Genomic DNA, 144,179 nt, shown 5'->3' on the forward strand with positions numbered 1-144,179 from the left:
TATGTTCATAGCCTTATTTATAATAGCCAGAAGCTGATAAAAACCTATATGTCCTTCAACAGCAGAATGCATACAGAAAATATGGTATATCTACACAATGTTACTACTCAGCTATTAAAAACAATGACTACATGAAATACATAGGCAAATGGATGGAACTAGCAAATATCATCCTGAGTTACTTAATCCAATCTCCAAAATCCCACATGGTATTCACTCACTGTTAAGTGGCTATTAGCCCAAATTCACGAGTTTCCCAAGATACAATCCACAGACCCCATGGAGCTCAAGAAGTAAGACAACCAAAGTGAAGATACTTCAGTCCTTCTTAAAAGGGGAACAAACATATTCATACAAAGATATATGGAGACAAAGTTTGGTTCAGAGATTGAAGGAATGGCCATTCAGAGCCTGCCCCACATGGGCATCCATTCTGTCTGTCTGTCTGTCTGTCTGTCTCTGTCTCTGTCTCTGTCTCTGTCTCTGTCTCTGTCTCTCTCTCTCTCTCTCTCTCTCTCTCTCTCTGGTTGGGCACCAAAGGGAGGAGAAGCCCTTGGTCTTGCCAAGGCTGAAGCCCCCAATGTAGGGTAATGCCAGGGCAGCGAGATGGGAAGGGGTGGGGTATTGAATGGGGGAAAGGGGCTAACATTTGAAATGTAAATAAAATATATATAAAAGAATCATTTTTTTCAAAGCAAAGGGTATATACTTAATTTTTGGAAGGCCAGACAAAGTTCTAACAGTGTAATCATAAATTTTAGAAGATAAAACCAAAATTTTAACAATTTAAACAACCTAGTGTCCCTAACATCAATAAAAAGTACATTATTTTCATGTTACAAAGTTTGGCCCCCAGCAAGAAAAGTTATTGTATATGAACATATGAAAATTTGACTTTAATATCTGATTAAAGTAACATTGTTTTAAATTCTATCTTTCATAAATATGATTTTAGGACAGGAATTGCATAAAATATTATCCCAATTTAAAAGTATTTTTAGAGATCTGTTTCTTAGTTTTGCTCATGCTGTGTGTGTTATTTCTCAGAATGACTCCAAACATGAGTTATACTTTTTTTTTCTTTTTTTAAAAAGGGTAACAGTCATTTTATTTTATTTTCATTGGATATTTTACTTATTTACTTAAAAAAATTACTTAATTTTTTTACACTCCAGAATTACATTTCAGAATTATTCCCCCTTCTTGGTTTCCCCTCTGCAAACAATCTATCCTATCCCCCCTCCACCCTGATGCTGTGAGAGTACTCCCCCACCCACCCACTTACTCCTGCCCTAGAATTCTCATTCACTGGGGTATTGATGCGTCACAGGACCAAGTGCCTCCCCTCCCACTGATACCAGATAAGGCAATACTCTTCTACATATGCAGCTGGAGTCATGGATCTCTCCACAAGTATTCTTTGGTTGGTGGTTTAGTCCTTGGGAGCTCTGGTTGTTGATATTGTTGTTTTTCCTATGGGGTTGCAAACCCCTTCAGCTCCTTCAGTCCTTTCTCTAACTCCTCCATTTGGGAGCCCATGCTCAGTCCAATGGTTATATGCAAGCATCCACATCTGTATTGGTCAGGCTCTGGCAGAACCTTTTAGGAGACAGCTATATCAGGCTCCTGTCAGCCAGCACTTCTTGGCATCAGCTACAGTGTCTGTGTTTGGTGTTTGCAGATGGGAGGGATCCTTGCCTTGAGTCACTATGGATGGCCTTTCCTTCAGTCACTGCTCCTTTCTTTGTCCCTGTGTTTCTTATAAGTTTTCAGTTAACTTTTTGTTTCAGTTGTTATGGATTTTTAATCATACCCAATTCTTTGTGAGCCAATAATCTATAACAAAGACATACAGAACATTGTATTCATATGTTCAAGACCAGTCAGAAACAAAGAAGTAGTGGCCACATACACTTATATATTTAAAATAGACAGGATAGACAAAAACGTCCTTATTTCTTCCAGCTGTAATTTCAAGGCAGGAGTACCTTTCACCCTGCTGAATCCAAGTCTCAGGGATGCAGAGGTACTGTAGCAGGACTAGCCATCAGCTTCCTTTCTAGAAAAGCTTAAAAGCTTCTTGGTGACTCTTTCTAAGTTGCTTCAGAGCTTTTCTGGCAGTGCTAGATTCCTAGTTACAGCTGCATAGCTCCAAGTACAGTAACGGTTTATCATTTTTTGTCCCAATTCAGCCATTTTTTCTAAAGTTCCTTGAAAGGAATTAAAGATAAATCAAGGAGTATATGGCCAACACATGCAGTTTTTAACTATTTTTCTTCTGAATATGAATCACAGCTACAATCAAGTAACTAAACAAAACTATAGACATAAATTGACAGACATTCATAGTCCTGCATGCAAACACAAACAATAGATTTGGGGTAGAGTGGGAAGGGTCCCACATTTCCCATCAAAAGAACCAAGATGTCCCATGGTTAAAAGTAGTGGAGAGATGTACCCGAAAACAAAATAAAAGTAGAAGACAAACAGAAATAAAACTGAGTTTCAAAGAGAGCTCTATACATTGGGGATCTCAGATGACGGTCCCTGCCAAGTCCAAGTCCAAAGGGATGGATTGTACTCTGAACCCCTAGTCAAAAGGGGAATTGGAGCATACTCTGTCCTGTCCAGAGAGCATTACTGTGTCCAGCTGCCTTCACTTGAGTCACCAAAATGTACCAGCCATAAGGCCAAACAAAGATAAAAAATACTGCATAGATATAAAAGAAAAATTTACCTCCTCACAGAGGGCCCAGCTTGCTTGATAACATTCACTGTCAGTAACTGAAGGGTGCACTAGGGTAGGAGGCTTCCTTGCCAATGCATAAAATGTCGTGGTCCTGGAGTCACTCCACAAACTAAATGAAAACTTATCTCAGTTAAACAAGGGCAGTTTATTGAATGCACACCTCAACACTGATGAGCCAGGGCAACAACTTGAAACTGTGTGCTTGACATTTCTCAGGGCCAGCTTATATGCTAAAGGCTAAAACCAGAAAAACCACAATGAGCTCACATGCAAGTGCTGGAAATGCCATCTGGTGATTGGCCCTGACTCAAGCTATTTTAAACATTAAAAGATCATATTGACTTTTAATTTGATTGAGTCAGAGAGATTCAGTTACTCTGAGTAACATACAGGTATGGAGTTAATCGTATGTTTTACATAAGTGTGCAAAATAAGGTGTGTAAGCTGCCCATTCATTGCTATTTTAACAGATGGAGCTGTAAACTATTTAGGAAGTGGACTTTTTTTAAATAAGTTGTATTATTATTAGGGGTTTGTAGCACTTACAACCCCGATAGTGGTAAAACAGATAGATCTGTAAAAACAAAGCAAAACAAACAAATAAATATGCTAATATTCCAGGAAGATCATATTTCAACATAGTGTTCATGAAGAGTTTGTGGTGGGAATTGCTTTTCTCTACTCTGTGGTACTCAACACTGACCCATGACAATGGCATGCAACTGTAGTTATACCAGCAATGAGTCTGTCATACTGGAATACAGTAGACTGTCCATCCATAGAAAATGATGAAAATTGGCTGATGTGCCTGGAAACCAACTCGAGGGCTATTATTCAAAAATCATCTCAAGAAGCTTCTTTGATGAGGAGTGATAGATATTCTTATTTGCTTTCTACAGTTATTCCATGTTGTTTACTCACATTGGATCTGTCTTTCTGGGTCTGGGTTACCTTATTAAAATATAATCTTTTTAGCTCCATCCATTTACCTACAAAATTTGTGGTTTCCTTTTTCATTACAGCTAAATATAAATTCTTATATATGTATACCACATTTTCATTATCCATTCATTTGTTGAAGTATATTTAAGTGTTTCCATTTCTTAGCCATTGTGAATACGGCAGTTCTGAACATTTTTCAGCAAGTGTCTGAGGAGTATGATGTCTACTCCTTTGTGCACATGCCCCAGACTACTATAGTTGGCTGTGTGTAGAATTACTCAAGTATCTGTATCTCCAGGGCAGGCGTGGTAAATTAACCTCAGAAATCCACCTTGACTTAAGAGATCAATTGCAACTTCAGCATTCGAGTTTGTTTTCCCCTTTTAATTTCAGAAAATCATGGTCTCAGAGTAAGTGAGTAAAGAGTACTTTCCTCAAGAACTGATAAAACAAGGTGATTGTCTAATGTGATTAAGACGAAGCCCAGAAACAAATAGACTTGTGTCAATGACACAACAGCACCCAGGGACAAAAATAGCTTTGACTGGTCAAATAAAATTCAACTTCTTGAATTTTGCTGGTATTCTTTCATTCACACTTTCCTTTGCAAAGGAGGTTACTGTACCCACCAAGGAAACTAAGACAGACATTGAAGGATGCTTTGTTCTTCTATGGTACTATAACAGAATCCATAGCATTGCAAGTTTTAGAATTCTCACATGACAACTCACTTAAAAATGTGGCTATCTATATAACCACTTCTTCTTTTTTCTTTTCTTTTTTTCATTTTTAAGTGGAGGAGATTTGTTCTGTGTGGTTTTTTTTAGAGAATATTTTTAATCCTGCTCTGTTTTTATTTATACATCCTAACATGTAATTTAAGTCATCTTAAGCAAAATTCAAACATTTGATTCCCTAGAAAAAGTTTTTTAAAAATGCAGGTATGAGTCTCAGCTTTTCAACAGATAAAGGAAAAGGAGCATATTCTTATGATAATGACTATTTTCTCAAGTTATTGCCATTCATGGGAATTTCTTGTTGATATATTTGAATTCATTTTGTTCATATTTAATTGGACTCTTATGTTATTATTTGAGAGATCTTAGTTTATGCTGGAAAAATAGAGCTTTGAGAGATGTATGAGTTGCAACTATTTTCTCCAAGATTGTAATTTAACTTCAGATTTCTTTTCATAGGGAGAAAAAAAAAACAAGCAAATAGACTTTCTCATTTTTCAAAATCATTTTATGAGTTTTAATGTTTTAGTGAAATTAAATATTTGGTAGTTCTTGTGTTTAAACTGATGTCCTAAAGATACTGAATATGTCCAATACATTTGAGGCATCTAGATTAATCAACTTATACGAAGCATTGTAAAACATTATTCATTCACAACTTATATTAACACTCTTCTCAGTTATAAACATAGTTTAATCTACACAAAATTGGAACTGAGGACCATTAGCCACTCATTTCTAATTTTTCAGTTCAATCACTTCCTAGCAAACAATATTTTCTTTCTGTCTTTTTAAAAGATTCACTCATTCGGGATATTACATATATCTATAATCATAAAGCAAATAAAATGAAATGTACCAAGAAATTGGATATTTCCTTCTTTTTGAGGTATTGATGAGAAAGACCCTAGAAGTCTTACAAACAACACAGGTTGTTTCTATTGTCCTTAATTATTCACCATCTTGCTGAAGACATATCACACATGAGGTATAGAATGGAGAAAAATCAGTTTCAAGTTGGCCTAGAAATGGCTACCCTACTAAATACCTTTCATAGTGCCTACAAGTGGTATACAGACTCCTTGAGAAGAAAAGACTATAATTTTACCCAGAACTGGACAATATATCTACTATATTTTCCACCATGAAAGATGTACCTACTGTTGCAATAGTGGTATAATGGTCATTTTCATGACTGTTCGTACAAACTTGGTCAAACACCAAGATTGGATAGTCATGGGAGATCTTAGGCCCTAGAGTAGAGCATGCTTTTACCTACCTTGCAATGTAGTGAAAAGCTCTCAGGGAGAACTTTCCCTCGGGATGGAGACCCTCCAACTCCAACGACCAGACCGAGACACCACAGGATGCAATCAGCAAGAGGATTTGGTTTATTGTCGGGATACACAGGCACAGGCACCTGCGGGCGCTTCAGTCACTCGGGGGACTGGCGCGCCCCACGGAACCAAGGATGGGCTTTTTTATAGGATTTTGGGGAGCAGAAGCAAGCATACAGAAGCAGATGCATGGTTACAGGGATATCATTGGTGGATTCTAATGTTTCCTAGCTACCTTCCTGAAACATAACGACTGACTCGGCCCCCCAAGGGTTCAGCCCGGGGGCAAGTTTCCTAGCTACCTTCTTGGAACATAACGACTGACTCGGCCCCCCACCAGGGTGTGGGACCTCTCCCGGGGCTTTTTTCATTGTCAGGTGCTCAACCGAAGTCGTCCTGTTGCCAGGCCTTCAACCAAACATATCTTGCTTGGCAGCCGCTGTGTACTCAGTGTTCTAACCTTTCCCTGAACCAGTCATCTTAAGTACAGCCTTGCAAAATGGCGTTACTGCTGCTAAGCTGGGGTCTTTCATTCCCCCATTTTTTTTTTTTGCTAACTTTGAGTGAAATCTTTCACTCGACTAGGTCAAGAAATTTCTGTCTGGTGGGGGCTTATTCCCCCAGTGACTCTAGGCCACAAAAGGACTAGGAGGAGCCACGTAGGAGTTTTAACTTTAAGGGGTTTGGAGTGCGCTGAACTCTCCATGTCTGGGGTGTAGTGTTGTGATTAGTCAATTCCTCAGACCGGACTGCCTTGACGTGTGGTGCGTGGATCTAAGCCGCGACTCCGTCTACCTTTAGGGTGGTCGGGGTAGTCAGGAGGACGGTGTAGGGTCCTTTCCACCGTGGCTCGAGATTCTTGGTCTGGTGTCTGTGCACCCACACGGTGTCTCTAATCTGGAACGGGTGTGGCACCACCAGATGTTCAAGCTTGTCCTGGTAAGCAGCGGTCAAAGGTCTCCAGACGTCTCTCTGCACAATCTGTAGGGCCTGTAAATGGGCCCTCAGAGAAGGGCTGTCAGCAAAATCAGCAATGTTTGAATCAAAGAAATGGACAAATGGGGGTGGTGTTCCATAGAACTAGGGGAAGGAGGGCCACCCAATCCTTTGAGCCAGTTGCAAGCGTAAGTTTGGATAAAGTCTCCTTAATTGTTCTATTCATGCGTTCTACCTGACCTGAACTCTGGAGTCTATAGGCACAATGTAATTTCCAATCAATCCCCAGCAATTTGGCCACCAACTGACTTACTTGGGAGACGAAAGCGGGCCCGTTGTCCGACCTCAACGCTTGAGGCATGTCATACCTGGGAAAGATTTCCTCGAGGAGCTTCTTGGTGACCATTTTTGTAGTCTCGTGTTTTGTGGGGAAGGCTTCGACCCATCCTGAGAAGGTGTCTACAAACACTAGGAGATACTTGTATCCATATATACCTGGTTTAATTTTAGTAAAATCAATTTCTCAATGGATGTCGGGACGGTGTCCCCTAGGACGAACTCCTTGTCCAATCATGGTCCTTCTCGGGTTAACCTGAGCGCACGCTTTGTAACTCTCAGTCACCTTTTGTATCGCTTTGTCCCGATTCAAAAAAACACAGATTTATCTCTTCCCGATCTAGTAAGGTTTTTATCTTCTTAAACCCCAAATGGGTTAATTTATGTAAAAAGGAGATCAATTCAAAAGTCCTTTGTAGACCCACTGTTTTAGTTGAGGGTGGTAGATGGCCCCCATTTTTTTAGGAGCTCTATGTCCTCATGGGCATAAACCCAACTGGTTTGTCCCACTGGTGGGGGCGTGGGTTGGTCTGGGCTATTTAAGGTCAAGATTTGTTTGCTCATGGCCGCTTCTCGTGCCGTGGCATCGGCCAGCCGGTTTCTTCGTGCCTCTGGGTTGTGCCCTTTTTGGTGTCCTGGACAATGTATAATACTCAGTCTTTTGGGCAAGAATAGGGCTTCTAAGAGGGCCAGAATTTCAGCCTTATTTTTAATATCTTTACCCTCAGATGTGAGCAGCTCCCACCTCTGGTAGATCTCCCCGTGGATGTGTGCTGTGGCAAAGGCATAACGACTGTCTGTATATACATTTAGCCTCTTACCTTTTGCCATCTTGAGCGCCTGAGTCAAGGCGATGAGTTCAGCCCGTTGTGCGGAGGTACCAGCAGGCAGGGCTTTCGCCCAAATCACTTTGTCCTCCGTAGTGATCGCAGCTCCAGCCTTTCGCTCTCCCTCTGCCAAGAAGCTGTTGTCATCCGTGTACCATGTGTGGTCAGCATTCTGAAGAGGCTGGTCCGATAGGTCCGACCTGGTTCCATGTACTTCTGCGAGGATTTGTAGGCAGTCATGCTGTTTTGTCTCCTCTGGTAGAGGAAGCAAGGTGGCAGGATTGAGGGCGACTACGGGCCCAAACTGAACCTGTTCTGCATCCAGTAACAAGGCTTGGTAGTGGGTCATGTGGGAATTAGAGAGCCAGCGGTCTGGGGGCTGCTTTACCAAGGCCTCCACTGCGTGGGGTGTTAGGATGGTGAGTGGCTGTCCCAAAGTCAATTTTCCAGTGTCCTTGATCAGGACAGCAATAGCAGCCACCATCTTTAGGACAGTGGCCAGCCGGAGGCCACAGGGTCCAATTTCTTAGACAGGTAGGCCACAGGGCGTTTCTAGGGTCCCAACCTTTGTGTCAGGACCCCTTTAGCATACCCCTGTTTCTCATCGATGAACAGTTACTGAGCAAATTGTAAGGGTTTGGAACAGTCGGATGAATATCTTCTATCCTCTTGTTGACCTTTCTCAAGTCTTGTATTGGCCTATAAGCTCCAGTGCCGGGTTTCTTAACAGGCAGAAGAGGCGTATTCCAAGGCGACCGGCAGGGGACTAGGATGCCTTGATCTAGAAGCCTCGTAATGTGAAGCCTTATACCTTGATAAGCTTTATGTGACAGGGGGTATTGTTTTATGGAGACTGGAGTTGTAGTGGCCTTCAACTGTATAATTAAGGGGGGCTGTTGGAGCGCCAACCCCATCCCACCAGTCTCTGCCCAAGCCAGTGGAAAATTCGTGACCCAAGTGTCTATTTCTAGGGATTGTGACTTGTCCTATCCCGGTTCATATAGTCTATATTCATCCTCTAGTTGTAGGGTTAGAACTTGAAGGGGAGTTCCGTGGGGGCCAGTTATTTGGGCCCCTCCTTCCTCAAAATGAATTTAGTTTGGTGAGCAGGTCACGGCCCAGCAGAGGGTACGGGCAGTCCAGAACATGTAAGAAGGAATGGGTCACCTTACCAGTAGCCAGCTGAACCCGGCGGTCCGTAGTCCATCGGTATTGTTTCTCACCAGTAGCTCTTTGTACCCAGGCCGTCCGGTCGCTGAGTTGTCCTGAAGCTTGAGTGAGGACTGAATGCTGGGCTCCTGTGTCTACCAGGAAAGTAACCGGCTGCCCCCCAACTTAAGCGTTACCCTGGGCTCGGGGGGGGGGGGGGGGCTCCTGGCCCTGACCTCCCTAATCTTTATCTAGAGCCAAGAGGGAGGTTCGTGGTCGAGGCTTTCGGGGTCCGCCAGGCTTCTTGGGGCACTCTCTGGCCCAGTGCCCTTTCTCTTTGTAATAGGCACATTGATCTTTATCCAGCTTTAGCCCCTTTCGAGCTCCCCCCTATCTCCCTTCTTTTTTTTGGCCCTGTACTACGGCGGCCAAGATTTGACTCAATTTTTTGTTTCTTTTTTTATCTCTCTCTTATTAAAAATCTTTTCAGCTTCTTTAAGTAAATCCTGTAATGTATAGCCCTGCAAATTTTCTAACCTCTGTAACTTAGTCCTGATATCTGGAGCAGCCTGTCAGATGAAGGACATAGAGACACTCATCATTTGTCCTGGGTCATCTGGGTCATAGGGAGTGTACATACGGTAGGCCTCCTTAAGAATCTCTAGAAAGGCGGAGGGAGTTTCCCCTGCTTCTTGTAATACCTGTTTTACCTGAGCCAAATTAGTAGGACGTCGTATAGCCCCTCGGAGACCCGCTAGAAGCAACTGGCGATAAAGGCGTAGGTGTCCCTTACCTTCAGCTGTATTAAAATCCCAGTTTGGTCCTCAGGCAGCTGGGTGGGATGCCCATCAACTCCCAGAACATGTTTTCTGGCCTCTAGGAACACTCCTTGTTTTTTTTTTTTTTCCTGAGGTTAAGAGGGCCTGTAAGAGCTGTTGGCAGTCATCCCAAGTAGGCTGGTGGGTAAGTAAAACAGATTCTATTAGGTCGGTGAGTGTCACCGGATCTTTGGAGAAAGAAGGGTTGTGTTGTTTCCAATTGTAAATGTCAGCTGCTGAAAACGGCCAGTATTGGGTCTGGCCACCGGTTCCCTGTCTAAGTAGGAAAGCCTGGGAGGTTGTATCTGGCATCACCTCGAGCTTATTGCGCAATCTCCCTGCGACAGGGGAGAAACCCTTATCAGACTGTGGCCCGGCAACTGATCTGGCCGGCGGCTCTGCCTCCTCCGTTTTAGCCGGGCCTGTCAGAGAGAAGATCTATGAGAGGGGAGTTTGGGTCTGCCGGGAGGACAGGTTTCTTAGAAGGCTCTGATTTCACAAAGGTAGAGAGAGGAAGACGTGGCCGGCGGACCGGGCTGGGCCGAGGGGACAGGCTGGGGGTTGAGGGGAGGCCAATTCGGGTCCATGAAGGGTTCCGCCCAGGAGGGGGGTTTTAAGGCGAGTCTCTCTCAAGTGATAATATAAGGAACCTGGTCAGGATGTCCGTGGACGACCCGATCTTTAACCTGTAAAATAATGATCTTATTAAATGTGCCATTCACTGGCCATCCCGCTCCGAAAGTGGGCCACTTGGATGTGCAGAGAGTCTGTCATTTTTCTTTTTTTTAACCTCGACGGACTGGTTGTGTGCCCGGTCGTGGACGTCTTCCCAATGATCAAGAGTGAGACTTAGGGGCATTGTTAGGGACTGTCCCATGTTAGTTCTAAGGAAGATTAGAACACAGAGAAAACAAACAACACCAACAGTCAAACAAACAACAGACAGGCGTGCTGCACGGCTTTGGTACCAAACTGAAAGCAAAAAGTCAGATGGAGGTGGCAAAGGTCCGGGGCCCTCTGAAAGCCAAAAATACAGACAGAGGTGCCGTTAGTCCGGATCTTTCTCCTCCCAGATTGGGCCCCGAAAAGCCGGGCCCCTAACACCCTTGGAACATCTTCCAGGGCTGCGGGGCGAGAAGTCCGAGCTCGTCAGCTCCTTCTTCGTCCCGCCCAAATTCCAAACAACCTGGCTGAGCGCTCACAGAACAGACCTGGCTGAGCGCTCACAGAACAGACCTGACTGAGCGCTCACAGAACAGACCTGGCTGAGCGCTCACAGAACAGACCTGACTGAGCGCTCACAGAACAGACCTGGCTGAGCGCTCACAGAACAGACCGAATAAGGCAGAATGAGACAAAATCAGACAGACAGACAGACGCCGGCCGGCTTACCTCCCAGTGGGTGGTCGGTGGTCCCTGGGTGGAGGATCTCCTTTCCCGGCCAACGCACCAAATGAAAAGCTCTCAGGGAGAACTTTCCCTCGGGATGGAGACCCTCCAACTCCAACGACCAGACCGAGACACCACAGGATGCAATCAGCAAGAGGATTTGGTTTATTGTCGGGATACACAGGCACAGGCACCTGCGGGCGCTTCAGTCACTCGGGGGACTGGCGCGCCCCACGGAACCAAGGATGGGCTTTTTTATAGGATTTTGGGGAGCAGAAGCAAGCATACAGAAGCAGATGCATGGTTACAGGGATATCATTGGTGGATTCTAATGTTTCCTAGCTACCTTCCTGAAACATAACGACTGACTCGGCCCCCCAAGGGTTCAGCCCGGGGGCAAGTTTCCTAGCTACCTTCTTGGAACATAACGACTGACTCGGCCCCCCACCAGGGTGTGGGACCTCTCCCCGGGCTTTTTTCATTGTCAGGTGCTCAACCGAAGTCGTCCTGTTGCCAGGCCTTCAACCAAACATATCTTGCTTGGTAGCCGCTGTGTACTCAGTGTTCTAACCGTTCCCTGAACCAGTCATCTTAAGTACAGCCTTGCAAAATGGCGTTACTGCTGCTAAGCTGGGGTCTTTCAGTAGCATTATCAACTTGTCTTCTAACATTTATTTATGTTACTGCCTATATAATTGGCCGTGCTTAATCAAAATCCTCTCTTTTTGGCGGATGGTTAAATAAAACACCTATATTAACTTAACCTTGAAGGCTCATGGAACATCATGGAAGAGGATGCAAGGCAGATGATAAATAAGAATTCTCTGAAATGCTGCTTTTTGGACATGATGTGGTTATGGTATTCATAAACTCACAGCAGTTGTGGTTACTTGCACACAACCTATACAAGACCAAACAAGTCAAAATTCCCACATAAATGTTATCGATTATCTCCAGTACTATAATGGCTGCTCCTAGTTGTCAACTTGACTATAACTGGAATGAATTGGAGGGTCACCTGTGATCCAGATATTGAGATTGGAAGACACAAGTTTCTGACCTGATTTTTGGCATGGAGTTCTTGAGGCATTGTGACTATGAAAAGCATAGGCCCAGGCAAAGTAGTACACACCTTTAATCCCAAGAGACTAAAGCAAAGAGATCTCTGAGTTCAAGGTCAGCCTGGGACAAAAGTCCTAGATCTGGGTGTGGTGGTATACAAATGTAATCTGAGACACACCTTCTGCTGGAGACCTAGATAAGGACATTGGAAGAAGGAAGATTGGCTCTTCTTTGGAATCTGCTTTCATTTACTTCCCAGCACATCTGTTGGAGTCTACTTCTACAGGAGACCACCTGAACAGCCTTGTGGGACTGAGCAACTACTACATTCTTGGACTTTTAATTCACAGCTGACAATTATTGGGGAGTTGGACTAAAGACTCCAACTCATCATAATAAATTCCCTCAATATAGAAAGACATTCCATACATTCTGTGAGTCTAGAGAACCCTGACTAATACCAGTACCTACTCCTCATTGAAGAAGTTTTAGCAGTGGCTAATTTGTAAGGGAGAAGAGATTACTTTTTTGAGAATATCACTTCCAGTAGGTTCTTTATGATTCAGCGAAGAGCCATACACCCCTCTACAGATGAATAGTGCTATCCAAACTTCATTATGAAAGAAAAGGATGTAATGTTTGGAGAGAGATATGTTTGGGCATATATGAGAAGTTGGAAATGTTATTATTGTTAAATATACTCTTAGTACACCTGGGTAACATTTTCAAGTATACAGAAAAAATAAAAAATAGAATAGAGATCATCCTTATTGAGTACTGGGAGACTTTCCACCTCCCCCCTCCTCTCACCCCCCACCTTAACCACCACGCCCCCACAGATGCATATTTTCATTCATTTTTGTGGCTCTCTGGACTTCTTTCCTATCCCTCCACTACCTGATCCTGCTCCCCTTTCCCCTCCCCTCCCTTCCCCATGTCCCTCCTTCCCTCTACCACCCATGATTATTTTGTTCTCCCTTCTAAGTGTGAGTGAAGCATCCTCAATGGGGCCTTACTTCTTATTAAACTTCTTTAGGTCTGTTGGGTGTATCATGGGTATTTTGTAATTTGGGCCAATATCCACCTATAAGTGAGTACATACCATGAAGGTCCTTTTTGGACTGGGTTACCTCACTCAGGATGATATTTTCTAGTTCCATCCATTTGCCAGCAAAATTCATGATGTGTTGTTTTTAACAGTTGAATAGTATTCCATTGTGTAAATGAACTAGATATTATGTATCCATTCTTTGGTTGAGGGACTGTTGGATAGTAAAACCATGCCAGGAAGCTTGGTAAAGTAGAGAAGGTTGAGACCTGGAGACTCAGTGTGCATACACCTGAGACTCATGCGATTCCTCACTCCCTTCCAGATTCCTTGCCTGGAACATTGCCACAATCCTCACATAAGGAAATGTGACCTGTAATTATATAGGCCCAAAACAGAGTTCTCCAGGCTAGTGAGACATCTAGAAACACAGGGGTCTTAGCCAATAAGCTTCCTTTCCCAGACATTCTCCCTGCAAAAGGTATCTAATCTCAGGTACACCCTGAGAAGTGGATACCTTATAGGTATGCATCGATTTTCTTCCAGAAACACCCAATAAACAATCTAGAACCATGGACTGTCTCTTTCATCAAGATCTGCCATGGGGAGCCATGGAGAAGGCATTTGACTGCAGCATGTCCCTTGACGTTTGGGCTTAGTCATTTTGATTGGTGTAAAGTGGAATCTCAGGGTCTTTTTGATTTGCATTTCCCTGATAACTGAGGATATTGAACATTTCTTTAAATTCTTCTTGGCCATTCAAGATTCCTCTGTTAAGAATTCTATTTTTAGCTCTGTATCAAATTTTATAATTAGGTTACTAGGTTTTTTGGAGTGTAACTTCTGAGTTCTTTATATATTTTGAATATTAATCTTCTGTAAGATGTATGTTTGGTAAAGATTTTTCCCAAACTGTAGGTTTTGTTCTACTGACAGTGTTCTTTGCCTTACAGAAGGTTTTCTGTTTCAAGAGGTCCCATTTGTCAAATTTTGATCTTAGAGCCTGAAACATTAGTGTTCTGTTCAGGAAAGTTTCCCCTGTGCTAATGTTTTCAAGGCTATTTGCCACTTTATCTTCTCTTAGACTCAGTGTATCGAGTTTTATGTTAAGGTCCTTGATCCCCTTGATTTGAGCTTTCTGCAGGATGACTAATATGGATCTTTTTGCATTCTTCTACATGCAGAGTGCCAGATAGTTCAACACCATTTGTTGACTATACTTTCTTTTATTCCACTGTATATTTATGGCTATTTTTGTCAAAGATGAAGTGTCCATGGTGGTATGGAATTATTTCTGGGTCTTCAATTCTATTCCATTGATCTACTGGCCTGCCTCTGTACCAATACCAATACCAATTCCATACAGTTTTTATCACTATTTGTCTTAGGGTCTTATTGCTCTGAACAGACACCATGACCAATGTAAGCTTTATAACAGACAACATTTAATTGGAGCCTCAGAGGTTCAGCCCATTATCATCAAGGCAGGAGCATGGCACCATCCGCCAGGCATGGTGCCAGAGGAGCTGAGTTCTACATCTTCAATCAAAGGAAGCCAGGAACAGACTGAGCATCCCCAGGTAGCTAGGAGGAGGGTCTCCAAACCCACCCCCACAGTGACACACTTCCTCCAACAGGGCCACACCTTCTAATAGTGCCACACCTTGGGCCAAGCATATACAAACCAGCACACTATTGCTCTGTAGTACTGCTTGAGGTCAGGGATGGTGATTCCCCCAGAAGTTATTTTATTGTTGAGAATTGCTTTAGCTATCTTGGGTTTTCTGTTTTTCCATATGAAGTTGAGAATTGTTCTTTCCAGTCCGTGAAGAATTGTGTAGAAATTTAATGGGGATTGCATTGAATCCGTAGATTGCTTTTGGTAAGATGGCCATTTCACTATGTTAATCCTACCAATTCATGAACATGGGAGAACTTTGCCTCTTTTGAGGTTTTATTTGAATCCTTTCTTCAGGGACTTGAAGTTATTGTCATACAGGTCTTTCATTTCTTAGATAGGGTTACACCAGGATATTATAATTTGTGGATATTATGAAGGGTCTTCTTCCCTTCTTTATTTTTCTCAGCCTGTTTACTATTTGTATAAAAGAAGGCTACTGATTTTTTTAATTAATTTTACATCTACCCACCTTGCTAGCAATTACGGTTTGTCAATTCTTTCTATAGTTCTCTTGGTATCTAATTAATTGATTTCAGCCCTAAGTTTGATTATTTCCTGCTGTCTACTTCTTTTGTATGTGTTTGATTCTTTTTGTTCTAAGTCTTTCAGGTGATTTGTTAAGTTGCTAGTATAGGATCTCTACAATTTCTTTATGAGGGCACTTAGTGCTATGAGTAGTTCCCGTAGCATTGCTTTCATTGTGTCCCATAAATTTGGGTATGCTGTGTCATCATTTTCCTTGAATTCTAGAAAGTCTTTAATTACTTTCTTTATTTCTTCCCTGACCAAGTTATCACTGAGTAGAAAGTTATTCAGTTTCCATGGGTATGTGGCCTGTCTGTTGTTTTGTTGTTATTGCCTTCCAGTCTCGGTCCATAATGATTTGATAGAATGCAAGGGATTATTTAAATCTTGTAACTGTGGAGACTTGTTTTGTGTCTGGTTATATGGTCAGTTTTGAGGAAGGTTCTGTGAGGTGCTGAGAGGAAAATATATTCTTTTGTTTGGGGGGGGAATCTTCTATAGATATCTGTTAAATCCATTTGGTTCATAACTTCTGTTATTTTCATAGTGCCTCTGTTTAGTTTCTGCTCCGATGACCTCTCCATTGGGGAGAGTGGTGTGAAGAAGTCTTTCACAATTAGTTTTTGGGTTTCAATGTGTGTTCTGCACTTTAATAATGTTTCTTTTATGAATGTGAGAGTTCTTTTATTTGGGGCCTAAGTGCTCAAAATTGAGACTTCATCTTGGTAGATTTTTCCTTTGATGGGTATGGTATCTTTCCCCATATCTTTTGATTACTTTTGGTGGAAATTCTATTTTATTGGGTATTACAATTGCTACTGTAGCCTGTTTCTTGGGACTGTTTGCTTAGAAAACTTTTTTCTAGCATTTTACTCTGAGGCCAAGTCTATCTTTGCTGCTAACGTGTGTTTCTTGTATGTAACAGAATGATGGTTCCTGTTTACATATCCATTTTGTTAGCTTGTGTCTTTTCATTGAGGAATTGAGACCACTGATGTTGAACAATATTAATGACAAATTATTGTTATTTCCTGTTATTTCACTGTTGGCAGTGATTGTGTGTGTGTGTGTGTGTGTGTGTGTGTGTGTATGATATCTCTTCTTTTCGGTTTTTTGTGAGATGATTAATTACTTCTGTATTCTTCAGTGTAGTTACCCTCCTTTGTTAGAGTTTTCCTTCTAGTATTCTCTGTAGGGCTGGATTAGTAAAAGGATATTATTTAAATTTGGTTTTGTCATGGAATATTTTGAATTCTCCTATGATGATTGAGAGTTTTGCTAGATTTAGTGGTCTGGGCTGGCATCTCTGGTCTCTTTGGTTCTATAAGACATCTTTCCAGAATCTTCTGGCTTTTAGAGTCTCCACTGAGCACTCAGGTGTAATTCTGATAGGTCTGATAGCTATTACATGGACCTTTTCCTTATTGCTTTTAATATTCTTTCTTTGTTCTCTACATTTAATGCTGTGATTATTATGTGGTAGGACAATATTTTTTCTGGCACAATCAATTTGGTGTTCTCATACATTTATGGTCATTTCTTTCTTTAGGTTAGAAAAGTTTTCTTCTGTTCTTTTTCGAATATATTTTCTGGCCCTTTGAACTGGGAATCTACAGTACACCCTCTTCTATTCCTATTATTCTTAGGTTTGGTCTTTTCAAAGTGTCCCAAGTTTCTTGAATGTTTTGGCTCTTGGCAATTTCATTGACTAACATCTCAATATCTTCTATGGCATCCTCTACATATGAGATTCACTCTTCCATCTCTTGTATTCTGTTGGTGATGCTTGTGTCTGTAGTTCCTGTTCTCTTTCCTGGGTTTTCCATCTCTCAGTTTACTTCCATTTGTGATTTCTTTATTGTTCTATTTTCATTTTTAGGTCTTGGATCATTTTGTTCAATTCCTTTACCTGTTTGATTGCATTTTCCTGTATATCTTTAAGATATTTTCCTGTTTGCCTGTGTTTTCCTATATGTCTTTAAGGGAATTATTTATATCTAAGGCATCTATCTTCTTCGTGAGATGGGATTTAAAGTAAGAATCTTGTTTTTAGTTAAAGTACCCAGGTCTTGGTGGAAGGAGGGTTGGGTTTTGATAGTGCCATATTGCATTGGCTTCTGTTGCTTGCTTTTTGACATCTGGTTGACTCTGATGTTAACTATCCTGGGTGTTTCAGATTGGAGCAGGCCTCCTTAGAGGCAGGTTCATATTTGTGTTCAGTGTCAGAACAGACAGGGCTGTGTCTTGTTAGAGCAGGCTTCCTGTGTCCTGGTTAGAGCAGTCCTCCTGGGAGACAGGTAGTGCTATTGGGTGGGGAGTGGACATGTTCATGTGGACATGTTGATGTGCAAAGTGTGCAGGTAGAGGTGCAGACTGGAAGAGTGATGTGACTCCGGAAGAGCAGGATAGATCCCAAGTCTGCTGGTTTCTGTGGGGGTCCCAGCTAGCATAGGTATTATGGCTGGTGTCTCATCTGTGTCCCTGGTTAGGGCAGACCTCCTGGGAGACAAGCTGTGCTGTGGGGTGGGGAAGCAGATACCAATCTGCTAAGGATGCAAATGGAGATGTGAGCTGGAACAGCAATTTATTTCCCTTTACTTAATAATTTTTTGTCAAGAAACACTCATAACATTAATAGTAATTCGTGAAATAAGTAATTTTCTTGTGGATCCTTTTTGAGAGAAAGAGATGGGAGAGAGAGAGAGAGAGAGAGAGAGAGAGAGAGAGAGAGAGAGAGAGAGAGAGAGAGAGAATGTGCATGTATGTGTGTGTATGTGTGTGTAGCGTATATTTGTACACAAACCTTTATGGAAGAGGGTACATCATGAGACCAGAAATATATCTGAGTGTGTTCCTCTATTACTTTCCACCTTCTTGTACAATCATGGAGATTACTTTCTTTTATGGTTATGCATATGAGACATTTAAAATTACATACTATATACAATTTTATTCTCAATCTTTGTATATATTACCTAATATCTACCTGTATTTGGAAAACTCAATTTCACATTGAAACTATGTTCTTAAAACATTATAAGAGCTAACTAACATTCATTTTTACCAATGTGAAATAGGAGACTAATCAATTAACTATTTAATTAATACAATTTAGTAATGAATTCATCGATATTTGTGGTGACTTATACTTTCACCTACTTCTAATATTACTAAGTTATAGTTGGAAGATAAAGATAATGTATATTTAAACTATAACTTTTTCTGATGTATACACATGTGGCCTGCTTTTCCATTATGTTCCTCTATGTGGAGAATCACATATGTACACATGTGTGAATGTTCATGTAGAATCTCAAGGCTGACTTTGAGAGTTTTCCTTTAATTCTTTCTACTTATTTCTTAAGGAAGAATGCTTCAGCTGAACTCAAAAATTACTGAAGTGACGTGTTTAAGCTTGGTGGGGATTTCTGTACCTCTGCCCTTGGACCGTGAATTTTACAGGCAGGCCATCACAATCAGCAAGCATTTACATGGGTGCTGGATACCTGAACACCTGTTATCATGCATGTCTAGCACTGTTTTTATGGACTGAGACCTCTCTTTACCCCTGATATTTTGGGGTTTTTTTGTTTGTTTGTTTTTGTTTTTCTTTTTTTCAGAGCTGGGGCTGAACCCAGGGCCCACTGAGCTAAATCCCCAACCCCTACCCCTGATATTTTAATAAAGGACTTGAAATGTTATTTTTCTTATAAAATACATAATTAAAGACTGACATTTTTACTTTGCTTTCATCTGAAAAACTACATTTTATATCTGTAATTCAATTGCAATTTTAGAAATAATATGATTCAATATTACAGGAGAAACAGATAATTTTCTTATTGTGAACACCTGAAAAATGCACACACACACACACACACACACACACATACACACACACACACACACACACACACACACACACACACACACACACACATTGGTCTTCCTACCGCACACTGGAAATTAAAACCAGTTTACATGCTTATATTCATATGATATTTATGGAATTAAGATTTTATAGGGGAAAACCATAGTGAATAAATAACACAATGTTGGCTTTTGTGGATTTTATGTTTTGGATATTTTATGTTTCAATATGAGCTGAGTATGAAAGAAACAGATAGTTGAAGTATCACTGGAAGAGAGGAAAACTCTATCTGCAAAGCTGTTTAAATTGTGTTGAATAAACCAAATGCTGGACAAAGGCAAACATACATTGTTATCATTGCCAAGAATGCATTTATGAACAAATCCAGGAACCACAGCATGTGGTAGAAACAAGATTTGAGGATTTCAAGAAAGTTGGCTTATAATTTATTTTATTCTTCCTTTCATGTTTCTTTCTAAATTTCAAGTAAAAAAATGACCCTTGAGGACGTGGGGATGGAATCATAAATCGGGCCAAACTATGGCTGAGTTCCAAGAAGTTTAGGCATATGACAGAAGTGGTGGTGACAAGGACTTGCTCTTGGGAAACTGGGTACCACACCCTTATAGGAGTGTTTAGTGTACTGCATGTGGGAACAATCAGAGACAGACAAAGCAGACACAGACCTCAAGGGGAAGTAGCAGTAAGAATTGGGTCAAAATGGAAGTCTTTGCCAAGAATTTGGTTGAAAACATTGCATTGCTGAAAATTGTTTCTCTGAAAGAACAAGCAGGAGGTTGGGAAAATAGGTGGATATGGTCCAGTTTTGGGTGCAGAAAATCATGATAGAGTACCTGGAAGTAATTACAAGTTTTCCTTTTTGCCAGGAAAGTAGACTGGAAAGATTGTTTCACCCTGTTTTCACAATGTGTTAAGTGTCTTATAAACATATGTAGGCTGTTGCATGTTCAGTGGATGAAGAAATAATTAATTTATTGACTTGTTCAACATTTGTTTAGTGGTTTTTCATGTCAGTCAGCAATTAAAATATTAAGAGCTTACGCTGAACATTACACTGTGACAAGAAAATAAATTTTTAAGTGGAATTTGATATGGTTTTTGTGTATAAGGACTTAAGCACTAATTAAAGCCACAAGAAAGCATGCATATACTGGAAGCATGTTGGGCCTAGGTTTCAGGAAAGAAATACAAATAATAGTTGCTATAGAATTTCTGAGAGATAATAAAGAACAAATATAGATAAAAGGTTGTGAATCTGTCAACAAAATCGATAAATTAGACCAAGAACTGGGGAGGAAATGAGAAGATATGTAACTAGGATATGAGATTTAATACACAGAGAAAATGATTCATTGATACATCTAACATGATATCTAAATTTCTGAAATTAAAATGGGGGGACATGGGAAGACTTTGTGCACTTGAATTTTTTTTTATTAACTTGAGTATTTCTTATATACATTTCGAATTTTACTGTGGCAATATTATAGGAATAGTTTTATCATATAGCATAAAATGAAATGAGGAAGTAAATGGGAGAGTTGGAGACAGATTATTTGCTGATAGTTCAGTGGTTTGGGCATGTAAACTATGACCTAACCCATGGCATGACAGAAGCATTAGACTCAATATGACACAATTTGTATAGATAATCCTAATTTTATTCTGGACAAAGAACTTCTACATATGGAAGCAAAGAAATATATGCTTGAAATGAATGTATATATCATTCAACTGTGAGAGGATATTAGAATCCATGAGCAATAATCTTATCACTTGAAAAATAAAGGAGATTAACAAAGTAGCTTCAAATATTCTTTTGCTATAAAATTCCATTATTTTACAATTATGCTATACTTGGATTGAGAAAATTTAAGGAACAAAATATGATATAAAGTGGTTGCTAATATTTAGCCCACATCCAAAATTCTACGAATGAGCAACTACAGCTGATAAACAACTTCAGCAAAGTGTTTGGATATAAAATTAACTCAAACAAATCAGTAGCTTTCCTCTACTCTAAGGATAAAAGGGCTGAGAAAGAAATTAGGGAAACAATATCATTCACAATAGTCACAAATAATATAAAATATCTTGGTGTACCTCTATCCAAGCAAGTGATAGATTTGTATGACAAAATTTCAAATCCCTGAAGAAAGAAATAGAAGAAGACCTCAGAAGATGGAAAGATTTCCCATCCTCATGGATGGGCAGGATTAATAAAGAAAAAATGGCCATCTTAACAAAAGTAATCTACAGATTCAATGCAATCACCATCAAAATTTCAACTCAATTCTTCATAGAGTTAGAAAGAGCAATACACAAATTCATTTGGAGTTTAAAAAAAAAGGATACAGAAAAATATTCTCAACAATAAAAGAACTTCTGGGGAAAACACCATCCCTGACCTCAAGCTATACTGTAGAGCAATAGTGATAAAATGGCATTGGTACAGAGAAAGGTAAGTAGATCAGTGTTATAGACTTGATTACCCAGAAATGAAACCACATACCTATGGTCACTTGATCTTTGACAAAGGGGATAAAACTATCCAGTGGAAAAAAGACAGCATTTTCAGCAAATGCTGTTGTTTCAACTGTTGGTCAGCATGTAGAAGAGTGCAAGTTTATGTATTCTTATTACTGTATACAAAGCTCAAATCTAAGAGGATCAAGCATCTCCACATAAACTAGATACACTGAATCTAATAGAATAGAGAGTGGGAAAGCGCTTCAAACACATTGGTACAGGGGACATTTTCCTGAAGAGAACACCAATGGTTCATGCTCTAAGACCAACAATCCACAAATGAGACCTCAGAAAATTTAAAAGTTTCTGTAAGGCAAAGAACATAGTTAATAAGACAAAACAGCAACCCACAGATTGGGAAAAAGATCTTTACCAATCCTACATCTGATAAAGGGCTCATATCCAAAATACACAAAGAACCCATGATGTTAGATTCCAGAGAAACAAATAACCCAATTTAAAAAGGGTACAGAGCTAAAACAAAGAATTCTCAACTGAGGAATCTCCAATGCCTCAGAAGTGCTTAAAGAAATGTTCAACATCCTTTGTCATGAGGGAAATGAAAATCAAAACAACCCTGAGAATCCACCTCACACCATTCAGCATGGCTGAGTTAAAAATCTCAGATGAGAGCAGATGCTGGCCAAGAGGTGGAGAAAGAGTAGAACATCTCCATTGCTGGTGAAACTGCAAGCTGGTAAAACCACTATTGAAATCAATATGGTGTTTCCTCAGAACACTGGAAATAGTTCTACCTAAGGACCCAGCTATACCATTCCTGGGCATATTCTGAAAAGATTCTCTAACATATAAAAAGGACATGTGCTCCATTATGCTTATAACAGTGTTATTTATAATGGCCAGAAGCTGGAAACAATCCAGATGTCCTCAACAGAAGAATGGATACAGAAAATGTGGTACACTCATATCATGGAGTACTAATCAGCTCTTAAAAATAATGACTTCATGAAATTCATAGGCAAATGGATAGAACTAGAAAATATCATCCTAAGTTAACACAAAAGAACATACATGGTATGCACCCACTGATAAGTGAATATTAGCCTCAAAACTCACAATAACCATTGAACCACCCACAAACCATTTTGAATGTAAGAAGATGGAGGGCCAAAATGTGAATTCTTTAATCCTACATAGAATGGGAAATAGAATAATCACAGGATGTAGAATGAGGATGAGACCTGGGAGGGGACGGGAAAAATAGGGCATCATGATCAGGTAGTAGAAGGTACAAGGGAGAGATATAGATGGCCAGGAAATCAAATAAGACTATGTACCAGTGGGGGATAGGGAACTAGGGATAGTCACTAGAAAGTCCCCGAAATCAAGAAATCAAGAGGCTCCAAAGACACAACAGGGATGACTTTACTCAAAATACCCCTAAAAAGGGGAGAGAGGACCTATAGAGACCAGCTCCAGTAGATAGGCATGGCCCCCAGTTGAGGGATAGGGCCATCCACCCATCTCAAAATTTTTAACCCAGATAATGTTTCTATCCAAAGGAACGAAAGGGACAAAAATATGGGACTGAGCCTGAGCCAAAAGTCAACCAGAGACTGTCTCACCTAGGTGTTCATCCCATCTGCAGACACCAAACCCAACACTATTGTTGATGCCAAGAAACACTTGCTGGCAGGAGCCTGGTATGGCTGTCCCTTAGAGGTTCTACCAGCACCTGACCAATACAGATGAAGATACTCATATCTAATTCTCTAGCCAAGGGATCACAAATGAAGAGCTAGGGGAAGGACTGAAGGATCTGAAGGGGTTAGCAACTCTACAGGAAGAACAATATCAACTAACTGGATCACCCAGAGCTCCCAGAGACTAAGCCACTAACCAAAGATTATACATAAAGGGGTCTATGACTCCAGAAATGTATTTAGCAGACGATTGCCTTATCTGACATCAATGAGATGAGAGACCCTTGGACCTGTGTAGACATCATGCCCCAGTGAAGGGGAATTCTAGAGCAATGAGACTGGAGTGGGTGAGTAGAAGAGTACCCTCATTGAGGCAAAGTGGAAGGGGGAGAGAGAGGATGGGATGGAGGTTTTGTGGAGGGATAACCAGGAAGTGAGATGGCATTTGCAATGCAAACAAATAAAAAGGCTTGATAAATGCTTAATAATTTAAGAATTTTACACATCACCAAACAATATACACTTTGCTTGTTAATTATGTGGAAAAAATATAATCTATAATTTGAGTTAAAGAAGTAAATTGACATTTTATTACTTATTAGATAAGGAATTGGAAATACAGGCTTCCGATTGTGACAGGTGCTGGAAATAAAAATTAACAAATGCAGTTCGTGATTTGCTTTCTGGTACGTGATACAACAATAATTTTCACATAAATTAGAGCCAGACAAAAGTACTCTTATCAGTCGATAGCCTAAAATTCTGTAATGTTTAAAAATGTGTATTGTAATTCAGACCCAGAAAGACAAAAGACACATTTTCCCTCATGTGTGCATCCTAGCTCTGAATTTTGATATTGGCTAGAGCATATAACTTAAAGTAACTACAGTTGTGATGAATGTAGAAATGAACAATGGGTACACAGGGGAGAAAGAGCTCTAGGGAGAATAACAGGTGGGCACAGGTGTTATGAAGGAGTAATTGGGAAAAATGAGGATTAGACTTTAACTGGAGACAAGAAGGGTGGATAATACAATGGTAAAGGAAAGAAGGAGAGATTAAACACATGAAGAATATTTGAAACCTGTAACTCATACTCCTGCATCTATGAATTCCTTGCCATAATGTACAATACCCTTACCTTAGAGCATGAGTCAAAATGATAGACGCTGAAATGGAATTGTCACTGAAGGTGTTCCCTATATGAAAACAACAGGCTAGAGATGTGTTTTCTCAAGCTTATTCACCAAAAGTGCACTAAATAAAAGCCACTACAGCTGTAGTAGAAGGAGTCCAGACTATATCACAAAATGTCAACAGAACTTGTTATTGTCACTCACATGATATTAGTTGTATATGAGTTATGTGGTTATGAGATTATCAACAATGTTTCAGAAATTTGCTGGGGATGGATGCCCTACAAGTAGGTTGTGATGGTTAGTTTTAACTGACAACATGATAGAACCTAGAATCATCTGGGAAGAGTTTTAAGGAGAAACTATGTAGATCAGGTTGACCTGTGGGCATGTCTCTAGAGGGTTATCTTAGTATAAACATAGTCTCAGCCTATTATGATTAGTTGTATTCCCTAATCAGCAGTGTCAATGTGGTGGTTTGACTTAGAATGGTCCCCATAGCCTCATATGTTTGAAAACTTGGGTCCTAATTATTGGGACAATTTGGTAACAATTAGATGTGGTCTTGTAGGAGTCGCAGGTGGTATGTTACTCTGGGCTGTATTTAAGATTCCAAAAACTAGTGCAGTTCTCTCTCTCTCTCTCTCTCTCTCTCTCTCTCTCTCTCTGTCTTTGTCTCTGTCCCTGTCTCTCTCTGTATCCCTCTGTCTCTCTGTCTCTGTCTTTTTGTCCCTCTGCCAAAAGTTTGGGAATGAGGATGTAAGTTCTAAGTAAGCTACTAATCCATTGCCATGTCTCCCTACATGTTACCAGGATTCCCTGATAAGGGTCATAGGCTCAAACCCTTTGAAACTATTAGCCACCATTAGACGCTTGCTTCCTTGAGTTCTCTTGGTCATGGTATCTTATCAGACCAATAGAAAAGTAACTAAGTGGTTCAACTGGAGGTCAGCATGTAGAAGAATGCAGATCAATCTATGCTTATCACCCTGTACAAAGCTTAAGTCCTAGTGGATCAAGGACCTCCACATCAAACCAGATACACTCAAACTAATAGAAGAAAAAGTGAGGAAAAATCTCAAACACATGAGCACTGGAGAAAATTTCCTGAACAAAACACCAGTGGCTTATGCTCTAAGATCAAGAATCGACAAATGGGATCTCATAAAACTCCAAAGCTTCTGTAAGGCAAAGGACACTGTTGTTAGGAGAAAATGGCAACCAACAGATTGGGAAAAGATCTTTACCAATCCTACAACATATAGAGGCCTTATATCCAAAATATACAAAGAACTCAAGAAGTTAGACCGCAGGGAGACAAATAACCCTATTAAAAAATGGGGTTCAGAGCTAAACAAAGAATTCACAGCTGAGGAATACCAAATGGCTGAGAAACACCTAAAGAAATATTCAACATCTTTAGTCATAAGGGAAATGAAAATTAAAAAAAAACCTGAGATTCCACCTCACACCAGTCAGAATGGCTAAGACCAAAAAGTCCGGTGACAGCAGATGTTGGCGAGGATGTGGAGAAAGAGGAACACCCTACCATACGACCACTCTGGAAATCAGTCTGGAGCTTTCTTAGAAAATTGGACATTGCACTACCTGAGGACCCAGCTATACCTCTCTTCGGCATATAACCAAAAGATGCTCCAACATATAACAAAGACACATGTTCCACTATGTTCATAGCACCCTTATTTATAATAGCCAGAAGCTGGAAAGGACCCAGATGCCCTTCAACAGAGGAATGGGTACAGAAAATATGGTATATCTACACAATGTAATATTATTCAGCTATCAAAAACAATGACTTCATGAAATTCATATGCAAATGGATTGAACTGGAAAATATCATCCTGAGTGAGGTAACCCAATCACAGAAAAACATACATGGTATGCATTCATTGATAAGTAGATATTAGCCCAAATGCTCGAATTACCCTGGATGCACAGATCACATGAAACTCAAGAAGGGTGACCAAAACGCGAATGCTTCACTCCTTCTTTAAAAGGGGAACAAGAATACCCTTAGCAAGGGATAAGGAGGCAAAGTTTAGAAGGAGATTGAAGGAACTCCCACTCAGAGCCTGCCCCACTTGTTGCCCATACATAAACAGCCACCCAACTAGATAAGATGGATGAAGCAAAGAAGTGCAGGCTGATAGGAACCAGATGTAGATCTCTCCTGAGAGACACAGCCAGAATACAGCAAATACATAGGTGAATGCCATCGTTAAACCACTGAACTGAGAATGGGACCCCCATTGAAGGAATCAGAGAAATGACTGAAAGAGCTTGAAGGGGCTTGAGACACTATATGAACAACAATGCCAAGCAATCAGTGCTTCCAGGGACTAAGCCACTACCCAAAGACTATACATGGACTGAACCTGGGCTCCAACTCCATAGGTAGCAATGAATAGCCTAGTAAGAACACCAGTGGAAGGGGAAGCCCTTGGTCCTGCCAAGACTGAACCCCCAGTGAATGTGATTGCTGTGAGGATGGCAGTAATGTGGGGAGGATGGGGAGGGGAACACTCATATAAAAGGGGAGGGGGAGAGGTTAGGGGGATGTTGGCCTGGAAACTGGGAAAGGGAATAACAAGTGAAATGTAAATAAGAAATACCCACGTTAGTAAAGATGGAGGGGGAAAAAAGTAACTAAGGTAATTATAACACTATGAAGAATAAAAGGATAAGAAAAAGGCAAGGAAGGGTCTATATCTTTATTCTCTCTTTGTTCTTTCTTTTTTTGTTTGTTTGTTTCTGCTTTTTGATGCTGGGATCATTGACATGCATAGCATGGCACAGTTTTTATATGAGTACTAGTAATTTGAACTCATGTCCTCAAGTTTATAGAATAAGTAAAATTAACCTCTAAGCCATCTCTGCAGTCCAGAATTTTTTTAAAATTCTTTAATCATTTTTTACAGTCCAATCTTTATCCTAATCCTGTTGCCCCACTGACCAATTACCATCCCATAACTTCTCTCTCCCGTCTCCATGAGGATGTACCTTCCCTCCAATCCCACCCTACTAGACCTTCCCCCTCACTGGAGCCACTAATGTTAGGTTCATCTTTTCTCTCTGAGACCAAACCATGCAGTTCTCTGCTGCATGGGTGTCAGGGTCCTCATATCAGCTGGTGTATGCTGCCTGGTTGGTGGCTCACACTCTGAGAGATCCCAGGAGTCCAGGGTATTTGTAATGTAAATTCATTTCATTGAGACTGCTGGTCTTCTTACATGGTAGCCATCCTCTTCAGCTTCTTTTAGCTTATCCCCTATTTAACCACAGGGTTCCCTGCCATCTGTCCATTTGTTGGGTGCTAGTATCTACCTCTGACTCTTTCACCTGCTTGCTGGGCTTCTCAGAGTGCAGTCATGCTAGGCTCCTGTCTGAAAGCACACCACAGCATCAGTAACAGTGTAAGGACTAGGGGCCTCACCTTGAGCTAGATCCAAGTGTGGGCCTGTCCCTGAACCTCCTTTCTTTCAGGCTCTTCTCTGTTTTGGTTCCTGCAGTTCCTTCATACAGGACCAATTCTGGGTCAGCGATTTCGGCTTTAGGGGGCGGGGAACTCCACTCATCCACTAAATGCCCAATCTGTCTAGTGGAGGTGGACTCTACAAGTTCCTCCCTCCCTACTGTAGAGCACTTCATCCACGGTTCCTCCCTTTGAGTCCTGATAGTCTCTCACCTCCCAGATCTGTTGTACATTCTGAAGAATACAACTACCTTCTACCTCCCAAGGTTGTCTGTTTCTATTATTTCTGCTGGCCTGTGGGGCTTCAGTCCTCTCTCCCCTCAATACCAGATCATGTTCACCCCTTCTACTCCCTGTCCCCTCTCCCAGTCATGTCCCTCTCTCCCTCTATCACCACCACCTGGTGATTAGTTTCTTCTTCCCAAGTGGTATTGAAGCATTCTCACTTGGCCCCTTTGTTTGTTAACCTGTTGTTTTCTCAGTTCACTTTAGGATGTCTATTTTTGTTCTTGTTTAGCTCATGGTTATTCATTCATATTTTTGAGATTTAATAGGTAGGATATGTTGTGACATTACTAGAGGCATAATCCCACAACAAATGCCCCCAGCCCTGGTTCTCACTCTTTCTGTACCTTTTCCTTCATGTTCTCCAAGCCTTTTTGCAGGAGTTCTTTTGTAGATGTATACATTGGGATTTGGCTCCACAACTCTGCCCTTTTGATTGGTAGTCATGTTCTGTAACAGTCTATGTCTGACACAGAGAACAGTTTCTTGATTCTGGGTGAGGACTTCTCTTGTCTGTGGTGATAAACACATATATTCATAATATATTTAGGCCTTATACTGGTTTAATAAATTGGCAGTTGTAGGTTCCTCCTTAGGATTCGTGATGCCCCTAGCCATAGGTAGTTGGCTAGCTTTCTAATACCAGGCATAAAGAGAAAATTTGGTTGCATGTTCTGTATGTCCAATTTGAGATTTATTGGTTACCATCAAGGTTTGTGTCGCACTAGTCTACTGTTAGGGTTATCGTGCAGCTAATCATTGCTATGATATTCATGTGTCATAGCTGGATAGGACTTTTGTTTACTTCCCTCCTTTGGAAGCTTGCATAGTGCCTTCTGATGCAATGAGTAGTAATTTAGTTCCATATCAACGCCCTTTGAATTCTTTGTAGGTGGTGCCTGGTTTCTTTATCAATACCTAAATTCTTTAGCTTCAACCTCAGGGAATAACCAAGGACAATATTAATAGCCTATATGTCTGGGGGAGTCTCTTGAACGACATTGTCCAACAAATCAATGGTTCTCACCCATACCTGGTATTGGTGAAATATTTTTCTTATTTATTTATTTATTTATTTATTTATTTATCTATCTATTTATCTATCTATATAAGTTCTTCTTTATTTTGAGTGTAGAGTTTGCTATCAAAATGAGTTTAAATGCAAAGATCATTTTCAGTTTAACAGCATAGAAAGCCAACTGAATCCTGAGCTCTGGGCTACATGGTTCTAGCTCTTCTGTTAGGTTCTGGGGCATTTATTTAGCATAGGTTCACCAAGTTTCTTCCCTAGACACTGAGCTAACTCTAGTCACTGCCATGTAAATACAAAATAAAGCCTTAAAGAGAAAATATGTTCCCTATTTCTTTCCTTTTTTACATTTAAAAAATTATTGGTTTTTTATTTATTTGCATGTCAAATGTTATATCCTTTCTTGGTTTCCCCTCCAGAAATCCTTTATCTCATCCCCCACCTCCCCATGCTTCTATGAGGGTGATTCTCCTCCACTCACCCACTCCCACCTCGCACCCTAGCATGACTCTACATTGGGCAATCAAGTCCCTTAACAAGACCAAGGGCCACTCCTCCCATTGATGCCAGAGAAGGCCATCGATTGCTACATATGATGTTGGAGCCATGGGTCACTCCATGTGTGCTCAGGTTGTTGGTTTAGTCCCCGGGACCTCAGGGGCTTCTTGTTGGTTGATATTATTGTCCTTCCAGAGGTGTTGCAAACCCCTTTAGCTCCTTCAGTCCTTTCTCTAACTCCTCCATTTGGGATCCCATTCTCAGTCCAATGGTAGGCTACAAGCATCCAACTCTGTATTTGTCAGATTCTGGCAGACCTTCTCAGGAGACAGCTACATCAGGTTTCTATCATCATGCACTTTTAGGCATCCCCAGTAGTGTCTGGATTTGGTGACTGTATATGGGAGGGGTCCTCAAGAGGAGCAATCTCTGAATAGCCTTTCCTTCGGACTCTGCTTCATACTTTGTCTCCTTATTTTCTCATGTGAGTATTTTGTTCCCCCTTCTAAGAAGCATACACGCTTTGGTTTTTATTCTACTTTAGCTTAATATTGTCTGTATATTGCATCTTGGTTATTCCAAGATTTTGGGCTAATGTCCACTTATTAGTGAGTGCATACTATGTGTGTTCATTTGTGATTGTGTTACCTCACTTAGGGAGTTATTGTCTAGTTCCATTCATTTCTCAAATAATTTCATGAAGACATTGTTTTTAATAGCTGAGTAGTACTCCATTATATAAATGTACCACATTTTCTATATTGATTCCTCTGCTCAGGGACATCTGGGTTCTTTCCAGCTTTTGGCTATTATAAATAAGGCTGCTATGAACAGAGTGGAACATGTGTCCTTTTTATATGTTGGAACATCTTTTTGGGTATATGCCCAGGAGTAGTATAGCTGGGTGTTCAGGTCGTTCTATGTTTAATTTTCTGAGGAACCATCAGGCTGATTTCCAGAGTGGTTGTGCCACCTTGCAATCCTACCAACAATGGAGGATTGGTCCTTTTTCTCCACATCCTCAACAGCATCTGATATCCCCTGAGTATTTATTCTTAGCCATTCTGAGTGGTGTGAGTTGGTATCTTAGGGTTGTTTTATTTGCATTTCTCTGATGACTAAGGATGTTGAACATTTCATAAGGTGCTTGTTGGTCATGTGATATTCCTCAGTTGAGAATTCTTTGTTTAACTCTGCACCCCATTTTAAAATAGGGTTATTTGATTCTCTGGAGTCTAACTTGAAACTAAATGAAGAGAAACTTGAAGCAATCCCATTAAAATCTGTAACTAGATAATGTTGCCTTCAATATAGGACTTGAATTCAATATAGGACTTGAAGGTCTAACCAGAGCAATTAGACAACAAAAAGACATCAAAGGGATACAAAATGAGAGGGAAGAAGTCAAGATATCACTATTTGCAGCTGATATTATACGATATATAACTGATCCCAAAAATTCTGCCAGAGAGCTTCTATAGTTGATAAACAACCTCAGTAAAGTGACTGGGTATAAACATAACTCAAACAAATCAGTAAATTTCCTCTACTCAAAGTAGAATAAGGCTGAGAAATAAATTAGGGAAATGGCACACTTCACAATAGTCACAAATAATATATGATATCTTGGTGTAACTCTTTCTAAGCAAGTGACAAGAATTCTAATTCCTGAAGAAAGAAATTGAAGATCTCAGAAGATGGAAAGATCTTCCATGTTCATGGATTGGTAGAATTAATATAGTAGAAAATGCCATCTTGCCAAAAGCAATCTGCCGAATCAGTACAATCCCCGTCAACATTTCAACTAGAAAGAGCAATTCTCAGATTTATTGGAAATAACAAAAAAATAAAAAACAAAACAAGAAAAACCCCTAAGATAGTGAAATTATTCTCAACAGTAAAAGAACATATTGGGGAATCACCATCCCTAAACTCAATCTGTATTACAGAGAAGTAATGATAAAAACTGTATGGAATTGGTACAGAGACAGGCACACATACCATTGGCATATACTTGAAGACCCAGAAATGAACCCACACACCTATGGTCACTTGATCTTTGTCAAAGGAGCAAGGACCATCCAGTGGAAAAAATATATAATTTCCAACAAATTGGCCTGGTTCAACTGGATGTCAGCATATAGAAGAATCCAAATGGATTCATTCTTATTGCCTTATACAAAGCTCAAGTGCAAGTGGACCAAGGACTTCCACATAAAACCAGATACAATCAAACTAATAGAATAGAAAGTGGGGAAGAGCCTCGAATACATGGGCACAGGGAAAATTTTCTTGAACAGAACACCAACTTATGCTCTAAGATCAACAATAAACAAATGGGATCTCAAAAAATTGCAAAGCTTTGGTAAGACAAAGGACACTGTCAATAGGACAAAATGGTAACCAAAAGATTAGGGAAAATCTTTACCAATTTTACATTCAATAGAAGGCTAATATCCAATATATACACAGAACTCAAGAAGTTATTTTAGGTGTTCTTTAGCTCTTAGAGGAAGCATTATTAGCCTGGTTGAGAAATTTTCATATGAACTATACAGGCATGTTTATTCACAAATTATGTGTACTGTAGACTACTTTTTAGGTGGTTTATTAATACTATGATTCCTTACAAATTTCAGATGTTCTTAATGTTAAACTTCTCCCTCCTTCTTCAGAATTTATTGCTAACTATTCTAATTAATTCCACCCTTTCATTTCTCCAGTCAGATAACATGTGCCTGGTTATTCACTGCTCTATTGTTCCTCACTCTCCTAGTTTGGAAGTGATCCTTTGTTTTCTTTTCCTGTTTTCTATATTTACTCTAAGATATATACTCAATCTGAAGATTTGGAGTTAGTTGACTCATATAAAATAGAAAATGTTACATTTGTCTTTCTGAGTGTGGGTTACCTCACTGAGTATGATATTTTCTTGTTTCATTCACTTATCTGCAAAGTTCATGATTTCATTTTGATGTTAATTCACTTAGATGTCCATTTGGTGTTAGATGTCCAAAAGATACCAATGCACAGAAATAAGGACATTGGATACTGGATGTGGCATATCAGAAGATAATATTACAAACAAATGCAATAGAATGTCATATAATCATTTTTTAAATGGTTCTAAGTTAAGACTAAAAATTTCAAACAACATTAGTTAGGTTTTTCCATTTTATGTTCTGAATAGTGGTAGCTAATTTTTAGGTACTGAGTTTATTTTTTAATGCACATTTTTTTACAAATTGAAAAAGAAAGAAAACAAAATTGCAACATCTACTTCTCATAACAGTAATTAAAATCTGAATAATAAGAAATACAATGAGGTTTCCTAATTACACTAAAAAGAAAAATAGGTTTGAGACAAATTAGTTTTTAAGGAAAAGCATTCAGATCCAAGGCTAAATTCACAGATGTGCAATATGATAAGGCAAGACCATGCAAAAACTGTTGCTTTGAACTTATAATGAATTTACAGAATAAAACATTGCTTTGACCTTGTTATTGTTATGCTTCTGTTATTCCCAATTGATCCATGAAATATTTTTTTCAGAGAGAACTTTTCATCCAAAAATCAATAAACAGATTGATATCAATAAAGAAAGCAGTGTTGGGGAGGGAGAGCTGAACCTTCAGAGAGGCAGACACGCCTGGGAAACCAGAAGAGACTGCACTCTGTGCACATCCAGGCGCCAGAGGAAAACACCAAACGCCATCTGGAACCCTGGTGCACGGAGGCTCCCGGAAAGAGCGGCGCAGATCTTCCCGGTTGCTGCCACAGCGGAGAGGACTTAGGCAGTACCCCACGAGCAAACTTGAGCCTTGGAACTGCAGGTAGGACCAACTTTTCCCCTGCAAGAAACCTGCCTGGTGAACTCAGGACACACAGAGGCAAAATTCCTCTAAGGCCGGGCACTTCCTGTGTTTACCGGAAGTCCCACACCGGCGGATCCCGGACCGCAGCAGCTCTCTGCTCCCAAACCCCGTGGGAGAGAAACCTCACCGCCTGATCAAGTGGGCACTCCTGAGGCTGCAGAGCGGAGGAGACCACCAACACTGCCCACCCCTGCCCACATCCCTGGCCCAAGAGGCAACTGTATAAGGCCTCTGGGTTCCCGTAGGGGAGGGCCCGGGAGCGGCAGGACCCCTGCGCCTGAGACACTGCCGGAACCTGAAGGAAACAGACCAGATAAACAGTTCTCTGCACCCAAATCCCGTGGGAGGGAGAGCTGAACCTTCAGACAGGCGGACACACCTGGGAAACCAGAAGAGACTGCACTCTGTGCACATCCAGGCGCCAGAGGAAAACACCAAACGCCATCTGGAACCCTGGTGCACGGAGGCTCCTGGAAAGAGCGGCGCAGATCTTCCCGGTTGCTGCCACACCGGAGAGGACTTAGGCAGTACCCCACGAGCAAACTTGAGCCTTGGAACCACAGGTAGGACCAACTTTTCCCCTGCAAGAAACCTGCCTGGTGAACTCAAGACACAGGCCCACAGGAACAGCTGAAGACTTGTAGAGAGGAAAAACTACACGCCCGAAAGCAGAACACTCTGTCCCCATAACTGGCTGAAAGAAAACAGGAAAACAGGTCTACAGCACTCCTGACACACAGGTTATAGGACAGTCTAGCCACTGTCAGAAATAGCAGAACAAAGTAACACTAGAGATAATCTGATGGCGAGAGGCAAGCGCAGGAACCCAAGCAACAGAAACCAAGACTACATGGCATCATCGGAGCCCAATTCTCCCACCAAAGCAAACACGGAATATCCAAACACACCAGAAAAGCAAGACCTAGTTTCAAAATCATATTTGATCATGATGCTGGAGGACTTCAAGAAAGACATAAAGAACTCCCTTAGAGAACAAGTAGAAGCCTACAGAGAGGAATCGCAAAAATCCCTGAAAGAATTCCAGGAAAACACAATCAAACAGTTGAAGGAATGAAAAATGGAAATAGAAGCAATCAAGAAAGAACACATGGAAACCACCCTGGACATAGAAAATCAAAAGAAAAGACAAGGAGCTGTAGATACAAGCTTCACCAACAGAATTCAAGAGATGGAAGAGAGAATCTCAGGAGCAGAAGATTCCATAGAAATCATTGACTCAACTGTCAAAGATAATGTAAAGCAGAAAAAGCTACTGGTCCAAAACATACAGGAAATCCAGGACTCAATGAGAAGATCAAACCTAAGGATAATAGGTATTGAAGAGAGTGAAGACTCCCAGCTCAAAGGACCAGTAAATATCTTCAACAAAATCATAGAAGAAAACTTCCCTAACCTAAAAAAAGAGATACCCATAGGCATACAAGAAGCCTACAGAACTCCAAATAGATTGGACCAGAAAAGAAACACCTCCCGTCACATAATTGTCAAAACACCAAACGCACAAAATAAAGAAAGAATATTAAAAGCAGTAAGGGAAAAAGGTCAAGTAACATATAAAGGCAGACCTATCAGAATCACACCAGACTTTTCGCCAGAAACTATGAAGGCCAGAAGATCCTGGACAGATGTCATACAGACCCTAAGAGAACACAAATGCCAGCCCAGGTTACTGTATCCTGCAAAACTCTCAATTAACATAGATGGAGAAACCAAGATATTCCACGACAAAACCAAATTTACACAATATCTTTCTACAAGTCCAGCACTACAAAGGATAATAAAGGGTAAAGCCCAACATAAGGAGGCAAGCTATACCCTAGAAGCAAGAAACTAATCATCTTGGCAACAAAACAAAGAGAATGAAAGCACACAAACATAACCTCACTTCCAAATATGAATATAACGGGAAGCAATAATCACTATTCCTTAATATCTCTCAATATCAATGGCCTCAACTCCCCAATAAAAAGACATAGATTAACAAACTGGATACGCAACGAGGACCCTGCATTCTGCTGCCTACAGGAAACACACCTCAGAGACAAAGACAGACATTACCTCAGAGTGAAAGGCTGGAAAACAATTTTCCAAGCAAATGGTCAGAAGAAGCAAGCTGGAGTAGCCATTCTAATATCAAATAAAATCAATTTTCAACTAAAAGTCATCAAAAAAGATAAGGAAGGACACTTCATATTCATCAAAGGAAAAATCCACCAAGATGAACTCTCAATCCTAAATATCTATGTCCCAAATAAAAGGGCACCAACATATGTAAAAGAAACCTTACTAAAGCTCAAAACACACATTGCACCTCACACAATAATAGTGGGAGATTTCAACACCCCACTCTCATCAATGGACAGATCATGGAAACAGAAATTAAACAGAGATGTAGACAGACTAAGAGAAGTCATGAGCCAAATGGACTTAACGGATATTTATAGAACATTCTATCCTAAAGCAAAAGGATATACCTTCTTCTCAGCTCCTCATGGTACTTTCTCCAAAATTGACCATATAATTGGTCAAAAAACGGGCCTCAACAGGTACAGAAAGATAGAAATAATCCCATGCGTGCTATCGGACCACCACGGCCTAAAACTGGTCTTCAATAACAATAAGGGAAGAATGCCCACATATACGTGGAAATTGAACAATGCTCTACTCAATGATAACCTGGTCAAGGAAGAAATAAAGAAAGAAATTAAAAACTTTTTAGAATTTAATGAAAATGAAGGTACAACATACCCAAACTTATGGGACACAATGAAAGCTGTGCTAAGAGGAAAACTCATAGCGCTGAGTGCCTGCAGAAAGAAACAGGAAAGAGCATATGTCAGCAGCTTGACAGCACACCTAAAAGCTCTAGAACAAAAAGAAGCAAATACACCCAGGAGGAGTAGAAGGCAAGAAATAATCAAACTCAGAGCTGAAATCAACCAAGTAGAAACAAAAAGGACCATAGAAAGAATCAACAGAACCAAAAGTTGGTTCTTTGAGAAAATCAACAAGATAGATAAACCCTTAGCCAGACTAACGAGAGGACACAGAGAGTGTGTCCAAATTAACAAAATCAGAAATGAAAAGGGAGACATAACTACAGATTCAGAGGAAATTCAAAAAATCATCAGATCTTACTATAAAAACCTATATTCAACAAAACTTGAAAATCTTCAGGAAATGGACAATTTCCTAGACAGATACCAGGTATCGAAGTTAAATCAGGAACAGATAAACCAGTTAAACAACCCCATAACTCCTAAGGAAATAGAAGCAGTCATTAAAGGTCTCCCAACCAAAAAGAGCCCAGGTCCAGACGGGTTTAGTGCAGAATTCTATCAAACCTTCATAGAAGACCTTATACCAATATTATCCAAACTATTCCACAAAATTGAAACAGATGGAGCCCTACCGAATTCCTTCTATGAAGCCACAATTACTCTTATACCTAAACCACACAAAGACCCAACAAAGAAAGAGAACTTCAGACCAATTTCCCTTATGAATATCGACGCAAAAATACTCAATAAAATTCTGGCAAACCGAATTCAAGAGCACATCAAAACAATCATCCACCATGATCAAGTAGGCTTCATCCCAGGCATGCAGGGATGGTTTAATATAAGGAAAACCATCAACGTGATCCATCATATAAACAAACTGAAAGAACAGAACCACATGATCATTTCATTAGATGCTGAGAAAGCATTTGACAAAATTCAACACCCCTTCATGATAAAAGTCCTGGAAAGAATAGGTATTCAAGGCCCATACCTAAACATAGTAAAAGCCATATACAGCAAACCAGTTGCTAACATTAAACTAAATGGAGAGAAACTTGAAGCAATCCCACTAAAATCAGGGACTAGACAAGGCTGCCCACTCTCTCCCTACTTATTCAATATAGTTCTTGAAGTTCTAGCCAGAGCAATCAGACAACAAAAGGAGATCAAGGGGATACAGATCGGAAAAGAAGAGGTCAAAATATCACTATTTGCAGACGACATGATAGTATATTTAAGTGATCCCAAAAGTTCCACCAGAGAACTACTAAAGCTGATAAACAACTTCAGCAAAGTGGCTGGGTATAAAATTAACTCAAATAAATCAGTTGCCTTCCTCTATACAAAAGAGAAACAAGCCGAGAAAGAAATTAGAGAAACGACACCCTTCATAATAGACCCAAATAATATAAAGTACCTCGGTGTGACTTTAACCAAGCAAGTAAAAGATCTGTACAATAAGAACTTCAAGATACTGAGGAATGAAATTGAAGAAGACCTCAGAAGATGGAAAGATCTCCCATGCTCATGGATTGGCAGGATTAATATAGTAAAAATGGCCATTTTACCAAAAGCAATCTACAGATTCAATGCAATCCCCATCAAAATACCAATCCAATTCTTCAAAGAGTTAGACAGAACAATTTGCAAATTCATCTGGAATAACAAAAAACCCAGGATAGCTAAAGCTATCCTCAACAATAAGAGGACTTCAGGGGGAATCACTATCCCTGAACTCAAGCAGTATTACAGAGCAATAGTGATAAAAACTGCATGGTATTGGTACAGAGACAGACAGATAGACCAATGGAATAGAATTGAAGACCCAGAAATGAACCCACACACCTATGGTCACTTGATTTTTGACAAAGGAGCCAAAACCATCCAATGGAAAAAAGATAGCATTTTCAGCAAATGGTGCTGGTTCAACTGGAGGGCAACATGTAGAAGAATGCAGATCGATCCATGCTTATCACCCTGTACAAAGCTTAAGTCCAAGTGGATCAAGGACCTCCACATCAAACCAGACACACTCAAACTAATAGAAGAAAAACTAGGGAAGCATCTGGAACACATGGGCACTGGAAAAAATTTCCTGAACAAAACACCAATGGCTTATGCTCTAAGATCAAGAATCGACAAATGGGATCTCATAAAACTGCAAAGCTTCTGTAAGGCAAAGGACACTGTGGTTAGGACAAAACGACAACCAACAGATTGGGAAAAGATCTTTACCAATCCTATAACAGATAGAGGCCTTATATCCAAAATATACAAAGAACTCAAGAAGTTAGACCGCAGGGAAACAAATAACCCTATTAAAAAATGGGGTTCAGAGCTGAACAAAGAATTCACAGCTGAGGAATGCCGAATGGCTGAGAAACACCTAAAGAAATGTTCAACATCTTTAGTCATAAGGGAAATGCAAATCAAAACAACCCTGAGATTTCACCTCACACCAGTGAGAATGGCTAAGATCAAAAACTCAGGTGACAGCAGATGCTGGCGAGGATGTGGAGAAAGAGGAACACTCCTCCATTGTTGGTGGGATTGCAGACTGGTAAAACCATTCTGGAAATCAGTCTGGAGGTTCCTCAGAAAATTGGACATTGAACTGCCTGAGGATCCAGCCATACCTCTCTTGGGCATATACCCAAAAGATGCCTCAACATATAAAAGAGACACGTGCTCCACTATGTTCATCGCAGCCTTATTTATAATAGCCAGAAACTGGAAAGAACCCAGATGCCCTTCAACAGAGGAATGGATACAGAAAATGTGGTACATCTACACAATGGAATATTACTCAGCTATCAAAAACAACGAGTTTATGAAATTCGTAGGCAAATGGTTGGAACTGGAAAATATCATCCTGAGTGAGCTAACCCACTCACAGAAAGACTTACATGGTATGCACTCATTGATAAGTGGCTATTAGCCCAAATGCTTGAATTACCCTAGATCCCTAGAACAAAGGAAACTCAAGAGGGATGATCAAAATGTGAATGCTTCACTCCTTCTTTAAATGAGGAAAAAGAATACCCTTGGCAGGGAAGGGAGAGGCAAAGATTAAAACAGAGACTGAAGGAACACCCATTCAGAGCCTGCCCCACAGGTGGCCCATACATATACAGCCACCCAATTAGACAAGATGGATGAAGCAAAGAAGTGCAGACCGACAGGAGCCGGATGTAGATCGCTCCTGAGAGACACAGCCAGAATACAGCAAATACAGAGGCGAATGCCAGCAGCAAACCACTGAACTGAGAATAGGTCCCCCGTTGAAGGAATCAGAGAAAGAACTGGAAGAGCTTGAAGGTGCTCGAGACCCCAAAAGTACAACAATGTCAAGCAACCAGAGCTTCCAGGGACTAAGCCACTACCTAAAGACTATACATGGACTGACCCTGGACTCTGTCCCCATAGGTAGCAATGAATATCCTAGTAAGAGCACCAGTGGAAGGGGAAGCCCTGGGTCCTGCTAAGACTGAACCCCCAGTGAACTAGACTATGGGGGGAGGGTGGCAATGGGGGGAGGTTTGGGAGGGGAACACCCACAAGGAAGGGGAGGGGGGAGGGTGATGTCTGTCCGGAAACCGGGAAAGGGAATAACACTTGAAATGTATATAAGAAATACTCAAGATAATAAAAAAAAATAAATAAAATAAAAAAAAAAGAAAGCAGTGTTGTTTTTTTCTGTTTCACCCAGTATGTGTGTTGTCTGTGTGAGTGACTTTTTTCCTCTTCCTTCCTTTCTTCTCTCCACCCTGTAGTTTTAAAAAAAGTTAACAAGTTGTGAGACTCTCATCTAGCCAGCAAGATGTTCCTGGATGACTTTCCAGAGAAAGGAGCACTGGCAATAAACCTTTTGTACATACACAGCATTTATTTAAGCATTTTAAGTTTTTAGTGCTTATTGAAACACTGAGCAGTGTGAAGATTTCTGAGAGATTATTTAAGCACAAAGAGTTATATCTTTCCCCAGTACTTATTTAAGCACAGAGCTAAGTTCCCCCAGCTCTTATTTAAGTACAGACTGCTAAAGAGAAAAGAAGCCAGCAGTTTTCAGCAACAGAATGAGCAAGAGAGTATTAAGTTGCTAGAAGCCATCAGCTTCTAGCCGCCAGTACAGTAGAGAGAGTTACAAGGTCAGAGACCATCAGTGTTTGACTTTTGTCCAACTAAATCAACTAATGTTGAATTTGGTGCATTTGACTTATTGTGGTAGTGTTATGTTGTATAAATTTTCCTGAAATGATCTCATTTTACATTTCTCTGTTAGTTAAGAATGGCAGACATATTCAATATATTTGCTGTATATTTGTGATTTTTTCCTTTATGAACTGTCTACTTAATATGCCTATTTATTGAATCAATAATTATTTTAGTGCTTTTATTTTTGCATATGGTAAATATTATTTCGTTAGCTAATTGACATCTGATAAAGACTATTTTCTCTCATTCTATAGGAGAGCTTTTTATTCTATTGATTGTTTCATTTGTTCTGCAGAGACCTTTATATTTCATGTATACTTTTTTGTAAGTTCTTCAGGTTTATTGGATATTGATATTCTAGTCAAAAACTTCTTGTGCATGCAAATAATTCAAATTATTTTTCTATGTTCTCATCTAGTAGTTTGAATGTTTTGAATCTTAAATTAAAGGTACTTTATCTATTTTGAGTTGATTTTTGTACAAGATGTAAAATGACTCCCTAATTTCATTCTTCTTGCTTTCTCTAATTTTCACAGCATCACAGCTATGGAGGGATGCTGTTTTCTGGCTTGTTCCTCGTGGTTTACTTAGCCTGCTTTTTATAGAACACAGCACCACCTGCCCAGTGATGACATCACTCACAACAGGCTTAGCCCTCCCCCATCAATCACCAATTAAGAAAATGCCTTATACTTGGAGCTTAAGAGGACATTTTCTCTGAGGTTTTCCCCTTTCAGATTATGCTAGCTTGTGCCAAGTTGACATAAAATAGCTACTACACTGCTTCTATTTATTTGCTGTATTATATTATTAATATGCATAAACAGTGCTCAAATAGATGTAATAAGCAAACTTGGTAGTGCATAATCTTTTAAATATATAGCTAAATTTTGCTTATGAATATTTTGCTGAGTAATTTTGCATCTCTTTTTAAACAGGTAAATATATATATATATATATTTGTGTGTGTTTTGTCTGTGTCTGACTTTTATAACTGAGTAATAATAGCTTCACATAATGAGTGTAAGTGAATATTTTTATTGTATTTTGGGAGGAACATTGTTCTTAAGTATGAATATCTAGAAAAATCCAGAAGTGAATCTGTCTAGTCTCCCGACTTTTGTTGGAAAACATGATCCTTTCAATAATCTCACATCTCATATCTGTTTACATTGATTACATCCTTATGATTTAATATATGTTGCATGTTTGTTTGTTAATCTATTTCTCATTCAATTATCAATGTTCAAATTTATTGCAATAGAAGTTTTCAAAACATTTGCTAATGATGTTGTGGATTTAACGTTTATCATTTGCTCTGTTCAGTTAATTACCTCTCATCTTAATAAGGTCTTCTTTCTTTCTGATTGATAGTTTCAGGAAATATTTTTCAATATTGTTTATCTTTTTAAATACTCAAGCCACTATTACATAAGTTACATATTGTTGATTCAATCTCTATCTTATTACCTTCTGCCGAGATCTTTAATATTTCCCCTCTAATGACATGAGATTTGGATTGTTGATATTCTCATATACCATTTTTTAAATTTTATTTAATCAGATTTTTCCGGACTTTATCCCCCTCCCAGTACACCCTTTGACTGTTCCACATCCCATATTTTCCCCTCCGGTCTTAAGGAGAATGTCCCTACCTCATCCACAGTCTCACCCCAAAAGAAGTCTCCACTCTCTGGGGTCTCCACTCTCTTGAGGATTAGGTACATCTTTTCTGACTGAACCCAGACATGGCAGTCCTCTTCGGTATATGTGTTGGGGGCCTCATATCAGCTGGTGTATATGGCCTGGTTGATGGTCCAGTGTCTGAGAGATCTCCGGGTCCCGGTTAATTGAGACTGCTGGTCTTCCTACAGGGTTGTGCTCCTTCAAAGCTTCTTTCAGCTTTTCCCTCATTCAACCACAGGGGTCACCAGCTTCTGTCCATTGGTTGGGTGCAAATATTTGCATCTGACTCTTTCAGCTACTTGTTGGGTCTTTAGGACGGCAGTTACAATAGGTCCCTTTTGTGAGCACTCCATAGCCTCAGTAATAGTGACAGGCCTTACCTCACACACCCCACCTCCAACCCCTTAAGCTGGATCCCACTTTGGACTTGTTTCTGAACCTCCTTTTCCTCAGGCTTTTCTCCATTTTTGTCCCTACAGTTCTTTCAGACAAGAACAATTATGGGTCAGAGTTTTTGACTGCGGGATGGCAGCCCCATCCTTCACTTGATGCCCTGTCTTTCTGCTAGAGGAGCGCTCTAAATGTTCCGTCTCCCCACTGTTTGTTTTTTTGTAATTTAAGATCTCATAGCTGTAATACTTATTTTTATAGTTGTGTCATAAAATTTCTAATGGATTGTATTTATTTTTGTTTGGTAGAAATTTTAACTACTCTCACTAATCTCATCAGTATTCTACTGATCATTGCATTATTTATTGTTCTTGATGGACTCTTTAGTTACATGTAGTAATGGTTAAGTGACAAAAAATGTTGGCAGCAACAGTCAGTCCAGAACAGAAGCTGGAAGATAATTTGCTTTAATAAGAATTATCAGAATGAAAAGGTTTCAAGTCTATGAATGAGACTCAATGTGGAAATGAGAGCATTAAACAGAAACAATGTAATATATGCAGATTTCAAAATGTTTGATCCTTAAAAAAGAAAGACAGACAGAAAGAAAGGAAGAAAGAAAGAAAGGAAGAAAGGAAGAAAGGAAGAAAGGAAGAAAGGAAGAAAGGAAGAAAGGAAGAAAGAAAGAAAGAAAGAAAGAAAGAAAGAAAAGAAGAAATGGAGCAGAGACTGAAGAAGGGGCCTTATAGGGACTGCCCCAACAAGGCATCCGTCCGGTCTGCAGTAATAAAACCCCAACACTGTTGCTGTTGCCAAGAGCTGCTTGCTGACAGGAACCTGAAATCAATGATTCTAGGGAGATTCTACGAGCAACTGACCAATGCAGAGGTGGATCCTTGGAGCCAACCATTAGATTGAGCTTAGGGACCCTGGTGGCAGAGCTGGCTGAAGGATTGGAGGAACTGAGGGGGAAGAACAATGTTGACTGGCCAGGCCACCCAGTGTTCCCATGCATTAGACCACAAACCAAGGAGTCTACAGGGAGGAATCCGTGGCTCCAGATACATATGTAGCAGAGGATGGCCTTTTCTGACATCAGTGGGAGGGGAGCCCTTGGTTCTGTGGGGTTTGATGCCCCAGTATAGGGGGATTCTGGAGCAGTGTGGTGGGAGAGAATTGATGGGTAGGGGTGCACTCTCATAGAAGCAAAGGAGAAGGGGGAGAAGGTGGATATGGGATGGTGGGTTGTGGAGGGTTAATTATGAAGGGAGATATCACTTGAGATATAAAGTAATGGTATGGTTAGCAGAAGAAGGAGGAAGAGAAGAAGGAGGAGGAAAAGGAGGAGTGGGAAGAGGTAGAGGAAATGATTCCATTTAAAGCCTGGGTATGGACATTATTTAGTGTGAGAATGAAGTGGGAAAGGGAAAACAAGAAAGAGACATATGCTCAGAGACAGAAACAAATACACAGAGAGACAGAGGTTATGAAGGAGATGGTGAGGGGAAGGCCAGAAGCATCTTTTCAGAGATCATCATTCAGAGAAATAGTCCAAACAATTGTTGTAAGGAGTTTTGGATCACTCCTCAGAACAATGGAAAGATCTGAGTTTTCATAAACTTTTAGAGTTGCTAAGATATTTCACATCATATGATTTAGTACAAAGTATCACACATGACAACGAGCATGAATGGAGAAATTCTGTAGCATAAATCATGGGCTACTGATAGGCAACAACATAGATAGCTTTTTATTCTCTGTGCTATGGAAGTTTTCCCAGAGGTGTGTGCACTGGTTTAATGGTACACATACATATTCTAATAATGAGCTTGTCTATATCTTTGAAATTTGTCTTAAAATCCCATTTGTTGTACATGTTTATAGTTCTCTTACTCTGACATTCTATTCATTAAATATCAGTTTCTATGCTTTCACATACAGTGTGTGTGTGTGTGTGTGTGTGTGTGTGTGTGTGTGTTTCTATTGGAAAATTTTATAACGTTACAGATAATCATGAGTTGAATATTTTCTTTAAATTAATTCAGTTAATCATGATTTCAGTTACAAAATCATGACCGCTCTCTAATGTAGTTGCTGACTTCCTTATTCCTTTTTAATTTTTCTCTGGTTGGTTTGATTGTTACTTTTGTTTTCCTTTCATTTGCATGTTTACTGAATTGTCTATATATAATTCTTCTCTAGTTTTCATTTGTTCATATATTTTTCTCATGAAGTTTATTCTTTTCTAATCTCTTGTGTTAATGTGACTGTCTTTGTCCTCTGTGCTGATGATTCTTTTAAGTATCTTCTGCAATGCTGGCTTAGTGGTCATTGAATTTAACTTGGGATGTCTTTAGTTATCCAGCAATTTTAAATGATAACTTTTCAGAATATATTTTTTGTTCATGTATAGGTATTTACTATCAAGTTTTGCAATATATTATTCCAAACTTTTCCAGGGTGTAGAGTTTTAATGTGCAGCTGTAGGTTGTTCTGATGAGTTCATCTTTTAGTTGAGTCAGTGAGCTCTTCTTCCTACATTTAGTATTGTTTCCTTAATTAATTTATATGATTTTATAATATGTGAGATCACTTTAAAAAGTACACTTTTGGATTCTTTTTTTGACAATTCAACCTTTAAGTATATCCAGATTCAGATATCGAAGAGCTGTGATTCATTTTGAGGTGTCATGTTGCCCCAACTTTCATGTTTCTAATGTTTCCAAGTTGGGAATTATTCATTTGTTGGACAGATATTACCGTTTCTTTTATTTGGACACCTGTTTTTATTAACTTATTACCCAGTTTTACTCAGATGTTAAAAAAACAAATAACTACCACTATAGTGAGAAAACAAGTCTAGATGGCATAGTACTCAACTATTAGAATAACATTATCTAGATAAAAGAAAGTGGCAAAATTAATGTATAATAAAGTGTGAAGATAAATTTTAAGATATAATCAATAATAATAATAATTGAATTAATGTTAGGATGTGTCCTGGCTAGTTTTATGTCAAATTGACAGAAGCTTAAGTCATCAGAGAGAATGCAACTTTAGTTGAGAAATGCTGTATAAGATCAGGATTTACGTGAGCCTGGAGGACATAGGCACCAATGATATAGGCTCTTGTCTCCAGGTCCATTCCCAGTTGGAATCCCTGTACTGACTTCCTTCAGTGATGAACAGTGATGTATAAGTGTAGGACAAAAATTCTTTTCTCCATACGTTGCATAGGTCATGGTATTTCATCACAGTATCAGGAACTTTAAGTAAGAAAGTAGGGAAAGATAAGGAAAGAGACAGAGGATTAAAATGAACATGTGGATGAAACAAAAGAAAAGAGGAAACTGATAAAATATAACTGTACAACAATGAATGATACACAAATAAAATTACACAAAGGTAATAGGATAAATTTATGTATGCAAAAATATTTTAACAACTAAAAATCTGTATATAATACAACTATATGAAAAAGTAAAACACAAAGAAGCAGGAAAGAAAAGGGTGAAACATTCTCGTAAAATATATATGAAATTGAAGAATTGTACATATTCTCTAATATTAGAATGTGTCAAGTGGAGAGGATATTGCACAAAATTTGGGGACATCTGTCATTTCTAATGTTCAGGGTAGAGAAATAAATGGACTAAAGTCAGCTCAAGGTTCAGTTGTTCGTCTCATGACCACCATGTTAATTTCAGAAGTTTCCATTCTTTGCATACTCAGTGATTTGAATTTTGTATTCTGTGTGCCCGTTTCTTACTCATTCCAAGTTGAGCAGTGCCTTTCGGTTGTATTAAAAATGGGAGGAAGTTGACAGAACACTAATAAATATGTTGCATAGAAAATAGAAAAACACAGGCCCTTCTGATTGCTGGCCTCATGGAGAGCTGAAACCCAGGGAGGAGGAGTGACTTCAGGCCTGAGACCAGAGGTAAGACCAACTTTTCTGTTCCAAGTGACCTGCCTGGTGGACTCAGGTCACACAAGGGCAAAATTCCTCTGGGACCAGACACTTCCAGTTTTTAGTTGGCAACAGAACCTCACTGATCCCGGCCCACAGCTCCCTGCTCCCAAACCCCGTGTGAGAGAGAGCTAATCGCCCAGATGTGTGGGCAATCCTGAGACTGCAGGAGACTGCAGGAGAGACTGCCACTTCTGCCCAACTTTGAACACATCCCTGGCCCAAGAGGAAACTGTGCCTAGCAATATCTGGGCCCCCTGCACAAAGGGACCCAGGAAAAGTAGGGGCAGGCCCTACTGGTGCCCAACCACAGGGACAGCTGAGATCCAGTGAACAGGAAGGACTACATGCCTGAAAGCAGAACACTCTGTTCCCATTACTGGCTGAAAGAAAACAGGAAAACAGGTCCACAGCACTCCTGACACAGAGGCCTATAGGATGGTTAAGTCACTGTCAGAAATAACAAAAAAAGGTAACGCCAGAGACAACCTAATGTCGAGAGGCAAGTGCAGGAACCGAAGCAACAGAAACCAAGACTACATGGCATCATCAGAGCCCAGTTCTCCCACGAAAGCCACCACTGGATATCCAAACACACCAGAAAAGCAAGATCTAGATTTAAAATCACATTTGATCATGATGATGGAGGACTTTAAGAAAGACATAAAGAACTCCCTTAGAGAAATGCAAGGAAACACAAGTAAACAAGTAGAAGCCCTTAGAAAGGAAACACAAACTCCCTAAGAGAATTACAGGAAAACGCAATCAAACAGGTGAAGGAACTGAAAGTGGAAATAGAAACAACAAAGAAAGCACAAAGAAAGAAAACCCTGGATATAGAAAACCAAATGAAGAGAAAAGGAGCCGTAGATACAAGCATCACCAACAGAATACAAGAGATAGAAGAGAGAATCTCAGGAGTAGAAGATTCCATAGAAATCATCAACAAAACTGTCAAAGGTAATGTAAAACAGAAAAAGATACTGGCCCAAAACATAAAGGAAATGCAAGACACAACGAGAAGATCAAACCTAAGGATAATAGGTATAGAAGCAAGTGAGACTCCCAACTCAAAGGACCAGTAAATATCTTCAAGAAAATCATGGAAGAAAACTTCCCTAACCTAAAGAAAGAGATGCACATAAACATACAAGAAGTCTACAGAACCCCAAATAGATTGGACCAGAAAAGAAACTCCTCCTGTCACACAATAGTCAAAACACCAAATGCACAAAAACAAAGAAAGAATATTAAAAGCAGTAAGGGAAAATGTCAAGTAACATATAAAGGCAAACCTATCAGAATTACACCAGAATTCTCACCAGAGACGATGAAAGCCAGAAGATCCTGGAAAGATGTCATACAGACCCTAAGAGAACACAAATGCCAGCCTAGGTTACTGTATCCAACAAAACTCACAATTAACACAGATGGAGAAACCAAGATATTCCATGACAAAACCAAATTTACAGAATATGTTTCTACAAGTCCACCCCTTCAAAGGATAATAAATGGTAAAGCCCAACATTAGGAGGCAAGCTACACCCTAGAAAAAGCAAGAAACTAATAGTTTTGCAACAAAACAAAGAGAAGACAAGCACCTAAACATAATCTCACCTCCAAACACAAAGATAACAGAAAGCAACAATCACTATTCCTTAATATCTCACAACATCAATGGAATCAAATCCACAATAAAAAGATACAGACTAACAAACTGGATATGTAATGAGGACCCAGCAATTTGCTGCCTGCAGGAAACACACCTCAGAGACAAAGAGAGACACTACCTTAGAGTAAAAGGCTGGAAAACAACTTTCCAAGCAAATGGTCTGAAGAAACAAGCTGGAGTAGCCATTCTAATATTGAATAAAATTGATTTTCAACCAAAAGTCATCAAAAAAGATAAGGAAGGACACTTCATATTCATCAAAGGTAAATTGCACCAAGATGAGCTCTCAATCATAAATATCTATGCTCAAAATACAAGGGCACCTACAGACATAAAACCTTACTAAGGCTCAAAGCACACATTGAACATCACACATTATTAGTCGGAGATTTCAACACTGCATTCTTATCAATGGACAGATAATGAAAACAGAAATTAAAAAGAGATATAGACAGACTAAGAGAAGTCATGAACCAAATGGACTTAACAGATATTTATAGAACATTCTATCCTAAAACAAAAGGATATACCTTCTTCTCACAACCTCGTGGTACTTTCTCCAAAATTGACCATATAATCGGTCATAAAACAGGCCTCAATAGATACAGAATGATAGAAATAATCCCATGCATCCTATCAGACCACCACCGGCTAAAGATGGTCTTCAACAACAATAAGGGAATAACACCAACATATAAATGGAAGGTGAACAATGCTCTACTCAATGATAACCTGGTCAAGGAAGAAATAAAGAAATTAAAGACTTATTAAAATTTAATGAAAATGAAGGTACAACATATACAAATTTATGGGACACTATGAAAGCTGTGCTAAGAGGAAAACTCATAGCTCTAAGTGCCTGCAGAAAGAAACAGGAGAGAACATATATCAGCAGCTTGACAACACACCTAAAAGCCCTAGAACACAAAGAAGCGAATATATCCAGGAGGAGTAGAAGGCAGGAAATAATCAGACTCAGAGCTGAAATCAACTGTTTAGAAACAAAAAAAAAAAAAAAAACTATACAAACAATGAACAGAACCAAAAGCTGGTTCTTTTGGGAAAATCAACAAGATAGATAAACCCTTAGACAGACTAACCAGAAGTCACAGAAAATATGCCAAATTAACAAAATCAGAAATATAAAGGGAGACATAATAACAGAATCTGAAGAAATTTAAAAAATCATCAGATCCTACAGCAAAAGCCTGTATTCAACAAAATTTGAAAATCTTGAGGAAATGGACAATTTCCTAGAAAGATACCAGGTAACGATGTTAAATTCAGAACAGATAAACCATTTAAACAACCCAATAACTCCTAAAGAAATAGAAGCAGTCATTAAAAGTCTCCCAACAAAAAGAGCCCAGGTCCAGATGGGTGCAGTGCAGAATTCTATCAGACCTTCATAGAAGACCTCATACCAATACTATCCAAACTATTCCATAAAATTGAAACAGACAGAGCACTACTGAATTCCTTCTATAAAGCAACAATTACTCTTATACCTAAATCACACAAAGACCCAACAAAGAAAGAGAACTTCCGACCAATTTCCCTTATGAATATCGATGAAAAAATACTCAATAGAATTCTTGCAAACCGAATGCAAGAACACATCAAAACAATCATCCACCATGATTAGGTAGGTTACATCCCAGGTATGCAGGGATGGGTTAATATATGAAAAACCATCAACGTGATCCATTATATAAACAAACTGAAAGATCAAAACCACATGATCATTTCATTAGATGCTGAGAAAGCATTTTACAAAATTCAACACCCCTTCATGATAAAAGTCTGGGAAAAACAGAATTCAAGGCCCATACCTAAACATACTAAAAGCCATATACAGCAAACCAGTCACTAACATTAAACTAAATGGAGAAAAACATGAAGCAATCGCCCTAAAATCAGTGACTAGACAAGGCTGCCCACTCTCTCCCTACTTACTCAATATAGTTTTCCAAGTCCTAGCCAAAGCAATCAGACAACAAAAGGAGATAAAAGGGATACAAATTGGAAAGGAAGACGTCAAAATATCACTATTTGCAGATGATAGGATAGTATATTTAAGTGATCCAAAAAGTTCCACCAGAGAACTTCTAAACCTGATAAAAACCTTCAACAAAGTGGCTCGGTATAAAATTAACTCAAATAAATCAGTCGCCTTCCTCTCTACAAAAAAGAAACAAGGTGAGAAAGAAATTAGGGAAACAACATCCTTCATAATAATACCAAATAATATAAAATACCTCAGGGTGATTTTAACCAAGCAAGTGAAAGATCTGTATGATAAGAACTTCAAGCCACCGAAGAAAGAAATTGAAGAAGACCTCAGTAGATGGAAAGATCTCCCATGCTCATGGATTGGCAGGATTAATATAGTAAAAACATCCATTTTACCAAAAGAAATCTACAGATTCAATGCAATCCCCATCAAAATTCTAATCCATTTCTTCATGGAGTTAGACAGAACAATTTGCAAATTCATCTGAAATAACAAAAAACCCAGGATATCTAAAACCATCTTCAACAATAAACGGACTTCTGGGGGAATCACTATCCCTGAACTCAATCAGTATTAAAGAGCAATAGTGATAAAAACTGTATACAGGCAGATAGACCAGTGGAATAGAATTGAAGACCCAGAAATGAACCCACACACCTATGGTCACTTGATTTTTGAAAAAGGAGCCAAACCATCTAATGGAAAAAAGATAGATTTTTCAGCAAATTGTGCTGGTTCAACTGAAGGTCAGCATGTAGAAGAATGCAGATAGATCCATGCTTATCACCCTGTACAAAACTTAAGTCCAAATGGATCAAGGGCGTCCACATCAAACCAGATCCACTCAAACTAATCGAAGAAAAAGTGGGGAATCATCTTGAACACATGGGCACTGGAGAAATTTTCCTGACAAAACACCAATGGCTTATGCTCTAAGATCAAGAATCAACAAATTGGATCTCATAAAACTGCAAAGCCTCTGTAAGGTAAAGGACACTGTTGTTAGGACAAAACGACAACCAACAGATTGGGAAAAGATCTTTACCAATCCTACAACAGACAGAGGCCTTATATCCAAAATATACAAAGAACTCACGAAGTTAGACTGCAGGAAGAGAAAATAACCCTATGAAAAAATGGCCTTCAGAGCAAAGAATTAACAGATGAGGAATGCCGAATGGCTGAGAAGCAACTAAAGAAATGTTCAGCATCTTTAGTCATAAGGAAAATGCAAATCAAAAAAACAGTGATATTCCACCTGGCACCGGGCAGAATGGCTAAGAACAAAAAGGCTGGTGACAGCAGATGTTGGCGGGGATGTGGAGAAAGAGGAACATTCCACTATTGTTGGTGGGATTGCAGACTGGTACAACCATTCTGGAAATCAGTCTTGAGTTTCTTCAGAAAATTGGACATTGCACTACCTGAGGACCCAGTTATACCTCTCTTGGGCATATAACCAAAAGATGCTCCAACATATAACAAAGACACATGTTCCACTACATTCATAGCAACCTTATTTATAATAGGCAGAAGTTGGAACGAACCCAGATGCCCTTCAACAGAGGAATAGATATAGAAAATGTGGTACATCTACACAATGGAATACTACTCTGCTGTCAAAAACAATGACTTTATGAAATTCATAGGCAAATGGATCGAACTGGAAAATATCCTGAGTGAGGTAACCCAATCACAGAAAAACACACATGGTATGCATTCATTGATAAGTGGATATTAGTCCAAATGCTCGAATTACCCTAGATGCACAGAACACATGAAACTCAAGAAGGATGACCAAAATGCAAATGCTTCACTCCTTCCTTAAAAGGGGAACAAGAATACCCTTCGGAGGGAATAGGGAGGGAAAGTTTAGAACAGAGGCAGAAGGAACGCCCATACAGAGCCTGCCCCACATGTGGCCCATACATATACAGCCACCAAACTAGATAAGATGGATGAAGCAAATAAGTGCAGGCTGACAGGAACCAGATGTAGATCTCTCCTGAGAGACACAGCCAGAATATAGCAAATACATAGGCGAATGCCAGCAGCAAACCACAGAACTGAGAATGGGACCTCCATTGACGGAATCAGAGAAATGACTGAAAGAGCTTGAAGGGGCTCGAGACCCCACATGAACAACAATGCCAACCAACCAGAGCTTCCAGGGACTAAGCCACTACCCAAAGACTACATGGACTGACCCTGGGCTCCAACTGCATAGGTAGCAATGAATAGCCTAGTAAGAGCACTATTGAAAGGGGATGCCCTTGGTCCTGCCACGACTAGATCCCCAGTGAACGGGATTCTTGGGGAGAGGGTGGTAATAGAGGGACGATGGGGAGGGGAGCACCCACGTAGAAGGGGAATATGAGGGGTATGGGGATGTTGCCCTGGAAACCGGGAAAGGGAATAACATTTGAAATGTAAATAAGAAATACACAATTTAATAAAGATGGAAAAATATTTATTGACTACTACTAGTCCAAAAAAAATAGAAAAAGAAAAGAACATATTTATTTCTAGGAGACTACCTAATGGTAAATCACCATGAAGGAAGATAGAGGCTTTAGAATTTGGATTTTTTGTGGTGTAGGGTAAATACTAACACTGCCACCTATAGAAATTATATGCAGTAGGGAGGCATCTCTAGATTCCATGCTATTTATTGCATATAGACCCAGGGTGACACTCCTGTGTTGAACAGATTGCTGTTTGAACCTCTACATAAAAATGGGACGATGAACCAACATGTACATATACATGCAAATTCCTATACATTCAAATTCCTTCACTGCCTGAAATTCTCAGTGTGTTCATGCTCTCCTCTCCAAACCTCTCCATTTCCAGGAGCACCTCTCGAACGTAGCTTACCATTCTCTAACAGTATATCTTCAAGCTACCTGATTTATGATTGTTCGTTTTACTTAGGTCCTGTTAGTAGCTCAACATCATAAAATAAACCCCTTGTTAAGATGCTATTTGAGTATAACATTAAATCAATAATATGTAAAGTGGGTTTCCCTTTAACACTAGCCTGATCAGTAGGAATAATCACTGTCTCCAATGCCCCTATTTAATTTAAAGCTTGAAAAATGGTGATTTTGTTTGTTTTTACAGCAGCTGAATGGCTTTTTTTGTGTTGGTGGCTTCAGCTTCCCCTTTTACCTTGGGAGATCTGGAACTAAAATTGTTGGAAGTTTTTGTTTGATATCTGTCTTATTCCTCTTTAATGATATGTGAAGCTTTCCTTACTTTCCCTCTTGGGAATAAATTATTTCTGTTGCCACCTTTACTTTTCTCTTCCACAGATTCTTCTGGTAGCACTTTCTAGTTTGTCATCTCACACTGGCATACACACACACACACACACACACACACACACACACACACATATGTATCTTTCTATGTACATTTACACATACATATAAATATATCCTAGTTATCTCAATAGTCTAAGGCTATATCACATAGAAATACTGGAAGGGAAGAGCATTCCTGATACAAAGTATATGTCTCTGTAATTAAGTCTTCCAGATTATGCAGTAATTTCAGAGACTCAAGAGTGTTGCTTATTTTCTTTTCAGTGGGATAAAATTGAGGTCATAAAGGTTCTGGTTAAAGTTAAGATACCAATTTAGAAAGTGATATTTCTCATAACTTGAATGAGTCAATAATAAATTTTTCTGTGTGTCACTGTCTCTCCTTTCCTCTCTCCCTATCCATTCATGCATCCCTGACCTTTTTGTGAAGCACTGCATAGTGAACCCAGACTTTTTAGAGTGCTAGGTAAGTGCTTTACCTAAGAATTGTACCCTACAACATAAAAGAAAACAAACTTAATTTTGAAACAGGGTCTCAGTAATTTTGACAGATTATAATCATTTTACAAGTAGACCTTAAATTTTTCATCCAACTACCTAAACATCCTGGGTATATGAGATTATGGGCTTACATCAGCATACTTCCATATATTTTATTTATACAAATCAGATTTTTCAAATTTCTTTAATAGTTTGGTCCCAGAACCACAAACTTAATTGTACCTGCAAGTAAAAAAGATAAATTTGTAATGAAATCAGATTTTAAAGTGTATAGAGAGTAGCTATATTCACAGTAACCCAAACAAAAAATAATTCTCGTGTTTATCATTAATATAAACATATTATATTGATTCAGACAGTCTACTCTTGCACATTAATGAACAGGAATAAGTTAGTAAATTTAACCCCACATATAAATTTCAATTGCATTATGAAATATACATAACACAGATGATACAAAAATTGATATGGTTATAGTTGATACAATTGATTCATGCAACTTTCAAATGCTTCAAAATTAGACCAATAAAAATAAAATAGGTAACAAAATGTATCTAGAAAATTCTACCTGCAACATACATAGAATGGAGATTGACCAGTGTTCACTATACAGTCTCTTCAGTTTTTCTCTTTTATTGGTTATTTTTTAAATTTACATTTGAAATGTTATTTCCTTTCCCGGTTTCCTGGACATAAACCTCCTATTACATCCTGCTCCCCTTCTTCTATAAGGGTGTTCCCCTCCCCATCCATCCCTCTTCCACACACTCCCAACATTCCCCTATTCTTGGGGACCAACCTTGGCAGGACCAAGGGCTTCTCCTTCCATTGGTGCCCAATAAGGCCATCCTATGCTACATATGCAGCTGGACCCATGGGTCAGTCTATGTATAGTCTTTGAGTAGTGGTTTAGTCCCTGGGAGTCCTGGTTGGTTGGCATTGTTGTTCTTGTTGGGTTGCAAGCCTCTTCAGCTCTTTCAATTCTTTCTCCAATTCCTCCAACAGGGGTCCAGTTCTCAGTTCAATGGTTTGCTGTTATCATTCGCCTCTGTATTAGATATTCTCTGCCTGTGTCTCTCAGGAGACAGATATATCTGGTTCCTATCAGCATGCACTTCTTAGCTTCATCAATCTTATCTAGTTTTGGTGGCTCTCTCTCTATATATACATGCCACATGTGGGGTAGGCTCTGAATGCCCATTCCTTAAGTCTCTGCTCCAAACTTTGCCTGCATATCCCCCTCCTATGAATATTCTTGTTTCCCCTTTAAGAAGGACTGAAGCATTTGCACTTTGGTCATTTTTCTTCTTGGGCTTCATGTAGGCTGTGGATTGTATCTTGGACAATTTGAGCTTTTGGTCTAATATCCACTTATCAGTGAGTACAACCATGTGTGTTTTTCTGTGATTGGGTTACCTTATTCAGGATGATATTATCTTTTCTTTTCTGTTTTTTAGATTTTATTTCTTTTTTTTCATCTTTATTAAATTGGGTATTTCTTATTTACATTTCTATTGTTATTCCCTTTCCTAGTTGCCGGGCCAACATCCCCTAGCCTCTCCCCCTCCCCTTCTCGATGGGTGTTCCCCTCCCCATCCTCCCCCCATTACTGTCCTCCCCACAACAATCACGTTCACTGGGGCTTCAGTCTTGGCAGGACTAAGGGCTTCCCGTTCCACTGGTGCTCTTACTAGGCTATTCATTGCTGCCTATGAGGTTGGAGCCCAGGGTCAGTCCATGTATAGTTTTTGGGTAGTGGCTTAGTCCCTGGAAGCTCTGGTTGGTTGGCATTGTTGTTCATATGGGGTCTCAAGCCCCTTCAAGCTCTTTCAGTCCTTTCTAAGATTCCTTCAACGAGGGTCCCGTTCTCAGTTCAGTGGTTTAATGATGGCATTCGCCTATGTATTTGCTGTATTCTGGCTGTGTCTCTCAGGAGAGATCTACATGTGGTTCCTGTCAGCCTGCACTTCTTTGCTTCATCCATCTTACCTAGTTTGGTGGCTGTATATGTATGGGCCACATGTGGGGCAGGCTCTGTATGGGTGTTCCTTCTGCTTCTGTTCTAAACTTTGCCTCCCTATCCCCTCCCAAGGGTATTCTTGTTCCCCTTTTAAAGAAGGAGTGAAGCATTTGCATTTTGGTCATCCTTCTTGAGTTTCATGTGTTCTGTGCATCTAGGATATTCTCAGCCTTTGGACTAATATCCACTTATCAGCAAGTACATATCATGTGTTTTCTTCTGTGATGGGATTACCTACCTCACTCAGTATGATATTTTCTAGTTCCATCCATCTGCCTATGAATTTCATAAAGTAATTGTTTTTGATAGCTGAGTAATATTCCATTGTGTAGATGTACCACATTTTCTGTATCCATTCTCTGTTAAAGGGCATCTGGGTTCTTTCCAGCTTCTGGCTATTATAAATAAGGCTGCTTTGAACATAGAGGAGCATGTGTCTTTGTTGTATGTTGGAACATCTTTTGGGTATATGTCCAGGAGAGCTACAGCTGGGTCCTCAGGTAGTGCAATGTCCAATTTTCTGAAGAACCTCCAGACTGATTTCCAGAGATGTCCCATTTTGCAATCCCATGAACAATGAAGGAATGTTCCTCTTTCTCCACATCCTCACCAGCATCTGTTGTCACCTGAGATTTTATCTTAGCCATTCTGAGTGGTGTGAGGTAGAATCTCAGTTTTGTTTTGATTTGCATTTCCCTGATGACTAAAGAGTTTGAGTCTTACTTTTTGTAACTAAAGTTTGTATAATTGAATATTTCATAATAAATTGCTTAGACTAAATTCAAAATAATTAGTCTTGAAACAATTTTTTACAGTTACTACAGATTCTTAATGAAGTTGTTAAGAATCATTTTTTTTACCATTACACTAGAAAGATGGAATATTTTGAGTTTATTGGGTTTTATGGTACCCAATATATTCTAATGTCTATTAAGAAGGGCTGACTATGTTTAGGCTAAACTATTCATATAAAGAATCATGCAAACATGTAAAAATGGCATATTTTTGAGGTATTCAATTTGTCTGTGTCTCAGATAATCCCAGTCTTTAACCTATTGGTAGACTGTGAAGTAATTCTTCCTGCTGAGATTTGGCATAATCAGACAGAAACTTAAGAACAGATGAATCAAAATAATTTGAGTGCATGATGACTTTAAGAAATGATTCACACTGTTGACATATCATAGCTGTAAATGCATGCTGTGCACCATCTATTACTGAGTAGGGTACAGAGAGAATTGAATAGATCCATTTCAATGAGTAGTACTGCAAATTTTTAAAAACCCACCCTCTAGTTAAACAACCTGTTTCTTATAGCTTCTGGTTTATATTTTTTCTTTTGTTTCTTTAGTCCTATTTATACCTATTTAGGCCAAACTTATCAATAATTAATTAGATCAGATAGCAGATTCTTCCCAGAAGTCATTCCTTTACATATATACAAAACTACAGGAACTTGCAAGGACACCTACTTTTATTTTGTGATTTGTAAGAGAAGCTGAGAAAAAATATTCATAGTTAAAATAATAAAATGGCAAAGGGATGGTTTAAGCCATCATAAATTTCTCTATAAAATGTATAAATTATGTATATTGAGCATGTTAAATTTGATGATATAGAGTATTCCATACTTGAAAAGAAAATCCATACCAAATAGTGTGTGTTATCAGGAAACTGTTATCTAAGCAGTGTATTGATTCTTAAAAGAAATACCTGAAAGAAATTGAAGCTCGATGCCTGGGGGGCCAGGATATTGGATGGACTTTAATTTTATGACCAAGTTCAATGTCTTCTCAATTGCGTATTTTCTGCTTAGGTGTCATGGGTTTTAATATTTCTCCTAGAGTATCTTTAGTACTTCTGTTAAGTCTCAAAGTACTATTTCAAAATACTTTCTTCCTGTCTATCCTAAGTCCTCTACTTTATTTATAATTCATAATTAAATTGAATTATTTGTGACAGGATATAATATCTTCTTCCAGATATTCAAAAACAAGTAATGTTCTCTCATAATATAGCCTTAGCTAATTAATGGGTAAATTTATTAATTATCAGTATATTTGCAAAATTTTAATGATTTGGGAAGTATTTTGAGAAATAATTTCCTTCTGATTCTTATAACAAATAGAATAAATAGGTCAGTTATTATTGAATTATATACATCATGAATCCAGGATTATTAATATTACAATTTATTCTAATTACTATAATGATGAGTACATTTGTAAATGCAATTGAGACTTCTATTACTTAGTTGATGTTGTCTTTTTATCTATGACATATTATCACAAAGAGAAGGAAAAATGAATGGCCCCTTTACAATATACATTACGTTTTAAAATGTACCAAAATTTTGTTTCAATTTTGTTTTATTTCTCTCTATGTGAATCTTGATTCCTTAAATCAGCAGAAAGAATATTTTATGGTTTATTTGTATACGGAGTTTTCATGCTATTGTGTGTGCTCATGTATGTGACAGCATACACATGTATCTGGAGTCCAAAGGTTTATATTGGGTATCTTCCTTAGTAGCTCTCCTCATTTTTATTACCATTTGAACATAACTTGTGCATGTATGTTTGATGTGGGTGAATGAAGATTTGCATGGATTGTGTTTCTTTTCTTATATCATGGTTTCTAGGAATATGATTTGTACCTGTTTTCTCCTAGATTGAAACATTTCATCCTGCAGGAAAGCTCCTTAAGTAGGAAGTGCATAACTCAAAAGAGTTCTAGAAAGTCCCTGAATCAAGCCAGATTCACTAGGCACTTCCCTCCCAGAGTAAATAAACCAATCAAGAAAGAAGACTGTCAGACAAACAGACCTTCAAAGACTCTTTTTGCCTGTATAAAACAAATAAACAAAGAAACAGCAACAACAAAAGTGGAAATCAACTGAGCTCCCTTGAAAGAGTTTTAGACCATAGTCACTTAGAAAAGACACTCTCCAAACAATTGAAGTTCCCTTAGGAATAAAGTGTGCTTCAGTTTGACAACTTTTGTGACCTCTCACCTGTGCTGAGTTGGGATTTGGCTTGTTCTTCCAAAGCATAATTAATAAAGGCATAAAGCTAATAACAGAATGGCTGTAATATTTCCATCACATCTCCTGATTATTCTCCTGATTATTTATAACAAAATGTATTTATAATACGGATCTACAGAAGATACAGACTCTCTAGGTAGCTTCTAAAGTATTTCCTATGTTTTTATACCAAATGTATCAATAGTGTCAATTGAAGGTTGTTGACTAATGCACTTAAAACAATTGGGGCTGTTCTACTGGAAAATTCCAAAAGCAATTCTTGAGCAACAGTAAAAAGTTAGAAAACACAGTACTTCATTTAGTATTGCTCTGAATTTCAGTCATCTAAAATTTAACAACATTTCAAGGAAAAAATATCTACATCCAAAATATTTTTTTTGTGCTAGACTCTATGAAAGTCAGACTTCTGACTTCTATTTCTGTGTTTTTAAGTTGTTAATGAATCACCAGTAAAGAAATGGAAGAAAAACAGTTTTATTTTTTAGAAGCTAAATATTGGAGAGAATTTGATACATCCACAAAGAGTAAAGAAGCTTTAGTTTGTATTGTAGTATCCTCGATGTTCAAACTCCTCCTGAGTCTCTTATGAAATATTATATTTTATTAATTTTCCCACATATTTTACTTCTTTTAGAAGAAAAACCAACCACTAATCGTATATTATTCTCTGATTCTTTCAAGAAAAATAGGCAGGACATACTTTTTTTTTTTTACATTTTGTGGTTCTTTCTAGTGAAAGTATGAGAGAACTCTATTTAAAGGGTTCCTTGTGGTTTCATTTCAAGACATGATAAAAGCAACATGTCCAAGAATGTTGATAGTGAGGATGACCACTGTTAAAAGTTCATGTTGAAAGAAGCAGCCATAATTGACCTAATTATGGGTTTCTAAACCTTTGTAAAATCTTAGAAGTTTACCTTGTCAGTTTGGCCTAACTGCAATTAGTTCCTTTTATTTGAGGCAAAATGTACTTAAAACCTGCACTTAAAAAGGATGTAAAACAGTCAAAGAAGCATAACACTTAACCTCTATTCATCTAAAATATATATTCCTTTTCAGAGAGAGCCTGGACAGTGTCAAATGAAACAAGCAATTAGTTGCTTTCTAACAGTGAGCAGTTCAAACTGTAACATCATGCCAGACGTGATTAAGAATGATACAGCACATCATCATTGTCAACACTATTCAGCCAATGTAAACCTTAGTTAGAAATGTACTTGTCAGAGAAAAATGCGCCTTTGATTTCTATTGCACTTTCCCAGTAATTGCTGTCATCAGTGGCAGGTTATTATTACAGTTGAATAGAGTTTCAGTAATTACTTTTGCACAGATTCTAACAGCTTTTAGATTGAAGGATATTCTGACAGTTTGAATACTCTTGACAACAATTACCTTTTTCCTGGTTAACACTGATTCAGGAAAATTAAAAATTAAATCTGTTCAGAGGAAACACTTATGTATGTCACTAGTAAGTGCGTTGATATAAAAAATGTGTAAATGGCAGAATGACTTAGATTTTTTTAAGTTCTTTTTCACTCAAGTATTTTTGAAAATCAGCATTTAGGGAGATACAGACCATGTTCATTAGCTTCAAAATAAATGATATGGAAAGTTTAAAACCAATCCTCAATGCAGTCACTAACAGAAACGACTATATGGGGTTGAAGAAAAATAGATGTTCATGAGAACAGAGCACACGTTATTTATATGTGCATGCCTATGCCTACCCTCCTTAGATAAATGGATACTAACGTGCATTTATATTTCTATATCTATCAAAGAGTAAATACATGCTTTTTGGAATTTTGCATTTTATGATACTAACAGATCTGTTTTTAGGAAATGGAAGGTAGATGTGATTAACTGGAATATTAAATTGAAACTACTTTTGTATGAGGTATTGACAACAAATAATTGAAACCAGATAAATTGAAATTTGAGGGATCCAATTCATCACTTTAACTCTGTATTTAAATTTACAGGGGCATACATATTTAAAGTCTTAAATCTTTGAAATAATTTTTAAACATTTTAAATTATTACTAGGTAGAGTGAAATAGTGTCAAGTAGTTATTTGGAAATCAAGATGATAAAAGCATCAGTAAGAATCTGAATGAAGCCTTATAATTAATTTGTTTAAAATATCTGTTTCAAAGTAAAGAATATGAAATCATATATATTTGGTACGGTAGCACATATCTGTAACCCAAATATTTGAGAGGATTAAGCAGGAAGATTGCAAGTTTGAAGCACGCCTGAACATCAAGATTACATACTATCTAAGACAAATTAATGGTTGAGGATGTGGCAAAGTGCTTACTAAGCTTCATGTGTAAGACAATGCCCTATTTTTATCTTCAGCATAGTGAAATATAAAATATAACAAGCAAAACATTATATTGCATATTGAATATTATGTTGTATGTTATATTGATTAGTTGTTTTCGATAAAATGGGAGAAATGTTAACATACATTATAAACTTTAATTAAAATTTCTGTTCTAACCTAATGAGAAAACGTATTGGGCAGCATTTTCTGTAGAATGGACCAAGTAGAAAGCAATACCAGAACTCCAGGATAAAGTAAAGGAATTTAAATACTGAGTCAAAGAATGTAGTACATTAAAAATATACAGCAAAGGAATATGAAGAAATTTCAAGACGCCATGGAAAGACCAATTTTTTTTCCAGTTTTTAAAACTGGGTATTTCTTATGTACATTTCAAATGATATTCTCTTTCCCGGTTTCCTGTCCATCAGCCCCCTAACCCCTCGAACTCCTCTTCTATAAGGGTAATCCCCTCCCCATCCATCCCCCCCCCTTAACCGCCCTCCCAACAATTCCCTACACTGGGGGTCCAACCTTGGAAGGACCAAGGGCTACACCTTCCACTAGTGCTCCAACAAGGCTATTCACTACTATATATGCAGTTGGAGCCCAGGGTCAATCCATGTGTAGTCCTTGGATAGTGGTTTAGTCCCTGGAAGCTCTGGTTGGTAGGCATTGTTGTTCATTTGGGGTCTCAAGCCCCTTCAAGCTCTTTCAGTCCTTTCTAAGATTCCTTCAACGAGGGTCCCGTTCTCAGTTCAGTGGTTTAATGATGGCATTCGCCTATGTATTTGCTGTATTCTGGCTGTGTCTCTCAGGAGAGATCTACATCCGGTTCCTGTCGGCCTGCACTTCTTTGCTTCATCCATCTTACCTAGTTTGGTGGCTGTATGTGTATGGGCCACATGTGGGGCAGGCTCTGTACGGGTGTTCCTTCTGCTTCTGTTCTAAACTTTGCCTCCCTATCCCCTCCCAAGGGTATTCTTGTTCCCCTTTTAAAGAAGGAGTGAAGCATTTGCATTTTGGTCATCCTTCTTGAGTTTCATGTGTTCTGTGCATCTAGGGTAATTTGAGCATTTGGGCTAATATCCACTTATCGAAGAGTGCATACCCTGTGTGTTTTTCTGCGATTGGGTTACTTCACTCAGGATGATATTTTCCAGTTCCATCCATTTGCCTATGAATTTCATAAAGTCATTATTTTTGATAGCTGAGTAATATACCATTGTGTAGATGTACCACATTTTCTGTATCCGTTCCTCTGTTGAAGGGCATCTGGGTTCTTTCCAGCTTCTGCCTATTATACATAAGGCTGCTATGAACATAGTGCAGCATGTGTCTTTGTTATATGTTGGGGCATCTTTTGGGTATATGCGCAAGAGAAGTATAGCTGGGTCCTCAGGTAGTTCAATGTCCAATTTTCTGAGGAACCTCCAGACTGATTTCCAGAATGGTTGTACCGGTTTGCACACCCACCAGCAATGGAGGAGTATTCCTCTTTCTCCACATCCTCCCCAGCTCTGCTGTCACCTGAGTTTTTGATCTTAGCCATTCTGAGTGATGTGAGGTAGAATCTCAGGGTTGTTTTGATTTGCATTTCCCTGATGACTAAGGATGTTGAATATTTTTTTAAACAATTATGGACAATGGAGAAAAATCCTTAGTTAAAGGCATAGAGAATGTTTTTTCAATAAGATCATAGAAAAACTCTCTCTGAAATGATGAAAAGTTATATCCATGCAGATACTAGAAATATGCAGAGTACAGAAATAGGACCAGATTAGAAACTCTTCGTGGCATATTATAGAGAAAACCCTGAATACACAGGAGAAAGAAAGAGAACATAAGCCATAAGCCAAATATAAAGAATATCCATCGCAGTAATGGTTAATTCTCAATAGAAACTTTAGCAAACAGAAAAGGGTGGAACAATATAAACTTGAGATAAGAACACAAAAAGGAAAAAAATAAGCTGATTGTAATCAACACATACACTTTATTATCATAACTTTAAATATCAATTATCTTAACTTAGAAACCAAAAGGAATCCATTAATTGAATGGATTAAGAAATGAAAGACAAGACCCGCGGATCCCGGCCCGCAGCAGCTCTCTGCTCCCAGACCCCGTGAGAGAGAGACCCAACCGCCTGGTCAGGTGGGCACTCCTGAGGCTGCAGAGCGGAAGAGACCACCAACATTGCTCACACCTGCCCACATCCCTGGCCCAAGAGGAAACTGTATAAGGCCTCTGGGCTCCCGTGGGGGAGGGCCCAGGAGCTGCAGGACACCTGCCTGAGACACCGCCGGAACCTGAAAGAAACAGACCGGATAAACAGTTCTCTGCACCCAAATCCCATGGGAGGGAGAGCTAAACCTTCAGAGAGGCAGACAAGCCTGGGAAACCAGAAGAGACTGCTCCCTGCACACACATCTCGGACGACCGAGGAAAAAGCCAAAGACCATCTGCAACCCTGGTGCACTGAAGCTCACGGAAGGGGCGGCACAGGTCTTCCTGGTTGCTGCCGCTGCAGAGAGCCCCTGGGCAGCACCCCACAAGCGAACTTGAGCCTCAGGACCACAGGTAAGACCAAATTTTCTGCTGCAAGAAAGCTGCCTGGTGAACTCAAGACACAGGCCCACAGGAACAGCTGAAGAAATGTAGAGAGGAAAAACTACACGCCCGAAAGCAGAACACTCTGTCCCCTAACTGACTGAAAGAGAGGAAACCAGGTCTACAGCACTCCTGACACACAGGCTTATAGGACATTCTAGCCACTGTCAGAAATAGCAGAACAAAGTAACACTAGAGATAATCTGATGGCGAGAGGCAAGCCCAGGAACCCAAGCAACAGAAACCAAGACTACATGGCATCATCGGAGCCCAATTCTCCCACCAAAACAAACATGGAATATCCAAACATACCAGAAAAGCAAGATCTAGTTTCAAAATCATATTTGATCATGATGCTGGAGGACTTGAAGAAAGACATGAACACACTTAGGGAAACACAGGAAAACATTAATAAACAAGTAGAAGCCTACAGAGAGGAATCGCAAAAATCCCTGAAAGAATTCCAGGAAAACACAATCAAACAGTTGAAGGAATTAAAAATGGAAATAGAAGCAATCAAGAAAAAACACATGGAAACAACCCTGGATATAGAAAACCAAAAGAAGAGACAAGGAGCTGTAGATACAAGCTTCACCAACAGAATACAAGAGATGGAAGAGAGAATCTCAGGAGCAGAAGATTCCATAGAAATCATTGACTCAACTGTCAAAGATAATGTAAAGCAGAAAGAGCTACTGGTCCAAAACATACAGGAAATGCAGGACTCAATGAGAAGATCAAACCTAAGGATAATAGGTATAGAAGAGAGTGAAGACTCCCAGCTCAAAGGACCAGTAAATATCTTCAACAAAATCATAGAAGAAAACTTCCCTAACCTAAAAAAAGAGATACCCATAGACATACAAGAAGCCTACAGAACTCCAAATAGATTGGACCAGAAAAGAAACACCTCCCGTCACATAATTGTCAAAACACCAAACGCACAAAATAAAGAAAGAATATTAAAAGCAGTAAGGGAAAAAGGTCAAGTAACATATAAAGGGAGACCTATCAGAATCACACCAGACTTCTCGCCAGAAACTATGAAGGCCAGAAGATCCTGGACTGATGTCATACAGACCCTAAGAGAACACAAATGCCAGCCCAGGTTACTGTATCCAGCAAAACTCTAAATTAACATTGATGGAGAAACAAAGATATTCCATGACAAAATCAAATTTACACAATATCTTTCTACAAATCCAGCACTACAAATGATAATAAATGGTAAAGCCCAACATAAGGAGGCAAGCTATACCCTAGAAGAAGCAAGAAACTAATCGTCTTGGCAACAAAAAAAAGAGAATGAAAGCACACAAACATAACCTCACATCCAAATATGAATAAAACGGGAAGCAATAATCACTATTCCTTAATATCTCTCAATATCAATGGCCTCAACTCCCCAATACAAAGACATAGATTAACAAACTGGATACGCAACGAGGACCCTGCATTCTGCTGCCTACAGGAAACACACCTCAGAGACAAAGACAGACACTACCTCAGAGTGAAAGGCTGGAAAACAACTTTCCAAGCAAATGGTCAGAAGAAGCAAGCTGGAGTAGCCATTCTAATATCAAATAAAATCAATTTCCAACTAAAAGTCATCAAAAAAGATAAGGAAGGACACTTCATATTCATCAAAGGAAAAATCCACCAAGATGAACTCTCAATCCTAAATATCTATGCCCCAAATACAAGGGCACCTACATACGTAAAAGAAACCTTACTAAAGCTCAAAACACACATTGCACCTCACACAATAATAGTGGGAGATTTCAACACCCCACTCTCATCAATGGACAGATCATGGAAAAAGAAATTAAACAGTGATGTCGACAGACTAAGAGAAGTCATGAGCCAAATGGACTTAACGGATATTTATAGAACATTCTATCCTAAAGCAAAGGGATATACCTTCTTCTCAGCTCCTCATGGTACTTTCTCCAAAATTGACCATATAATTGGTCAAAAAACGGGCCTCAACAGGTACAGAAAGATAGAAATAATCCCATGCGTGCTATCGGACCACCACGGCCTAAAACTGGTCTTCGATAACAATAAGGGAAGAATGCCCACATATACGTGGAAATTGAACATTGCTCTACTCAATGATAACCTGGTCAAGGAAGAAATAAAGAAAGAAATTAAAAACTTTTTAGAATTTAATGAAAATGAAGATACAACATACTCAAACTTATGGGACACAATGAAAGCTGTGCTAAGAGGAAAACTCATAGCGCTGAGTGCCTGCAGAAAGAAACAGGAAAGAGCATATGTCAGCAGCTTGACAGCACACCTAAAAGCTCTAGAACAAAAAGAAGCAAATACACCCAGGAGGAGTAGAAGGCAGGAAATAATCAAACTCAGAGCTGAAATCAACCAAGTAGAAACAAAAAGGACCATAGAAAGAATCAACAGAACCAAAAGTTGGTTCTTTGAGAAAATCAACAAGATAGATAAACCCTTAGCCAGACTAACGAGAGGACACAGAGAGTGTGTCCAAATTAACAAAATCAGAAATGAAAAGGGAGACATAACTACAGATTCAGAGGAAATTCAAAAAATCATCAGATCTTACTATAAAAACCTATATTCAACAAAATTTGAAAATCTTCAGGAAATGGACAATTTCCTAGACAGATACCAGGTATCGAAGTTAAATCAGGAACAGATAAACCAGTTAAACAACCCCATAACTCCTAAGGAAATAGAAGCAGTCATTAAAGGTCTCCCAACCAAAAACAGCCCAGGTCCAGACGGGTTTAGTGCAGAATTCTATCAAACCTTCATAGAAGACCTCATACCAATATTATCCAAACTATTCCACAAAATTGAAACAGATGGAGCCCTACCGAATTCCTTCTACGAAGCCACAATTACTCTTATACCTAAACCACACAAAGACACAACAAAGAAAGAGAACTTCAGACCAATTTCCCTTATGAATATCGACGCAAAAATACTCAATAAAATTCTGGCAAACCGAATTCAAGAGCACATCAAAACAATCATCCACCATGATCAAGTAGGCTTCATCCCAGGCATGCAGGGATGGTTTAATATACGGAAAACCATCAACGTGATCCATTATATAAACAAACTGAAAGAACAGAACCACATGATCATTTCATTAGATGCTGAGAAAGCATTTGACAAAATTCAACACCCCTTCATGATAAAAGTCCTGGAAAGAATAGGAATTCAAGGCCCATACCTAAACATAGTAAAAGCCATATACAGCAAACCAGTTGCTAACATTAAACTAAATGGAGAGAAACTTGAAGCAATCCCACTAAAATCAGGGACTAGACAAAGCTGCCCACTCTCTCCCTACTTATTCAATATAGTTCTTGAAGTTCTAGCCAGAGCAATCAGACAACAAAAGGAGATCAAAGGGATACAGATCGGAAAAGAAGAGGTCAAAATATCACTATTTGCAGATGACATGATAGTATATTTAAGTGATCACAAAAGTTCCACCAGAGAACTACTAAAGCTGATAAACTACTTCAGCAAAGTGGCTGGGTATAAAATTAACTCAAATAAATCAGTTGCCTTCCTCTATACAAAAGAGAAACAAGCCGAGAAAGAAATTAGGGAAACGAAACCCTTCATAATAGACCCAAATAATATAAAGTACCTCGGTGTGACTTTAACCAAGCAAGTAAAAGATCTGTACAATAAGAACTTCAAGACACTGAGGAAAGAAATTGAAGAAGACCTCAGAAGATGGAAAGATCTCCCATGCTCATGGATTGGCAGGATTAATATAGTAAAAATGGCCATTTTACCAAAAGCAATCTACAGATTCAATGCAATCCCCATCAAAATACCAATCCAATTCTTCAAAGAGTTAGACAGAACAATTTGCAAATTCATCTGGAATAACAAAAAACCCAGGATAGCTAAAGCTATCCTCAACAATAAAAGGACTTCAGGGGGAATCACTATCCCTGAACTCAAGCAGTATTACAGAGCAATAGTGATAAAAACTGCATGGTATTGGTACAGAGACAGACAGATAGCCCAATGGAATAGAATTGAAGACCCAGAAATGAACCCACACACCTATGGTCACTTGATTTTTGACAAAGGAGCCAAAACAATACAATGGAAAAAAGATAGCATTTTCAGCAAATGGTGCTGGTTCAACTGGAGGGCAACATGTAGAAGAATGCAGATCGATCCATGCTTATCACCCTGTACAAAGCTTAAGTCCATGTGGATCAAGGACCTCCACATCAAACCAGACGCACTCAAACTAATAGAAGAAAAACTAGGGAAGCATCTGGAACACATGGGCACTGGAAAAAATTTCCTGAACAAAACACCAATGGCTTATGCTCTAAGATCAAGAATCGACAAATGGGATCTCATAAAACTGCAAAGCTTCTGTAAGGCAAAGGACACTGTGGTTAGGACAAAACGGCAACCAACAGATTGGGAAAAGATCTTTACCAATCCTACAACAGATAGAGGCCTTATATCCAAAATATACAAAGAACTCAAGAAGTTAGAAGGCAGGGAAACAAATAACCCTATTAAAAAATGGGGTTCAGAGCTAAACAAAGAATTCACAGCTGAGGAATGCCGAATGGCTGAGAAACACCTAAAGAAATGTTCAACATCTTTAGTCATAAGGGAAATGCAAATCAAAACAACCCTGAGATTTCACCTCACACCAGTGAGAATGACTAAGATCAAAAACTCAGGGGACAGCAGATGCTGGCGAGGATGTGGAGAAAGAGGAACACTCCTCCATTGTTGGTGGGATTGCAAACTGGTACAACCATTCTGGAAATCAGTCTGGAGGTTCCTCAGAAAATTGGACATTGAACTGCCTGAGGATCCAGCTATACCTCTCTTGGGCATATACCCAAAAGATGCCTCAACATATAAAAGAGACACGTGCTCCACTATGTTCATCGCAGCCTTATTTATAATAGCCAGAAGCTGGAAAGAACCCAGATGCCCTTCAACAGAGGAATGGATACAGAAAATGTGGTACATCTACACAATGGAATATTACTCAGCTATCAAAAACAACGAGTTTATGAAATTCGTAGGCAAATGGTTGGAACTGGAAAATATCATCCTGAGTGAGCTAACCCAATCACAGAAAGACATACATGGTATGCACTCACTGATAAGTGGCTATTAGCCCAAATGCTTGAATTACCCTAGATCCCTAGAACAAACGAAACTCAAGACGGATGATCAAAATGTGAATGCTTCACTCCTTCTTTAAATGAGGAAAAAGAATACCCTTGGCAGGGAAGGGAGAGGCAAAGATTAAAACAGAGACTGAAGGAACACCCATTCAGAGCCTGCCCCACATGTGGCCCATACATATGCAGCCACCCAATTAGACAAGATGGATGAAGCAAAGAAGTGCAGACCGACAGGAGCCGGATGTAGATCGCTCCTGAGAGACACAGCCAGAATACAGCAAATACAGAGGCGAATGCCAGCAGCAAACCACTGAACTGAGAATAGGTCCCCTATTGAAGGAATCAGAGAAAGAACTGGAAGAGCTTGAAGGGGCTCGAAACCCCAAAAGTACAACAATGCCAAGCAACCAGAGCTTCCAGGGACTAAGCCACTACCTAAAGACTATACATGGACTGACCCTGGACTCTGACCCCATAGGTAGCAATGAATATCCTAGTAAGAGCACCAGTGGAAGGGGAAGCCTTGGGTCCTGCTAAGACTGAACCCCCAGTGAACTAGTCTATGGGGGGAGGGCGGCAATGGGGGGAGGGTTGGGAGGGGAACACCCATAAGGAAAGGGAGGGGGGAGGGGGATGTTTGCCCGGAAACCGGGAAAGGGAATAACACTCGAAATGTATATAAGAAATACTCAAGTTAATAAAAAAAATAAATAAAAAAATAAAAAAATAAAAAAAAAGAAATGAAAGACAATCATCTTACCTTTAAAAATAGGTAGATGAGTTGATAGAAAAATATTCAAAGAAAATGTGATCAGGAAACACATATGTGTTATACTAGTATCTGACAAGGTAGGCTTCCAACAAAAATTAGCTGTGAAAGAGAAAGGATACTTCATTCTAATCTAGGGAACAATGAGCCAAGTAAACATTACAATCCTAAGCGTGTACATACAAATCTCTGGCAGACTTAATTTATGAAATATCATTTTGCTGTACTTTAAGACACAGATTAATCCCAACTCAGTAGTAGTAGGTGATTTTAATTCCCTACTTTTTGTAACACAGTTATATTATGGGAAAAAGTAAACAGAGATCCACTGAAATTAAATGCTATTATTCATAAAATGGTTCTATAGAAGATTTTACCCAAACATTAAAGAATATACATCTACTTTACAACCCACAGAAATTTCTCTAAAATTTCTGTTTTTTTGTAATTTGTGTAACTTATTGTTACATAAAACATATCTCAATGTATCAGTTACTTTTCTACTGGTATGATAAAGTATGGCAATGTCAACTTATAGAAGAGAGTTTATTTAAGCTAAAGGTTCTAGAGGAATGAGACTCTATCATGGCCAAAAAACATGTCAGTAAGTGGCAGGCAGGCATGCTATCAGAGGGAGGATGCTGAGAGCACACATCCTCACCATAAAGATGAAGAAGATAGTCTACTGGCAGTGAAGCAAGGAAATCTCAAAGCCTGGCCTGAGTGACATATTTTCTCCAACAAGGCTATACCACCCAAACATTCCCAATAGAGCATAAAATGAAGAGCAAAAGAATTTCTATAAATTACACAAACCCATGGTGAATAAAAATACATTACAGAAAGAAGAAATTAATAACATTTAAAACATCCTTAAAATAGATGGATTGGAGGAGCTGCAAGAATGGTCAAGTCCATAGGAAGACCAAATGTGCCCACTAACCCAGACACTTTAGAGCTCACAGAGACTAAGGCACCAACCAAAGAGCAAAAATGGGCTGGTCTGTGGCCCCCAGCACATATGTAACAGAGGATTGTCTTATCTGACCTCAATAGGAGGGTATGTGCCTAATCATATAGAAACTAGATGCGTCAGGGAAGATGGGATGCTGGTGGGGTTGAAATGAAGGTGAGTGGGAGTGGGGAGCACACGCTTAGAAGCAAAGAGGAAGGATTGGAGTGAAGAATTCAGGAAGGAGGGTCAGGAAATGGGACAATATTTGGAATGTAAATAGACAAAAATGATTTAATACAGATTTATAAAATTTAGAAACAAATTAGAAAAAAAAGAAACAATGGAAATAAAAATACAATATAACAACACAGTAAAATAAATCCTAACAGAGAAACTTAAAGCTATAAGAACATGCATTAAAAATTAAGTCTCTTCTTACCTAAACCTCTAGAAACTTGAGAATCCAGGGAGTGGGGAGGCCCTGGGGGAGGAGACACCCTCTTAGAGACAGAGGAGTAGAGAAATGAGATGAGGGACTATGAGAGGATAGACTCAGAAGGGGACAATAGAAGGTAAGAATAGAAGTACCAACAAGATATTAAGTCTCTTGATCAACCTGTCTCTTTTTATGACAGTACCATGCAGTTATTAGTATTGCTCTGTAGTAAAGCTTGAAATCAGGGATGGTGATACCTCTAGAAGTTCTTTTAATGTAAAGGATGGTTTTAGTTACCTTGGGTTTGTTGTGCCTAATATTACTGCAATTTGATATGCTGGGGCTGTTTGATATCCATGGGAGGCCCCCCTTTTCTGGGAAGAGGAGAAGGGGTGAATGTGGTGAGGGAAAAGGTGAGAAGGAGAGAAGGACTGTGAGGAGAAGGAGAAGAAGCTGTGATCAGGACAAAAACTAAATAAGTATAAAAAAATTCTGTATATACATACATGCATTTAACACCAATTAATGGAAAACAGGCAATAAATTTGAAAGATAGAAAGAAGGTATATATGGGAATATTTGAAAGGATAAAAGTAGAGGAAAATGTAATTATATTATCATATCTATAAAGATTTAAAGAAATAATTAATAATAATAATAATAATAATAATAATAATAATAATAATAATAAATTCGAGATCACAAATATAAAACTTGATAATGTAACTTTGGAGGTTGAAAAACCAAGAACAACCAACCACAAATCATAAGACAGGGATAAATAATAAAAAACAGAGCAGAATTTAATGAAAAATAAGCAAAAACTACCTCAAAATACAAAGTATCACTGGATCTACAAAAATAAAGACAAGAAAGAAGTTAGAAATGACTTAATAATGTGATTAATTTGAAAAAAAATAACAAACAAAACCAAATAAGATAAACATGAAGAAATTGAAATAAAAACCTAGTAGAAATTAATATAAAATAGTTATATTCAAAGTTGTCAAAAATACCTTTGGGAAGGATGGGTATGTCTTCAAGAAGAGATGCTTTGAAACATAATTTCCACACATAGAAGAGTGAAATTAGACAAAATGGGTCAAAGACTGCAATACAAATGATCCCCAAAACAGTGAAACTTTTTGAAGAAAATATAGGCAGTGCCGTACAAGATATAGGCCAAAGAAAAGATTTTCTGAATAGCATATTATTTACTGAATAAAATTACATTTTGGGGATCCACCAAAAGAAATTAGTATTCTACTCAGAAATATGTGTTTGATCACAGCTATGGTATTTTATTCACAATAATTAGAAAATAAAAATAAAACAAAATAAAAAAGTCTGTGAAAATACCATGTAGTTTGGGTTTCATTGACCAACTACTCATTGGAATGGAGTCTGTTATAAAGTCTTGTTGATATACACAAGGAGATTCTATTGGAGAAAAACAATTTTCCCTTCGTTAATGGGTATGTACTTTAGATAGTTGGGTAATGTTGATGATAACCTTTCCCATCCAGTAGCAATCTGAGTACATCCAATACTATGAACACTATCCAGTAGGTGTGAAGTTTGCAATTATTCACTAGCTCAGTTTCTCTGAGTTTGATGAAAGTAAGCATTGTCTGGAGTAATAGGATTTTGCCATCATCATCTGGTTGTGGAAAACTTCTAATAGTCTTGATAATAGCTTGTGATGTTTAGAGGTTTTCAAGTGACCTCTTTGGCTAATGACTCAAAAATTTATAACTGACTCCTGCTACTGGAGGTTTTATTTGGTGGCATAAGGTGTTGAGAAGTAGGGCATTGACTTTATTATTATTTGGTTATTTTTTTAGATACCTGTCATGTATTTATATATTTTAGAAAGTTTTACAGTAATAGGTTTCCATATTTTTTTATTTTAAAAGCCCTTTAGTGTTAGATGAACTTATCTTTATTCCCTTATACCTTATAACTTTCTCTCCCATCCCTGTCCCTGTTTAATCTTGCTATTCAAGTTTTCTTTTGTCATTCTATAGCACTATATTCTGTTTCCCCTTCTTAAGGATATTCTTTATTACTCTCTTGTTCCCGTGTCTTACACAGGGTACCATTTTTGGTTATTCAGACTGTAGAGCACATTTATAAGATGAAAAGCTAGTATCCTTGTATAAGAGAACAAAATTGATATTTGCTTTTTAGAAAATGGGTTACCTCACTCAGGATTACTTTTTTCTGGCTCCATTCCTTTATCTGTGAATTTCATAATTTTATTTCTAATAACAGCTGAATAACATTCATTTTTTCTAAATATACCACAGTTTCATTATCCAGGCATCATTTAATAGAATTCTAGACTGCTTTCAATTTCTGGCTATTATGAATAAAGCAGAAATGGACATGAATGATTAAGTATCTCTGTATTAGGATACAGAGTTCTTATGCTATACATCCAAAAGTAGTGTAGGTGGAATTTGAAATGGATCAATTCCTGGCTTCTTGAAGAACCACAACACTGATTTCCATAGTGGCTGTAGGAGTTTGTCTTCCTACCACCAGTAACTGAGTATTCCTCTAGATGCATCAGCATAACCATGGGATATCATTTGTTTTATTGATCTTGGCCGTTCTGGGGGATAAAATAAAATCTCTACATTCATGTTTCCTTTCAATGACATAACCGTACTTACATAGAAACATGTATGTATTTTATGAACTATAGAAAGCGTTGGAAATGAGGATTTTAATTTTTCTTTCTAAATGGTGTCTTTCATGTGGCATAACACTTAGTGTCTGGAATAAAATTTGTTCCTTGTGCTGTTGAGTGGTACAGAAACTTTAATATTTTAAAACATTATTAAATATTTGAAATCAAATTGTAATTAATAAAAGCATTTGAAGATCCTTCAAAAAAATAAAAAAAAATAAAATCTCTAAGTAGTTTTAATTTGAATTTCTCTAATGACTAGCAATGTTGAACATCAGTTTAAATGTTTCTCACCCTTTTGTCTTTCTTCTTTTGAGAACTCTATTTTCCTTGAAAATAAGGATTTTTTTTAAATTCTTGATATAGTATAGATTTTAGCTAGCTGGATTTTCTCATTATTGCTACTGAGTTCTGAAGATTGAATACTGTCTTGTCTGTTCGTGTTTGTGTTTTTGTGCTTGCATCTAGGCATCCGAAGTTACAGTTTTTGAGTTTTTTTTCTTTTTTTTAATGTAGTTATCTAGTCTTGTCTTTGTTGGGTAGGTGTTTGTACTTTGGTTGCTGTTGTGTGCTATGGACCTATGAATTGCAGTATCTGTTAAGTCCATGGTTGAAAATGCTTTTTGGGTGAATAGGTGACACAAAAGAATGGAATTGGGCAAGAAAGAGGTACTGGGTGCATGTACAAACATGAAGCAGTCTCCAAGTAGAGGCAAGGTGAGAGGAACTTCATCAGGCTGCTGCAGGACTAAGTGTAAGTCCTGAGAGACTGGAGTAGAGGACCCAGCAGACAGTGTAAATCACTTAACTACATCATAGCCCAGTGTAACAATGGGAGGTCCTGGGGAAAATTATCTATGTGGATCATCAGCTGACACAAGAAAAGAAACTGAGAGAGGCTGCAGAAAGAATCTAGTGAGACCCTGGATCTTCACCATGAGGTAGGTGTCCTCAGGGAATAGAGGTAGGGAGGGAGAAGGGGCTCCTGAAGGCAGGCTGTGGTAAGACTAAGGGTAAGTCTGAAGGGACTGGAATGAAAGAGCTCTTTGTTTCATTTCTTAATTGATGCCTTTTACTGCCTTCTCTGAGGTTACTTTAATATATTAATTAATGCATCCATGAAGGAGAAATGGGAAAACGTGGGGAGAGCCTTTAACAAGGGAGGGGAACACAGAGAGAAAGAGAGAAGGGACAAATAAATAATAGCAAGATTGAAAATCCCTGGAGGAACATTATTTTATACTCTTACATAAAATGGAATTCTATTACCTGCAAAGAAAAATTACATCACTGTATTATCTGGAAAATGGAAAGAATTACCTTATGAAGTATAGTCAAATTCAATTACACACACACACACACACACACACACACACACACACACATTTTCTTTTACACTCTGGTCCTACTGTGTGTGTGTGTGTGTGTGTGTGTGTGTGCGTGTGCACGCATGTATCACATGTTGTATATTTGTGTATACATCATGAAACTTAAACAATGACTGTGAGTAGGAATAACAGAGCTTTAATGGAGAGGAAGGAATAGTACAATGTAATGCACCAGAGAGGGGAAGTGAGTAGGTGCTATTACCAGCCGGAAGTGGGTCAGAATTGGGATAACAAGATGGGTAGGGGGCCATGAGTGGGAAAGGAAGACAAATGTTAAATAAATATGTATGAAAATTTTATAATGGAATGTATTAGTATGTGTACAAATTTAATTGAAAGTTTTAAAGTTTCTTAAGTAAAACTCTCACACTGCAAAATCCTTTTATACTATGTCAACTACTTCTGTCTAGTTGATTCTATGACCTATTGAAGTAGATAATGTTTTCATCAGTGTATCATCTCTTGTCACTGCAATCTCATTGAATGATTCTTTTTATTTTCTTGCAATGGTTTCTTCACACTCAGGCCCAATCTAATCCTACTCTCAGAATACCTTGGATGCTATTCTACATTCCATTTGTCACATGTGCTAACTCCAGAAATTGAAGGTTGAGATAGCCTAGGCTCTGTTACTTCACATTATATATTAATACGGGCAAATATTTTTCTTTTGTCATTGTTTTCTATAAAATTGGAAACATTGCTGTTTCTATAAATCATTGAGCAGAGTCTATTACTCTAGGATATTAATGATCCTGAAATCTATTATTATTTTATTTGTTCTGGTTTTCATTTGCTTAATAGTAGAGGACAATTCTTATCCTACCATTGTCTTAAAACATTCAACAGTTTTAAAATTTTAATTAACATTTTAATTTTCATTATTTCTGAATAAGAATAATATCAATAGAAGACTAGAACCCACCCCCCCTTAACAGAAGAATTCAAGAAAGGTTATGCATTCAATGTAGCTACATTTTTATGTTCTACAAACAGATTTTAGTGCATTTCTGAAGTCTCCTTCAGTGTCCTGAAGTGAGATTAAAATTTAAAAGAAGTCCAGAGGTCCACTTCCATCTTTCCACTTTCCAGTCTGTGGAAAGATGTGGTCCTAACTTCTAAGATGATATGACAACTAATTGGAACTCTAAGAAATTAAAAGATTTACATAAAGTTATGGGAGTAAATGAAGGTAGCAGAGATGTATGGAATAAGAGACTAGATATTTTTGATAAAAAAAAAAAAACTCACATGAAGATACTACTCTTCCATTTCTGCATTTTGGAAGCTTCATAGATAACTCTTTGGATTTCCTTATTCTTGGGATTCATTTTATCCTGACTTCTCAGACCTCAGAGAAATAGGCATTTTTATAAGAATAGTATGATGGGAGAATGAAGACATCCCATCAGAGCATAAATTTGTCTTCCTGAAAGAGATTTTACATGATCCATATTTAGGATGGTTCTTCCCACCTAAAATTTTCTAATTGAGGGAATTTCTTTCAGTTAACCACCACCCTGAAGCACAAACATTGTATGCTGTCTCTTATGTGTAGATGTTAGCTTTTGAGACTTTCATAATCATACTACAACCACTATAACCACAAAGCTTAGGTACATAATCTTAAAAGAGAAGTGGGTAGGCCAGAATCTTCTAAGGAAGGGGAAGTAGAATGGACAGTTTTGGAGAGATGATGTGGATGGGTTATAGTGGAAAAACTAAATGTGAATAGGAATAGAAGATATGATTAACAGAGGGAGTACAGGGAAAGACAATGAATATTTAGAACAATTTCAAAGGTCAAATATAAACTTACTGAAGCTTCTTAAAATAAATACATACATGAAATAAATCTTAGTGTGGTCCTCAAATAATGAAAGATACAATGCCATAATTAGACATTTTTCTCTCCCAAGTGAAGCCTCCAGTTGTCGGGGACCGGACGTCCAAACTAAGCAAAGCTAGAACCCTGCCCTGAGCAGATTCCTGAGAAGGGCTTGACCTTTTCAAAGAACTTGTCCCTGGAAGACTGTTGCCTCATATTCTAAGAATGCCTTGCAGTTTAATGATTTACCTTATGTCCTTAGGCACTTCCCAGTACTCCCTCGCCCTAAGCTTCAGTTCCTGCTTCAATTCCTGCTTCAGAGCTTTAAATGCTGTACATTACTCTCAATAAACGAGACCTTGACAACAGAACCTTGCTTGGTCTCCTTCTTTTCTCCCCCTTTTGACCCTCAGGTAGCGCCTCTTTGGAACCCTGAATAACTGGATCTACTGGATGGGTCATCCAGTTTCAAGAGTGAGTTACATTCAGTTGAGTCATTGACCAAATGGAATACATGGACACACCTAAATACTACAACCTATTTTTACCTCTGGTTGCTTTCCACAACAGATAGATAGTAAGACCCTGCTACTTATGACAGTACTTACATACCTTATCAAACATGGAGAAGCAGAGCTGGTGCCTAAGTTGGGACTGGGTACTCTTACACTATCAGAAGACTAAACCATCAACCCAGCTACAAACTCTGTTATCTCAGTGAGTTATGCAGAAAAGGAAGCTAAATGATTGTAAGAGCCAGAGAAGGTGATTCCAAACAAACACTGTGTTCCAGGTGCACTGCTGCTTGTCTTTAAGTTGATTTCAGACACAGTCAAGTTGACAACCAGGACTTGCTATCTCAGTCACAAAAGGGTAAGGACAAGGTTTACCAGGTCATACTTTATCATTAAGGGAAATTGAAATAGAAAATCAAGACAGAGACCTGGACTTATTAAGAATGTGAAACAAAGGTCATTAAGGAAAGATGCTTACTAGCTTGCTCACTATAATTTAGTGAGCCTCCTTTCTTATACCACTCAGGACCATCATCCTAGGTAGAGTTGGTACTACCCACAATGGGCTAGGTCCACCCACATTAATATAGGCAATCAATATAGGAAATTTGATGGAGGATTTTCCATATTAATGTTTCTCTATACAGATTTTTCTTATGTGAAGTTGACAAAAATTTACCTTGGTCATGGTATATTATTTGATGCATCTTACCACATATTGTATATATCATGTTTCTAAGAGTTTAGTAGCTGGGGGGTTGGGTCAGAGCTTAAGAGCACTGACTGATTTTCCAAAGGACCTGTATTTGCTTCCCAGCACCCCATATGGCAGCTCACAACTGTGTTTAACCCTAGTTCCAGGAGGCTAAATACCCTTTTTTCACCTTGCAGAGGCATGGCCATGATTTCACATCCATGCATTTAGGCAAAACTTTATTCATATACATTTAATGACATAGTGAAAGATGTAAAAAGAAAAGTTTAAACATTTATTTTAATTGTATGCATGTGTGAGAGTCTGTGTGTATGGGTTTCATTCTCATAGAGGCCAGACAGGGGCATCATATCCTCTTGGATTCTGTATAGCTGGAGCTCTGGGAAGTTGTGACTATTCTGATGTGGGTGGTGGGAAACAGATCTGAGTCTTCTGCAAGAATTACAAGTGCTTTTGTGTAGTGAACCAACTACAAAAGATAAATGTTTTTATTTGAATTCCGAATAGTCCAAGTTTAATTTGATCTGTTCTATTTTAATTCTCCTGAACAGCTATAATGTGCTTTTCTCTCTTTTTTTTTCTTTTTTTCTTTTTCAGAGCTGAGGACCGAACCCAGGGCCTTGTGCTTGCTAAATCCCCAACCCAATGTGCTTTTCTCAACATTTTTTTTCCTCCTGAATAATTTGCTATCATCTTTATCTTCTGAAATTTGAAGGAGATTTTTATCTTCTATCTTGGAAAGTACTAATTTTCTGAAAAATTGCAGACCCTGAAACATGTTTTCATGCTGCAGTTTCATGGTTTGGACATAGTAATTTATATCAGAAATATTTTTGTCCAAATTTGTATGATTGTTCTCTATTTTACATATTACAATTATTATAACCCTCAGAAATCTACCATTCTTTCTTTCTTCTGAATACTAGCTTTATTTTCCCAGTGAGGGAATTTGTTGTTTTCTCTCTATAAAAATGTAAAAATGTGCAATATTTATATACTCCTTTGGCTGATTATTCTGTGTGAATATTAAGTGCAATTAACTAGAGAGCAATATTTTGTAGTTGTTCATTTTTTTGTGTCTATTGTGTGTGTAAGTGATAGAAAGAGTGAAAAACCTTAAAATAAAATTAAGATTGAAAGAGTGTACATACAAAAGAGAAGGGGAAGAGATACGTTTATTAGCTCTTTCTTTCAGATGCTTGGTACTAGATGTTGCTGACCTTTATGAATTTAGAAACTAATAAACTGATTATATTTATTATTCTATTTGACTGTTGTTTTTGTCTTTCTATTCTACACTGTAGTGATGCCTATATTTTGAATGTCAATTCTTTTGTTTGTATAATTTCAGCCATATTTATATATTTACATCTTTTCAGAGTGTAAATTCCCTCTTGCTCTCTTGCTCTTACCCTCTTCTACCTTTGTCCCTTCTCTTCCCATTCCCTTCCCCCCTCTTCACATGCTCATGGCCTGACTCCTCTCTCTCTTTCTCTCTCTCTCTCTCTCTCTCTCTCTCTCTCTCTCTCTCTCTCCCTCACTCTCTCTCTCCCTCTCTCTCTCTCTGTCTCTGTCTCTCTCTCTCTCTCTCTGCCTCTACTATCCTCTTAACTCCCCTCCCCATGCCCTGAATAAACTCTATTCTATACTAAAAAAAAGAGTTTAAATTTACCTGTGGAAGTAAAATTTTAAACAATTTTTCATATTATAATTCAAATAATTATTTGCTGCACATATCAATAATTTTATATTTCAAATGTACTTTGATTGTAATTATTAATGAGCTAATTTATTAAAATATGTTAATGTTAAGTATTTAATATAAAATATTATATATGTATAATATATAAAAAACAAAGTATTGTAGAAGTTATTTTTCAAAGGATATGGGCTTTTCACAATTGCTCTCAGGTAACAGCACAATTTCTAACTAATTATAGAAATCATGGTTATTGTTACAGTAGATTCTGGTAAAGGCATCAAAGAAAAGAAAATTCCAGAATACTTTTCTCATTAATATAAATGCTATTACAAAAATAAAAATCAACTGAGTCTATAAGTGTATAAAATGTTTGTAAACAATGCATGTTAAGACTTATTCTTATAATTTAAGATCCATTTCAGAACTGATATTGAATTAAACAATGAATGTGATGAAATAACAATTAAAATAAATAAATAAATGAGGCTAGTCAAGAGTATGGCTGAATAAAATAAGTAATAATCTCACATGCTCACCAATTTGAATTGCTGTGCATAAATGAAACTAGCTTTACAAAAGTACAGTAGTCAGGCAGAGAAATCATGATTTTAGAGATTCCAACTCACATCTGATAGAATGGCTAAGACCAAAACCACAAACGGCAGTTCATGCTGGTGAGAGTGTGGAACAAGGGGAATTCTCTTCCATTCTTGCTGGGAATGCACAGCCAATTTAGAAGTCAATCTGGTGGTGACTCAGAAAATTGGAAATAGATTTACCTCAAGACACAGCTATACCACTGTATACTCCACTATATTACAAGGACACTTGCTCAACTGTATTCATAATAGCTGTATACATAAGAGAAAGAACCTGGAAATAACCTAGATGTCCCTCAACTGAAGAATGGACAAAGAAAATGTGGTAATTGTACACAATGGAGTATTTACTACTCACCTGTTCAGAATAATGACACCAGGAAATTTGCAGTCAAATAGATGAAACTAGAAAAAAATCATCCCAAGTGAGGTAACCCAGGCTTAGAAAGAAAATCATGGTATGTATTTACATTCATGTATAATTGGACATTAGCTGTAAAGTAAAAGACAAGCATGCTACAGTCCACAGACCCAGAGATGCTAAGTAAAAAGAAAGTCTTAGGTAGGAACAGAAGGAATTCCCTAGAAAGGGGAAATAGAATAGATTTTACAGTTAGAGTAGGATCAGACAGGGTTGGGAATAGGAGGGATCAGGTTGGGGAGAGGGAGAAAAAAGTGCCTGAAGAAGACTAGAGTGGGTGCGTGTGGCTTTTCCAGGTGAGGTGGAAACCTACTGCAAAAATAATCTCCATGAATCTACAAGAATGGCCCTAGAAAATACTCCTAGTAATTGAGGACATGAATCCTGAATTGGTTATCTTCTGTAACCAGACAAGACCTCAAGTGGAGGTATTGGGACACAAACACAGCTGCAAAACCTTCAACCTTCAGCTGGCCTGCCTTCAGAGTGTTCTGGGACCAGAACCTAAAAGGGCCCTCATCAAAGATACCGGAGAGAATTAATCCAGTAACTGATGGGAGTATATGTAGAGTACCAGAGCCAAATACTAGATGGACCTTAGGGAGTCCTATTGAAGAGGAGTAGGAAGGAACTGAGAAACCAGAGGGATCAAGGTTGTACCATGAGGACAAGCCTCGCAGAATCAACTGGTTGGGACTCATGGGAACTCGCAGAGATTTGGGAGCCTATAGAGATCTGACTTAAGTCTTCTATGTCACTGTTATAGCTGTTTAGCTTGCTGTTCTTCTGGAAACACTAATACTGGGTTTTCTTGTCCAGATTTGATGCGATAGTATGTGCCTGTATTTATTGTAGCTTGTTATGTACTGTTTGATTGATTTCCCCAGGAGGACTGTTCTTTTCTGAGAGGAGGCAGAGAGTTTGTGGATCTGGGGAGAATAAAGATGGTAGTAGGGAGGACGAAAGGAAGGGAGAGGAAATTGTGGTTAGGATATGATATATAAAAGAAAATATTTAAAAAAGAAAGAAAAGGTACACTGAAGAATATGGGGAGAAACAAGTGACGCATGTCATTAGTTTTTAATTGTAAGAAAGTAGGAAAAGTAATTTTTCCTTATTGGGAAAGACTAAGTACAATTCTTTCCAGACATAAGATTGATGCCAAATCTACACTATTCTGTGCTGAGCATGGTCCCCCATTACTTAGGTTAGTAGTACCAACAGACTGAACCCCTGAAAGCACATTGTAGGAATGAAATGCTGTATCTGCAAGTACTCTACTGCTCTTGGTAAGTAGAGAGGATATTAAGGCTCAACAGATTAGACAGCACTGTTCAAATTATCAGAGAATTTTTTATTGATACTATTTTTTGTGGTTTATCTGTTCTTGAATCAATCATTCTCCTTACAGGAATTAAGGGACTAATTGACAGGAATTAATTAACATGGGAGACTATTGATTACCTCTCTATATTCCAGTAAAAGAATGAAAATAAGATTTAAAAATGTTTAACCATCTATTTCTTTTCCCATTTATTTCTAATACAGAGAAACAATGGTATAAGTTGAAATCTACAATAAAAATTGAAGGATACCAGTGAACCGAGAAGATAGGCAATACACAAAAATAACTTGATGATAAAATTAGGTGCAAAGTTCCCTGGGAGAGGTTGGGACAACAGAATGTCCTTCTAAAATGCAATCCAAATTTAAAAAAAGTTTATTTCTACCTTAGAATAAACCCAAATATGTCACAAGTCTTAAATTCAGTTGACAGTTTAGTTAAGTATAAATTCCATTAGCAGATGAATTACAGTAGAACAAAACACATTTTATCAAACTGTATGACTAAGGCAACTCCATAAAATCTTTAATTAGAGGTGGATTACTGTTTTAGACCCAAGAATCATGGTAGCCTACAGGCTGACATGGTGCTTGAGGAGTTCTACATCTTAATCAGAAGGCATCCAGGAGGGATCTATCTTACCCAGGAAGCCAGGGTGAGGTTCAGGATCACACTGACCAGAAATGCTCATATATACATATACTTCAACGTCGCATCTCTACAGTGACACATGTCCTCTAACTAGGCTATACATCCTCCAATAAAGCAACACCTCCTAATCATTGTACTTCTTATGGGCCAAGCATATTGAAACCACTACAACTAAGAAAATCCTAGAATTTATATGACAATTTGAAGGATGTATAATAACCAAATCAATCATAAGAAGAAAAACCAATGCTGGTTGTATCAAATATAATACAGTATATTCTTCAAACTATGCTACAGAGCCAATCCACAAAAAACATGGTTAATACAGAGATATACAAACACAAAGATACAGAAATCAATGGAATAAAATAAAAGGCAGAAAATTCCACAAAAGTAAAGCCATCTAATTCTTGACAAAGCTGTTATAAAACTTTATTTTTTTTTAAGTTTTGGTCTTGAGAAAACAGTAACTGGTATTTTTTTTCAGTGTTGGACAGCTAACCTAAGACCACACATATAGAAGTAAAATTCCTTTGCTGCACAGAAACATTGAAAATGCTTAGATCGCAATTAAATAAAAATGAAGTAAATACCCTAGTGAAAGACCTGAAACTCTGAAGCTACTAGAAGTAATTTTATTAGAAACTCTTCAAGATATAGGAATAGACAATATATTTATTATTAGGACCTACAATATCTCACAGTATAACCAAGTCTCAAATTTACAAATAGAGTTATATTAAACTACAAATCCTGTGTGTCAATACACTATGATAAAAATATATTTTACATGCTAAGAGACTGGAATGTTTGAGGAAACTCATAGCCAGAGTTAATAATACACTGTGAGTTTAACTAAGACTAAAATCTGATTATCCTATGGTATACTCAGTCTGTAAGTTTAATCTGCTTTTAAGAAAATGATGTGGCAATTAACCTAATTTGCCTTGGATTTCCTATATAATCAACTTTTACAGTCTAAACTAGTCTGCAACTACCACCCTGAATTGTGAACTCTTCCATATCCCTGACCCAGAAGACTACATGTATCTTCTTTGCAGGAAGCAGAAAATACAGAAGTTGAAAGCAATTTTCTAAAATTAATATCTATCAAGAATACTAAACATAACATTTAGATATTGATTTATAGCCAATGATATTTGTGGTACTATTTGTTATCTCATCAAATGGGGTTAGTGGTAGCCTATAATTTAATCCCTTACAAAACTCTATAAAAGATTTCTAGGACATATCCCATTCCTTCCCCATGTGATTCTTTCTGTGCAGACATGCAGACACAGACACAAGGACAGTTGTGCAAGAAAGCCTTCAGGCAGGCACAGATTTGGACTCATACAACACAGAGAAAAATGATGGATGGCACAGGGAACATGAAGAAGGGAAATCAAGTCTGGCCACACCCTTGGTTAAGTAACTTCAAGGGGAAGTCCTTTCATTTCTTTCCTTAATGTGACTCTAATTGGTGAATTGGAGTTAACTAATAGTATGTTTATTCCATGTACATGTGTATGACAAAAATAAGAGAAAGTCTATTAAATAGGAGAAAGAAAGTAAGAACAGTTTCCCACATTACATGGAGTTAATATGTAAAAGGTGTATTATATTTGTCAGTGAGAACTTGTGGAAAGAAGATACCTGAAGAGAGTGACTAGGTGATCCAATCCGCAGTGATGTCGAGAGATAGGAATGTAGCAGGTTCAGAACTACCTTATCAGGTCAGCTTTACTTGCTGGTCAGCTTTAGCTTGCTCAACTCTATGTAGGAACTAACATCATGTGACTTTTAGCTATAAACCTTTTGGAGTCTATGCACTTAAACATATTGCTATCTTTGACCAACCCAAAAGCCTAGACTGCTATGGAACAACATCTGAGGCCTTTAGGAAAGCTTTCCTTTCTTTCTGAAACTACCTTTCTGGTACTCTCATCAAAGTATTTCAAATTACCTTGATATATGGCTTATTTTGTTCCATAAAACTACAAACAGTCACAGAACATGGGATTTAGGGTAACCCAAATCTGTGTTCTCAGGCCATGATCACTCAAATTTGCCTATAGAATAACCTTTATTGCCTTTAAGGTAACAATTATGGTTTTTTTAGTTTATTATTTTATTTATTTACATTTCAATTGTCCCCCATTTCCAGTCTTCCCTCTACAACCCCCACAACCCTCACCATCCTCTTTGCCTCTAAGAGGGTGCTGTCCCACCAAACCACTCAATCCCACCTCACCCCTCAAGCATCTCCATCTCTTGGGCACCAAGCAACCACAGGACCAAGTACCTTCTCTCCTATTGATGACATATGATACAGTCCTCTGCTACAAATGTAGCAGGAGCCATGAACTGGCCCATGTATATTCTTTGGTTGATTTAGATCCTGGGAGCTCTGAGGAGTCTGGTTTGTTGATATTGTTCTTCTTCCAATGGGGTTTCAGTTCCCTTCAGTTCCGCAGTCCTTCCCCTAGCTCTTCCATTTCAAATGTTTTCCCCTTTTCCAGATTTTGGGTTGGTCAAAGATAGCAACCATTGGGCTCAGTTCAATGACTGCCTGTGAGTATCTGTATTATTCTTAGTGAGATGATGGCAGAACCTCGCAGAGAGCAGTCATACCAGCCTCCTGTCTGCAAGCACTTCTTGGCATTGGTAATGGGATTGGGGTTTGGTGTCTGTGGAAGGTATGGATTACAAGTCAGGGCAGTCTGTAGATGGCCTTTCGTTCAGTTTCTGCTCCATTTATTTTGCCCCAATGTTTCCCTTAGACAGGAACAGTTCTGGGTATAAAATTTTTGAGATGAGTAATTAATTGGCCCTATTCCTTCACTGAGGGACATATCTTATTGGAGGTGGTGTCTTCAGGTTCTATCTCCTCTCTGTTGGGTATTTTGTCTAATGTCATGCCCAGTATGTCCTAAGAGCCTCTCACATCCATGGTGTGTTTTTTTCAACAACACACACACACAGGCCACATGTGTGTGTGTGTGTGTGTGTGTGTGTGTGTGTGTGTGTGTTTGAGAAAAAGAGAGAAACTAAAATACTAAAATACCAAAAAACAAACAAACAAAAAACCCAAAACATACCTAAAACAACAAAAACCTTGCTCTACAAAAATGGCCAAATAAACTGGACAAAATAGGAAATACAGGTACTCTCTGCACCTGTGACTTTTAGCATCAGTAGGTCTGGTGCCCCAGGTGCCCCAGGTACCCAGCTATGTATGTCTGCTCCTTGTGGCAGGCCCTGGGTATGTTCAGTGCGGCCTTGGCCTCAGGACAGCTTGGCCCTCTCATGTGCCAGTTTGGCCTTCCTGCAGAGGCTGTTGAGGCCACCAACAAAGGTGATTTGGAAGCATTTGCCAAAGCCATTCAGAATAATGCCAAATCGGACCCCAAGGCACCCAAGGACCCCAAGGTGACACAAAAGGCAAGAAAGACAAGAGGAAGATATGAGTCTAGATTAAACTATTCGCTGTCCTTCCCCAGTTGGAATTCGTAGTTTTGTGATTCCGTAGTGGTGATTGTGATTTGTTCCCGCCCGTCTCCCCACCCCACCCCACCCCACCCACCTCACTAATAAAGTCCTTTCTTGTACCTGTAAAAAAAAATTAGGAAATACCATCCAAAACTAAAGTGAAACTTATTGTATTTTCGTTAGAATGACAATTATCCAAATAATAAACAATACTGATGAGGAAGTAAAAATCCTGACAAAAATACTATATGAATGGATACAGTATGAACATTATTATGGATGTTAACTCAGCAAAAAAAACAAAAAAAAAAACAGAACTGTATCACTTCATTGTATTCATACAAAGCAACCACAGTAGTTTACCACAGAGATAACTGCATATTCATGTTTACCAGAGTAGTGTTTATAATACCAAAGTAAAAGAAATCAGACAAGTGAACAGATTTTAAAAATTGTATCTGTGTTCATGTACACGAGACATTGCAATAGGTTTACAAAGAATAATAAAATTATATAATTTACAGAAAGATAGATTCAACTTATATTATTAAGTAAAGTAGTATCAATAAGATGTTTAAAATGAATTTACATGCATTCAATTAAAATTAGATCTGGCCAGTACAGGGCAAAGCTAGAAATATAGAACAAGAAAAAAATGTTGGAAGTCAGACAACAATACAGAAATAAAAATCTTTATGTATTTTTACTTGTTTAAGTTTAGGCATAAATACATATGTGATAGTGTAAGAAAGTTACTAAGAAGAAAACAAATGAATATATAAAATGCACTAGTAAGAATATTACTTCAAAATGCAAAATGTTCTAAAATTGAAAATGTGCTTGTAGCCAAGGAGAAACGGGAGGAAAGTAAATGAGGGAGGTTTAGAGCAATCAATTCCTACTTCAAAGAAACAAGAAGCCATAAATTAGCAACCTATTGCTGCACATAAAGAAACTGTTGAAACAAACAGAAACCAACCCTATAATTAGCTAAATGAAGCAAATGTTAAAGATCACAGTGAAACTGAATGAAAACAGGAAGAAAAAGTGCAAAAATCAATGAAGCATATATAAAATATATCCTCAGATAGTCTAACCAAGAAAAGGACAGTGAGCAGTCAAATAAATTTAATTAGAGATGTTGAAGGTGAAATTACTAAACAGCAAAGATATACAAAAGTTCACCCAGGCAATATAGCTCAAGGTTGTAATCCTTGAAGTTCAAAAGTTGAGACAGGAGAATTAGTAAAATGCTTTCCTGAGTTGTTTAGCAGGACATTATTTTAAAGGGACGAAACACAACATTTCATTAGACTATTATAAACAGCTACATGACAACACATTTTATAATCCTGTATAATTGGACAAATTCCTAGATAAATACATTCTACAAAGAAATAGAAAACCAGCCAAGAACCAGGTAGAATAAATCTAGCTCTTCAGCTCTACCTTCTCTTGTCCAAATCTCCAGGAATCATTCCAAGCTCTGTATCAGACCACTTGGACTGGGCTATCCCATCTCGCTGACCTCATCTCCAGTGGAGTAAGTAGACCTCCTCCAACCAACCTTCCTTTCTCCAATGTATCATATTATCTGACTTCAAACACCACCAAGCATTCCTTGAAAACCCATAGTCAGGCAGCCAGGCAATTAGAAGACTATCTGCAGATCTTCTCTCCTTCTTCTACTGCAAATTCAATCTCTCAGTCTCACCTAAGCTCTCAGTCCATCTGCTGTGGCTTTTCCTTTCTCCCTGCCATCATATCTAGCAGATCGTAGAGATCTTCCACTTTAACATTTCTTCATTCAACCCAGAGAGTTATTGTAGACCTCAACTCCATCCTGTACTCCCTGAAAACTCACAGGCCATTCCAGTCAGGTAGCAGGTAGGGTACTTCAGATCTGTACCTCCTTAATTATTTCCTCTAAATCCAATCCCCCAGTCTCATGCCAAGCTCTTTTGTAGATCAGGTATTTTGGACTGCCTCCCTCATTATTTCCATCTCCAATTCAATTTTTCTGTCTCCTAATCATTGTTTTATCCCAGTCCCCAACTCCCACAGATATTCCCAGGGAGCCTACAGGCCACTCCAGAAAAGGAAGCAGGTAGTAGCCTCATTGAGATTCATTCTTTCTCCTTCCTCTTCTTTAAAACCAACTTCCCTCTATCATCCACAACCCTGTAGTTGATCACTTGCTTCAGTCTCCCCTTCTTTTCTTCCTCCTTTCCAATGGATCACAGAGACCTTCTCCCACTATTTCTCCAGACTCATGCTATTATCCCATCTTACCAGGACCAGTACACATTCCCTGGGGACTTGTATCATCCCCAAATCTGTAAAAGATTAGCTGCTGTGTCCTCTCTTCAATCTCTGGGCCAAGGTTCAGGGAACTAAAAAGATCTTGGTTGAAAGGTCTTATTTCATCCCTTCATATTTCTCTCCTAGACTATCTTCATTCCTAAGTGTCAGTTCCAAATACATAGAGACATATTTTACTGTGAACCCTCAGTGGCCACACCTAGCAGAATCCTAGAAGCATTCCCTACCAGACATCACAGAGGCACTACACACTCCTAAGAATCATAGAAAGATCAACAGAAACCAAGGAATAAAATACCCAACCAACAAAAATAAGCTTAAATATCAGCACCTAGACTTACAATCTTCCCAAACCCAGATGACTAGATACAAACCTAAATATACAATCAGTAGCTGCCAGAAAAATATGTCTCTACGACAGTCCAGCAACCCAAATACAACCAACCATCCCTGAATATTACAACACTTTTTTTCGGAGCTGGGAACCGAACCCAGGGCCTTGCTCTTGCTAGGCAAGCACCAGTCCTGGGACTCTTATGGAAGAACAGTAGAATGGAATGTTGGTTCTAGAGTGGACAGCAACTACACAGGAAGGCAAATAGAGTCAGCTAACCTGGACCTGCGGGGCTCTGAGACTGAACCACCAACCAAAGAACATACACTGGCTGGACCTAGGCCTCCTTGCTCATATGTAGCAGATGTGCAGCTTTGTCTTCAAGTTGAACCCTAACAACTGGAGTAGGGGCTATTCCAAAAGCTGTTGCCTGAAAGTGGGATACGTTCTTCTAACTAGGCCATCTCAGTGGGAAAGAATGTATTTAGCTTCACAGACTTGTGCTAGGGTGGAGGTTGGAGTATCAAGGAAGACCCTACCTGCTCAGAGGAGAAGGAGAAGGGTGGCAGAAGGATTATTGAGGGGGAGACAGGGATGGGGGCAGTGAGCAGGATTAAGTGATTAAGTTTTAAATAAAAAGTGCTGGTATTATCACCCCTGATCTTAAATTATATTGCTGAGCCATAATCATAAAAACAACATGGTATTAGCATAAAACCAGACAGGTTGATCAATAAAATTTAATCACAGACCCATGCATAACCCAAACACACATGGGCCTCTGTTGTTGTTGTTTAATAAAATGCTTGAAACACACAATGGCAAAAGACATCTTCAATAAATGGCGTGAGCCAAACTGGATGGTTGCATGTGGAGGAATCCAAAAGGATCTATAATAATCACCCTTCAAGACGTTCAACTCAAAATGGATCAAAGACTTCAACATAAAACCAGATACACTGAACATGATAAAAGAGAAGATGGAAAATAGTCTTGAACTCATTGGTACAGGAAATGTCTTTGTAAACAGAATATCATGAGCACAGGCACTATGATGAACAATAAGTAAATGGAACTTCATAAAACTGAAAAGTTTCTGCACAGGAAAGACACAATGATAAGGACAAAGAAGCAGTCAACAGAATGAGTAAAAATTATCAATGATATATTTCATAGAGGAGTAATAAATAAAATATTTTAAAACTCAAAAAACTGTCAAGGAAACAAATAATCCAATGGAAAATGGGGCACATAGATAAACAGAAATATCGATAGAGCAAATATAATTGGCTGAGAAACACTCAAAGAAATGTTCAACATCCTTAGCCATCAGAGAAATTCAAATCAAAACTATTTTGAGATTTTATTTTATACCCATAAGAATAGCAAAGATCAATAAAGCAAGGGATAGATCATGCTGGCAAGGATGTGGATGTAAAGGGCCGCAATAACATCCGCCACCACTAGTTGGTGCTGGCTTCCACTGCGCCCCACGTGGAAGGCCAGGTCAGACAAGATGGCGCTAGCCTTCTCCGCGCCAGCCGACTCCCTATCGGGAGATTAACTGTGTGCGCATGTGCAAGAGTGCCTTCGTGCCAGGTCTTTGCCCATTCCGGGGCGTGCCTGATGAGATCATGAGTAAGCAACCAATCAGGTGTGGATGGATGCTCGAGGGTTAAATAGGCGCGCCTGGCCGGCGCGCGGGGCTTCCCCCTTAAGATAGAAATAAAGTTTTACATATAGCAAGGATTTCTATGTCCGCGTGCTTCTTTCCAGCGGGAGGTCGCGCGCGGGACATGTGAAGACTACTCATTCATTACTGGTGGGTCTACAGACTTGTCAGCTATTATGGAAATCTATAGTAGTTCTTCAGGAAGATTAGCATCAATGTATCTCAAGATGCAGCTATTTCACCCTTGAGAATATATTCAAAAAGTATTTCATTATTCCACAGGGACAATTACTCAACCATGTTTATCCCTGCCCTATTCATAATAGTCAGAAACAGGAAAAAAATGAGATGCTGCCACAGCAGATGAATAGATAAAGACAATGTGCATATAAACAATGGATTACTTAGCCATTAAAACAAGTCCTAAAAATCAGAGATAAATGGATGGAAGCCTTCTAGTTTCTGCCTGCACCTGGAGTTGACCTGGTGCCAAAATCTCTATACACAAATCCTATGAGAAGAAAGCCGGACTCTCAGAAGTGCAGACAATCCTGAGAGCACATGGGAGACCTCTACTTCTGCTCACATTCCTTGCCAAAGAGGAACCTGTCTGGAGCCCTATGGATACAGGAACCTAGAAAGAGTCAGGGACATGATACTTCTGGTGTCCACCTGTGCCCTGAGTGGAAAGCTGATCTCCAGGAGTGCTGACAGACCTAAGAATAGAGGTAGGACCATCGATTCTGCTGCCAGGAAACCACCTGAATACCTCAGGACACAGAAACCTAGGAACAGACTGGGACAGGAGGCTTCCAATTTTTGCCTGTGCTCAGAACTGAAACTGTGCCCCAGTACACAGATCCTGCTGTGAGAAAGCCAGTCTCCAGGACTGCTGACAAACAGGATTACAGGAGGGTCAAGTCACTGTCAGAGAAAGCAAGACCAGCTAACAATAGAAATAACAAGATGGCAAAAGGTAAGCACAGGAATCTAAGAAACAAAAACCAAGACTACTGGGCACCATCAGAACCCAGTTCTTACACCAGAGCAAAGACAGGACATCCCAATACATCAGGAAAGCAAGACTTCGATTTAAAATCACATCTCATGATGATGACAGAGGACTTTAAGGAGTACATAAACAACTGCCTTAAAGAAAAACAGGACAACACAGATGAACAAGTAGAATCCCTTAAAAAGGAAACAAAAAATCTCTTAGAGGATTATAGGAAAGCCCAACCAAACAGGTGAAGAAATTGAAAAAAAAACATTGAGCATCTAAAAATGAAAATAGAAACAATAAAGAAATCATAAAAAGAGACAACCATGGAGATAGAAAATCTAGGAAAGTGATCAGGAGTCATAGACACAAGTATCATCAACAAAATACAAGAGGTAGAAGAGAGAATCTCAGGGGCAGAAAATAACATAAAAACTTTGACACAACTATCAAAGAAAATGTAAAATGCATAAAGCTCCTAACAAAAACATCCAGGAAATCAAGGACACAATGAGAAGATAAAACCTAAGGATAATAGGTATAGAAGAGAAAAAAAAAAGATTCCCAGATAAAAGGGCCAGTAAATAGCTTCAAAAAATTATACAAGAAAGGTTTCATAATCTAAAGAAAGAGATGCCCATAAACATACAAGAAGCCTACTGAACTCCAAATAGATTGGACCAGAAAAGAAATTCCTCCCAAAACATAAGAGTCAAAACACCGAATACACAAAACAAAGAAAATATTAAAAGCAGTAAGGGAAAAAGGTCAAGTAACGTATAAAGACAGAGCTATCAGAATTATACCAGATTTCTCACCAGAGATTATAAAAGCCAGAAGATCCTGGGCAGATGTTATATAGACCCAAGGAGAACACGAAGGCCAGCCTAGGCTACTATATTCAGCAAAACTCTCAATTAACATAGATGGAGAAACCAAGACATTCCATCACAAAACCAAATTTACACAGTATTCTTTCAACAAATTCAGCCCTACAAAGAATAATAGGGGGAAATTCCAACACAAAGAAGGAAACTACAGCCTAGAAAAAGAAAGAAAGTAATCTTGCAAGAAACCCAAAAGAAGAGAGCTATACAAACATAATTCTACTTCTAACACCAAAAATAACAGGAAACAACAATAACAATTTCTTAATATCTCTTAACATCAATAGACTCAATTCCCCAATGAAAAGCCCTAGACTAGCAAACTGTATATGTAAAGAGGACCCAGCATGTTGCTGCATACAGAAAACAAATGTCAGTGAAAAGGGCAGATACTACTTCACAGTAAAAGGCTAGAAAACAATTCTCCAAGAAAATGGTATCAAGAAACAACCTGGTACTGGAGCTGCAGGTACCCCTGCGCTCTAGAAACCACCCGGAACTGAAAGGACCTGATCAACAGTTCTTTGCACCCAAATCCCGTGGGAGGGAGAGCTAAACCTTCAGAGAGGCAGACACGCCTGGGAAGCCAGAAGAGACTACACTCTGCCCACATTTCTGACTCCAGAGGAAAACACCCAACGCCATCTGGGATCCTGGAGCAAGGGGGCTCCCGGAAAAGGCAGCGCAGGCCCTCCTGGTTGCCGCCCTCATGGAGAGCTCAAAAGCAAACACCAACAAGCACACTTGAGCTACGGGACCACAGGCAAGACCAAATATTCTGCTCCAAGTGACCTGACTGCTGGTCTGAAGACACAGGCCCATAGGAAAAATGAAGACCAGTAGACAGGAAAGACTACACGCCCGAAAGCAGAACACTCTATTCCCATAACTGGGTGAAAGAAAACAGGAAAACAGGTTTACAGCACTCCTGACACACAGGCCTATAGGGGGGTCTAGTGACTGTCAGAAATCGCAGAATAAAGTAACACCAGAGACAATCTGATGACAAGAGGCAAGCGCAGGAACCCAAGCAACAGAAACCAAGACTACATGGCATCATCGAAGCCCAATTCTCCCACCAAAGCAAACACTGAGTATCCAAAAACACCAGAAAAGCAAGATCTAGATTTAAAATCATATTTAATCAACATGCTGGGGGACTTCAAGAAAGACATGAAGAACTCCCTTAGAGAAACGCAGGAAAACATAAATAAACAAGTAGAAGCCTATAGAGAGGAATCACAAAACTCTCTGAAAGAATTCCAGGAAAACACAATCAAACAGTTGAAGAAATTAAAAATGGAAATAGAATCATTAAAGGAAGAAAACAGGGAAACAACCCCGAATATAGAAAACCAAAGGAGGAGACAAGGAGCCATAGATACAAGAATCACCAACAGAATACAAGAGATGGAAGAGAGAATCTCAGGAGCAGAAGATTCCATAGAAATCATCAACACAGCAGTCAAAGATAATGTAAAACGGGAAAAGCTACTGGTCCAAAACATACAGGAAATCCAGGACACAACGAGAAGATCAAACCTAAGGATAGTAGGTATAGAAGAGAGTGAAGACTCCCAGCTCATAGGACCAGTAAATATCTTCAACAAAATCATAGAAGAAAACTACCCTAACCTAAAGAAAGAGATGCCCATAAACCTACAAGAAGACTACAGAACTCCAAGTAGCTTGGACAAGAAAAGAAACTCCTCCCGTCACATAATAGTCAAAACACCAAATGCAAAAAATAAAGAAAGAATATTAATAGCAGTAAGGGAAAAAGGTCAAGTGACATATAAATGCAGACCTATCAGAATCACCCTAGACTTCTTGCCAGAGAGTATGAAAGCCAGAAGATCCTGGACAGATGTCATACATACCCTAAGAGAACACAAATGTCATCCCAGGTTAGTTACTGACTCCTGCAAAACTCTCAATTACCATAGATGGAGAAACCAAGATATTCCATGACAAAACCAAATTTACACAATACCTTTCTATAAATCCAGAAATACAAAGGATAATAAATGGTACAGCCCAACATAAGGAGGCAAGCTACACCCTAGAAAAAGCAAGGAACTAATCATCTTGGCAACAAAACAAAGAGAAGAAAAGCACACAAATATAACCTCACATCCAAATATGAATATAAGAGGAAGCAATAATCACTATTCCTTAATATCTCTCAACATCAATGACCTCAACTCCCCAATAAAAAGACATAGATTAACAAACTGTATACTCAATGAAGACCCTGCATTCTGCTGCCTGCAGGAACCACACCTCAGAGACAAAGACACACACTACCTCAGAATGAAAGGCTGGAAAACAACTTGCCAAGCAAATGGTCGGAGGAAGCAAGCTGGAGTAGCCATTCTAATATTAAACAAAATCAATTTTCAACTAAAAGTCATCAAAAAAGATAAGGAAGGACACTTCATATTCATCAAAGGAAAAATCCACCAAGATGAACTCTCAATCCTAAATATCTATGCTCCAAATACAAGGACACCTACAAACATAAAAGAAAGCTTACTAAAGCTCAAAACACAGATTGCACATAACACATTAATAGTAGGAGATTTCAACACCCCACTCTCATCAACGGACAGATCATGGAAACAGAAATTAAACAAAGACATAGACAGACTAAGAGAAGTCATGAACCAAATGGACTTAACAGATATTTATAGAACATTCTATGCTAAAGCAAAAGGATATACATTCTTCTCAGCTCCTCATGGTACATTCTCCAAAACTGACCATATAATTGGTCATAAAACAGGCCTCAACAGATACAGAAAGATAAAAACAATCCCATGCTAAAGCTGGTCTTCAATAACAATAAGGGAAGAATGCCCACATATCCTTGGAACTTGAATAATGCTGTATTCAATGATAACCTGGTCAATGAAGAAATAAAGAAAGAAATTAAAGTCTTCTTAGAATTTAATGAAAATGAATGTACAACATAGCCAAACTTATGGGACACAATGAAAGCTGTGCTAAGAGGAAAGCTCATAGCTCTGAGTGCCTGCACTAACAAACAGGAGAGAGCATATGTCAGCAGCTTGATAGCACACCTATAAGCTCTAAAACAAAAAGAAGCAAATACACCCAGGAGGAGTAGAAGGCATGAATCATACTCAGAGCTGAAATCAACCAAGTAGAAACAAAAAGGACCATAGAAAGAATCAACAGAACTACAAGTTGGTTCTTTGAGAAAATCAACAAGATAGATAAACCCTTAGCCACACTAACGAGAAGACACAGAGAGTGTGTACAAATTAACAAAATCAGAAATGAAAAGGGAGACATACTACAGAATCAGAGGAAATTCAAAAAATCATCAGATACTACTACAAAAGCCTATATTCAACAAAACTTGACAATCTGCAGGAAATGGACAATTTCCTAGACAGATACCAGGTACCAAAGTTAAATCAGGAACAGATAAACCATTTAAACAACCCCATAACTCCTAACTAAATAGAAGCAGTCATTAAAGGCCTCACAACCAAAAAGAGCCCAGGTCCAGATGGGTTTAGTGCAGAATTCTATCAGACCGTCATAGAAGACCTCATACCAATACTATCCAAACTGTTCCACACAATTGAAACAGATGGATCGCTACCGAATTCCTTCTATGAAGCCACAATTACCCTTATACCTAAACCAGAAAAAGACCCAACAAAGAAAGAGAACTTCGGACCCATTTCCCTTATGAATATCGAAGCAAAAATACTCAATAAGAGAGCCTGTGGGCAGCACCCCGCGAGCAAACTTGAGCCTCGGGACCACAGGTAAGACCAACTTGTCTGCTGAAAGAGAGCTGCCTGGTGAGATCGGGACACACAAAGGCAGAGTTCACCTAGGACCGGGCACGTCCTGTGTTTGCCGGAGGTCCCACGCCCGCGGATCCCGGCCTGCAGCAGCACTCTGCTTCCAGACCCCTTGGGAAAGAGGCCTCACCGCCTGGTCAGGTGGGCACTCCTGAGGCTGCAGAGCAGAAGAGACCACCAACACTGCCCACCCCTGCCCACATCCCTGGCCCAAGAGGAAACTGTATAAGGCCTCTGGGCTCCCGTGGGAGAGGGCCCAGGAGCGGCAGGACCCCTGCCTGAGACACCGATGGAACCTGAAGGAAACAGACCTGATAAACAGTTCTCTGCACCCAAATCCCGTGGGAGGGAGAGCTAAACCTTCAGAGAGGCAGACAAGCCTGGGAAACCAGAAGAGACTGCACTCTGTGCACACATCTCGGACGCCAGAGGAAAACACCAAAGGCCATCTGGAACCCTGGTGAACTGAAGCTCCCGGAAGGGGCGGCACAGGTCTTCCTGGTTGCTGCCGCTGCAGAGAGCCCGTGGGCAGCACCCCACGAGCGAACTTGAGCCTCGGGACCACAGGTAAGACCAAATTTTCTGCTGCAAGAAAGCTGCCTGGTGAACTCAAGACACAGGCCCACAGAAAGAGCTGTAGAGAGGAAAAACTACACGCCCGAAAGCAGAACACTCTGTCCCCATAACTGACTGAAAGAGAGGAAAACAGGTCTACAGCACCCCTGACACACAGGCTTATAGGACAGTCTAGCCACTGTCAGAAATAGCAGGACAAAGTAACACTAGAGATAATCTGATGGCGAGAGGCAAGCGCAGGAACCCAAGCAACAGAAACCAAGACTACATGACATCATCGGAGCCCAATTCTCCCACCAAAACAAACATGGAATATCCAAACACACCAGAAAAGCAAGATCTAGTTTCAAAATCATATTTGATCATGATGCTGGAAGACTTCAAGAAAGACGTGAAGAACTCCCTTAGAGAACAAGTAGAAGCCTACAGAGAGGAATCGCAAAAATCCCTGAAAGAATTCCAGGAAAACACAATCAAACAGTTGAAGGAATTAAAAATGGAAATAGAAGCAATCAAGAAAGAACACATGGAAACAACCCTGGATATAGAAAACCAAAAGAAGAGACAAGGAGCTGTAGATACAAGCTTCACCAACAGAATACAAGAGATGGAAGAGAGAATCTCAGGAGCAGAAGATTCCATAGAAATCATTGATTCAACTGTCAAAGATAATGTAAAGCGGAAAAAGCTACTGGTCCAAAACATACAGGAAATCCAGGACTCAATGAGAAGATCAAACCTAAGGATAATAGGTATAGAAGAGAGTGAAGCCTCCCAGCTCAAAGGACCAGTAAATATCTTCAACAAAATCATAGAAGAAAACTTCCCTAACCTAAATAAGAGATACCCATAGGCATACAAGAAGCCTACAGAACTCCAAATAGATTGGACCAGAAAAGAAACACATCCCTTCACATAATAGTCAAAACACCAAACGCACAAAATAAAGAAAGAATATTAAAAACAGTAAGGGAAAAAGATCAAGTAACATATAAAGGCAGACCTATCAGAATCACACCAGACTTCTCGCCAGAAACTATGAAGGCCAGAAGATCCTGAACTGATGTCATACAGACCATAAGATAACACAAATGCCAGCCCAGGTTACTGTATCCTGCAAAACTCTCAATTAACATACATGGAGAAACCAAGATATTCCATGACAAAACCAAATTTACACAATATCTTTCTACAAATCCAGCACTTCAAAGGATAATAAATGGTAAAGCCCAACATAAGGAGGCAAGCTATACCCTAGAAGAAGCAAGAAACTAATCGTCTTGGCAACAAAAAAAAGAGAATGAAAGCACACAAACATAACCTCACATCCAAATATGAATAAAACGGGAAGCAATAATCACTATTCCTTAATATCTCTCAACATCAATGGCCTCAACTCCCCAATAAAAAGACATAGATTAACAAACTGGATACACAACGAGGACCCTGCATTCTGCTGCCTACAGGAAACACACCTCAGAGACAAAGACAGATATTACCTCAGAGTGATAGGTTGGAAAACAATTTTCCAAGCAAATGGTCAGAAGAAGCAAGCTGGAGTAGCCATTCTAATATCAAATAAAATCAATTTCCAACTAAAAGTCATCAAAAAAGATAAGGAAGGACACTTGATATTCATCAAAGGAAAAATCCATCAAGATGAACTCTCAATCCTAAATATCTATGCCCCAAATACAAGGGCACCTACATACGTAAAAGAAACCTTACTAAAGCTCAAAACACACATTGCACCTCACACAATAATAGTGGGAGATTTCAACACCCCACTCTCATCAATGGACAGATCATGGAAACAGAAATTAAACAGAGATGTAGACAGACTAAGAGAAGTCATGAGCCAAATGGACTTAACGGATATTTATAGAACATTCTATCCTAAAGCAAAAGGATATACCTTCTTCTCAGCTCCTCATGGTACTTTCTCCAAAATTGACCATATAATTGGTCAAAAAACGGGCCTCAACAGGTACAGAAAGATAGAAATAATCCCATGCGTGCTATCGGACCACCACGGCCTAAAACTGGTCTTCAATAACAATCAAGGAAGAATGCCCACATATACTTGTAAATTGAACAATGCTCTACTCAATGATAACCTGGTCAAGGAAGAAATAAAGACAGAAATTAAAAACTTTTTAGAATTTAATGAAAATGAAGGTACAACAAACCCAAACTTATGGGACACAATGAAAGCTGTGCTAAGAGGAAAACTCATAGCGCTGAGTGCCTGCAGAAAGAAACAGGAAAGAGCATATGTCAGCAGCTTGACAGCACACCTAAAAGCTCTAGAACAAAAAGAAGCAAATACACCCAGGAGGAGTAGAAAGCAGGCAGGAAATAATCAAACTCAGAGCTGAAATCAACCAAGTAGAAACAAAAAGGACCATAGAAAGAATCAACAGAACCAAAAGTTGGTTCTTTGAGAAAATCAACAAGATAGATAAACCCTTAGCCAGACTAACGAGAGGACACAGAGAGTGTGTCCAAATTAACAAAATCAGAAATGAAAAGGGAGACATAACAACAGATTCAGAGAAAATTCAAAAAATCATCAGATCTTACTATAAAAAGCCCTCGGTCCTGCTAAGACTGAAGTCCCAGTGAACTAGACTGTTGGGGGGAGGGGGACAAGGGGGGAGGGTGGGGAGGGGAACACCGATAAGAAAGGGGAGGGGGGAGGGGGATGTTTGCCCGGAAACTGGGAAAGGGAATAACACTCGAAATGTATATAAGAAATACTCAAGTTAATAATAATAAAAAATAAAAAATAAAAAAATTAAAAATAGAACATTATGGCACAAAAAAACCTATATTCAACAAAACTTGAAAATCTTCAGGAAATGGACAATTTCCTAGACAGATACCAGGTACCGAAGTTAAATCAGGAACAGATAAACCATTTAAACAACCCCAAAACTCCTAAGGAAATAGAAGCAGTCATTAAAGGTCTCCCAACCAAAAAGAGCCCAGGTCCAGATGGGTTTAGTGCAGAATTCTATCAAACGTTCATAGAAGACCTCATACCAATATTATCCAGACTATTCCACAAAATTGAAACAGATGGATCACTCCCGAATTCCTTCTATGAAGCCACAATTACTCTTATACCTAAACCACACAAAGACACAACAAAGAAAGAGAACTTCAGACCAATTTCCCTTATGAATATCTACGCAAAAATACTCAACAAAATTCTGCCAAACCGAATCCAAGAGCACATCAAAATAATCATCCACCATGACCAAGTAGGCTTCATCCCAGGCATGCAGGGATGGTTTAATATACGGAAAACCATCAACGTGATCCATTATATAAACAAACTGAAAGAAGAAAACCACATGATCATTTCATTAGACGCTGGGAAAGCATTTGACAAAATTCAACACCTCTTCATGATAAAAGTCCTGGAAAGAATAGGAATTCAAGGCCCATACCTGAACATAGTAAAAGCCATATACAGCAAAACAGTTGCTAACATTAAACTAAATGTAGAGAAACTTGAAGCAATCCCACTAAAATCAGGGACTAGACAAGGCTGCCCACTCTCTCCCTACTTATTCAATATAGTTCTTGAAGTTCTAGCCAGAGCAATCAGACAACAAAAGGAGGTCAAGGGGATACAGATCGGAAAAGAAGAGGTCAAAATATCACTATTTGCAGATGATATGATAGTATATTTAAGTGATCCCAAAAGTTCCACCAGAGAACTACTAAAGCTGATAGACAACTTCAGCAAAGTGGCTGGGTATAAAATTAACTCAAATAAATCAGTTGCCCTCCTCTATACAAAAGAGAAACAAGCCGAGAAAGAAATTAGGGAAACGACACCCTTCATAATAGACCCAAATTATATAAAGTACCTCGGTGTGACTTTAACAAAGCAAGTAAAAGATCTGTACAATAAGAACTTCAAGACACTGAAGAAGGAAATTGAAGAAGACCTCAGAAGATGGGAAGATCTCCCATGCTCATGGATTGGCAGGATTAATATAGTAAAAATGGCCATTTTACCAAAAGCAATCTACAGATTCAATGCAATCCCCATCAAAATACCAATCCAATTCTTCAAAGAGTTAGACAGAACAATTTGCAAATTCATCTGGAATAACAAAAAACCCAGGATAGCGAAAGCTATCCTCAACAATAAAAGGACTTCAGGGGGAATCACTATTCCTGAACTCAAGCAGTATTACAGAGCAATAGTGATAAAAACTGCATGGTATTGGTACAGAGACAGACAGATAGACCAATGGAATAGAATTGAAGACCCAGAAATGAACCCACACACCTATGGTCACTTGATTTTTGACAAAGGAGCCAAAACCATCCAATGGAAAAAAGATAGCATTTTCAGCAAATGGTGCTGGTTTTACTGGAGGTCAACATGTAGAAGAATGCAGATCGATCCATCCTCATCACCCTGTACAAAGCTTAAGTCCAAGTGGATCAAGGACCTCCACATCAAACCAGACACATTCAAACTAATAGAAGAAAAACTAGGGAAGCATCTGGAACACATGGGCACTGGAAAAAATTTCCTAAACAAAACACCAATGGCTTACGCTCTAAGATCAAGAATCGACAAATGGGATCTCATAAAACTGCAAAGCTTCTGTAAGGCAAAGGACACTGTGGTTAGGACAAAACGGCAACCAACAGATTGGGAAAAGATCTTTACCAATCCTACAACAGATAGAGGCCTTATATCCAAAATATACAAAGAACTCAAGAAGTTAGACCGCACGGAAACAAATAACCCTGTTAAAAAATGGGGTTCAGAGCTAAACAAATAATTCACAGCTGAGGAATGTCAAATGGCTGAGAAACACCTAAAGAAATGTTCAACATCGTTAGTCATAAGGGAAATGCAAATCAAAACAACCCTGAGATTTCACCTCACACCAGTGAGAATGGCTATGATCAAAAACTCAGGGGACAACAGATGCTGGCGAGGATGTGGAGAACGAGGAACACTCCTCCATTGTTGGTGGGATTGCAAACTGGTACAACCATTCTGGAAATCAGTCTGGAGGATCCTCAGAAAATTGGACATTGAACTGCCTGAGGATCCAGCTATACCTCTCTTGGGCATATACCCAAGAGATGCCCCAACATATAAAAAAGACATGTGCTCCACTATGTTCATTGCAGCCTTATTTATAATAGCCAGAAGCTGGAAAGAACCCAGATGCCCTTCAACAGAGGAATGGATACAGAAAATGTGGTACATCTACACAATGGAATATTACTAAGCTATCAAAAACAACGACTTTATGAAATTCGTAGGCAAATGGTTGGAACTGGACAACATCATCCTGAGTGAGCTAACCCAATCACAGAAAGACATACATGGTATGCACTCATTGATAAGTGGCTATTAGCCCAAATGCTTGAATTACCCTAGATACCTAGAACAAATGAAACTCAAGACGGATGATCAAAATGTGAATGCTTCACTCCTTCTTTAAAAGGGGAACAAGAATACCCTTGGCAGGGAAGAGAGAGGCAAAGATTAAAACAGAGACTGAAGGAACACCCATTCAAGCCTGCCCCACATGTGGCCCATACATATACAGCAACCCAATTAGACAAGATGGATGAAGCAAAGAAGTGCAGACCGACAGGAGCCGGATGTAGATCGCTCCTGAGAGACACAGCCAGAATACAGCAAATACAGAGGCGAATGCCAGCAGCAAACCACTGAACTGAGAATAGGACCCCCATTGAAGGAATCAGAGAAAGAACTGGAAGATCTTGAAGGGGCTCGAGACCCCATATGTACAACAATGCTAAGCAACCAGAGCTTCCAGGGACTAAGCCACTACCTAAAGACTATACATGGACTGACCCTGGACTCTGACCTCATAGGAAGCAATGAATATCCTAGTAAGAGCACCAGTGGAAGGATAAGTCCTGGGTCCTGCTAAGACTGAACCCCCAGTGAACTAGACTGGTGGGGGAGGGCGGCAATGGGGGGAGGGTCGGGAGGGGAACACCCATAAGGAAGGGGAGGGGGGAGGGGGATGTTTGCCCGGATACCGGGAAAGAGAATATCACTCGAAATGTATATAAGAAATACTCAAGTTAATAAAAAAAATACTCAATAAAATTCTAGCAAACTGAATCGTAGAGCACATCAAAATGACCATCCACTATAATCAAGTAGGCTTCATCTCAGGCATGCAGGGATGGTTTAATATAAGAAAAAAACAATCAACATGATCCATTATATAAACAAACTGAAAGAACAAAACCACATGACCATTTCATTAGATGCTGAGAAAGCATTAGACAAAATTCAACACCCCTTAATGATAAAAGTCCTAGAAAGAATAGGAATTCAAGGCCCATACCTAAACATTGTAAAAGCCATATACAGTAAACCAGTCGCTAACATTAAACCAAATGGAGAGAAACTTGAAGCAATCCGACTAAAATCAGGGACTAGACAAGGCTGCCAACTCTATCCCTACTTATTCAATATAGTTCTAGAAATCCTAGCCAGAGCAATCAGAGAATAAAAGGAGAGCAAAAGGATACAAATTGGAAAGTAAGAAGTCAAAAAATCACTATTTGCAGATGATATGATAGTATATTTAAGTGATCCCAAAAGTTCCAGCAGAGAACTACTAAACCTGATAAACACCCTCAGCAAAGTGGCTGGGTAAAAAATTAACTCAAATAAATCAGTAGCCTTCATGTACACAAAAAGAAACAAGGTGAGAATGAAATTACAGAAAATACACCCTTCATAATAGTCCCAAATAATATAAAATATCTTGGTGTGACTTTAACCAAGCAAGTAAAAGATCTGTACAATAAGAACTTCAAGCCTCTGAAGAAAGAAATTGAAGAAGACCTCAGAAGATGGAAAGATCTCCCATGCTCATGGACTGGCAGGATTAATATAGTAAAAATGGCCATTTTACAAAAAGCAATCTACAGATTCAATGCAATCCCCATCAAAATACCAATCCAATTCTTCAAAGAGTTAGACAGAACAATTTGCAAATTCATCTGGAATAACAAAAAACCCAGGATAGCTAAAACTCTCCTCAACAATAAAAGGACTTCTGGGGGAATCACTATCCCTGAACTCAAGCAGTATTACAGAGCAATAGTGATAAAAACTGCATGGTATTGGTACAGAGACAGACAGATAGACCAATGGAACAGAATTGAAGACCCAGAAATGAACCAACACACACATGGTCAATTGATGTTTGACAAAGGAGCCAATCCAATGGAAAAAAGATAGCATTTTCAGCAAATGGTGCTGGTTCAACTGGAGGCCAGCATGTAAAAGAATGGAGATGGATTCATGCTTATCACCTTGCACAAAGCCTATGTCCAAGTGGATCAAGGACCTCCACATGAAACCGGATACACTCAAACTAATAGAAGAAAAAGTGGGGAAGCATCTTGAACACATAGGTACGGGAGAAAAATTGCTGAACAAAACAACAATGGCTTGTGCTCTAAGATCAAGAATCGACAAATGGGATCTCATCAGACTGCAAAGATTCCGTAAGGCAAAGGACACTGTGGTTAGGACAAAATGACAACCAAAAGATTGGGAAAAGACCTTTACCAATCCTATAACAGATAGAGGGCTTATATCCAAAATATACAAAGGACCCAAGAAGTTAGACCGCAGGGAGACAAATAACCCTATTAAAAAATGGAGTTCATGCAAAGCTTCTGTAACTCAAAGGACACTGTGGTTAGGACAAAACGGCAACCAACAGATTGGGAAAAGATCCTTACCAATCCTACAACAGATAGAGGCCTTATATCCAAAATATGTAAAGTTCTCAAGAAGTTAGACTGCAGGGAGAAAAATAACCCTATTAAAAATGGGGTTCATAGCTAAACAAAGAATTAACAGCTGAGGAATCCCGAATAGCTGAGAAACACCTAAAGAAATGTTCAACATCTTTAGTCATAAGGGAAATGCAAATCAAAACAACCCTGAGATTTCACCTCACAGCAGTGAGAATGGCTAAGATCAAAAACTCAGGTGACAGCAAATGCTGGCGAGGATGTGGAGAAAGAGAACACTCCTCCATTGTTGGTGGGATTGCAGACTGGTACAACCATTCTGGAAATCAGTCTGGAGGTTCCTCAGAAAATTGGACATTGAACTGCCTGAGGACCCAGCTATACCTCTCTTGGGCATATACCCAAAAGATGCCCCAACATATAAAAAAGACACATGCTCCACTATGTTCATAGCAGCCTTATTTATAATAGCCAGAAGCTGGAAAGAACCCAGATGCCCTTCAACAGAGGAATGGATACAGAAAATATGGTACATCTACACAATGGAATATTACTCAGCTATCAAAAACAATGACTTTATGAAATTCGTAGGCAAATGGTTGGAACTGGAAAATATCATCCTGAGTGAGGTAACCCAATCCCAGAAAACACACATGGTATGCACTCATTGATAAGTGGCTATTAGCCCAAATGCTTGAATTACCCTAGATGCCTAGAACAAATGAAACTCTATACGGATGATCAAAATGTGAATGCTTCATTCCTTCTTTAAAAGGGGAACAAGAATACCCTTGGCAGGAAATAGAGAGGCAAAGATTAAAACAGACACAGAAGGAACACCCATTCAGAGCCTGCCCCACATGTGGCCCATACATATTCAGCCATCCAATTAGACAAGGTGGATGAAGCAAAGAAGGGCAGGCTGACAGGAACCGGATGTAGATCTCTCCAGAGAGACAAAGCCAGAATACAGCAAATATAGAGGTGAATGCCAGCAGCAAACCACTGAACTTAGAATAGGACCCCACTGAAGGAATCAGAGAAAGAACTGGAAGAGCTCGAAGGGGCTCGAGACCCCTTATGAATAACAATGCCTAGCAACCAGAGCTTCCAGGGACTAAGCCACTACCTAAAGACTATACATGGACTGACCCTGGACTCTGACCTCATAGGAAGCAATGAATATCCTAGTAAGAGCACCAGTGGAAGGGGAAGACCTGGGTCCTGCTAAGACTGAACTCCCAGTGAACTAGATTGTTGGGGGGAGGGCGGCAATGGAGGGAGGATGGGGAAGGGAACACACATATTGAAAGGGAGGGGCAGGGATTAGGGGGATGTTTGCCCGGTAACCGGGAAAGGGAATAACTCTCAAAATGTAAATAAGAAATACTCAAATTAATAAAAAAATAATAAAAAAATAATAAAATAAAATAAAAAATGGAGTTCAGAGCTAAATCAAGAATTCACAGCCGAGGAATGCCGAATGGATAAGAAACACCTAAAGAAATGTTCAACATCTTTAGTCATAAGGGAAATGCCAATTAAAACAACCCTGAGACTTCACCTCACGGCAGTGAGAATGGCTAAGATCAAAAACTCAGGTGACAGCAAATGCTGGCGAGGATGTGGAGAAAGAGGAACACTCCTCCATTGTTGGTGGGATTGCAGACTGGTACAACCATTCTGGAAATCAGTCTGGAGGCTCCTCAGAAAATTGGATATTGAACTACCTGAAGACCCAGCTATACCTCTCTTGGGCATATACCCAAAAGATGCCCCAACATATAAAAAAGACACGTGCTCCACTATGTTCATAGCAGTCTTATTTATAATAGGCAGAAGCTGGAAAGAACCCAGATGCCCTTCAACAGAAGAATGGATACAGAAAATGTGGTACATCTACACAATAGAACATTACTCAGCTATCAAAAACAATGACTTTATGAAATTCATAGGCAAATGGATGGAACTGGAAAATATCCTGAGGGAGGTAATCAATCAGAGAAAAACACACATTGTATGCACTCATTGATAAGTGGCTATTAGCCCAAATGCTGGAATTACCCTAGATGCACAGAACACATGAAGCTCAAGAAGGATGACCAAAATGCAAATGCTTCACTCCTTTTTTAAAAGGGGAACAAAAATACCCTTGGCAGGGAATAGGGAGGCAAAGTTTAGAACAGAGGCAGAAGAAACACCCATTCAGAGCCTGCTCCACATGTGGCCCATAATTATATTGTCACCCAGTTAGATAAGATGGATGAAGCAAAGTAGTGCAGGCTGACAGGAACCGGATGTAGATCTCTCCTGAGAGACACAGCCAGAATACAGCAAATACATAGGCGAATGCCAGCAGCAAACCACTGAACTGAGAACGGGACCCCCGTTGAAGGAATCAGAGAAAGGACTGGAAGAGTTGAAGGGGTCTGAGACCCCATATGAACAACAATGCCAAGCAACCAGAGCTTCCAGGGACTAAGCCACTACCCAAAGACTATACATGGACTGACCCTGTGCTCCAACCTCATAGGTAGCAATCAATAGCCTAGTAAGTGCACCAGTGGAAGGGGATGCCCTTAGTCCTGCAAAGACTGAACCCCCAGTGAACGTGATTGTTGTGGGGAGGGTGGTAATGGGTTGAAGATGGGGAGGGGAACACCCATATTAAAGGGGAGGGGCAGGGGTTAGGGTGATGTTGGCCTGGAAACTGGGAAAGGGAATAACAATCAAAATGTAAATAAAAAATACTTAAGTTAATAAAGAAAAAAATTTAAAAAAAGAAACAACCTGGAGTAGATACTCTAATAACGAATAAAATCAACTTTCAACCAAAAGTTATCAGAAAACATAAGGACACTTCATATTTATCAAAGTATAGGTCCACCAAGATGAACTCTCAATTCCAAACATCTTTCTCCAAATGCAAGGCCACTTCTGCTCATAAAACAAACCTTAATAAAGCTCAAAGCACACATTGTCCCTCACAGAATAATAGTGGGAGGCTTCGACACCATACTCTCATCAATGGCCAGATCTTAGAAACAGAAATTAAATAAAGACATAGGAAAACTAACAGAAGTCATGAACCAAATATTTTTAACAGATAGTTATAGAACAGTTCATCCTCAAAAAAGAGAAAATGCCTTCTGCTCATCACCTTATGGTATCTTCTCCAAAATTGACCATGTAATGTGTCACAAAACAGGCCTCAAATGATACATGAAGACTGAAATAATTCCATGCATCCTATCAGATAACCACGGACTACGGCTGGTCTTCAATAAAAATAGAAACGACAGACAGTCCACATACATTTGGAAGTTGCACGATGTTTTACTCAATGATAACGTGAAAGAAAGATATTAATGATAGCAAGGAAGAAATAAATAAAAGCCTTTTTAGAATTAAATGAAAATGAAGGCACAGCATACCCAAAATTAGGGGACATGAGTAAAGCAGTGCTAAAAGGAAAACTCATAGTTATGACTACCTCGAAAAATGAACTGGAGAAAGCATACACTAACACCTTGACAGCACACCTAAAAGCTCTAGTATGAAAAGAAGCAAATACACCCAAGAGGAGTAAACATCAGGAAATGATCAAACTCAAAGCTGAAGTTGACGTAAGTGAAACAAAAAGAATTATACAAAAGATTTTTAGCAATCCTACAACAGATAGAGGGCTTATTTCAAAAATATGCAAAGAACTCAAGAAGTTAGACCCCAGGGAGACAAATAACCCTATTTAAAAATGGGGTTCAGGGGCTGGAGAGATGGCTCAGCGGTTAAGAGCACCCGACTGCTCTTCCAGAGGTCATGAGTTCAATTCCCAGCAACCACATGGTGGCTCACAACCATCTGTAAAGAGATTCGATGCCCTCTTCTGGTGTATCTGAAAACAGCTACAGTGTACTTATATATAATAAATAAACAAATCTTTAAAAAAATAAAAATGGGGTTCAGAGTTAAACAAAGAATTCACAGCTGAGGAATGCCGAATGGCTGAGAAACACCTAAAGAAATGTTCAACATCTTTAGTCATAAGGGAAATGCAAATCAAAACAACCCTGAGATTTCACCTCACAGCAGTGAGAATGGCTAAGATCAAAAACTCAGGTGACAGCAAATGCTGGCGAGGATGTGGAGAAAGAGGAACACTCCTCCATTGTTGGTGGGATTGCAGACTGGTACAACCATTCTGGAAATTAGTCTGGAGGTTCCTCAGAAAAATGGACATTGAACCACCTGAGGACCCAGCTATACCTCTCTTGGGCCTATACCCAAAAGATGCCCCAACATATAACAAAGACACATGCTCCACTATGTTCATAGCAGCCTTATTTATAATAGCCAGAAGCTGGAAAGAACCCAGATGTCCCTCAACAGAGGAATGGATACAGAGAATGTGGTACATCTATACAATATACTCAGCTATCAAAAAAATGACTTCATGAAATTCAAAGGCAAATGGATGGAACTAGAAAATATTATCCTGAGTGAGGTAACCCAATCTCTCTCTCTCTCTCTCTCTCTCTCTCTCTCTCTCTCTCTCTCTCTCTCTCTCACACACACACACACACACACACACACACACACACACATACATACACCACACACACACACACACACACACACACACACACACACACACACACACACACACACACCAGTTGGAATGCATCCAGTGATAAGTGGATATTAGCTCAAAAGCTCAGATTACCCAATGATATAATCTACAGGCCATATGAAACTCAAGAAAAAGGATGACCAAAGTGTGGATGCTTTAGTCCTTCTTAGAAGGGGGAACAATAATATTGATAGGAGTGAATATGGTAAATTTGGAGCAGAGACTATTAAGGCCACCCAGTGACTGTCCCAACTGGGGATCCAGCCCATACACATACAGCCTCCAAACCTAAACAATCTTGCTGACGCCAGGAATGTATCCTCACAGGAGCCTGATATAGCTGTCTACGGAGAGGCTCTGCCAGAATATGTAAAATACAGAATTGGGTGCTTGGAGCCAACCATTGAACCAAAAACCAGGTCCCCATTGGAGGAGTTTGAGAAAGGATTAAAGGAGCTGAAGGGGTTTGCAACCCCATTAGAATAGCTATACCAACCAACCAGAGCTCCCACGTACTAAACCATTACCCAAAGAGTACAGGTGGACAGAACCATGGCTCCAGGGGCTTATGTAGGACAGGATGACCTTACTGGTACCAGTGGGATGAGAAGCCCTTGGTTCTGCCACGGCTGGAACCCCCATTGTAAGGGAATGTTGGTGAGGGGAGGTAGGAATGGGTGGGCAGATATATGGGGTAACACCCTCATAGAAGAAGGTGAAGTGGGGATAGGGATTTTGTGGAGTGGAAACTGAGAAAGTGGATAACATTTGAAATGTAAAGAAAAAATATCTAATAAAAAATGGATGAAACCCAGGGCAGTCAGGTGGGGGGGCATTCTATGTGGGGTAACACAAATCCAGAAAGATAAATTGTATGTCTTTGCTCATTTGTTAAAGTCAATGAAAACCAACATGCAATCCATAGAACCATTGAGGTTATGTATAGAGTAAGGGACTAGAAATTGCACACATCCCATGAGGAATGGGTAATAGAATAGATAATTATGGATGAACTGGAAGGAGCTATCAGTGATCAATGGAGGAGAAGGATGAGGAAGATGAGGGAGAAAATATGGGGAATACAGTTAAAATGGTTATTTGAGGGCCAGTAGGGAAATTTAATACAGTAGGCATCACCCATGTGCACACATGTGTGTGTGTGCGTGCATATATGTATATATTACAAACATTTATAAAGGTAATCTAAATGAAATCACCAAACAATGGGGGAGACAAAGCCCCAACTGTCTACCACTTGTTACCAAATCAATTTTGCTGTGCCACGAATGTGTTATACCTAATTTAGTTGGTAAAAACAGTCCCATGGGATCCCCAAAATTGCCCAGCCTTTTTAAAATTCTTAGTGTTACTTTCACCCCTTCTTTCATATATTCCAAAAACTACCCTCCCATATAGTTAACCTCTGTCCATTTTATTTTTCATATTTCCTACTTACTGGCACCTGTGTCCTACTATTCCTATCTTTACCGCTCCTTCTCCTCTCCTGCCATCAAGATCCCTGTCTCTTTGTCTGGCTGTTGTAGTTACTTTTTGTTATATGCTACAATATAGGGATTTGGACTAAGGACCCAGTAATAAGAGAGAACACATAGTGCTTGTCTTTTGAATCTTGATCATTATTTCCTAGTTCCATTTATTCACCTGCACAGTAATTCCTCCCACAGGTAAATAGAATTCTACTGTGTATATGTATATTTTTATTCCCCATTCATTGGTTGAAGGACATTTAGATTGTTTCCAGTTTTTAGCTATTGTGAAGTAATGCCACTAAATATACTGTAGCAACTTTTCCTGTAATAGGACATTGAATACTTTATGTGTATTCCAAGGAATAGTGTCATATGGATTGTCATATGGATTGTCTACCTTTAGCTTTTTGAACTATCCGTACATTTCCAGAGTGATTGGACCAGTTTACTACACCACCAACAGTGGGATTGTTTTCAAGAGAATTTTGATATGGGTTGTTTTCTTGAGCATAGCCATTTTGACTAGGGTGAAGTGAAATCTCAAAGTATTTTTCCATTTGCATCCCCCAATTACTAAGGATGCTAAACATATTCAAGGTATTTTTGGTCATTTCTGCTTCTTTTTTGAGAGCTCTGTTCAGATCCAGAGCCACCTTTTAAATTGGATTGTTTGTATTCTTAACTCTTTGTTATTAATGTTCTTTGTATATTCTAGGTATTAATCCTTTATTAGATATCAAGGTGGCAGAGACATTTTCCCTAATCTATGGGTTTTCTCCTTGATTGCTGTTTCTTGTGCAGTGTTGTTTTGTTCAGTGAGGTCCTGGGAGAATGAGGTCATCTTCTCAACTTCCTTTCTTGCACTTGAATCTTGGTCGTGATTTCTAAAGTAATTGATTTGCAATTAACACTTCTAAGCAAAGTTTTAGTTATTTCAAAAGATTTTGCATAGTGTTTTAATTTATTTTAATGTTTATAGCAATCAGGAATCCCACACATTTATATAATCACTTTTATTAAAGCTCATGCCCTCTTTCCTTCATCCTTAAAGATGGCAAAGTTGTATATTTCTCTCCTTTCTTCATCTTACTTTGACATAAGTTTTAAAAGGCTCTCTTTTCTTTCATTTTAGACTATATCATTTTATTAAGAAATCCATATAAGTCAGTACCTTGAGTCTAATACATCGATCGCATCGTGTTGAAGATGAGCAGGTCGCAGTGACAAAGACAAAATAACAGCCAGAACCCAAGGAGAGAGAGAGCCCGGTCCAACTACAGTCATGGCAGCTGACTCCCTGCCTTCCACCTTTGAGTCAGTGTCCGGCTGGGAGCTGGAAGCCTGCTATGAGGATTTGCAGGAGGTCCTGTCCTCAGACGAAATTTGGGCATCTATATCTCATCCCTAGGAAATGAAGAGGAAGAATCACAAACCTTCACTTCTTTTAACCATGTATCCCTATCTTGGCTGACTTAGGAGACAGGGCCAGCAGAGGTTACAAACACCTCCCAAAGCCCTCACTTTCCAGACTCCAAATGTCTCAGGATGAAGATCAAAGAAGAACTAGGAAATGGAAACAGAGTGGTCAGGGTGCAGCCTGGGCTGGGAAGCAGCACATGAAGAAGGAGCTGGAGAACAAGAGGAAAGTGGCACAGCTACCTGAGGAGAATGCATAGCTGAAGCAGGAAATTGAGCACCTGACCAGCGAGGTATACCACACCCACAAGGTGGCCTCTGATCAACTGCATTGTCAGTCTGTACGAAGCATGATCAATTGGCATCACCTCCTGTCTATCTCTCTAGGTGTGTACCCAACACTATTTTGCCAGTGACCCTCCACTGCACATGCTGGAAAGGGGGTATTGAATGTAGACCAAAGAAGAAGGTCTCGTCTTATACATATGCACTGTACATTCTTTACTACTGTCCATACCCAGGAAAGTGTCTTTGTGTGGGAAAAAAGCAATCCATATAACTGTGTATAATACTGTCATCTTAACATATTTAACTTTATTAGATATGCAAAGCCCTTCTATTATATAAGCTAACATATTTTCAAGTCATGTGGCTTAGAAAATTGTTTTCCTGGGAAAAAATTTCCTAGACCTTTTTATGATATCACACATGACAATGGAATGTTGGAAATAGCTTATGTTCATTTTCAGAAATTTCATTTATCACTATACTTGTTACATTACAAACTATTATGTAATTGGAGTACGATCCTGGGACAATGAAAAAGACTTGTAGCTAAATATCTGAAATGATTCAGGCATTTTGTTTTGGAATCACTATATTTTGAATGTGGTCCCTTCCAAAATTCGGGTTTTAGAAATCTAGTCTTCAAATTCAAATATTGATAATGTTTGAAATTTGATTATTGATGATGTAACTAGTGTCAGAAAACCTTTAACAAATGAAAAACAAACTGAGCTTGTGTTTCCTATTATTATGCAGAAAAACTCTCATAGATGCCATCACCTTTTCTTTCAATCATGAAGAATTATAAAAAATATTTTTCTTTACAAAACCCAGTCTGTAAAATACTGTCATAAAATACGAAAAAATATTATGTGCCTTATTATGATACACCTGTATGAATAAAACACTTTTTATAATAAGCTGGTGGCTTTGTGAGATTTCTAGGAAGGTAACATCCAATTATGAAAACACGAATTAAGGTATTAAAACATTACCACTAAGATTCTTTGACTCTCTCAAAAGCTCTTTAATTAAATCCCATGTATTTCAAGAGAAAACACTGGCATATTGTCTGTGTCTCTAGATGTTGTATTTAGTAACAATTTCAGGTGAAACAAACTTACTCTTAAGGCATATTTTTATTAAAAGTGAGACTCTAGAATCCTGGAGAGACCTGTTTGGATACTTTGGAGATTTCACAAATTCCTCTAAAGGGGGGAAAGTTATCAGTGGTTCGCTGCTCAAGAAAAGAAGGTTTTAAGTTGTGTGGTGGTGATACATACCTTTAATTCTAGGCACTTGGAGGCAGAGGCAGGGAGGTCACTGAGTTCAAGGCCATACTGGTCTACAAAGTAAGGTTCCATGATAGAAAATAACCAAGAGAGCATGTCTTTAAAAAAAAATTAAACAATTGTTTAAAACTAGATATATTAAGCAATGCTTGCTTAATTGTACTGTATATTTATCATTGTTATTGCTGTCATTCCAAATCATAAAGAGCTATAATAATCTCATAGGGAATGTTGAGTCCTGCATGAACACCTCTTGGAAATTAATTAAAAGATGGAATGCCTTTTATGACTTTTGCATTATTTTTTCATTTAGGGAATATTTATTTCCAAATATACAATGTGTTTATAACATATGTTTACAACATAATAATATAAATTATATATACATACATTTATATACCCAATACACATGTATACACACATAAATTAATGTGCATTTTATTTGAGATAGGGTGTTTATTGTAGTACTATCTGGCTTTAATCTCAAGATTGTCTGCCATCTTGTCTAACAAAGTCGTTATGACATTTAAAGAAAATACACAGATAATCTAATAGTATCTTTTTAGAAGAGTCATGTTTCTAATTAGTAATTAGCAACAATGTTGAAATTGGAATTCTATTGATCAAGTTGTGTATCACAACTTTCTGTAAAAGAATTAGTCAGTGAATGCTTAGCAAGTGACTGTGTCAAGACAATTCAAATGTTATAAGATTATATTTTGTGCCATAACCAGTAAATTTCTGTTAGTTTTGTACTGGTTTTATAAGTCACTGAGATGGGCTACTTAAGCAATGTAGCCAGTATCTCTTAACAACAATATGAAAAGCTAGCACACAGTTTTGTATTAATTAACTGGGCTTCATTAAAATATTCTTTACTGGAGTTAATTGATAGTTTATAATCTACATCTATAGATTTTACTATAGTTCTATTAGCCTCCTTAATAAAATAATAATGAAACACCATAGCATGAGCATACATGAAAAGATAAGCAGTGTTGCATGTGCATTTTCATATTTTGTTAATTATTTCTTCCTGGTTAGATAAAATGAAAATGGTTATAATTATAGGACCACTGCTGGATCAAAACTCATTTCTTCATACTTGTCTTTTGTTGGCTTTTAAGATAATTAGCCTTTAGTGCTGGCCTGCTTTTATAATGAATTAAGAATAATTTGTGTTCATTAGTATTATTATAAACTTGAATTTTGTTGTACAATTTGTTAAGTTCATTTATATTAGCATCATGCAGACTCTATAAAAGCAAAATTTAGTCTTCCAAGAGAAGTGGAAGGAAACAATCTCTTATATAACAAACCCAACATTATCATATGTAAACCTCATTTACTATGGAATGTCTCCCTGTTTCCAGCTCATTAATTGAATGAAACCCACTTTCACAATTTAGTAGACAGTAATGCTCTCCAAGTAATGGAATGGTATCTTTGAAAAAAATGGGGTATGTGTTCATGGAATGGAACGATAATGTGAGGAAATAATAATTCCCTGAATGGAGAATAGTGAAAATATGCTGATAGAAATATCAAAGCCATAATATTATACTAAATTGAGAAATATAAAGTCAATATGCTGAAGTGGGCATTCTTAAGATACGAAACAATTTTTTCATTAAAATCTTCCAAATATTTAATAAGAAACTTGGATGATTTTTCTCTAATTAAATTTCCCCTAAATTACAAAAAGAAATGGTTGTATGTTGACATTACATAACTAATCCTGTTTCTTCCCTTTCTGTCTGTGGTTGAAAACTCAAAAATTCATTTAATTTTACAATACACACAATAGAGTATCTATGTATTGTTCGACTGTTTACAAATGTATACATGTTCAACCATGAGGCATCTGGGTATATCATCCAAATTCCCATCATGTATTTTATACTAAGACTCACTGACAAAGTTCCAGGATTTCAGTGTTCACAATGAAAATGACCTATGAACTCTAGGCAAACACAACTCAGAAAGAGAGGCAACACACATTAGCTTCATTTGCACATGGTAATAATTCTTCCTTGATAAAGGTTTGAAAATCTATTAAAAACCTCTTTAATATATAAAAAATAAACTAACAAACATAAATTAGGTTTCAAAAAAGGGCAAGGAAGAACATAGAAAAATAACTTGTTGGAGAAAGAGGTGTTATACACTACCGATGTCCATGTTTACAATGATGATGACTTACATTTACATAACATATAGTGTTTTGCATATATTATCTAAGTTGCTATGCAACTAGCAACCACTCCATACCTTTTCACTGGCAGGATTAACCTGCTTATGGAAACAAAATTACCTGAAACAATGGGCTATATTAGCCACATTAGCATAAGAAATGTCTCTTAAATTGTACACTCTGTCTACATAATCTGTTTTCTCTGAGTAAAAAGCGAATTCTTCATTACAGGGCAAGGCCAGGAGTATAATACCAAATAAACTGAAACATACTTTGACTATCTATTGTGTCTCTGTCATTCAGATGTTTCCCTAGACCTTTTATAAAGCTATGTATATGACCATTTTTCTTACTATATATTCTTTTTTATTTTATTGTTCTTCCATTGGGTAAATAAGCAGCTCTTATATTTGTCTTTTATTGAAATTAATAATATATTCTTAAAATTCAGAATTAAAGGAGAAAGGAAATGATATTCCCTTACATCCTCTGAGATTTAATCATCAAGATCTCATCTTCCAAAGAAAGTAGTTATTGTTTTTCTGTGTGTTACATTTTATGTGTATGTGTTTTCTGTTTTATGTTCAGTTACCATCAGAAGATGGAAGAGGTTACCAATTCCTTGGTACTGGAGTTGCAGAGAGTTGTAGACCATTATGTGAGTGCTATGAATAAAAGCCAGGTCCTCGATATCCCTTCTTGTATAATTTTGTGATTAAAATATAAATGATTGGTTATTTACTGCCATGAGATATTCCTATTGTGTAAAACAATGGTTTTCCAGTCTGTGCCAGGCACCAAGAGGATTTTGTTCTGCATTTTGAGAGTGGAAGATGATTGAGTACCTAGATGGATATGCAAAGTAAACCAACTGTCTTGTACCACCATGCAATAGAGTGACAAATAATTTATTCCTGGGAATAGAAAGTGTACCATCATGTAACTTTATTGAGATAAATCTAGACTTTTAGGCTAAATGAGTATATTGAGATTTTATCCTGGATATAATATAGGCATATGAAAATATTAGATATGCCAGTCTGAAGATTGTACCTCCCTTAACTAGGACTCATAGCTCTCATAGCACATGCCTGTTACCTGAAACCTGGTGTGTATATGCATGTCAAGGGCGAATAGACAAAAAACTACGCTGTCCATTTGAGCTTCAGCTGAACTCAGCATCCACTGTCAATGCTCTTATAAAAATATAATTAATTAATTTTTATTTGTATGTGTTTGAATGCCTGCATGCCTGTACATCCTCATGGAGGACACAAGAGCATGTCGGCTCCCCTGGAATAGGAGTCACGTGAGTTTATGAGATGTCTGATATGGATGTATGCAACTAAACCTGGATCCTTTCCAAGAGCATCAAGTGCCCTTGACTACTGATTCATTTCTACAGTAACTGATATGACCTTTGGGCTTAGTACTGCTTTCCTCATCTTGACCCAGTTCTGTTCTTTTATCTCCGCCACTGACTACAATATGAATAAAAGTCTTCAATTTCCTAAGGCGTGACTTACAGCAGTAGCTTTTCACTGAGGCTGGCTGTGTGTCTGTTACCTTCTCAATACGGACTTTGTATATATGTCTATTAATTCAGTTCTTAAACCTGGTGAACTGTCCTATAGCCACTTTAACGTATGTTTATTCTATAACTCACATCTATGGATAGGTGATAGAACAATAGAAAGAGCAACTATCAACCAAGTAGACCCCCCCCACCAGAGCTCCCAAGAATTAAACAACCATCACACAAGTACACTAAGATGGATCTATGGCTCCAGTTTCATATGTAGCAGAGGATGGCCTTGTCTGACATCAATGGGAAGAGAGGTTTTAGCCCTCTGAAGGTTCTATGCCCCAGTGTACGGGAATGGCAGGGCAAGGAGGTGAGATGAAGTTGGTTAGTGGACGGGGGAGCACCTTTATAGAAGCAGGGGGAGGGGTGATGGGATAGTGGGTCTCTGCAAGGGAAACTGGGAAAAGGGTATAACATTTAAAGTATATATAAAAAAAATCCAATAAAGAACCAATTGTGAAACAGGACCTTCAAAGTTCACGGGTGATTTCTAATTAATGCAACAGAGCCACACCTACAGGTTTCAGCAGAGAATTTCAGTATATGGCATAAACACTTTTCTGTGGTGTTTTGGTGGAGAATATGGATACTTTTTGCTCTTGTTTGAAGAGTCTGCCTAAGGCTAAGGTAAAGATACTCAGATTAATTGCATGGACAAAGGATGTCTCAGAAACACCCACAATAGACTTTGTTCTGTGGTTGAATTTCACGAAGATCATTTTAAACAATCATAGCAGTGGAGAAAGAAAAAAATATAAATCATATGGTTTGAGTATTAAAGGGGCACCAAGAAGTGAAATGGAGCCAAATCCTGTGCTCAAGGATATTAAATTGAACTAAGAGAGTAGTGACCTTGAGGCAAGATCCCACCCACCTAAATTTAGGTCCATGGTAGTACAAGACTTCAACCTCAGAAGGCAAAGACTCAGATCTCTGAGTTCAAGGCCAGCCTAGAACAGAGAAAGTCCCAGGACAGCCAAACTTAGGCAGTGAAGGAGTTGGAAAACAGAAAGATTGTGAAAGTGTAATAGAACAGTAGAGCCATGTTCTAGCCCAACTCTGCAGCTTTGGCCATGTGAGTCTGGCCTTAGAGTCTAGAATAGAAGGGACAAATAGGACAATTGGTAATGGTTAGTTGGAGCTAAGAAAGTAGTATTGAATAAGAAGAGATCAGTATCACTAAAGTGAAATCTTCTGGAAAATGGTTTCTGAGCACACACAAAGAAGTTGTGTTCCAGAGATATCCAAAGTTATACCTCATGCTATTATAGCTTTACTTGGTAATGACTAAGAGTCACCCATGCAACACTGGTTTTAAATGCATGAAAGGGTCATGAAAAGCAGCAGAGGCTTGGCCCTGTAAGAGGCCATGGAAGGCCACTGGTGAAGGTTCAGCTTCAGTTGCTGTTGATGGCCCAGAACTGAAGGGGACATGCAAAGGATTTGAGGCTTGGTATCATGAAGATAGCCTATGAAAGGTTATTGGTGAAGCCTAGTAGTAACAGAAGACCTTAGTGTATTGGAGATGTGAGTACCATTAGATGATCACCAAGAAAAGAACAGCAGCAGCAGTTGAGTGGATAAACCTGAGCTTAGAATTCTACAGAGGGCAGAGGTAGAGAAGTGACCCAACCCCTTTCGAGGAGCCCAGAAGTCATGTGTGGATCCCAGATATTCAAGCAAGAAGCTGTAACATTGAAGTTGCCTTGGATACACCAAAAAATGCCAGAGCCATGGGCTATCTGCTGAAGAGAGCTGCTAACAGGGAGTTGAACCAGCTCAGGAGAAAGATGTTTGTTGCAATCAACAAAGATGAAAATGGATTTGGAGATCTGAGGACCACTTAGACATCAGACATAGAGATGCAACGTTTGGGGTTGGTTTCCTGTCTTTCTTTGGCAATTACAGTTAAATGATTAGATGAATCTCAGAAGAGACTTTGGGGCTCAGGTTAAGAGCCCTGACTGTTATTCCAGAGGTCCTGAGTTCAAATCCCAGCAACCATATGATGGCTCACAACCATCTATAATGAGATCTGATGCCCTCTTCTGATGTGTCTGAAGATAGCTACAGTGTATTTATATACAAATAAAAAAATCTTTGAAGAGACTTTGAACTTTGACTTTTAACATTGTTGACACTGCTATAGACGATGGAGACTTCTGAAGTTTAACTAAATTTATTTTACTTTGTGATGTTTAGGCATGGCCCCCATATAGACTCATATGTTTGAACAAGCCTATGGGGCTAAGAAGTGGGATGTGATAGTTTGGAAATGTTCGGCCCTGTTCCAGTAGGTGCATCATTGTGGGTATGGACTTTTTGGTTCTCATCCTAATTGCCTAGATGAAATGCTGTCCTTTATAGGAATTGCATTGGTCATGGTATCTGCTCTCAGTAGTTAACCCTAACTAAAACAATTTTATATAGCATATTTATTTCAAAACCAAGAGAATTATAATAAGAAAGTAGACTTATAGAAAACAATGACCAAAGAGAGCAGTTCAAGACTATTTCCTAAAAATATAAAAAATACAAACGTTTTGAAAAATTACTCTCTGTTCGTATATCTAACTTCAATTGATTGTCACAAGAAACCTGTGATAATTCTCTCTCTCTCTCTCTCTCTCTCTCTCTCTCTCTCTCTCTCTCTAATATGCTATATAAATTATGATATAGAAGCATTACACGATATGGCATAAATTTATATATTGTATATGCTTGTATTTCAAAGAAATATAAATTGAAATAAAAATGACAGAGATCACTATATAATATTAAGGATGACAAAATGAGTCTAGGAGATATTAACTTGATCTATACATTATAGAAAGCTAGTAGGACAAGTTTTCTACTTTAGACTTGATGTTCAATCCCATATAAATAGATGCCTGTCCACTTAACTTTTGCCAAGTCTGGTTCTTATCTTTATCCTACCTTGTTAACATTTCATTACTAATTCTCCTTATAGAAATGACAAAAGCACAAATATTTAGATATATAACCTTTTGTAATTTGTCTTAATATGAATATTATATCTATTCAGTGAATATTCTATCTCATTAAAGTATACATAAGTGTCTACTGTTATTCTACTAGGTCTTCAGAATTTATTTTCTTCTGGAATCTATTACTGTTATTTATTTAAACTGGGGGTATATTTAAGTATGGCCCATTAAAAACTTGTTATAACAATACTTTTTATTTGCATGTATTTTATAATTGTCAGGAGAAAATAGATACTTTTCATTGAATATTCTATATAAGAATTCAGTGGGGGTTGGGGATTTAGCTCAGTGGTAGAGTGCTTGCCTAGCAAGCACAAGGCCCTGGGTTCGGTCCTCAGTTCTGAAAAAAAAAAAAAAAAAAGAAAGACAAAATAACAAAAAGAATTCAGTGTTAAAGTTGTTTGGCTTAGACTTGAGTAGTAAGAGATCCTGAGAGTGGAAACTTAAAAGAAATAGAAAGAAAAAATCTATTTCAAGACCATATCTAAATAAAGATCAATTCCTACTGTAAAAACACTACAGTTCATTATAATTAAATAAAGGAGCAGACTGTGATTAAAATAAAAATGAAATGTAATAGTAACTATATAATATAAGAAAATGCCATGGGGCAATGATGGCATAGAACTTGTGAGAGTGACCAACCAATGTCTGGTTTAATTTGAGCCACACAACATGACAGGGAACACTTACCCTGAACTGACTGGTTACCAGAAACCAGAGACAGGATAGCCCGAAGACTAACAAAAAAAAATCAATGTAATGATTCCATGATACCTAAAGATTTTCTGCTATTCTTGTAGATTAGTACCTCATCTAGTTGTCATCAGAGAGGCTTCCTCTGGGAGCAGATTGGAGTGAATACAGAGACCCATCTCCATACATTACGCACAGAGAGAGACTCTAAATTGGAGATCTCAATCAGGTCCTTCCCAGAGGAACTTGGGGAACCCTGGGAAAGGTGGAGAGGAAAGATTGCAGAAGTAATAGGGGATGGAGGATACTAGGAGAATATATCCTATTAAATCAACTAAGAATGTCTGATATGGGCTCACTGAAAGTGAGCTGGCAAGCATTGGGCATGGGAGGGTATGTACCAGAGCCTCTGTACTTATGGAATATATGGCTGTTAGCTTTTGCTCCAAGGAACTCTTAATAGTAGGAGCAGGTGTGCCTCTGACATGGTTAAAATGTTTAAATGTGTGTGTGCGCGCAGACACACACACACACACACACACACACACACACAGAAAAACAAAACAAAAACAAAATCTCAAAAAAATATAATACTAATCCAATGTGTTTAACCTTCAAAATAAAATAAGCAATAAAAGCTCAGCCTCAGTTTACAGCATTTATACATTTTTGGGACAGGAACATGAGTAATCTTCAGGTTTCATTTGGTACCTCCAAAGAAGTGAATTTCTTCTTTTATCACTAATAATGCTATATAAAAAGTAAAAGACACATTATTAATGAAATTCTTTCTTTAACAGAAAAGTGACCTATGTACATAATCACCATGACAACTCGGATCAGAAAGTTACATCAGCCAAGAATATTTACCCAGTCTTCCCCTTCCTGACAGAGTTTCAAAGTTAAATAGAAAACAATAGCATCAGCCTGAAAAAATTCCCAGAGGCATCTCTTCTGTGATAGATGTATTTAACTAGAGATTATTTCACTCCCAACAGATATTTGCCAATGTTAGTACAAATATTACATTGTCATTCCTGGGTGAAAAAATTTCAAATGAAATACCTCCACAGCAAAATTTTATAGTTATGAGCCTTTTGAAGCCATGGTTGATGATCAATCTGTTTTCCTATTGATAACGTTTGGCAACCATGTATCCAGCCTTTTGAGAACAGAAGTTTCTATTCCCAAATTTTCTATTTGAAATTTTCCTTCATGCAAAAATATTCTTTTGAGATTTAATTATGACTCATCTGGAGTTAGTTTGTATTGTCAAGCAATATCACAATGCAGAGAAATCATATATAAAAAGTGTAGCACAAACACACAGTTAGTATATCATCTACTATCAATGTACTATATTGCTTACAGGTTTTGTATATATGAATAGAGATTCCAGGCATACTTATGCATATTCCTTTGTGCTAAAATAACTTTTTCATTTATATGTTAATCCTCTGTACTAGACTTACTAACATATGTACCAATCATGTCTTTTATAATAAATAATTCCATTATTTTGGAGTGACAATGAGTTGTTTTTAACTTTATTTTTCTCTGATAATTTGTGTATTTACATTTCAAATGTTATCCCTTTTACCACCTCTCCCATACTACCTCCCACCTCTCCCTGCTTCTGTGAGGATGCTCCCACTCCCACTCACCGACTTCCACCTCAATACCCTGGCAATTTCCCTACATTGGGGAAACGAGCATTCACATGACCACAGACTTTTCCTCCTATTGATGCTCGACAATACCACCCTCTGCTATATATGTGGTTGGAACCATGGGTTCCTCTATGTGTACTCATTGGTTGGTGGTTTAGTCCCTGGGAGCTTTGGTGGCATCTGGTTGGTTGGTTTGGTTGTTCTTCCAATGGGGTGGCAAACCCCTTTAGATCCTTAGGTCTTTTCTCTAACTCCTCCATTGAGGTCCACTTGTTCAATCCAATAGTTAGCTGCAAGCATCCTCATCTGTATCAGTAGTGCTCTGGAAGAGACACTCGGAAGACACCCTTATCTGGCACCTGTCAGCAAGCACTACTTAGAATTAGCAATAGTGACTGAGTTTGGTGGCTCCATATGGGATAGATCCCCAGGTGGGGTAGTCTCTGGATGACCCTTTCTTCAGTCCCTGATCCACTATTTGTCCCTGAATTTCCTCCCACGACTATTTTGTTCTCCTTTCTAAAAAGGACTGAAGCATCCACACTTTGGTCTTCCTTCTCCTTGAGCTTTTTATGATCTATGACTTGTATCATGGGTATTTTGCCTAATATATACCTGTCGGTGAGTACATACCATGTTTGTTGTTTTTTTTTTTTTTTAACTTGGTTACCTTACTCAGGATGATATATTCTAGTTCCCTCCATTTGCCTAAGAATTTCATCAAGTCATTGTTTTTAATAGCTTAGTAGTACTCCATTGTGTAGATGTACCACAATTTCTGTGTGCATTCCTCAGTTGAAGGACACCTGAGTTCTTTCCAACTTCTGGCTATTATAAATAAGGGTGCAACAAATTTAGTAGCACATGCATCCTTGTTATTTCTTGGAGCATCTTTGGGTATATGCCCATGAGTTATTATAGAGCTGGGTTCTCAGGTAGTACTAATTCCAATTTTCTGAGGAACTTCTTAACTGATTTCCAGAGTGGTTGTACAAGCTTGCAATCCCACAAACAATGGAGAAATATTCCTCTTTCTCCACATCTTCTCCAGCATCTGCTGTCACCTGAGATTTTTATATCAGCCATTCTGACTGGTGGAAATGGTGGAATCTCAGGGTAGTTTTAATTTGCATTTCCCTAATAACTAAGGATGTTGAACATTTCTTTAGGTTCTTCTTGGCCATTCGATATTCCTTAGTTGAGAATTCTTTCTTTAGCTCTGTAGTCCAATTTCAATAGGGTTATTTGATTCTCTGGAGTATAATCTCTTAAGTTCTTTCTATACATTGGTTATTAGCCCTCTGTCGGATATAGGATTGATAAACATGTTTTCCCAATCTGTTGGTTGCCATTTTGACCTAATGAGGGTGTCCTTTGCCTTATAGAAGCTTTACAATTTTATGAGGTCCCATTTGTCAATTCTTAATCTTAAAGCATAACTTATTAGTGTCCTGTTCAGGAGTTTATTCCCTGTGCCCATGTGTTCAAGTCTCTTCTCCACTTTTTCTTCTATTAGTTTAGGTGTATCTGGTTTGATGTGGAGGTCCTTGAGCCACTAGAACTTGAGCTCTGTGCAAAGTGATAAGAAAGGATCAATTCGAACATAGTGGAGCATGTGTCTTTGTTATATGTTGGGGCATCTTTTGGGTATATACCCAAGAGAGGTATAGCTGGGTCCTCAGGTAGTTCAATGTCCAATTTTCTGAGGAACCTTCAGACTGATTTCCAGAATGGTTGTTAGCAGTTTGCAGTCCAACCAGCAATGGAGGAGTGTTCCTCTTTCTCCACATCCTTGCCAGCATTTGCTGTCACCTGAGTTTTTGATCTTAGTCATTCTCACTTGTATGAGGTGAAACTCAGGGTTGTTTTGATTTGCATTTCCCTTATGACTAAAGATGTTGAACATTTCTTTAGGTGTTTCTCATCCATTCGGCATTCCTCAGCAGTGAATTCTTTGTTTAACTCTGAACCCCACTTTTAAATAGGGTTATTTGTCTTCCTGCAGTCTAACTTCTTGAGTTCTTGTATATTTTGGATATAAGCCCTCTATCTGTTGTAGGATTGGTAAAGAACTTTTCCCAATCTGTTGGTTGTCATTTGTCCTAACAACAGTATCCTTTGCCTTACAGAAGCTTTGCAGTTTTGTGAGATCCCATTTATTGATTCTTGATCTTAGAGCATAGGCCATTGGTGTTTTGTTCAGGAAATTTTCTCCAGTGCCCATGTGTTCGAGATGCTTCCCCACCTTTTCTTATATTAGTTTGAGTGGTTTGATGTGGAGGTCCTTGATCCACTTGGACTTAAGCTTTGTACAGGGTGATAAGAATGGATCGATCTGCGTTCTTCTACATGCTGACCTCCAGTTGAACCAGCACCATGTGCTGAAAATGGTATCTTTTTTTCATTGGATGGTTTTGGCACCTTTGTCAAAAATCAAGTGACCATAGGTGTGTAGGTTCATTTCTGCATCTTCAATTCTATTCCACTGGTCTATCTGTTTGTCTCTGTACCAATACCATGCAGTTTTTATCACAATTGTTCTGTAATACTGCTTGAGTTCAGGGATATTGATTCCCCCAGAAGTCCTTTTATTGTTGAGGATAGTTTTAGCTATCCTGGGTTTTTTGTTATTCCAGATGAATTTGCAAATTGTTCTGTCTAACTCTCTGAAGAATTGGATTGGTATTTTGATGGGGATTGCAGCCTTATTTATAATAGCCAGAAGCTGGAATGAACCCAGATGCCCTTCAAACGAGGAAAGGATACTGAAAATGTGGTACATCTACACAATGGAATATTACTCAGCTATCAAAAACAATGACTTTATGAAATTCATAGGCAAATGGGTGGAACTGGAAAATGTCATCCTGAGTGAGGTAACCCAATTACAGAAAAACACACATGGTATGCACTCATTGATAAGTGGCTATTAGCTCAAAAGCTTGAATTACCCTAGATGCACAGAACACATGAAACTCAAGACGGATGATCAAAATGTGAATGCTTCACTCCTTCTTTAAAAGAGGAACAAGAAAATCCTTGGCAGAGAATAAGGAGGCAAAGTTTAGAACAGAGGCAGAAGGAACACCCATTCAGAGCCTGCCCCCGATGTGGCCCATACATATACAGCCACCCAATTAGATAAGATGGATGAAGCAAAGAAGTGCAGGCTGACAGGAACCAGATGTAGATCTCTCCTGAGAGACACACCCAGAATACAGCAAATACATAGGCGATTGCCACCCACAAACCACTGAACTGAGAACTGGACCCTCGTTGAAGGAATCAGAGAAAGGTCTAGAAGAGCTTGAAGGAGCTTGAGACCTCATATGAACAACAATGCCAACCAATCCGAGCTTCCACGGACTAAGCCACTACACAAAGACTAAATATACTTGGACTGACCCTGGACTCCAACCTCATAAGTAACAATGAATAGCCTAGTAAGAGCACCAGTAGAAGGGGATGCCCTTGGTCCTTCCAGGACTGAACCCCCAGTGAACGTGATTGTTGAGGGGAGGGTGGTAATGAGGGGAGGATGGGGAAGGGAAGCCCATATAGAAGGGGAGGGGGAGGGGTTAGGGGGATGTTGCCCCGGAAACCGGGAAGGGGAATAATAATCGAAATGTAAATTAGAAATACTCAAGTTAATAAAGATAAAAAGATAAAAAAAAGATAAACTGTACTTATGGACTGGGTATCTAAATAAAAGGTGGTGACATTCCCTTGAAAAAAAAAAGAAAGGATCAATTTGCATTCTTCTCCATGTTGACCACCAGTTGAAGGAGTACCATTTGTTCAAAATGCTACATTTTTTCCATTGGATGGTATTGACCCCTTTGTTAAAGATCAAGTGACCATTGTTGTGTCGGTTCATTTCTGGGTCTTTAATTCTATTCTATTGATCTACCTCCCTGTCTCTGTACCAATATCATACAGTTTTTATCACTATTTCTCTGTAATATACCTTGAGGTCAGGGATGGTGATTCCCCCAGCAGTTCTTTTATTGTTGAGAATAGTTTTTACTATCCTATTTTGTTTGTTATTCCAAATGAATTTGCAAATTGTTCTTTCAAATTCTGTGAAGAATTGAGTTGGAATTTTGATGGAGATTGCATTAGATGCTAGCTGCCACTGTCTGGGCATACGTTGGGACTTCCAAATTTCCCACAGACAGGTTAGTAGACACAGGAGGAGGAAAGGGAATTCACCATACTTCAAAGGGAGAGTCACGATCCAAGTGAGAACTTAGGTGAAATGGCCACTGGCATATTCCCCAGATGGGAGATTACAAAAGCAACTAAGCTGAGGGCAGATAAAGTTGTAGATCAAGGAGAATATGAAACTAAGTTGAGAGCAGGTTTAGAGGTGTTTTTCCAGGAGTACCATCAGTAAGGGTATGCTAGTTGTGGGACACAACCTCTGAGCCATAAGGCAGGTTAAAAATGAGCTTTGTGCATGTGTGTCTTTCATATGTGGATTCAAGGGAACCAGGTTAGTGGCTGGTAGCACAGTCTGCCTGGAGTTTGAAGCAGAGTAATAGAAACTACATATCATCACTTGGGCTAGGTCCACACAATTCAAATCACTCTCAGTAACAAAGTCTTCCCTTTTCCTACTAGGACAGCCTATTAAGAACCATTTAAAGCATTCCACTGCTTTCCAAATCCAAGGTCCAAAAATCCACATTCTTTCAAACAAAAGCATGGTCTGGCCTATCCCAGCAACACCTTAGTTCCCTGGTACAACTTCTGTCTATGTTATTGTTTTGCTACCATGACCAAGCAAGTCTTATAAAGGACAACATTTGATTGGTGCTGGCTTACAGGTTCAGAGATTCTGTTTATTATCATCAAAGTAGTAGCATAGCAGCATCCAGGTAGGCACGGTACAGTTAGAGCTTGGAGTTTGATATCATTGTCTGAATGTTGTTATCAGTAAACTGGCTTCCAGACAGTTAGGATGAGGGTCTTAAAGCCCATGCCCCAATGAAATACCTACTCCAACAGAGCCACACCTTCTAACAGTGCCACTCCCTGTGCTTTTCATATACAAACCATCACAAAAAGGGAACACATTTTATCTTGAAATTAGTGCAAATATGATGTCAAGTGAATTATAATATATTATTATGCAGACTTTTGTTTACCTGTGAAATGTAAAGGTGACAAGTGCGTATTTTTTTTTCTGTCAAATACCCATTAGTTAGTAATTCTGTTTAAATGTTCAAGTATCTGAAATATTTGGTCTCCATAAGAACATGATTCAATTCTAATACTTTATTTGCTACCTATGACAGTCTCATTTAGTCATCAATAAGTTTAGTGAGTTAGTTGATAAACACAAGATTAGGAAGAACAGATGGAATTTGTTTGCAGGGTAAATAAAAGAAGTGAAATATGCACCAATTAGTTAAAATTGAGTTCTGTGAGATGGGCCATGAGAAGAACTGGGCCCCAGGAAGACAGCATAAAAGGCTTTCAGTTCTTGGTGGGTGGGTTGATGGGGGCTGGGGAAGGCAAACCAAAGCATTGAAAGATAAGACAGAAAGCATGAAAAACAAAAGTCTTCTATTCCCAATTTTGTTCATGCTAAACCTTGCTTCAGAAGCTTCTGAAACTAGACATTTGCACCAACAAAGCTTTTATTAGACAAAAGGTCATATTTCATGTTCAACCCATTGAGAAACCAAAGAATTTAGCAAGTGTCCTCACCTATAAAGGTCTTTTAAATGTAGTGCTTTCCTGTTACCCTAATCTGGTCATCCAACTTTAGCTAGAAAAAGTAAGGAGAAAAAGCTCATAAAACAACTTTTGTGAACCAAACAATTCAGGGTCCACTTAAGGTAATGCCAATCTTAGAACTTAGAAATTCCCATTTCATTAATCTACTAGGGAAAAGAGTGGCAAAAATGCCCTTTCAATGACACAGGAACTGTGAGGGGTTTCCTGACTTGATTGCAGATCGTTCTGTTAATTATTAGTAAAGAGCTTTCCTCACAAAGGCTGCTGTTCAGCTGTCCAGGCTGAGGAGCTTAGGCAGTTAGGGTGGAAGAGCTCTCCCCAATTGGAAGTGCTTACTTCAAACCTCATCTCATTTGAGCTTTAGAATCTTTTGTTGCTAAATAGGAAGGATCTCTGAGCTCAATGTGGAAAGACTATCATGAACTTAAGGGTGTGGGGTTTTTAGAATTAAAGTTCACAGACTCCCTCTGGCTCATATCAGGGGTGAGAAGTTTCTTTTAACCCTTCATGTATCTTCCAATTGAGTTTATAAATTTTGGTTATAAAGACAGATTTTTGTCTTTATATGCTTAGCCTTATTCCACTATACTGTTCAAATGATAACAAAAGTATTTTAAATTTATTTTTAGTTAAAACAGTTGAAAATACATAATGAACTTGATAGAAGGTAGGAAATTAACTTTTGAAAATATTTTTCTCATTGAATGTATTCCTATGACACATAAAAATTGCTTCTTTGTAAATAGTGGTATCTGGACACCTGCCTACCTTAAGACAGGTGTCTTTTTTTAGAAAATTTAACACTAATTTTATTATCAATTGTCTATGTTTTTAAACCATAATGAACATGCTTGAATAGTTAATGTTGGTTTAATATTGGAAAGTAACTTTTCATAAGATATTTTCTAGTTTCTTTTTTTTTTTTATTTTTTTTTATTTTTTTTATTAACTTGAGTATTTCTTATATACATTTCGAGTGTTATTCCCTTTCCCGGTTTCCGGGTAAACATCCCCCTCCCCCCTCCCCTTCCTTATGGGTGTTCCCCTCCCAACCCTCCCACCATTGCCGCCCTCCCCCCATAGACTAGTTCACTGGGGGTTCAGTCTTAGCAGGACCCAGGGCTTCCCCTTCCACTGGTGCTCTTACTAGGATATTCATTGCTACCTATGGGGTCAGAGTCCAGGGTCAGTCCATGTATAGTCTTTAGGTAGTGACTTAGTCCCTGGAAGCTCTGGTTGCTTGGCATTGTTGTACTTTTGGGGTCTCGAGCCCCTTCAAGCTCTTCCAGTTCTTTCTCTGATTCCTTCAATAGGGGACCTATATTTTATGAAGGTAACTGATAATCATACTATATGGCTTCGGTGATTTCGACTATTACTTATACACTCAAAATTTTCTTACATGTGTCATTCACCATTAAAATTGTTAACACTGTACTGATATGTACTTTTACAAATTCATAATTTATTTCAGATCAAATGATTTCGGAGAAATATGTTCATTTATATTTCCAAAGACTTAGTGTCAGAAGATCTGTCATAAGTGAAAGATAACATTCTATATTGCAGTAATTTAAGTTCCATTATAAATATAGCAAATCTACAAGTACATTCTTTTAAGTCAATAAATTTGCATGTTTGTTTGAGACATAGTTTCATATTTAGATGCCAATGAGTGCCTTTGGCTTCTGTGTGGTTGGTAAAATGAGGCAGGCATCCTGTAAGTGCTTAGAGCCACTGACAAGGTTGGATGCAGATACCTAAAGTGGCTGCAGCCAAAGGCAGCCAGTGATTAGAGATGTTAGTTCCTCAGTAGACTTCTCTGAGGGAACAAAGTTTAATTTACTGGAGTTGTACTCTCTGTGGCCAGTGGAAAAACTATGAATGTTTTTAACTCCTTGGAGCCAGTGAAAAAAGAGAAGCAAAGAGAGAAAATTTACATACACATTGAGTTGAAGGAACAAAAGTCAGAGTCCAATAACTTCATGCACACAAATATATACATGCATAATATATTCATATATATACATATATACATGCACACAGAACAACACATACACACACACACACACACACACATATATATATATATATATATATATATATATATATATATATATATATATATATATACACCCACAGTTGATGGATGGAGCAAGTTCCAACACACACATGCAAACAAGCTTTACACATATCAATACATATACATACTTAATGGGTGGAAGGAACAATGTTCCAATCCCCACTGACACATACATACATACATATGCACAAGTACAGATAGTTGGTGGATGGAAGGAACAAAGTTCCAGCCCTCCACATACATAAACTTTACACATGTGAACATATGCACATAGTTTATGGATAGAAAAAACAATGTTCCAACCCTCCATACTTTTTCTTTTATAGCTTATATATTCCAGCAAAATCTTTAAAGGAGTATAAAATTACAATGTGATTATGTTTTAGTTTTCTTCTAATAAATTATTACAAAATAAGTATGTTTCCCAATACCTTTAGAAGAAATAATATTATGTAGAACAGGTAAAGAAAATAAATTATTTCCCAAAACCCATGTACATGTATAACTATGCAACTTTTTATATATTAACAAAGTATAAGCAAGCAAAGTCATTTTCTCAGTCAATTTCTCTTACTGGCAGGCAGCAAACTGCAGTTACAAAGAAAGAAGTAATTATTTTATTATATTGCTTCAAAAGTAGTCTTGCAAGAATTTTTTTCATCTTTATTAACTTGAGTATTGCTTATTTACATTTCAATTGTTATTCCCCTTCCTGGTTTCTGGGCTAACATCCCCCTAACCCCTCCCCCCCTTCTCTATCGGTGTTCCCCTCCCCTTCCTCCCCCCATTACTGCCCTCCCCCCAACAATCACATTCACTGGGGGTTCAGTCTTCGCAGGACCAAGGGCTTCCCCTTCCACTGGTGCTCTTACTAGGCTATTCATTGCTACCTATGAGGTCAGAGTCCAGGGTCAGTCCATGTAGAGTCCTCAGGTAGTGGCTTAGTCCCTGGAAGCTCAGGTTGGTTGGCATTGTTGTACATATGGGGGTCTCGAGCCCCTTCAAGCTCTTTCAGTCCTTTCTAAGCTTCCTTCAACGAGGGTCCCATTCTCAGTTCAGTGGTTTAATGATTGCGTTCACCTATGTATTTGCTGTATTCTGGCTGTGTGTCTCAGGAGAGATCTACATCTGGTTCCTGTCAGCCTGCACTTCTTTGCTTCATTCATCTTATCTAGTTTGGTGGCTGTATATGTATGGGTCACATGTGGAGCAGGCTCTGAATGAGTGTTCCTTCTGCCTCTGTTCTAAACTCTGCCTCCCTATTCCCTCCTAAGGTGTGGGGAGCAGGTGAGGCAGCAGTCCCAAGATGGCGTCCGGGACTGCAGCTAAGTCTCATGACTACCACCTGATTTCCTCATACACCTAAAACTAGGCACGTCCATTGTGAGAGCTGTGCAGGCGCACCATGAATCAAGATCAGGCCATGTGATGTGGACCCATGAACTGAGATTATGCAGTCTGGACTGAGGAGGCAGAGTTGAGGGAGGATATAAGGGAGTGTGCTCGGGGGCTGGGGAGGAGAGAGAAGAAAAGAAAAGAAAGATTCCTGCTTGTATGCAGAAAGAAAGGTTCCTAAATAAACTGCTTTGAGAAGAACGTCGTGGTGTCACTCCTTTCTGCGAGACGGAGACAGAAGCGACACCAAGGGTATTCTTGTTCCCTTTATAAAGAATGAGTGAAGCGTTCGCATTTTGGTCATCCTTCTTGACTTTCATGTGTTCTGTGCATCTAGGGTAATTCTAGCATTTGGGCTAATAGCCACTTATCAATGAGTGCATACCATGTGTGTTTTTCTGTGATTGGGTTACCTCACACAGGATGATATTTTCCAGTTCCATCCATTTGCCTATGAATTTCATAAAGTCATTGTTTTTGATAGCTGAGTAATATTCCATTGTGTACCACATTTTCTGTATCCCTTCTTCTGTTGAAGGGCATCTGGGTTCTTTCCAGCTTCTGGCTATTATAAATAAGGCTGCTATGAACATAGTGGAGCACGTGTCTTTGTTATATATTGGGGCATCTTTTGGGTATATGCCCAAGAGAGGTATAGCTGGGTCCTCGGGTAGTTCAATGTCCAATTTTCTGAGGAACCTCTAGACTGATTTCCAGAATGGTTGTACCAGTCTGCAATCCCACCAACAATGGAGGAGTGTTCCTCTTTCTCCACATCCTCGCCAGCATTTGCTGTCACCTGAGTTTTTGATCTTAGCCATTCTCACTGGTGTGAGGTGAAATCTCAGGGTTGGTTTGATTTGCATTTCCCTTATGGCTAAAGATGTTGAACATTTCTTTAGGTGTTTCTCAGCCATTCGGCATTCCTCAGCTGTGAATTCTTTGTTTAACTCTGAACCCCATTTTTTAATAGGGTTATTTGTCTCCCAGCAGTCTAACTTCTTGAATTCTTTGTATATTTTGGATATAATCCCTCTATCAGTTGTAGGTTTGTAAAGATCTTTTCCCAATCTGTTGGTTGTCGTTTTGTCCTAACAACAGTATTCTTTGCCTTACAGAAGCTTAGTCTTGCAAGAATCTTAAGAGAATCACAAATCCAAACTTTTACATAAAAATTAGCATATCTATCTTAAATTATTAGAATGCATATGTATTCATCAGCAATTCCTAATAAATCATATCAGGAAGCTTAGGGGGAAATGGGTACAAGAAATCAATCATTACCAGTACAATCTCAATGAGAGTCATGTCAGTGAGTACTGGCATTGTTCTTTTTCCCTGATGATAAAAGGTCCCTATCTTAACTAATAAGGGTGTGCCTTTCTGAACTTAAAATTGTTACCTAATATTTTCTAGATCAGAGCTAGTAGTAAAAACATTTCTACCTAGCTTCACTAATGATTTTATTGTTTTCAAATGTTTTCTATGGGTAATGGCCATTGCTGGCAATCTACATCTCTAAGTTCTTCTCTAAGGTGGTGATTGAATCATTAATCTGCTCCAGCAACTATGCCTGGAAAAGATCAAGCATTATTATTGTGAATTCCATAGATACTGCCTAGTGAGGGACTGCAAGCCATCTTAAATTTTTCATATAATTCTTAGATTGAGTGATATGTGAGGGCAGCAAACAAAATAGAATTCCATAATATAATGAAGTCCTCAGAACATATGGTCCTTGGGGCTGTGCCACACCAAGGCTCACCCATGTGGCTGTGCTAACCAGTGGGCTGCATTCCATGAGTTCTAAAGCCATTTAGTTTTCCTCCTGTATGGCCCTCTGCACTTACACAAATAAGGCATGGAATTAAGTATGTGACCCAGGCTGCTGCAAACTTGTAAGAATATTTTTAACTCAGCCATCCAAGTGTTGGGATTATAGGATTGATCCACTATTCCCAAAGAGAAAATATTAAATTAGGGTTTTAAATTGAGAGTAAATGGGGAGAAGAGAAAAAAAATATGTTGGGCCTGTAGTGGTTTGAATGAAAACAGCCACAATTAGCCCATAGGGGTTGACATTGTTGGAGGTGTGGCCTTTTTGAAGAAAATGTGTCACTGGGTGTGAGATTTCACCTGGCAATACTCGTATGATTTGTCCAGTTTGAACTTCTACCAGAAATTCATCAATCCCTTTATTCACTGTAGGCCTAGTATTTATTATTATCTGCATCTTTTAAACAACCATATTAATAGATATTTTAGCATTTATGAATTAGTTTTTCCACATGACTTGTGATGCTCCACCATCTTTCTACATGCTCTGTGGCCTTTTATACCTTTTGTTTAAATGCATTTTTCAGATTGCTTGATCTTTATAAATTAAGTCTGTCCATTATTGTTGATGGTAAAAATTTCTTATATAGTCAAGATTTGACCCCATAGATTTGCAACTACTTTTATTTATTTTATGGGTCTAATTTTTGCTGTCCTCATAGAATAACTGTTTCCTTCTACTGACAAGGAATACTTTGAATATTTATTTAAGTCTAATTTCTGTTCTCTCCTCGTGATTCTGCAACTTTTCATAAACAATTCCCATGTATACAGGTATAAATTTATTCTATGAATTATATATTTTAAATTTGCATTAATGTATTTGACTCATTTTGAGATAACAATTGCCTGAGTCAGGTAAACATGCAACCTAATTCTTTTACATGTTCCAGCCCACTTTTGTAACATTTGTCTATTGAACACTTTTAGCTTTTGAAATACAAACTGACTATAGATACAAGTATTTGTGCTTATTTAGTACAATTCACTTTTTGCTCTCTCTCTCTCTCTCTCTCTCTCTCTCTCTCTCTCTCTCACACACACACACACACACATACACACACACACACACATACACACAATTTAGGATATTTCAATGGCTTATAATCTCAGAATCAATTGTTGCATAATTGTTGTATATGGTTGGTAACATCAAAAAAAGAGAAGAAGCAACAAAAACTTCAGCAGAAGGCACAAAGTATTAAGAGACCAAAAAATAATCAAAAAATATAAGAATGAAATGACTGAACTGGAAAATCTGTTAGACTTCAATATCAGATGAAATCAAGCAAAAGAAATGATCACATAACTTGATGAAAAGCCTGTGGATAGAGTTAAATAAGAAGAGCTTTTTTACTAAATAAGAAAATTGAGCACAAGAACCTTAAAGGACATCATCATACAGACTTGTCAGACTATTAATTTTCAACTTGATATGATTTTTAAGAATTTGAGAGATATTTCCACATTTTAGATGTAGTCCTTTTTATACCTGCTTCAAGTTCCCGTTCCCTTGATTTCCACATGTTAATGGACTATATCCTCAAAATGTCACTCAGAGTAAACCATTTCTCTTTTAATTCGCTTTGTTCACAGTATTTTATTAAGGACATAGAAAAAGAAAATTAGGCAAAAACTTAGTACTGGGAGAGGGATTGCTATTGGTTTGATTTTGATTGTGGGGTGCTACTTGGATTCTCAGGCATTGGAACAGGATTGGGGGAGAGCTATGGAAGAGTTTAGAACTTTGAGTTAAAAAACTTCTTGAATGCTGTAAACAGAGTATAATAGGTCATTATGAGAGAAAATTAGAAGACAATAATGCTTAAATAAATGAACACTGTACAGGCCTTGCTTATTATGTTTTGAGATGGAAAGGTATTCTATCAGAAATCTACAGATTCACTGAAATCCCCAACAAAATTCCAACTCAACTCTTCATAGAATTAGAAATAGCAACTTGCAAATTTCTTTGGAATAACAAAAAACCCAGGATAGTGAAAACTATACACAACAATAAAAGAACCTCATGGGAAATCACCATCCCTGATCTCAAGCAGTATTACAGAACAATAGTGATAAAAACTGTATGGCTATGGTACAGAGACAGGCAGGAAGATAGGAGAAACAAATTGAAGACCCAGAAGTGAACTCACACAACTATGGTCATTTGATCTTTGTCAAAGGAGCTAAAAACATCCAATGGAAAAAAAGATAGCATTTTCAACAAATGGTGCTGTTTCAACTAGAGATCAGCAAGAACACAAATGCCAGCCCAGGTTACTGTATCCTGCAAAACTCTCAATTAACATAGATGGAGAAACCAAGATATTCCATGACAAAACTAAATTTACACAATATCTTTCTACAAATCCACCCTTTCAAAGGATAATAAATGGTAAAGCCCAACACAATGAGGCAAGCTACACCCTAGAAAAAGCAAGAAACTAATCGTCTTGGCAACAAAACAAAGAGAAGAAAAGCACAAAAACATAACCTCACAATCAAATATGAATATAACAGGAAGCAACAATCACTATTCCTTATTATCTCTCAACATCAATGGCCTCAACTCTCCAATAAAAAGACATAGATTAACAAACTGGATACACAATGATGACCCTGAATTCTGTTGCCTACAGGAAACACACCTCAGAGACAAAGACACACACTACCTCAGAGTAAAAGGCTGGAAAACAACTTTCCAAGCAAATGGTCAGAGGAAGCAAGCTGGAGTAGCCATTCTAATATCAAATAAAATCAATTTTAAACTAAAAGAAATCAAAAAAGGTAAGGAAGGACACTTCATATTCATCAAAGGAAAAATCCACCAAGATGAATTCTCAATCCTAAATATCTATGCTCCAAATACAACTATATACATAAAAGAAACCTTACTAAAGCTCAAAACACACATTGCACCTCATACAATAATAGTAGGAAATTTCAACACCCCACTCTCATCAATGGACAGATCACAGAAACAGAAATTAAACAGAGACATACACAGACTAAGAGAAGTCATGAAACAAATGGACTTAACAGATATTTATAGAACATTCTAACCTAAAACAAAATGATATACCTTCTTCTCACCACTTCATGGTACTTCCTCCAAAACTGACCATACTATTGGTCATAAAACAGGCCTCAACAGATACAGAAAGATAGAAATAATGCCATGTATTGTATCAGACCACCATGGGCTAAAGCGGGTCTTCAATAACAAAATGGGAAGAAAGCCCCCAAATACATGGAAGTTGAAGAATGCTCTACTCAGTGAAACCTTGTCAAGGAAGAAATAAAGAAAGAAATTAAAGACTTCTTAGAATTCAATGAAAAGGAAGATACGACATACCCAAACTTATGGGACACAATGAAAGCTGTGCTAAGAGGAAAACTCATAGCGCTGAGTACCTACAGAAAGAAACAGGAGAGAGCATATATCAGCAGCTTGACAGCACACCTAAAAGCTCTAGAACAGAAAGAAGCAAATACACCCAGGAGGAGTAGAAGACAGGAAATAATCAAACTCAGAGCTGAAATCAGCCAAGTAGAAAAAAAAGGACCATACAAAGAATCAACAGAACCAAAAGTTGGTTCTTTGAGAAAATCAACATGATAGATAAACCCTTAGCCAGACTAACGAGAGGACACAGAGAGTGTGTCCAAATTAACAAAATCAGAAATGAAAAGGGAGACATAACAACAGAATCAGAGGAAATTCAAAAATCAACAGATCCTACTACAAAAGTCTATATTCAACAAAACGTGAAAATCTGCAGGACATTGACAATTTCCTAGACAGATACCAGGTACCGAAGTTAAATCAGGAACAGATAAACCATTTAAACAACCCCATAACTCTTAATGAAATAGAAGCGATCATTAAATGTCTCCCAACCAAAAAGAGCCCAGTTCCAGACAGGTTCAGTGGAGAATTCTATCAGACCTTCATAGAAAACCTCATACCAATTCTATTCAAACTATTCCACAATATTGAAACAGATGGAGTGCTACCAAATTCCTCCTATGAAGGCACAATTACTCTTTTACCTAAACCACACAAAGACCGAACAAAGAAAGAAAACTTCAGACCAATTTCCCTTATGAATATCGATGCAAAATTACTCAAAAAAAATTCTGGCAAACAGAATCCAAGAGCACATCAAATCAATCATCCACCATGATCAAGTAGGCTTCATCCCAGGCATGCAGGGATGGTTTAATATACAGAAAACCATCAACGTAATCCACTATATAAAAAAACTGAAAGAACAAAACCACATGATCATTTCATTAGATACTGAGAAAGCATTTGACAAAATTCAACACCCCTTCATGATAAAAGTCCTGGAAAGTATAGGAATTCAAGGCCCATTCCTAAACATAGTAAAAGCCATATACAGCAAACCAGTAGTTAAGATTAAACTAAATGTCGAGGAACTTGAAGCAATCCCACTAAAATTAGGGACTAGACAAGGCTGCCCACTCTCTCCCTACTTATTCAATATAGTTCGTGAAGCTCAAACCAGAGGAATCAGAAAACAAAAGGAGATCAAGGGGATAGAGATTGGAAAAGAAGTCAAAATATCAGTATTTGCAGATGATATGATAGTTTATTTAAGTGATCCCAAAAGTTCCACCAGAGAACTACTAAAGCTGACAAACAACTTCAGCAAAGTGGCTGGGTATAAAATTAACTCAAATAAATCAGTAGCCTTCCTCTACACAAAAGAGAAACAAGCCGAGAAAGAAATTAGGGAAACGACACCCTTCAAAATAGTCCCAAATAATATAAAATACCTCTGTGTGACTTTAACCAAGCAAGTGAAGGATCTGTAGGATAAGAACTTCAAGCCTCTGGAGAAAGAATTTGAAGAAGACCTCAGAAGATGGAAAGATCTCCCATGCTCATGGATTGGCAGGATGAATATAGTAAAAATGGCCATTATACCAAAAGCGATCTACAGATTCAATGCAATCCCCATCAAAATACCAATCCAATTCTTCAAAGAGTTAGACAGAACAAATTACAGATTCATCTGGAATAACAAAAACCCAGGATAGCTAAAAGCATCCTCAACAATAAAAGGACTTCCGGGGGAATTACTATCCCTGAACTCAAGCAGTATTACAGAACAATTGTGATAAAAACTGCATGGTATTGGTACAGAGACAGACAGATAGACCAGTGGAATAGAATTGAAGACCCCAAAATGAACCCACACACCTAAGGTCACTTGATATTTGATGAAGGAGCCAAAATCATCCAATGGAAAAAAGATAGCATTTTCAGGAAATGGTGCTGGTTCAACTGGAGGCCAACGTGTAGAAGAATGCAAATCGAACCATGCTTATCACCCTGTACAAAGCTTAAGTCCAAGCAGATCAAGGACCTCGACATGAAATCAGATACACTCAAACTAATAGAAGAAAAAGTAGGGAAGCATCTCGAACACATGGGCACTGGAGAAAATTTCCTGAACAAAACACCAATGGCTTATGCTCTAAAATCCAGAATCAACAAATGGGATCTCATAAAACTTCAAAGCTCTTGTAAGGCAAAGGATACTGTTGTTAGGACAAAACAGCAACCAACAGATTGGGAAAAGATTTTTAGCAATCCTACAACAGATAGAGGGCTTATTTCAAAAATATGCAAAGAACTCAAGAAGTTAGACCCCAGGGAGACAAACAACCCTATTTAAAAATGGGTTTCAGGGTTAAACAAAGAATTCACAGCTGAGGAATGCCGAATGGCTGAGAAACACCTAAGGAAATGTTCAACATCTTTAGTCATAAGGGAAATGCAAATAAAAACAACCCTGAGATTTCACCTCACACCAGTGAGAATGGTTAAGATCAAAAACTCAGGTGACTGCAAATGCTGGCGAGGATGTAGAGAAAGAGGAACACTCCTCCATTGTTGGTGGGATTGCAGACTGGTACAACCATTCTGGAAATCATTCTGGAGGTTCCTCAGAAAATTGGACATTGGACTACCCTAGGATCCAGCTGTACCTCTCTTGGGCATATACCCAAAAGATGCCCAAACATATATCAAAGACACAGGCTCTACTATGTTCATAGCAGCCTTATTTATAATAGGCAGAAGCTGGAATGAACCCAGATCCCCTTCAACAGAGGAACGGATACAGAAAATATGGTACATCTACACAATGGAATATTACTCAGCTATCAAAAACAATGACTTTATGAAATTCATAGGCAAATGGGTGGAACTGGAAAATATCCTCCTGAGTGAGGTAACCCAATCACAGAAAAACACACATGGTATGCACTCATTGATAAGTGGCTATTGGCCCAAGTGCTTGAATTACCCTAGATGCACAGAACACATGAAACTCAAGGAGGATGACCAAAATGTGAACGCTTCACTCCTCCTTTAAACAGGGAACAAGAATATCCTTGGGAGCGAATAGGGAGGCGTAGTTTAGAACAGAGGCAGAAGGAAAACCCATTCAGAGCCTGCCCCCAATGTGGCCCATACATATACAGCCACCCAATTAGATAAGTTGGATGAAGCAAAGAAGTGTAGGCTGACAGGAACTGAATGTAGATCTCTCCTGAGAGACACAGCCAGAGTACAGCAAATACATAGGCGAATGCCAGCAGCAAACCACTGAACTGAGAATGGGTTCCCCGTTGAAGGAATTTTAGAAAGGACTGAAAGAGCTATAAGGGGCTTGAGACCCCATGTGAACAAGAGCTTCCAGGGACTAAGCCACTACCTAAAGACTATACATGGACTGACCCTGTCCTCCAACCTCATAGGTAGCAATGAATAGCCTAGTAAGAGCATCAGTGGAAGGGGAAGCCCTTGGTCCTGCCAAGACTGAACCCACAGTGAACGTGATTGTTGGGGGGGAGCCTGGTAATGGGGGTAGGATGGGGAGGGGGACACCCATACAGACAGTATGGGGAAGGGGTTAGGGGGATGTTGGCAGGGAAACGAGAAGGGGGATAACAATTGAAATGTAAATAAGAAATACTCAAGTTAATAAAGATGGCAACACACACACACACACACACACAAAAGAATGCAAGTATTCCCATTCTTATTGCCCTGTAGAAAGCTTAACCCCAAGTGGATCACAGACCTCCACATCAAACCATATACACTCAAACTAATAGACAAAAAAGTTGGGAAGAGCCCCAATCACATGGGCACTGGGTAAAATTTCCTGAACAAAACACCAATGGCTTATGCTCTAAAATCAAGATTAGAGAAATGGGACCTCATAAAATTGCAAATTCTGTAAGGCAAAGGATAGTGTCATTAAGACAAAATGTCAACCAATGGATTGGTTAAAGATCTTTACCAATCTTACATCGGATAGAGAGCTAATATACAGACAACTCTAGAAGTTAGACTCCAGAGAGCTAAATAACCCTATTAAAATGGTGTATAGAGCTAAACAGAAAATTCTCAGCTGAGGAATATTGAACATCCAAGAAGTAACTAAAGATATGCTCAACATCCTTAGTCATCAGGGAAATGCAAATCAAAAGAAACCTGAGATTCTACCATTCACACCTGTCAGAATGGCTAAGATCAAAAACTCAGGTGACAGAAGATACTGGTGAGGATGTGGAGAAAGAGGAACAGTCCTCCATTTTCGTGGGGTTGCAAGCTGGTAGAACCACTCTGGAAATCATTTTGGAAACTCCTTAGAAAATTGGACATTGCACTAACTGAGGACCCAGCTATGCCTCTCCTGGCCATATAAACAAAAGATGCTCCAACATACAGCAAAGACACATACTCTATTATATTCATACTAGCCTTACTTATAATAGTCAGAAGCTGTAAAGAATCCAGACGCCCTTCAACAGAGGAATGGATACAGAAATTGTGGTACATCTACAAAATGGAGTACTACTCAGCTATCAAAAACAATGAGTTCATGAAATTCATTTAGCAAATGAATATAACTAGAAGATGTTATCCTGAATGAGGTAACACAATTACAAAATGCACACACATGGTATACACTCACAGATAAATGTATATTACCCCAAAAGCATGAATTACCCAAGATACAATCCACAGATGACATGATGCTCTAGAAGAAGGATGACCAAAGTGCAGATGCTTCAGTCCTTCATAGAAGGGGGATAAAAATATTCATAGCAGGAGATGTGGAAACAAAGTTTGGAGCAGAGACTGAAGGAATGACCATTCAGAGACTGCTTCATTTGTGGGTCAAGTTCATATATATACAGTCACCAAACCTAGACAATATTGATGAAGCCAAGAAGTACATGCTGACAGGAGCCTGATACAGTTGTCTCGTGAGAGGCTCAGCCACAGTGTGACAAATACAGAGGTGAATCCTAGCAGCAAACCATTGAACTAAGAATAGGGTCCCATTGGAGGAGTTAGAGAAAGGTTTGAAGGAGCTGAAGGGGCTTGCATCCCCATAAGAACAACAATACCAACCAACCATTGTTCCCAGGGACTTAACCATTACCCAAATAGCACACATGGACAGACCCATGACTGCAGCTGCATATGTAGCAGAGGATGGCCTTGTTGGGCACCAATGGAAGAAGCCCTTGGTCCTGCCAAGGCTGGATCCCCCACTGTAGAGGAATGTCAGGGTGGGGAGGCAGGAAGGGGTGAGTGGTTGGTGAGGGGGAACACCCTTATAGAAGAAGGAGAGAGGAACGGAATAGGAGGATTATGGACAGAAAACCGGGAAAGGGGATAACATCTGCAAAATAAATAAAAAAAATACAATAAAAAAAGAATCAAAGACCCAGAAAAAAAATCATATACTTACATAGACTTGATCTTAAAAATGTAGCCAAAAATATATAATGGAAAAGAGATTTCTTTTCCATTCTTAATTATTTCCATAGCTATAGAAAATCCTTTTATTATTATTATTATTATTATTATTATATTATTATTATGCCTTAGTAATCTTTACTGTTATTTCCTGTTTTCTTTGTTTCTTTGCTCCTTTCTTTTTTAGTTTCATCTTTCTTTGATTCTTGATTTCTTTGTCTTCTTTTTCAATGTGGAGATATTTAATGGGAGAAGAAGACAAGGGGAAGGGATGAGAGAAAGAAGAGAAAAGAACAAAGTATTCATTTAGTATACTTTTATGATAATGCTGTAGCTGTCTTCAGACACACCAGAAGAGGTCATCAGAGCCCAGTACAGATGGTTGTG

This window comes from Rattus norvegicus, chromosome X (assembly GCF_021556685.1).
Source record: "Rattus norvegicus strain SHRSP/BbbUtx chromosome X, alternate assembly SHRSP_T2T, whole genome shotgun sequence".
Lineage (NCBI taxonomy): Eukaryota > Metazoa > Chordata > Mammalia > Rodentia > Muridae > Rattus > Rattus norvegicus.